The sequence below is a fragment of the Corvus kubaryi genome, unplaced genomic scaffold, assembly GCF_017639235.1.
Source record: "Corvus kubaryi isolate FWS band 111438036 unplaced genomic scaffold, C.kubaryi_AGA036_p1.0 71, whole genome shotgun sequence".
Lineage (NCBI taxonomy): Eukaryota > Metazoa > Chordata > Aves > Passeriformes > Corvidae > Corvus > Corvus kubaryi.
In genome coordinates this window covers 7,843,043-7,987,221 of record NW_024582059.1, presented here as the reverse complement: position 1 = coordinate 7,987,221, position 144,179 = coordinate 7,843,043, and the positions used below count along the sequence as shown (strand labels likewise).

The 144,179-nt window shown below is 37.9% G+C and overlaps 5 protein-coding genes across 6 annotated transcripts in view; 2 read left to right on the top strand and 3 right to left on the bottom strand.

Annotated features, from left to right (window-relative positions):
* Positions 1-5,315, top strand: part of CTSO (cathepsin O) — a 9,545-nt gene extending 4,230 nt beyond the window's left edge. Inside the window, exons 5-8 of the mRNA XM_042049685.1 lie at positions 654-775; positions 1,971-2,134; positions 2,594-2,686; positions 4,036-5,315. Of these exons, the coding sequence (XP_041905619.1) occupies positions 654-775; positions 1,971-2,134; positions 2,594-2,686; positions 4,036-4,070 (414 nt within the window). The 3' untranslated portion in view covers positions 4,071-5,315. The remainder of the gene's footprint in view (positions 1-653; positions 776-1,970; positions 2,135-2,593; positions 2,687-4,035) is intronic.
* A 56-nt stretch (positions 5,316-5,371) lies between these two features.
* TDO2 (tryptophan 2,3-dioxygenase) lies at positions 5,372-17,022 on the bottom strand. Its single transcript, XM_042049684.1, has 12 exons — positions 16,914-17,022; positions 16,457-16,562; positions 15,267-15,357; positions 14,011-14,081; positions 12,287-12,414; positions 10,416-10,602; positions 9,540-9,647; positions 8,467-8,578; positions 8,285-8,342; positions 7,699-7,778; positions 7,027-7,117; positions 5,372-6,162 (listed from the first exon to the last, which is right to left on the bottom strand). The coding sequence occupies exons 1-12, from the start codon at positions 16,946-16,948 to the stop codon at positions 6,009-6,011; spliced, it is 1,221 nt and encodes a 406-aa protein (XP_041905618.1). The 5' UTR covers positions 16,949-17,022; the 3' UTR covers positions 5,372-6,008.
* Positions 17,023-25,920: 8,898 nt separating this feature from the next.
* Positions 25,921-43,472, top strand: ASIC5 (acid sensing ion channel subunit family member 5). The gene is made up of 10 exons (XM_042049973.1): positions 25,921-26,093; positions 29,633-29,939; positions 31,853-32,084; positions 33,235-33,354; positions 34,275-34,424; positions 34,984-35,131; positions 36,601-36,657; positions 38,696-38,864; positions 42,532-42,623; positions 43,244-43,472. The coding sequence occupies exons 1-10, from the start codon at positions 26,054-26,056 to the stop codon at positions 43,441-43,443; spliced, it is 1,515 nt and encodes a 504-aa protein (XP_041905907.1). The 5' UTR covers positions 25,921-26,053; the 3' UTR covers positions 43,444-43,472.
* Positions 43,473-59,164: 15,692 nt separating this feature from the next.
* On the bottom strand, positions 59,165-101,531 carry GUCY1B1 (guanylate cyclase 1 soluble subunit beta 1). 2 transcript variants are annotated; one of them, XM_042049602.1, is made up of 14 exons: positions 101,430-101,531; positions 101,107-101,180; positions 85,594-85,694; positions 84,458-84,576; positions 79,812-80,009; positions 70,961-71,191; positions 70,339-70,455; positions 69,372-69,505; positions 68,376-68,573; positions 66,482-66,719; positions 65,521-65,661; positions 64,221-64,375; positions 63,778-63,904; positions 59,165-60,488 (listed from the first exon to the last, which is right to left on the bottom strand). In XM_042049602.1, exons 1-14 carry the CDS (start codon positions 101,430-101,432, stop codon positions 60,465-60,467), a joined length of 1,860 nt encoding a protein of 619 aa, XP_041905536.1. In that variant the 5' UTR covers positions 101,433-101,531; the 3' UTR covers positions 59,165-60,464. The 2 variants fall into 2 exon arrangements, with proteins under 2 accessions (XP_041905536.1, XP_041905537.1); XM_042049603.1 differs by lacking the exon at positions 101,430-101,531 and adding an exon at positions 98,362-98,435 and having other exon boundaries at positions 101,107-101,186.
* A 6,868-nt stretch (positions 101,532-108,399) lies between these two features.
* On the bottom strand, positions 108,400-143,853 carry GUCY1A1 (guanylate cyclase 1 soluble subunit alpha 1). The gene is made up of 9 exons (XM_042049698.1): positions 143,833-143,853; positions 122,221-122,636; positions 119,188-119,249; positions 117,509-117,567; positions 115,991-116,700; positions 114,050-114,535; positions 113,398-113,541; positions 111,390-111,544; positions 108,400-109,424 (listed from the first exon to the last, which is right to left on the bottom strand). Exons 2-9 carry the CDS (start codon positions 122,467-122,469, stop codon positions 109,223-109,225), a joined length of 2,067 nt encoding a protein of 688 aa, XP_041905632.1. The 5' UTR covers positions 122,470-122,636; positions 143,833-143,853; the 3' UTR covers positions 108,400-109,222.
* Between the last annotated feature and the right edge of the window lie 326 nt (positions 143,854-144,179).

Below are 144,179 nucleotides of genomic sequence, written 5' to 3'. Positions count from 1 at the left end.
CCCATGGCTAATAAGTCTAGATGACTTGTTTAAGTTTGAATATCAAGAACAACAAAGGATACTCACCTTGATTCCTGTGAAGCAGAATTCCCTCTTGCTTGGCAGCAGCAGGACCACAGATGAATTAGACTGAGGAAATCACTGTCATAAACATACTGTACTGCAGAAGACATGGAAAGTATAAGAGGCTGATCATACATCATATACTAGCATGAGAGTTAGATGCTAAGAACAGAATTGGACTTTACAGTATTTTATGTAACTTTTTGGGATATTTGTGCTTCTTGAACTCTCCCAAGGAGAGGGTAATTTTGTGTGTGGAAGTCATTTGAAGAGAATGAATAGTCATTCATTGAATGAGTATCTCTGTGTCTTGAAATTGACAGGATTGCTTATGAGGATAGTTTAAACCAGAGATGCCTTTTAAATTTCATTCCTTATTTAAAGATTTCTGAATCCCTTCTGAAGCTGTCTCAGGGAACAAGGAAACTAGAGGTAGTAAATACATATTTCACAGTGTCACATTCTTATTTCTAATCCTGCCCAACACACACTTAATTTTGAGTGGGTTATGTGGTAGTTTTCTATACTTTTTGAGCTGCATAGTAGTAAAGTCAAATGCATTAAATTCTTACTCAATTACCTTCTTGCAGACAAAAGTAAAACTCGTGAGAGATTCAGAATACACTTTTAAAGCTCAGACAGGATTGTGCCATTATTTTGATCGCTCAGATTTTGGAGTTTCAATAACAGGATTTGCTGCATATGACTTCAGGTAGCTGTTATTGATTCTTTTTATTTGTTGTACTTTCCTTCTGTGTTCAGCAATCATGGAATAAGCTGGAGTGAATAGTGCATTGACCAGGCAAAGGTTATGAGGCTGATTACATCAGTTCTGTAGCTGTGTAGGATTAATGCATTGATTAACTCCTTGACAGTAATGGCATGGCACAACGAATCCACTCAACACTGCTATCACTAAGCCTGTTCAAATGAGAAAGCTTGTGTCTTGAAATTAGGTCTTTTAAATTGGCTATAAACTGGAACATAGAGTTAGTTACAGTTTTTAATAAATGAACATTATACTGCTATATTATCAGAAACAGTAAAGCCTACCAATAGTAACTGGAATTTATTGAAAAATTAAGAAGCATTCAGTTACTTCAGTACTCATGCATTTACATATCCACCCACATCTTCTCCAGCCCATGGCTTTAGAAACAGTGTTACCAACTGAATTCTGTAGACTTCAGCATTTTAGGCTCTGTGTGAAGAAACTTTGTTTCTGAGTTTTAGCCGTACAATACATCTACATACTGAATAAAGACAAGAAATACTGTTCCAACTAGGAATTGTGTTACTGCTCGATATAAGTAACTAAAATCAATCATATCTTCGCCAATCTCTATTTGCCAAATTTAGCTATTGAACATAATCATGCAGTGATGAAAATTTTCTGTTCCAGTATATTAGATAAATAAAGCTGTATGAGGATGCTAATGCTAAATGGCTGATAGTGGAAGTGTCCTGTGTTTTAATAAGTTTGAGACATATTTTAGTGTATTATTATGTATGAGAGGTACTTCTGTAGGTTTAAAAAACAGTGGGAAATTCTAATATGGACTAATGATTTGTCCAAAGCTGGTTTTGATTGAGAAGAGTGATGTACAAAAAGTATGTAGTGCTCTCTATTGCCCACTAGCTTGACCTAGAAACCTGCTGCTTTTTAATAGCATTATGTCTTTGGATCTGCACCTGTCCCATAGTTTGTGTGTCCTGTATTTTTATGACTGTGTTGTAGTATATGAAATGCATAATTACTGATGTGTGTTATGTGGTATGTAGAACTTGGAGGAAAGAGTTTAGTTATTTGATTTTTAAACTGTCCTTAACAAGTAGATTACAATCACTCTAATCACTTAAGTGTGCTAACTTCAGTAACTTAGCATTTTTACTCACTTCTTTCACAGTGGTCAAGAAGAGGAAATGATGAGGATGCTTGTCAGCTGGGGCCCTTTGGCAGTGACAGTCGATGCCGTTAGCTGGCAGGATTATCTCGGTGGAATCATACAATATCACTGCTCCAGTGGAAGAGCAAACCATGCTGTTCTTATCACTGGTTTTGACAGGACAGGTGCGTTTCCATCAGCTGAACTTGAGCACAGTAGGTTTGTTTTACTTGCTACTTGCCTTTTGTGGGACAAGTGATTAAAATCCAGAACTTGGTTTTCTTTTGGAAGCTGTTTGGTTTGATGTCACATCAGTTCTGGAAACGTAGCCTGATCCCAGGAGAAAAACTCTTTTTTTTTTTTTTTTTTGTTGTTCCTTCAGTTCTGTGGGACTTCATCCTTGTAAAGTCAAGAACATGGCTGTGTGTGTCTCTTATGCTAGAAGAGCCCATATCCAGTCTTCCCATACCAGAATATTAGCTCTGTTCTGGATATGAACAACAGTTGGTTTCAGTGGCCTATATCATCAATCCATCAGAAACTATGAGATACTAAAATGCTAATTAATTCTGTGGAGTGTTAGGAGGCCAAAGCTTCCCAAATTTCGTGCTGTCTCTTGTTCATGAAATGAATGTCTCTTGCAGGTAGCATCCCTTACTGGATTGTACAGAACTCTTGGGGGCCGACATGGGGAATAGATGGCTACGTTCGTGTTAAGATAGGCAGCAATATCTGTGGTAAGTCTGACAAAAAATAAGTAAGGTGGTAAAGGCCATGGGCTGGGATATGTTTCTCAATGGCTGTAAAAAAGTAATATAATACATATAATAATGTAACAGAGGTATAATGGGATCCTCAGAGAGGCAGTACAAATCACTGCTATACTTCAAAACAGGTTAAATGAGTCCAGATGGAAAAATAAAGTGGCTGCTAGTTCAATGAAGCCACCTAGTTGAATGATTGAAAAGCACCATGTAAAGGTAAAGCTATATGAGACATAAATAATCAAAGTACTGTTGTCCCTTACCAGGTAGAGGTAATTGTAGAGTATCCAGCCATGTGTGGTGGTTCTAGGTGGGTGCCATCACTGTACTCGCTGTAGGTAAAACAGCTGCTGTCCTTGTCTGCTTGGTGCCATTATCTCTGGGCTCAGCTCAGCAAACAAGTGTGAAAAGCGAATCTGCCTGGGAATTGTGCACCCTGCTTGTGGCTTTTCTTGCAGGACAGAGATACATCTTTTTATAGTGCTAGTTTGATCTCCTGCCCTATTATTGTTTGCATGAAATTTTTCTTTGTGTTTGGGGGATTTCTTTAGCATTAATTACCCAGTTTCTGCTGGATACAGAGGTAAGACAAGTCAAGCTCCTGTTTATCATTAGATTGCTGAACCAGATTGGTGGGATATTACCACTACATAGGAAGCGTTGTGTATCTGTTGTAATTTTATGTATTAGAGTAACCCCTTGGCTTTCCCTTCCACATGTGTTTCACAGTAGCTCTCAGCCACTGCAAAAGGTGTTAGATTACCCAAGACTTCTGCAAATAAAGAACAGACAACATTCAGTTTGCCTGCACTTAGTAAAGATCAGAGCAATGTATCCAGTCATAGCTTTCTCATGTTGCTGAATCTTTTGTTCTTACTGTTGCTGTGTAAGCAATTTGGAAAGAGAAATTAAGAAGTAGTGATAAAGCAAGTCAATAATAGAGATGGCAGGGAGAACAGATGTGTTATTTTCAAAACCTGTTCTTTCAAAAAGCAGGGTCTTTCACATTTTTTGCAGTTTACCACACCAGAACAATCCAGCAAAGGACAGTAGTTGCTCATTTTCCACAGAGATATTGTCTTCTGATTTAGAGGTGCTCTGATAGCACCAGGATACAAAATTTTGAACATAAAAGCAGAGGAAGGAGGAGATTAGGTTTTCAACTATACATAGTGCAAGGCAAGGAAGAAATTAAATAAAAGGGTTGCAGCTGATTCCCTGGATTCCTACTGTCATAGCATGGAGGGGAGGGGGCATTGTATGAATATGAATTCTGGGAAGTCTCCAGTATTTATTAAAACCAAATTTTATTTCCTTTATAGGTATAGCAGATACAGTTTCAGCAGTATTTGTTTGACATGTAGCTGGGCCTCTACAACTGATCAAAGACCACAAGTACCATTAGGACATACACTGTATATGAAGGTGTAATTCAAAACAACGTCTTTAAATATAACAAATGGCTGTAAGGGCAATTCCTGCAACTCCTGGCTGAAGTTGTTAAAAATGCTTTTATTTGAAATGTGTGTTGTGTGCCAAATTTCTCATGGAGTAAGAAGACTCAGAATCAACTCCAGAGTGCACAAAAAGAAGTTACAAAGATGGACTGAAGCCTCAAATGTGAGCTTTATCCAGGTGTTGAATACTACTCCATAGAAAAATCTTGAAAGAAAAGAAGTGATGGCAAATGAGAAGGAAAAAAAACAATAGTATAAGAGTATATTTGAAATTATTTGAATATAAGAAGAGTCATGAGTAACAGTTTACAAAGTCAGCAATTACAGGATACATCAAATAGAGTGAGTGTTGAATTTCCCTCATTAATTGAATTCAGAGGTGGGACTTGGTGGTAATGAAAAAGGGGTTCCAGCTTCACTGACCTCTGAAATTGCAGCTGTGGGCAAATGCAACTAGAACTCACAACCAAACATGTAATTCTAAAATGCTCTGAATTTTTCACCTGGAATGCTTTACCTGTATCTTTTAAGGAGGCCTACTAGAAAAAGTATTGAAGAAATTCTGTTAATTTTGCACTCAATTACTGCACCATGTTTTTAGATTAGTTTTTTATAACTTTTTTATGACAAATGCAGTGAGTATTTATAATAGCCTGTTCTAATTGTTAATATTTTAAATGAAAGGAAGACCAAGTGTGGTGTTTCTTTACTTCAGGTTTTGCTACTTACTGAATTTACTTGGCTGAAAACTTCAGTTGAACAAAATGTGAAGTCTTCTGTACTCTTGACTGTTGTGTAGTCTGGCCTTCCCTGAGTGGCTTACAAACAACAGATAGCACACTTCCATAACTGGAAAACAACTGCCAAAGTTCCTAATAGGCATAGATAAGAGTAATGTAGTCATAGCAATATGAAACACAGATGTGCCACCAGTGTTTTTGAGGCGCTACTGCCAGGTATAAGTACCCTGAGATGCTGGAGTAGAGAGAACTTACCAGAAATTCCAGCCTATGTGTTTTTCCAAAGGAAGCACTTAAAAAGACAAAGGTCCATTTAATGAGAAGATGACACTGCTTTATCAGTATTCTATAGCCAAAGTTGCCTTTTATTATATACCAATTTGAATAAAAACCACTTTAAATGCCTGTCATACTCTTGTTTGAACTTTATAGTTTGCTTTAGAAGAAGACTTAACAAAAGATGAGCTTTAATACTGCTTTATTTGAAATGCAAAGTAAGTACTTATAATCTGCTATTTTTAACAGTATTTCTACGTAAGGGATTTACATTCACATGTAACCCATAGATAGCAACATGATTCTTGATGTATTACAGGTTCAGGATGCTTTGGTTTCTACAGATTCAGGACCTACTCTTTTGAATCTAGCTTTTGAAACTTGTAACCCAAAATTCCTTTTGAAATTGCACTAGAGCTCAGAAACAAATATTCTTCTGAAGGCAATGAGACTGATTATATCCTCAACTAGACATTAGGCAAACAAGCAAATACAAAACTATGTACAAATAAGTCATAATCATAACAATTGCATGTAATTTTCTCCCTTTCTCTAGGTGTAGGCTTTAAGAAGTCAACTAAGAGTTAAATTGGTCATTAGGTTGAATTGGGGTATCATTGTACTCGTAATGTGGGCTAACTCAACACAGATTTATTTTTTCTACAAGCAATTACTTTCTTTCACAAGCCAATTATACTATTCACAAAGGTGTCATACATAAATACATATTTACACGCCCACACTCTTTGTGAGAATAGCTGGTAGCACCACTCAAGGTGAAAGTCAGGGAGTTCTTTACAGCAACCAGCCTAGAAAGGCAGGCTAGTCAGAGTCATCACTGCTGAAGTAGGAGCTGTCACAGTATTCTGCTGTGTAAAGGAATTTATGAATGGTTGGGTTCATCTTTGGTATCCAGTGTCTTGGCACTAGAAATGTTGAAAGATTGAACAAATCCACAAACACCTTGTATCTGTCACTGAAAAAGACAATCGGAACAATAATTCCATCAGCATAGAAGGCCATAATTTCTAAATCCTCTGTAACCATTCCTTCTCATGTATTTAATAAGATTCCTTGCACTAACCCTCCTGAATATTGCAGAGCAAGAATCCGGTCCTAACTTTTTAGGGCATAGCAGATTAGGCTTAAAAAGGAAGTAGGGTTCTATAGTAACATCTTTCTTCTGAGAATTCAGAGTACGTAGGGTGTGATCTCTAGTAGAATTTATCTAGAAACAATCTTAACCTGACATGAAGGAAGAGTGGGAGAGCTTTCTAAAATCCACAGTGGACATTTAATTTTCACTAGCAGTCTAACCATCCACTTTCTACTCTGCCCTCTCTTCCAATGGTTGTGATAGTAGTTGCTCATAGCCATACATGGTGGTTCAGTGCTCTTTGAGAACAAACCTCAAAGATCCTCCTGTAAGGAGGTTGTGCAATTAGAGGTCATGCCAGGGAATAAAGAAACTCAGTTACACAGTAGCTGGGACTCACTTCCAGCCTGTGTCACCTCTGTGGACTTGGGCTAGCTGGCACACAAACTAAACAATGCAGGGTTAATATTATTGCTAGCACTGTAACACCTGGACCCCTTGGCTGCAAATTATAGATGGCACTTTGTGTGAGTGATCAAAAGGAATTCTTATTCCCTAGAAGCCTTGGAATTTATATATGTCACTAATAAATAAATTTACAACAACCAGGTGGAGATGCTAGAGTTCTAGAAGAGAAGCAGCAGCCCTTTGGCCTCCAGTGAGCCATCTGAAATAAGTCTCCCAGCATTAGAGTATTTATGAACTGCATTACTGCCGGTAACAGGGGAAACATGTTATTCCTACCTCACTGTTGAGCGCAAGTAGTGGTAGCCTGATGAGCCTCCAGTGCCAGCCTTGCTGCCAATCATTCTGTGCACCAAACAGACATGGTTATCTAAATGATACAACAGGAGAAAATGGCACATGGTCAGTGTTTAGATATAACTAAAGAGTCATTTATTAAAGGTCATTCAGAGATCTTTACAGGGCTATAGAACTATTAGGTCTTCAGCAATGCAGGATTTAATTCTGCCATTCTTCAGTCAATTAATACAAAATTATTTTTCTGTTACTTCAGAATGAACACGCTAATTATTAAACATTACTGTGTTCTGTTAGTACAGAATTATATATTCAGTTATGTATGCCTAGATAGGGAAGTAGCAGAAGGAATGTTTGCATATAAAGACATGTCATTATGACCACTTGGGATACATTGAAAAATATATAATTGGCCTTGAAATAAGATAGTACACTTAAAGCCCATCATACAAGTGGTAGCTATACCTATGTATCTAATGGTCACAGAAGCAGCTCTTTATCTTTCCTCTTGGCTGAAGTACAAACAAAAACAAAAATGTCATTCCTAAAGCATGAACTCCAAAGCTCGATTCTTAGACTGGGTGTAACTCAGAGACAGAACAATTTATTTGCGTCCAGAAGAGGGAGTGTCACAGTCAAAAAAGTCAAACTTACATCTCCATTTAGTCATGAGCACATCGAGATCCATAAGGGAGGTAAGAAGCTGAAAGGGAACCTGGAAACGAGGCTCCTCCCTTGGAAAGTGAAAGAGAAGAGTGAGACCTCTTAGCATGTGCTGTTATTTATCAAAGTTGCATTTCACCAATGCTCAGTGACTTAAAGTATAGTTTTCCAAAATTAGTACTGAAATATCGGTAGATATTTCAACAAATGCTTCTGCCATGTAAGTCTTGATCTGCCCCTTTTCCCTTGTACTTGGAAAAGGACTCCAAATCTTTCTAGGACAGGTAGAACAAGGCATTTACTAGTCACAATCGGAGAAGCAGCATCTGATCAGACAAGAACCAGCTGCCCAGAGGGGATGTGCAACCTCCATCCTTGAAGATACTCAGAACTTGGCTGAACACGGCCCTGAGCAGCCTGGTCTGACCTTCGAGCTGTATCTGACTAATCAGGGTTCCTGTGGAGGGCTGAAGTAGATTGCTTTCCACAGCCTGTTCCAGCCTAACTAAACCTGGGCTGCTGTTCTTACCCTTCACCTCTCCTCCTGCCAGTCACCATCAAAGACACACAGCATTACCTGTAAAAGTAGATCATCAAGGCCCCCTTCAGTGCTTTGTAGGACAGTCGTCTCTCTCCTGCAAGATAAAAGTGTCCTTAGTTTGTTGCTCATTCTCCCGCAATTTTAATGTTATTATGTGGTTATAAATAAGATGTATAAAACATACAAAGTGCATATTGACATATGGTAATGCAATCTACCTTTACTGAGCAGATGTTCATGGCGTTTTTCATCAAATAATGAAAGTAATACGTCTCTCTGTTTTTGGAATTCAGACAATAAGTCATCTTTTTCTTCTGATTCTGCCTTGGCCTTTGGTATTTAAAACAAAGACAAGTTTTAGAATTCAGTAGGGAAAATTAAGCACTTGAATGACTCATTATGCAACTTTTATTTAAATAAATACTCTGAAGTTTGCATCTTAGATGTAAGAACTGTATTTGCAAATAAGATACATGAGTCACTGTCCTTTGAAAAGTACAATTACCAAGAAATGTACAATTAAATAGATTCCAGCATAACTCAGATAAATGAATATTCAAACAAGCTGGCAATTTATCACTTATTTTGGTCTAGAGACCTTAAAAAAATTTAATTTGTTTGAAGTCTGATTTATTTGTTTTCAAGGCAAAAAAATTACATCCTTGCAGAGCTGTGGGCAAGAAAATTGTAAATAAAAAAAGTTTAGATAAGTTAGAAAGTCATAAACAGATATTCTCCGGAAGTTGATTAATTCTTATTATTTTTTTCATTAAAAATGAAAAAATTAAAAATGTTATTTAAAGCCACAGGTCTTAAAATATTCAGGGATTTTCTAGTCCTTTTTTTGCCAGCATAATTCAAATGATCACATAGCAGCAAATTGCCATATACTGTTAAACAGAAATGGACTGTTTATGGTGACAATCCATATTCACAGCTTAGGGGCCCAAACTTCATATTTACTGTGGATTGTAGATGCAAGTACTAACTAAAGGTGGAGTTGTAGTTTCAGCAGAATCAAGTTCAGCCCTCCCATTGATACTAATCCATCCCTTTTGCCATCAAAATCATCCATGTATCTCATGTTTTAAATCATTTTAGATGTCAAATTTAAAAAATATTCCTATTTCCTTAAGAATTTGCATTTTTTTCTGCTTCTTGCAGACAGAGACTGATGAAGATTAAGTGAAGTGAGTGAGAAACTCTGAGTGAGCCAAAAGTTCAACTTATGGCAGACTATCATTTTGCCAGATGTCTTTGCTTATGGGTAGTTCAAGAGTACACTCTGTACCTGTATCAAGGCAAATTCCTCTTCCAGACCTTTTAAAACATTCTCTTCAAATTGTCCCCAAAAATCAAATTCTTCTGAATCGAGTCCTGGAGTTCTTTCCAGCCATGCCTTTAATAATAATAATAGTAATAATATTAGTAGTAGTAGTAGTAATAATAATAGTAGTAATATGTACAAACAATAACAAGGCAAGTGCATTGTCCTAGAATTACAAGTTATAGCAACATAAATTATACTACTACAGTTCTGGTTTAGTATCCTGTAGAAGTGCTTATTGCTAAATTCAGCATGTCCATGCAGATAATTTACGCCTGCATAATGGTGCCATACCAACCCCCCTCAGCTTCCAGATTGAACGACCAGTGTTGGAATACAGAAGCTGTCTCATTCTAAGGATATCATTAAAACAAACTACAGGAAAACAAATCTTATTCTACATATATATATAGAGAGACAGTAATATTAATGATAAATCTCAGAAGGAAGATACAGAGCCATCTATAGTTTTTAACCTCTTGAATAGCCATCACCAACAGTGGGACTATTTTTAAAGTTTTCTTCCCAGAAGGGCCTACAGTCATGAAAACATGCAAATGAAACAGTACATTTACATTCTCAGTTCACACTTCCACAATGCAATTTGCCAGTTTAACAGCCAGAATTTTCAGATGAAAGGAGATGCTGTGAAAAGTCAGTTGGTTTACTAACAACTAACTCTTTCATGCAAAATTTGTAAAGAATCCAAAACACAATTGACAGAGGATTTGCCGGCACGCTTGCTTCTCTTAAGGTAGGAGAATTTGTCGCTGACACTAATGAAGGACATTCTCGGGAGATGGGGGAAAATGAAGCAGGGCTTAAGACAGACACTGTTACCTCCACAAGTTGCAGTAGTGTTGGTTCTTGTTCTGATTGAAGCAGTAGTTCATAATCCTGTCCCTTGAAGTTATCACGGTAATGCCTTCTGTTGTAAGGGACTCTCAGACTTTGGGGAACGCCAATCTTGTTCTCTAGCAAGCGAAACTGCAGGCTCTGAAAACCTGAGGCTGGGCTTAGGTGGTATCTTTGGGAACAAAGGAAAAGAAGATACAAAAATGCAGGATGTTATTTTACAATGGTGAGTTTATCTTTTTCTCAGAAAACCCCACCCATATTTCATATTTGAAGAATAACAAACAGCTATCTCAGCATTTTTTTATATGACTGCATTTAAGAAAAGAAAAAAAACATGCAACCTTAATGCAACTACGTTTGTACAACAATCTTATTTTCTATTTCTATCTTGTTTGTGCATACAGAGATACATTCACACATTTATGTTTACACTGTGTTTTAAAATGGCAGCTTTGTGCACACAATGTACAGGAGGCAACATTAGTGAATGCCTTTTTTTTTCCAAACAGAACAGGCAGTTTCACACCAAATTGCTATTACAAAAATTTTCACAGCAAAAAAGTGTCAACAAATGCACTTTAAAGTCTTGCTATACAGCATAATTCCTATATATTACTACATATATGTGTGCAATATTATATATTGCCTTATTCTATACAGTAGAATAATGTTCAGAAAAACTACCAGTGGGTTTTTTTGAGGGATTCATTAATGGGAGTCTTTTCGAGTTAAATCATCTGACCATGCTGAAAAACAATTACTAGTGAAAGTAACCTGAAATCCTACATTGCTAGATAATTGTAATGCATTTTGAATAGCGAGTACAAGACTTGACAGAGACAGATCACTGATTAAATCTTAGGTTTACTTATCAAATGACAGTATGTGGTTGAAAAGGTGAAGGAAGTATGGATCAAAACAGACGATTAGCCCATGGATTTCCCCTGCTGTAATGTAATGATAGATGATACAGACATTTCAAACTTTAAAAAAGTGAAGAGAAATTGTAGTTTCCTGCTCTTTTTATTAGTGAACATTAAAAGATAGAAGGAAAAGGGGTCCAAAATGCAGAAGTGGATGGGATGCTGGATGGCACTGAGGTCACCAGGCAGACAGATATGCACAAATGACACAAGCAGAAGAACAGGGAAGGCAAACAGTGGATGAAACTGTCATGCATGGTAGTGTGGTGGAAGGACCTAGATGTAGTGAGGGAGGAGAAAGAAATGCCATGGGAGAAGTGAGACAAGCCAAAGGATCCCAGAGAATGCCTGGGCAGAAGGCAGAAGAGCTACCCACCACCGAGCCCAGCAATACACTGAGCTGCTACTGGAGAGCAGAAATTATTGGGGAAAAAGGACAAGGGACAGCAATGCTTCCTTCAGCCACTTGAAGCCTCCAGCGCTGCAGACCCAAGGAAACACGATGCAAACCAAGACAGCTGAAATGCCTGTTTGATAATCTAGAGGGAGTGCATTTCTCCCACCCAAGCATTTCTATGATTTGCCGTAGAACAAGGCTTCAGCTCTGCAGTGCCAAATTTCAACTAAACTGTTAACAGAACCATGAGCTATTTGTGTTTTTTCTGCTGTTTTAACTTTTGACTCTGAAACCAGTCAGCAGCACCCTGCCCCAAAACGTCAACACTTGTACTTCTTTGCAGAACACGCTGGACTCACACTCGGGCTCAATTTTGTAATTGACCCTTGCACTTTAATGTCATGTTTGCCTCTCCAAGGTGAGTTCTCAGCTTGCTGAAAAACACCAGCAGGCATGCAAAACTCACAGTCAGTTCTAAGGATGGGAATTACCAGCTTACTGGTGGATTACTGTGTGGAATAAGAAGTCTTCACCTGAAATCAAAGAAGTCCAATGCAGTCATAGTTTCCAAAACTGAGAATTGTTCCACAAGTAATTTCAGAATCAGTGAAATTCTGTTCATTCGAGTAATAACCTTCAGCATGTTTCTCTCATCTCTTACCTGTAGAAAAAATAAAGATCATTACCAGACAGAATGGTGTTTTCTCTAGATCCTACCTAGTTATTTCATGTCTTTTCACTGTTGTACATCACTACAGTTCCCAAGTCCTTCCCATCTGAAATCCATAGCAGCAGAATCTCATATGGAATAGAGCACTCTGGTTTCAACTGAAAACTGAAACTATAATTTTCACAGATTGAAATCTGTTTTTTTCTGACTGATGTTACATTACAAGTAGGCCTATCATATAGGGATTTTTCTTTTCTATGTTTTTGACTAAAATAGAAGTCAAAGAAATTACATTCTAAAGCAAAATAATTTATGAATTCCAATAATTACAATATTATTGTAACTTCATATTACATAATACAAAAATTCTATACTTTCTGTTATAATTACTTCCAGAATGATTCCTATTTTTGTGAAGGAACAAGCCATAAGGCAGGTATGGGAATTACTTAGAAGTTGAGAAGCAGACTATCTGACAGCTACATCAGGAGAGCGCATCTAAAACATGTTCATCAGAATTGTGCAGTAGCAAGCAGAGAAGAAGAGAAAAGTGGGAAATAGAAAAAAAGTGGTGGGAAATAGAAAATATTAAATGGAGAATACAGAAGTTCTTTTTTTGGCTAAGTTGAACACTTTGCCTGCAGAGGTGTCTGCTAAAATTCCTTTCAGTTTCAATGGGATTAAACTTCTCTCTAAAATCTGGGCACGCAACCAGGAAATATCAAACTACAAAAAATGGCAAATGATAATCATTTCCCTAATTGCTTGGCTGTGTACTTGACCTTAACATTGACATTTCAAATTCTAATTACAAGCATGGCTTCATTTTTCACAAAAATAAATATTGAAAGATTATTCTTCTTAAGAACTGATTTTGGTCAGTTATAATTTGATAAAATGTTAAACTAAAAAGCCAATGAAATTAGGAATATAGTGGGCAACAGAGAACATTTTCATTGCACCTTGTGAAAATAAGGTTCCTTTTTTCAGTCTGGTCTAGTTTCAAATTTACTTTGTAGACACATGGTCATGATGTCCTCAAGGTATTTCTCAAACTGCATGCAGTCAGTTTTTTCTGTGGATGTAGTATCAAGTCAAGAGTTTTCCATTGTTGCCTATTGTTATAACATGTGTTTAACTTTGGACAAATGCAAAGAGTTCAAATCCGTAGACTTCAAAAACTGAGCAAATGCAGAAATGACTTTTCAACATAAAAATTCTTGTGAGCCTTCTGCTTTTCAGTTTTGCCTCTGAGGCTGCTTTTTCTGCAGTAGAATATCTCCAACTTACGTTTCTGCAGTTACCCAGCACTAGCAGGAGAATATGAGAGCATGGCCAATGAAATTGGCCTTGAAAGGTGATCTACACAAAAGGCAAACTTCCAGAGGAAATAAGATTTTGCTGATCAAAGATCTGTAGTATCAGGATATAAGAGCCACTTGGCCAAATTTTACTTGGTCTTTTGATGCTGTTTCTAAAAAGAGCACTTGTTGCTTTAGTAACCCCAAGTATATCAGGCTCAGAGGCAGAAAACAAGAGAGAAACGGGACTGAATTTTCCAAAAATTAATATTTGTTTTTAACTTACGTGACCATTTTGAAAGATCACTCGCACAGAGTCCATTTCCCACAAAATCTGCTTAAACCAAAGTTCATATGCTACAACAAGAAAGACACTGTTAGCATCAACTTCAAGGTTACTTTGTTTTTTCTTCTTAGCACCAAGAAAGAAAAATTCTTGCATGTTGATTTGAAATGAATGGCCTGCATTGACACTGCCAGTGCACAAGAAGATGCTGACACATACACTATTACTTGTTACAGTATTCTGTCCTTTACTGAAAGTATTCCATGAAATAATCTAGAGTCGGGAATATTGACAGAATTTTTAAAAATATGTTTTAACATGTCAGATATTTGATCTACAGATTGTTCATTACAAAAGGAGGAAAGAGAAAATCCAGATCTGATACTTCAATAAAATCTAACTCCAGAGCTGCTTACAATCTGCATGTTTTCTGTCAATAACAGAAAACATCATCAGGCCAGGCTCTGGAAAATAGGCAGATCTGGGCATTATGGAGTGCCTAACCAATGTGCTGATTTCTAGACAGATTCTAGGTGGTTAAAACTGGATTGAAGTTTCAGAGAAGGCACAAAGCAACACACAAAATTTGCCTACAATAAACTGCATAGCAGCTTGTTGCTTGGACGACACCAAGATTTTCACCACCTTAATTTCTCTGAGAGTAAAACCATCCATACCTTGGTTTACCAAATCCAAAGGTTATACTTATTGTGGATACAAAAATGCTATTAGTGAGAAATTTTCCTGCTCCTTTCTAAGCCCGTGGGATACTTTTCTCTCTCACGAGGATATTTGCAGAAGTTCTGTAAACTATGAACACCTGCGACCTTGTAGAACTATGCTTATGGTACAGTAGAAAAATATTTTGACAATGGATGCTTTAGGATTCTAGCCAATCACCCCAGGGGGTGGCTGATCCTTTGTCCAATTAGACTATGAAGAAAAAAGTCTATAACAGAGTTTGTAAAATAATTAAATGATTCAATCTTGCTGCACAATTCCTGCCTGCTGGATCTTCTGTCCTCTCCTCCCTACGGCTGCGGGATACAGTAATAACTTATGGCTTCACAAGCATAGAGTTGATTACAGTCTTACAAATTATATAGGAATATATACAAATATGAAAGCAGATAAAAGACAGAGCTATTGCTGTGCTAGTGTCTAAAATGAAACAAATTGTGAATTGCATGTGTCGGCACCGAATAACTCCCTGTGGCAAAAATGTTGGTCAACCATGACTGCACTCCTCCACTTACCTTGATGCGTCACAATGAAAAGATGCTCATCGTGGATTTTCTTCCCTTTCTTCTCACTCTGAAGTTCTTGAGCATTCAATATTTTGTTCAGCTTAAAAATAAAGGTAAGACTGTTCTGTAAAGCTCTCAATTCTACTATTAGCAATGGTAGTCCTACTGTGTATAGCTAATTTTTAAGGATAATATTTTTTAAAAATACACAAACAGACATCACACTCTAGGTTCTATGAGAAGTTTGACTAAAGTGTCTCAGGTATGACTTTTACTTTTTAACTTAAAAAACATCTTGCCTAAAATGGAACATTTAGGTACCTCAAGTAATAAAGTTTTGAAAATAATTTTAAGGGTATTTTTAGTTTTTTTAATATATATATATATATATATATATATATATAAATAGAGAAAACAAAATATCCAGCATGCTTTCCAGATTTTAGGTCTATACTGTTGTGTCCCATGAAAACAGAGTTCCTATAGTAAAATTCTGAGTAACCGTTCAATAACATCTGCCAAAGAGTTCTGATTTGAGGCTGTAGAATTTCAGTTCTGACATTACTAATTTTTTTTTCTTAGCCAAATTTACAGTTTAATCATACCTGTTTTCAAATAAATCTTTGTAAGATTCCAAACAGTATATCAACAAATCAGTTCACAATTATAGAGTTATTCCCTTCACTTCAGTTCATGCTGTCAGAAAAAAATGAAAATCTGGATTCTTTTTTACCTATGGCATTTTATTTTTACTCATTTCTTAATTACTTCTAATTTTCGCAGGTTTTGTTTGGGGTTTTTTTATATCACCCCTTTGTCATCATCCCACCCCCTAGATTTCTGAAATACACTTTTCCAGTCAAGTATTCTGGACTTTCAAGGAAGTTGCACACAGCCTGCTGACGTGCAGAAATTGCTGAGTGATGATTGCCAGACCAAAGAAAGCTTTTTGTGGTGTGTCACTTTACAGTTTAGGCTTACCAATATGGATAATTCCCTACCAACCCCATCTTCCTTGCAGTTTGAGAAGCCTTTCCCACAGTCCACCTTGAGGTCCCAGCTGAGGTGGGCACCTGTGACTGTAACACCTGGAGACCTGTCTTAGCAACTAGCTGACTGCAGGGAGAAGTGTCAAACACATGTTCTGCCTCAAGTTACAAGAGCAACCAGGACAGCAAACATGAAATCCTTAAACTTACTTGTAGGTATTCTCCATAGATAAGCCCACCTTTGCTGGCTTTATTTATTCCTTCTTGAGACTTGTCATCATTCTCATCTTCCAAAGATAGCTTGTTAAAATTAAATCTAAGAAGAAAATGAAGTAAATATGTAAACTATTTAATTAAAGAATTATGAATATACCTTTCTACTAACAGATCCACCTACAATTCAAATGATGCTTTCTTTTGATAAACAGAACCAGTAAAGCAGGCTTTTGATAAAAACTGAAATTCCTCTTGTCACAGTAACAGCTGGGAGCATCACATCTAGATCATCAAGTAACAAGTCCTTGTATGATCTCTAGTCATTTAGCGATAGCTACAGCTGTCTATTTGTTGATAATTAGTAATTCCTCTCTGGAATTTCTTATTTTGCACTAACACAATACCATTTGAATTGAATATATAAAGCAAAACACAGAGAGGAAGTACTCACAGGTAATTCTTCCCCGCAAAGGGGCAACCAGTCATGATTTCAGGATCTAAACTCGCTGAGCTGTGCACCGGGGAATACACTCTGGTAGTGTTTCCAAACCTGCTGCAGCTCCCTAATATGTAACCTTATCTCATTGCCAAGGCCAGCCCCCAAATTCCCCTCCTTAGCCCCCAGCCCATCCCCATTATTCAATAATTACAGAAACTATCACAACACAAAGGTCAGGAAGTTCATGTGTCATTGGCTCTCCAGGATTGTGTTTTTCTCTGCCAGTTAAAAAATGAATGGATGACATGCTTCATCCTATGGTACAAGCTTTTTGTGCTTTTACTGCAAGGTTTCCACCAGTTGCTTCTTTGGGTGCAGGTGTAAGGCATAGTGTGTAAGGTGTAAGTCAATGAGAGGCCTGTGTGTGATAAAAAGGCAGTATTTAATAAATTCAGGAATTGTTAAAGTAGGTTTTTAACGTACAGCCTTTTGTATCAGGATACTATTAAGTTTAAAAAAATCAAACGTGTGGAAAGGGGAAAGGAGGAGGGGAAGGGGAGAAACATATTTATGTGGCAGACTAAATAGGGCTTATTCAAAGAGATTTCAAGTAATATATATAATTTTTTTAAATGTACACAGATTAAGTAAAGAACTAAAAGTTTCATGTACCTGTCAGGATGGTTTTCCAGTTATTTAATTCATAATAATTTCTTAATTTTATCTCCTTGCACAGAAGTTTCTCTCTCATTTATTGACAAATGTTACTCAATTCTATCTGGTCATCAGCTTAATACACAATGAAGTAACATGTAACTAGCATCCACTTCTTTTCTGCCTGCCAGCCCTTTCTGAAAAAAAAAAGTTAATGCTCAATTTCACTGCAAACAAAACCACAGGACCTCTGTGACCCTGGATCATTTGCTCTCTGCAAGATTTATTCTGCTTAGTGGTCTCTGTGTGGTGGTCTCAGCTGTTCCAGTCACTTAAGAGTAGTTTGCTCATTAAGAAATGCATGTGTAGGATGTGTGGGTGATGGGACGGATACCCTGTTCATCAGCCTGATGTCATTTGTCAGGCTTTAGACATATCAGCTTAAAATTAAGTTTAGCCACAAGAAAAGGAGGACTGCACTGAAGCAAGCCACCAAGCAAGGTCAAAGAGCTCTTCATGATGTAAAACCTGACAGAGGAAAATAATCCTCTCCTCACACACACCTACACGTGCTCAGTGATGCAGACAACTAGAGATGAAAGCAAAGACACCAGGAATTAGATATTGAAAACAGCTTTTCACATATTTGCACTCAAACAGCTTGATTTACAAATGTAGAAATCTTGCACATCCATAGATCTCAAAGGCATGGAAAAGGGAGGTTTATATTGTCATTCCTGTATATATTCACCCAAAACATCCAGACTGAGCCTACATAATGAAATCAAGCTCTCTGTTATCTTTTCTCATGGCAGAAACAAAGAGTGTAAAACTAGTAAAAATAAGGACAGTTGGAGAATACTGAATATTTAACCTCACAAAATATGTTAATGTGTGTTTCCTTGTTCAGTTTTATTTTCTTCTGTGGAAAACAGAGAATAATAAACTTCCAGTGCAATGATCTCTGACTGGCAACCTTTACATTGCCTACCCAGTAGGCAAAGGACTTTGAAGTTTCAGAGCCCTTTTACACTCTGTGTTTAACAAAACATTAACTCCTTATTTAGGAAGTAATAGTACCATAAGTTCATTCACGGTTAGCAAACTCACTTGAAATCTAGCTGGGGATACTGTCTTACCAAGACCTAGACAAACTCCTGTCTTGGGGTGACTTTATGATGTGTATCCCATATCGCTGCCCCATGCCCAGGAATTCATTTTGTGCCTTTCTATGCCTTTAAACTGAGCCCGAGAGAGAGAAGGAAAAACTGAGCAAAACTTTTTCAAAGCAGTTTGCAGCTTGTTCAAGGTCACACAGAGAGAGAGAGGTTTTTTTTTCAGCTGCGGCAGGGGAGTGGGAGAGAAGAGAAGCACCTGGCTTTTTTTTCTTTCCAGCCAGCTTTCGGCAGGTTTTTTTTCCTCAGCTCCTTTTCCTTCAGAGAGTTGAACTTTTGTTTTCCTGGGACTTCGCTTTTTCTTTTCTCTGCTGGACTGCTTCAACATCAGAATACATCGGGAGGAATTTCCACCGAGGCCTTGGCCCTGGAGGTAGGGCCACCACCCCGTCCCAGCTCCAAGGAGGGGGAGAGAGATCTATGGAAGGACTCTGAAATTTCCCCAGATTTCTCTCAGCAGATTGAGAGTTTTCATTATTTAGCATCATTATCCCTTTTCCTGTGTGTTTGTTAAATAAATAGTTTTTATCTCTTTCACTTTCCTTCTAGGAAAATTTCTTTTTCCCCGAACCTGGTGGGGGAGGGGTGGTTATAGCCTGCCTTCTCTCAGAGGATGTATTTCTAAATTTGACCAAACCGGCACAACTCCCGATTCAGCAACAGAAAGCTTCAGTCAGTCAAATAAATTGGTAAGACAAGAGCAATTTAGAAAGTTTCTTCCAGTGTTTCCAACATTTCAAATTCCTTGTTTAAGGACCTCATAGCTGATTGGTCCCAAAGCTGTAAAAGACCAATTCCTGAACAACTGGGTAATATTATGGATAATATTTGCAACCATTCATTTAAGAAAGTTTAATCTCTCACTACCTGAATTCAGATCTCTAACCATTGCAACTACAACACATTTCAAACTCTCTAAGATCAGTGGAAAAGATGTCTTGATGAGGACTTGAAAACCCCTGAAATAAAACCATAGACAATACAGATCATTCATTCACCTTACTGGCTGCCTTCATCTGATCTCAGTAAGGCTCCAAAGTGTGTAATGAGCTTGGTAGCAAAATAATTTTTTTAAGTGACTTGTATGACCTGATTATGAAACTGTCTGTTGGCAGTGTAGATGATAGCACAGGTTACAAGAGCCCTCAGGTTTGGATCAGCTCAGAGCCTTGAACTTTGACATGGCTGCAGATACCCTTCGAAACAAATGTGCTTCTGCCATGCTGCTCAAATTTGGGGCTCTCAGTAGGGACTTCATTTTTATTTGAGCAGCCTTCATATCCTAACAGAGATTTTATAGCCACTTTGTCATCTCTCTCTACTAGCATAATCATAAACAAGTCTTGATGAAAAAAGCTCTCCAATGTGAATATATCTGAAAGCAAAACATAACCTTAATTTTCAATGATGGTATTGCTTTTTTTCTCAAAATGTACCTTCATTTCCCTTTTTCATGTTGAACTCAGAACCACAAAGAAGCAGATCTAACCACACACATAACTTGCTGTTCATGCTGCAAATGACTGAGCAAGGCTGTGAAAACCAAGAGTATATGTGCCCTTGAGCTTTTATTTAGTTATTTATTTACTTTTAACACTTGAAAGTCAGATAAAAGGCCTTCTTTTCATCACAGAGGACTCTAACCTTCAGCAGACAGTGAGAATGTTCTATTTTGTGACTGGGCTGAACACAAGACAAACAGTTACATACAGCAGAAAAAAAAACCCCCACAGCTTCCCAGAACTGCTCTTTGTGGCCTTCGAATGAACTGTCACAGCCTTCGTGAGCAAGCATGGGAATTGTTAAGCACCCTTCTTAATCCACCCTTGCCCCACTTCTGCTTACCTCCCCTTCCCCAGGTGGATGTAGGGTGGCTGGCTGCAATAGGGTTGCAGAGCAGACACAGACTGAACTTACTTGGACTGAGAGAAGTGGTTCACATGGGCAAAAAAGGAGCCACTCTCTAGCCTGGCCAAGGGGAGGTTTGATGTAAGGCAGAGGTGGCCTGCAGCATGATTTACGGATACAGCCAGAGCCAAGGGTCTGCGTGTTCTCACTGTGGGGCTCTGTCTGAAACATTATGTTCTGATGAGGACAGGTAAGCAAGACTGACCTCCTATGTACTGTCATGAATCCAACCAAAGTGTGAATTGGAAGTGACCTGTTCACCCAAGCCAAATCTCAAGTTTTCCTACATGAAATCACTTACGGAGAAGAAAAAATGCACACACAAGTGGTTTGGACAGCGTTACCCATTCTACTAATCAAACTCTCATTCTGATTACAAAATCATCACAGATCAATTTGTTTGTCTAGTGTTTGTTAACTTGAAGAGCTCAGAGAACTTCTGACTACAAATGACGTTTGAAACTTCCCAACACTCTTGTCCAACAATTGCAGACTAGGAGCCACCCCACACACATGGTTTCTACCTATGTAACAATGCCTGCAGTGAGTCAAAGATCCAAGTAGGTCATGCCATGCTGAAAAGTTTCAGATAGAAAGTAAAGGATGTCTTGGGAAGAGCTATTAGAACAAAAGAAAAAAACATTAAAAAACAAAACAAAACACCATCAACAAAAAAAACCCAAAACAAGCAAAAAACCCTTTGAAAAACTAAAAAGGAAGCTTACCATGCAATAATTTCCCCAGCATATTCATCTAACTTTCCAAAGTTGATAGCCCAGGACTTCCCAAGAGGCTTGAGTCCTTACACTTAATAACCTTTTTGTGGATTCTGTGAATCCACAGCCTGCAGCAATGACTTCTATAACTGAAGCATGTATCATGTGAAAGAATATTTCCCTGTACAAGTTTCAAACTTCCTGCCAAATAATCAAGTAATTTTCATTTCTGTTTATTACTAAGTCATGGCTAATGAGAAATGGGTGCATTAGAACTTCGTAGTCCCAGTCACCCTGTTCTGCACTTGTGCAGATTCTACTGTGATCTTTGTAAGATGAAATACTCAAAACAAAAATATATTTTCTATGTATAGATGTTGCATTGTTAATTTCATAAAATTACAGTGATGAAATAATTTGGACAGCCAACACAGAACTGTAATAGTATATAATATATAATAGTATATAAAATATAATAACTGCAATCCAGCTGCTACAGTTTTGGTTGACAAGGTGCAACTCAAATTGCAGATGCGAAGCCCCCAGCGTCCTAAGCCAGAACTTCACTGTTTTGGCTACTCTGCCAGCACTGAACAAAAATCACTTCCTCATCCAATTTAATAACAAAACAAGAGATAGACAGGTGAATAAAGACGCATGAAAGGAAGGTGAAGAGCAGAAGATAAACTTGGCACCAAAATGTGTCCTCTGCTGAAATTAGTGTTTCGTGATTTTCAAAACTGGACTTGCTATCTAACTAGCATTTGAAATTAACAGTTGGTTTTAAGAAAACTAAAATTGGGTGACTCCAGGCTAAAACAAACAAGCCTAAAGTTGATGCAATATTAATAATCCAATCAGACATTTGTACCTGGGGGAGGAACAGAGCTCAAGGTCTTGCAAACTACAAACAAAGAGATGAGATAGTGCTGATAGTGCTAGAAAGATTATTTTTTTTCTTTTTAAATACTGCATTTGTTCAAATTCTTAAACACAAAGAACTGTATCATCACTTCCGAGCATACTTTTAACTTCCATCTGTGTTTCACACATCCCAGCACAACCTTCCCCCTTCTCTCTCTCATTTGTGGCTCAGCAGAATGCAGTAGTATTTCTTTCACATGCTGATAATTTCTGACTGATAGTTATTCCCTGAGTATGGAGAAAATGTTCTTTCACTTCTATTGTCCAAACACCCTCTTTCAATCAATGTAAATGTATCAATGCCAGCCAGAACTATAAACTTAGGAGAAACAACATACCTTGAACACATACCACAACATTGTCCCAAGGCAAACCTACCCTCTATTAATGACTTGCAGCCAAACATTGCAGGGTGCAATTCTTTAGTACAGGAAGGCTGTTGTTCTTCCCCTCCTGAACATTCCAGTCCTGGTTACCTGTCAGATCCAGTGAAGCACAAACCTGGAACCATAAGATACTCCTATGCCTCCACGTGGCTCAGTTCATGCTGCTGTTTACTCCATGGTACAGCTGTCTGGCAAGTGCAAAGGGCTGGTTTAGCACAAATGTTGATAAAAATCTGCTAATCTTGTCCTGTTCAGTATTATCTTTAATGGCTGGGGTGATGGAATAGGTTGTACACTTCTTAAACTGACAAATCAGAACAGCCTGGAAGGTCTAATAGCATGCTGGCAGATGGGAGCTAGAATTCAAAATTACCTTGATGCACTGAGATCAATAATATGCAGTTTCTGTGATGCAAAGAGCAGTACTTTTGAACTTCAGCTGTGATAACCAAACTAGCAAATAAGAAATTCTTTAGAGCAAATCTTATACTGGAATTTTTAAACAGAAACTTTATACATGGCATGGAATCCGTCCTTTCCATCCAGCATCAGAAATAATTCATCCATTATATTATGTCCTGGGCACCACTCTTCAAGACAGATGAAGACAATGTGGAAAGGGCTCAGAAGAGGATGGCAAGAACAATGAATGTTCGATGTAGAAAACATGGCCCTTAAGAAAGATGGAAAGAATTTCACTGTATAACTAAGAGAAGATTTTGGGGGAAAAGTGAGAAATATCTTCCTTTCAAAAGGAAGAGCTATAAGCAACTTCCAATATACCAGAGCATGGGAAAAGGAGTAACTGGTTTAAATTATGGCAAGGTAACTCAGACATAAGAAAACAATAAGTAAGGAAATATTAGTATCTGTAAGCACGAGAAAACAATGAGAGCTCATAATTTCTCCAGTTATAGCTGATTCCTCCTCAAGGTAGAGAGAGACTCAACCAGTCCTCAAACTCTCCTTGAGCACCTTCTGCTGCAGCCCCTTCTACCCTGCTGTCCCCCATTGCTGAATCCAGTGGCAGTACATGCTTGAAGGAAGGAGCAAGACAGATGCTTGCATATACCATTAGTTACCAGCCTTCCATGAAATGGCAATGACAACACATTATAACAATCCAGATGGTGATCACTCCATTGTTTTTTCCTCTCTTTTCCCTTTTTGCTACTATTTTTGTATGAATTGAGTAAAAGTATTTGTAGTCTGCTATATTAGCAAATGCATTACTTCTGTCTTAAAAGTAGATAATATTTGAGATGTTTCTATTAAAAAAAGAAAGCAAAGCCAAACATCAGTAGCATTAATGTCAAGAAAGCACTTACAGAGTGTCATGCAATGTAACAAGCATTGGAAAGAAACATTTTAACAGATTTTAAAAAATACAGAATTGCCTAATGAAGCTAAATATACACCAAATACATACTTGTGTATGCATGTATTTTATCTCAGCAACACATAAGAATTCTCAGAAGACATTTTGCTGCAACTAGGCTATAAAGAATTAACTTTATCAGAAACATTTCTATCTATTTGCCTCAGGAAATAGCTATGTAGTTACACTGGCTGCAGCACTATTTTTTAATTTAGCACCACAACATAAGAACTGAACAGCACTTAAGACTGACTTCAAATAACAATTTGAGTACAAAATTTGCATTATGTATGAATGCAAAAAGTGGTGACCACCTCTGTCAGCAGTTGGTTTTCCTAATCTTTACGGCATTAAGTATTAGGGAATGGTTTAAATAACCAGATACAAATCCTAGGAGTGAGTGGACAGAGCAAGCTGCCTGTGACCAATTTACAACCTGGAAACTGTTTGTCCAAGCCATTTGGGAAGGATGAACAAACATAAGATGGGTGGTCCTCGCCCCTTAGTGTTTGCTTAAGAATTAATATAAAACAACCATAAAAGAAAGAAATTTTTCAAAATCAGTTTCTTATGTAAAACACAGTGGGACAACAACAGCCTTGTTCATCTAAAGTATTACATAAGCGTAACAACTCTTTTTAAGGCAGCAACACAAAAAAAAAAAAGTTGAATCATTTGCTGTATAGAGAGCAAGTAACTTACAGTTTGTACTTCCTAATTCTATGCACATAACAGTATAAAAGATTGACATAATTCGTTTTATGAGCTCAAGCAACTTGGTCAAGAGGTGGTGTCTGGGTTCTGTGAATTACAGTGGTTAGCATCAATAGGACTCAATGGATCTGCAGCGCTCAGCAACTGCTCGGCAGAGCATCAGTTGGGGTCAAGTTACAAACAGATCTTGAAAAACTGCTTGAGTCAACACAAGTGCTGTGCAAAGCTTGCCCTGGCAGAGAGCCCCACCAGTGAGGCAACACTGACAAATGGAGCTGGGAATTCCAAGAAGTAGAGTACAGAATCTTGTCAGCCAGGAACAACTAAATGGAGTTCAGTGCTTTACCTTGTTGCGTGTAGCATTAAAAGGACAACCAGAAAATGGCAAACAACCAGGCAGTGAGACACCAAGGAGCCAAGCTAATACACCTGATAACCCAAGAACACTGTAGGTGATCACCTGGACAATTACTAACAGAGAGAAACAAAAACACAGCTCAGAAAGAGAATGCGAGGGGGGCTTTTTCCTTATATTTTCCTAAGGCGTTAATCAAGTACATCCCACATTTGAATTTTCTAGTCTTTTTATTCACTTTTATTAGATGTTCAGTTCTTTTCTTGAAATAAATTTCAAGCAAGATAATATCGCACATTAACACAAAAGCAGTCTCTGTCCTTTTGCGTAAGGCCTTGCTGGAATGATTAACCCTGCATGTATATTCATCCTTGCTTACAGGGTGGGTTCTTATGAGTATCAGCTCATTTTTGCTGAAGTCCACAAGAATATGAAATCTGGAGCTGGTCATGAAGACAGCTATTCAAAGTGTGACTGGACTGCATCTTGTTCCTGATGGGAACCTAGTGAGAGACATTTATTACCCTCCAGACCAAGAAGGAGCTCCTTATCTATTTCAAGAGAAGCTATTCAGTTCTGAACAGCACAGAATTTCTGTGAAGATAATTGGCCTTTCTAAAACAAAAGGAAAAAATACGAAAGAAATTTGCAAGGTGATGCAATGCACAAGTGCACTTGTACTACTATTAGCATAATATGTAATTGAAATTTATATAAATGCATACGTCTGATCCTGTAATAAAAATAATCTTCTCTTTTACATTGAGGACCATGTTAATGAAAGGCAAAACATAGCAACCCTGGCAGGTAAATTACCCGGTCCCATGTGTCATCGAGTATCACCTCCCATTTAGTGTTCTATAAAAGCCATTACCCAGCAGTGACCACAGTGGTAAGGCAGCTTTCTATCCATCCCTTCCTTACTGAAATAAGCACGGCCTCATGGAGCAGCTTGGGAGATTCATTCAATCAGATGCCAAAGGTACGTGACTAGGTATATTAGAGTACTTTAGAGCTTTGTTGTCATCCTGTCCAAAAGTAGCAGTAGTGTACCTTTTCAAGATACAAAGAAGAAGGGAGAGCTCAAAAAAGCTTGTAGAAAATAATTTGTATGCTTACTTAAGAAAATAAAAAAGTCTTTAGCTATTGGTCCTCTGTGTATTTAGAATAAAGCTAACACAGTTTTAACTAGGCAATTCCTTCTCTGAATAATACCACACTTGAATGATCTTTAGATTAAGGCAAAGAGGAAATCAGAAATCTATCTAGACTAACTAACCCTAGCAGAGAGGCCATACAACCTTCCCAAAATAACTTCTTTCAGGTAAGAGCTCTGGATGAAGACAAGTGATCTTTTAAAAAGCCATTTTTTAAAGTGTATTAGTGAAAATCCAATCACAATTAAACATCAGGACTACAAAAACAAAAGTGTTGTACCTTATTTCCCCTACGGCTTAGCTTCCAGTTCTTCCCACTCAGTCCTGTTATATCTTTTTCTCCACTAGATCAAGGAGCCTATTCTTATTATCTATCAGTTACTGTGCAAGCAGTTATAGATGGTTACCAGTTGCCTGCTGGCTGAAGTGAAAAAACCCTTTAAATCCAATTTATAACATTAACATTAAAGACACTGTGAATTTATGAAGAGATAATTTCTGAATGTCCCTATTACTATGTGAATTTCTATTTTAATTTCTGTAAGCCCATAACAGTGTGCCCATGTATCCCTGGTTATACATGCAGGGAAGTAATTTCTTCTTTAACAACATTTACTGGGAAATTAGGTTTATCTGTCTAACCTTGATGGCTCTCAGGGCTTTTCCAGTAATCAATGTTTCCTGAGGCAAAGCACCTGCAGCCCATCCTGAACATACAAGCTACAGTACTAGTTCTTACATGCAGGTCCTATATTTGGTTCCTAATATGTCATTTGCTCCTGAAGCTGGATTCCTCTAAGTCCTTACTTTTTTACTTATCCATTCTCTACTCTCCGAATCTGCTATAAAAATTTGATTTATTGATATGTTTGACTGGTTTTTTTTTTCAAGTAGCTACATTAAATGTACTTTGTATTGCTACTAAAAGAACATTGTGCTCTAAAGCACTTATTGTCTTATGTGTCTAAGTCCTTACAAGGCCTTACTGTCTATCTAGCAGCAACTTGGATACTCTAACTCTCTTACAGCTAGTTCGGCTATGTTGGTTACACAACCTTAGGCCAGGTACACACAGCCTAAGTGTTGCACAGCATAGGATGTGACAACCCATCCTTAAAGGGAAGGAAGGATTAATCATTTATGATCTCATGCCCATCCATTATTGTGGTGTATTATTTTACTATTTGCTAACTAAGACCTGGAATAACCATTCTATTACTAATAATACATCACTGGAATGTATCTATTCCTCATAAACAGAGCAAATCACAAATCAATGGCTATTCCCAACTTACATATTTGATACTATTTTCCAATGTACCCCATGTGAGCAATTTCACACCAGAAGTTTACCATTTCACCCCTACTTGGCGTAACTAACAATAGTTTTTCTTAATTTTTTTTTTTTTTAATAATAGCATTTTCTAAACAAATCGGGAAGTAGGGTGAGGATTCCTTAAGACGCTGACAAAGTGGTGCTAATTCCTCTGGTGAGAAACCAGAATAATTAAAGCAGCAACATGCTGTTGTTAGATAATCTTAAGCATTAAAAGCAAAACTTTTGCAATCAGGTGAAACATCATTTCTACTTCCTACTATTTACTGTACTAGCTATGCACAAGAGCTGAAATAGGTTTAGTTACATGTTTGCATAGATTCAAAGTTGCACTTCTGCTGATTAAGGTAACCAGTGTTTTATGATGGCACTGGAGTTTTATGTAGGGACATGCTATCATTCTTGTACCTAGCACAGTGCATACAGGAGAAATAAACACACATGGCACTATGCTTGGAGAAAAGGATCTGACCTGCCTGTGGTCTCTTGTTGGAGTCTATATGCAGCAGATGCAGACATGTTAGAAATGTACTTCTCTCTGCTCCTTTTTGGGGAACATGCAAAGAATTCGCCCCACTGCCCATGTGCTGGTGAGAGAGAAAATCAGAAATCCACTCCATTCCAGCATGATGTACAAAACCACACACGGCTGAACAGATTTGCAGTGGGCTCTAATAGTCACTAGAGCTAGGAGAGAAACTTTTGAACAGTTTTGTAGCAGAAAACTGATGATAAAACAGATTCATAGTAAATTATGTAATATTGATCAAAGTTCTTACACAGACCTTAAAAGAACAACATAAAGTAAATTCTTTCCCTTCAGAAACATTTTGAAACCCGGCACCATCTGGGATTTCATTATCATGGTCCAGAGACTGTGGACCAAAGAAACACCCCTGAGTACCGATTTGGTCCCAATGTGGCTTTGGCAGATGACTCTTACATCCCTTTGTTCCTTTGCCTGACTGTAATAGCCTCAAGTAAGTCAGTCTTTAAAAGGCTATATTGTCTTCCTACTACACTACCAAACCTAATTTTTGGTTAAAAAAAGAAGGGAAGCATTTAATTGATGTTAAACACTGATTTAAATAATATATTTTCAGATATTAATAACTGTCTCACATACTTTCTTTGATTTACTGTTCTTATGGATTTACTTAATGTCAAAATAAAGTAGCGGATAGCGATCCGTAAAAGAAGCACTTTGCAAAGACAGTGACCCAGCTATGACAAGGTACAAAAAAGGTCTCATGAAGCTTCCCTCATTTGGGTATTTTGGGAGAGAAAATGTTTTTAAATCCATGTCCAAAAGATTATTCAGCATAAAGCATAAGAAAGTTCCAGGTACTGATAACATTCATTACTGTTATAGCCCTTAAACTTAGATTTAAAAACTGTTTGGCTTGGTTTATTTTAATATCCGTTTATAGAAAACATGAGGCAAATGAAAACTAAACCCATCCCATTTCAAAGGTATGGAATCAGACAAGTATGAACCTAAGAAAATGAGATTAGATATTCTTTGGAACCTGTAACCTTCCAAGTCTTATTCTGAAATTTTTAATAGTGAAAGAGTGAAATTCCCTTTTATAGCATTCACATAATTCATTTTTAACCTTGTTTGTCAGAGCATGTGTGAAGGACCAGTCCTTTATTGGGTTGTTACTGCAAAAATGAGATGTTTAATTTTTCACATTAGGTTCACAGCAACATATGGGTTTAGATCCCTGAGGTATGTCAAAATCCAGTTTTTCCCCCAGAAGTGGAACTACTCTTTTAAATTAAAGTGCTTAAACATTTGTGGGCTTGAAATACTGCAAGATACAGTTTGTACTCAGGGCAGCACTGAGCTCATCTCTTAGCACACAACTCTTCCATCCTCAGAAACAAGTTCTCCAGTTAGAGAGAATTTACAATTAAAGGGAAATTTTACATCTGCTTTTCAGCATCAGAATTATGTGGATTCCTTTCTTAAGTGACGGTTAAATGGTGTTTTTTAAAAATGTTTTCCCTTTGTTCCATATTCAGGAGTATTGGAAAAGATACGGTTGTGTTTAATAAAGAAACTGCTGCCACATTTGGAAGACAGAAGGAGGTATCATGAGGAGTTTGTCTCATCCACTTCATTTCATGGCGTGCATAACGTTGTCCACACGCAGAGCAAGGCTCGCAGAGTGCTGTGGCTGCTGATAGTTGCAGGCTGCCTTGCCACTGTCATTTGGCAGATCTGCAGTCGCTTCATCTACTACTTCAGCTGGCCAACCACAAGTACAGTGGTGGTTCAGTACGTGGAAAACATCAAGTTCCCCTCTGTGACCTTTTGCAACTTGAACAGGTAAAAATGAGGTCTGTTGTTTGCTCTTGAGCCACAACACATCTTTATCTGAAAGCAGTCGGGTTCCACAGCTTGTTTGGACAAATCACATAAACCAAGGGAAACATGGCTATGAGGGGCATGTCTTCCACACCACCACATGATACTTAAATGAAGATGAGAATATGAGAATAAAGAAAGGGAGGTTGCTTTTATAATCTTCCCCTTCATTCAGATGACAGGATTTTTAAGTTTCACAACAGAAGTTGGAATAGAAAAACTCCTCTGGTGGTAGTGTTCTATGTAGAAGTGTTGCTTTTACAGTGTAACTAAGGGACAGTTATCAGCCACACCCAAGTTAAAAATAAAAGACAAGATTAGCTGATGATTTTAAATAGAAACCTCATGCAAAAGTAAAAATCTTAGGTAAAACAGATACTCTTTTTTCAGAGGTGCTCAACCTTTACAGCTCCAGTTGATGTCTGTGGTTTCTGCAGGAGGAAAGCATTTGGGTTGTTTGGAAGTCATGTGTCTAAGCAAGAACTTCACTCCAGATTTCCACATTTGAAGACAGTGGCCAACTGCCAATTCAGTGCAGCCACTTCAAAAATAACGTAGTAAAACCACAGCCTGATTTTTAGAGCAAATACGTAATTCAGGAACAGTTTTAGAAGCACAGAAAATTTATCCACCTATTTTTTTCCTCAAAAAATAGTAAGTTTTCTTAGTTTCTACCTTTTGCTGGCAGAATTAGCCAGAAGTCCAAGTCATTCTGCCTCCCTATGCCACTTTCCCATTACCTGCATAAAGCCACCCTGTGTTATACCTCACAATATGCACTGCAGATGGAAGTACCTCTGGTTGCAGTGGGCTGGCTGTTACAAATGTGCCTTGCTTCTTGTAACCATAGCAGCAGCACATTGTAAGGAGTCAGCCACTGAGCATGGCTTTTTTCCATCTTTGTAAAAATTTCCTGCTATATCCATCTGCCATTCATGCTGTGCTTATCCTCCCCTCCAGTTTTTAGTAAGTAGGAGTTTTTTGTTAGCATGACAAAGAGGCACAGAACTCCCTCTGTCTTTATTTTTTGACTCAAATTCAGTTGTGAAGAGCTGATCCTATTAATCTTCCTTAAACTGGGGCATTAGAGCTACTACACAAATACATTATATTAATACATTTTTTAAAATAAGATAAAATGTCAGTGCTAAAGAACATGGCATAGTTTCATTTGTGCTTATTCTCTTTTCAAAGTTATAATTTCTGTAAAGCCTTACTTTACTTCAATAAAGAACTTCAATGCTGTGCACAAGGAAAGCACCACCGAAGTCTCATCACGTTTTTGAGACTTTTCTAGTGGATTCAAAGAGTAAGGATCACGCTTGATTTAAGCCACTGTGCCACCAGCTCATGGGAAGGTAGACTGTCTCTACACTGGGGTGTAGTGCCTTAGTAAAGCAGGTACATAGATCATTGCAGATGCACTTAAGAGTTCAACTTTCCAAATTAATTAAGACAGCTTTTTTTGAAAGAGATACCTCCTCTCAGCTAGTTTCCCACTTATAAATGCAATTGTTCAGCTTGTCATGAGTTCTACAAATCTGCTTGTTGGCTTATGTGAATTGTTAATCTATGCAGGGGATTTGGTTTTTAATTTTGAATACCACATACAACATAAATGTTTCCTGTATGACTGGCCAGAATAACCATTGGAAGATGTCCATTTTGTTTCCAGGTATGGAAGATACATTCCTAGAGATAGACACTATATTGTTTATCCATGTTCTAGGAATCAAACTGCAACCTGCTGGGCAAGAATCACTTATAGTTTGCGAGCAGACAAAAAATTGTGTCACAGTTTTGTCAAGAGCAGCCTTGAGATCAGTCCTATAACTGCAGAATTCCAAGCAATTCTTTCTCCTTCTCACTGACAGGTTTCAAGCTCATGCAGTGAGCAACCTGAAAGTAATTTTTTTAGTTTGGAACATTGTATCTGCAATACTCAAAAAATTTGCTATGGAAGATAAATATTCCCAGGAGTTAAATGATTTCCTTCTTGGGAACCAGAACTTCAGCATCAAAGAGTTTACAAGGAAAAATGGGTTTTATCTGAACAGCAGCACATTGCTAGAATGTGATTTTTTTGGAAAGCCATGTTACCCACAGGTAAATATGTTTATTTCATTAAAACAGTAGCATGGAGAGGAAGGGGATATATTCTTACACTCAACATAAGACATCTAGTTCTTCCAGCTACTCCCCCTTTGTTCCCTTATAGTCAGGCAATAGAGAACAAAAGTCCTACTCTAAATTACCCCGAGGGCCTCGATTCTCCCTCTGACTGCACAGGCAGCCTGCTGGACTCTCTGAGCTCTAAGATGGGATTTCAGTTTAAATTGCTCTCTGCCTAATGCCACTTCTGCACAGACAGCAGCCTTTGAAAGCTGTCATACCTCCAGGCTGTATCTAACAACCTTTCCCAGCCTGTAATGAAGGACAGTTTGAACAAAGTTTTTTCATAGCTTTGTTCTTGAGGTCAAGAATATAGATAGCCAGGGTAACTATATGCAGAATCCACAGGAATTTTAAATATCGCAATGAAAATACCCCATCTTTGGGAATTTTGGACAACAGCCAAAAAATATGATCATCCCATTCTTATGTTGATTCTTCCGTAAAGGAATTTCCAACTTAAACAGAAAATGTGAACCAAAAAGTTAGTTCTATATTCTTTCAGTTTAATCTAACCTTTAGATATGCTGTAGTTTCTAAAATCAGACATTAGAGTCTGAAATTAGGCATCAGAGACTTCTCTTAACTGAAAGACACTAGTGCTAATAACTAAACCTAAAGCAATGAGACGCAGTCATATTAAATTATGAGGCGTTTTCAGGAAAAAATGCAAATATTGTATTTTCATATGTAACATGACAATTAGTTTTGAAACAGTCTTCACTAAGCAGCTAATGGAAAAAATTAAAAAGTTATTTTTGAATATATAATTTCTACATAATGTAACAGGTATAGAAATAACACAGGACCTCATTAAATTATTCTGAGCAGCTCATAAGTATTAATAAAAAATGCAAAATTTCTCCTTTAAACTTTACTTTCTATAGAAAGGACTGAAATACTTTTGAATATTTCCATTAATTACCACTTTTCTGATTGTAATATTGAGCACTTTGTGGGGGGGAAAATAAAACAACCAAAATAATCCAACAACCCTAGTAGTTCCTCTCTTGCATTGTAATTATTAAGGAAACTTCAATGCTCTTTGTTTCATTTCACTCTTCCCTGTTTTCCTTTATTGAAGGATTTTGAACATGTTTTCACCGAATATGGAAACTGCTTTACTTTTAATCACAATGATCTCTCCGCAAAAAGAGTGAGTTTGTCTGGAAGAGGCTTACATTTGCTTTTTGATGTCCAGCAGGTACAGCTATCCTCAGGATTATAACAACAAATCATGTAGTAACTTATAAATTAGTGGAGGAGTTTTTTTCTTTGGTTTGGGATTTTTGTTTGATTGGGTTTACCCAGACCTTCAGAATTTCATGCACAAAATTCTAAATCAAGACTATTTCCAAGTGAGAGAGTATTTTAAAGGAAGGACCCAAATAGAGATTTAAAAAAACAGAATTATTATTGACTCTGTCCCCAGCTAAGGGGTGGGGGGAAGGTTGTGAGTGAGCATATACATGCACTGTCCACCTACAACTGAAACACGTCATCAGAAGAGTGATTTAATTTTATACAAGTAGTTCATTTAATAAAAGGCCCAGTAGCAAAGGTCACCTGGTGCCACTTTCTAAGTAGCACTAAATTTTAGTTACAGCAGCTGCAGCAGCTCAATGCCAGCCAAGACCTGGTCTTTGAACTGTAAATTATTTCTCACATTGTCTTCGACCAACAAAAAGCAGAAAACAGGGAATATCACCTTGTGAGAACAGGAAAGAAAACTAAAGATAAACAACTTAGACATTTGCTTTTGTTCTCTGGAATTATGAGTCAGTAGTGAAAGGTTCTGAAGAGAATAATGGAAAGTTTGCTAAAATGTGATGGGTAGTTGCAAGTAAAAGGAACAAATATCCAAGTTATGAGTAAATGCTCATCTATGATTTCTTGCTTTTAAAATTGGGGGATGCCAAAAGGAATAAAAAGGTTAAAAGTTTATAGCAACTGGAAGGAAACCCACAGAGGGGAACAAAGGAAATTCAAGTCAGTTTGCTGCTGTACTTTCCTGTAAATTGCCAAAAATATTACTAAATAGCATAGTACCACATTAAAAATATAGCTAAAGCTTCAGATCATAAGCAAAGCCAAAACTACCTTAAACAATTCTTTTTGTATTAGGACAAATTCACTGATGAACCTACTCTTGGTTATACTGATGCTGGAGTAACTTTTATTATCCATTCACCCCAAGAGCTTCCACGCTTTGATGGTTTAGGTTTATTGACACCAGTGGGGATGCATGCACGGGTCGCAATCCGCCAGCTGAAGGTAAGGATTTTGTCCATGACCTGGAAGTAGTGTTTTTTACTGTCTCTAATTCTCTTCTGAAGCACTGACAATGAATTAGACATTTTGGAATGCATAATATTTATTATGCCTTAGAGACTCCAAAAAATAACATTTCCTCCAGACACAAACAAAATTACTGCTCTTTTGGGGAGGATATCACTGGTTTGCCTAATTTGTCTCTATCAAGGCAGCCTTTCTTTCCTGTAACTTTACAGCCTCATTGACAGATAACGATAAAAGGACACCACAGCATTTCCCTATCAACATATTCTGCTACCATTAAGGGGGTCTCAGATTCCTAGTGGAATCCAAGCAGAGTGGAGTACCATTTTGCACTAGGCTTTCTGATCAGGCCCTACTTTTGCTGAGAGAGAGATGAATTTTTAATCCCAAGAGCACAAACTGTAATTAAATCACAATGTTACAGCTTATGTCTTCAACAGGCTTTCTTCAGCAATTTAAAATGTGAAAAAGCAATACCTACATTTAAAACAGAGACCAAAAATTGATTATATCTTTTGTTATTATTACCCTACAGTCAATTATCCAAGAATACCCATGGGGAGAGTGCAAGCCTGATATAAAGCTTCAGTACCACAAGATTTATAGTACTAATGGATGTTTGTTGGAATGCAAAGCCCGGTACATACAGGACTGGTGTGGCTGTTTGCCATTCATTCTTCCAGGTATTTCTCAGGAGCATCATCATACCACACACTGATCATCTTCCTGGAAGACCTCACATGCAGATAGAGCACATATATGAGGGATATCTCCAGCTGAGATTAATTAAAATTCCAAGAAAACAAGCGAGATATTTGGTCAAGCCTAGACCTAGCATCTGGGTCATTGTCTCTTCTTAGGATACAGTCCAAAATATGGAAAGAAACAGTTATGCCTTAGGCATGCAAGACAGGTCTGCAGTCTTCAACCTACATTCCTAAGGAGCTGGAACTAAACCTTTAAGAAGGCATATATTTTCACATGTACCCCAGACAACTTACTTTGCAAACAGGTATTCAGCAGAAGAGCTTGCTTGAAGACAGAATCTGAGGTCCCCCACATGAGCCAATGAAAGATCCCGGCAGCAGCAAAGGCTCTACAAAAGCCAAAAAGCTCTATGGAGCCTTCTAATCAGCCTCAAATGTGGAGCACCAGGTGCATGCTATAATAATCCCCTCAAATATCCAAGCTTCTTAATCACTCTAGAAATGTAAAGCAGTAACACCGAGCCCTCACACCTTTTCAGCATTAAATGTAACAAAAGTATTGTCACCTAAAGCAAGAACTGGAACCCAAATCTCTGGCTTTTGCACCTCTTTTTTCACAACTACTGGGCAAGAAAGCCTGCACTTTCTGACTCATTGTATTTTTTAAATATGTTCAAGCAAGGTAGAATGTTCTTAATAAAGCAGACCCATTAATGTGTAAGCTCTAGCCTGCTTGTTTCAGACCCCCTGGGAAAGGAGGTTGGCAGTCTTCTGCAAACTTCCAGGGAAAGGGGGTTGCCAAGGCAATTAAGTCTGGGTCTTCCATGCCTGGGGTGACAGTTTTATACAAGGACAGTTAGCTGAAGGAGGGCAATGCCTTCTGGAATTAAGTGTTCTAAACTGCTACATAACATTTCCATGTGCGGGAAAAAAAATTTAAAAATGGGATGAAACTGAGGCCATCTGAAATCTGAAAATTTTGCTCTACCTCAGGATACTATCTTACCCCTTAGATCTCCAAACAACTCTTGCATGAAGTTCAAAATTTCTGCAGAAACACATGGGATGTAATCATATATCAAATTTACCTTACTTTGTTTTTTTTTTTTTTTATCATTTCCACTAGGAAAAGCAGAAAATCCTGTCTTTAGCAAGCTAACACAAAGAGTGAGCCACAAGCTTAAAGGCAGTTCTGGCTGGTACACATCATGAAGATGCTTGCTCCAACAGCAGCCTCCTGGCTTGGTCTGTTGTGTCTCTTCACTCTGTACCCCCTTCTGGTGTTTGCAACTGCACTGTGCCCAACTGAATTGATTTCTCAGTTGTGTAATCATTAACGTGGAGTTGTGAGCAGGCTTTGATGACATTACATTTCAGTTTAGTACAAACAGAGCTAAGGGTTAGATGGTTAATTTAGGCTCCTAAACCTTTTTATTTATTTTTAGGAAATGGAACAGAATGTGACTTGCTGAAGTTTTACAAATGTGTTTATCCAGCAGTCTGTAAGTAATAACTTCATATTCATGTTTTCTAAACTGGTTCCAAACAGTAGACAAAAATAAACCAAAATACTGAAAGTAATCTGAAATGGAGTACATCCCAGTTCATTTAATATTCTGAAGACAGAGTCCAGACAGAGCATGAAATATATGTCCAATAAAAAACAAAGAAACAAACCACACAAAAAAATACTCCAAAAAATAAGTGTGTGTATATATATATATATATATATGTATATATAAAAAAACTAATAGAAGAATTCATTTTAGCAATCAGAAATGGTTTAAAGTGGAAGAATATTCAACTAATCTGTTTTCAGTTACCAAGCCTCTGGCTAGCATTTTCACATCTTCATGGTATCATCCTTCTAGATCCAATGTTGTATTCTCTGTGCAAAGAAGGGTGAACAGCACAGTAATAACAGGTTTGTTAACTGGTAAAAATATAATTCACTGGACTTTAAGGTTTTATCTTTTTAAAAGTAAAGTTAATTATAAATTTTGAAAGCACTCCAAATGCAATTCTTTTCCATAAATAAATAATCTGCACACAGTGGATATGTGTCACTTACAACAGACTTTCTGGAAAATACTTTAAAAGGTAATCTGAGAAGTAACTTTTCATGAACTTCAGAAAGTTTTCTTTTTAATTGCTTGGTTTCTATTGTGTAATGTGACTCTCTCTGAGTGATTAGTAGACTCAGAAGTTGGTGGTGGGGGACTGTTTTGATTAGGTGTGTGCAACATTCAAGCCAGATCTACTACTGTGAACATTTCCCATTTTTTTTCCTGTGGCTATTTTGAAATGGATTCTACTAAGTTCACATTCTTATCTAACCACAATCTTTGAAAGCCTGTCATCAGGGAAGATGTATATTATTTTACTTAATAGATATTCAGAGACTGAATTTCAAAGAAACCACAGAGCACTAAGCAAAAATGACCCTAAAGTCCTATGAAGGATGGATAGGATTCAGAGCTGGACCCCAGAAGGTCTGTAGGTATATGGTCCCCAGGATCCCATGTTAGGGGCTGACTCTCCTCTGACAGTATACGAGAGGTAAGTCATCTGATAACAAAATCTCAAGTAAGAGCACACTTATCCAATATCTGCAGGACCTACTAAGAGCATTTACTTTAGGAACTCTAAAGGCTGTCAATCCAGAATTAAATCCACAACCCCAGCACCCCTGAAGAATATTTCAAATCATCAGCTAACAAGCTGAGATATCTCCTCCTCTGTGCTTTGCAAAAGTGACAAGCCCGCAAGCAGAATGAACAGATACATCCTCTGCCACCACACAAACAGGACAAATAGAGCATCACAAGCAGGACATTACAGTACTCATCTCAGAGTGATGGCTTATGATTTAGGAAACATTTATGCCTTACAATTTTTCATCTACATTGTTTTTCTCTAGCTTTCTCAGATTTCTGTAATGATTACTTTCTGTTAGAACCTTGTTAGGGGAATGGCTCCCCACTTTCACGAGCACCCAGACCTGAAGAATTTTATGGCTTCTCTTTGGTATTCGAAGAGACAAAGCTTTCCCTAAGCCTTCTTAGCTGTCCTGAGCCCAATTACCAAATGGAAGGCAGGGATTAAGGTAGAGTGAACGTAGTTTACCAAGGTCTTTATATAGTTATCAGATGATAGCAAATTAGAATTGGAATTGCTCTGAAAGATGTTTAAGATAGCACAGAACATGGAAAGTCTTTTGTTGTTCTTTTGCTTAACAGTGGGTGAGAAATAATAAGCACATAAAGCCCCAATGAATGCAGAAAGACTTAGAGGTGCTATATTTCTTTGGAAAAAGTGAGAAAAATATCTCAACCCTTATTATCGTGAACCAGTTTCCCAAAGGACAATTGCAAATACTTCTTTGCTCCTTCAAAACTGACTAAGTATCCACTTTTTTGGGGATAATTAACCCACACATTAAAGACAGTTAAAAGTAGTTTATAAAGTATTTTTTAAAAAGTTTTTAAACTGTGTGCGTTTTTAGAAATATTATATAAATTATTTCTTCTGAAATTTCAGATGATATAGAGATAAAAGGATTATGTACAGTAGGAACACACAATTCCACTTGCCCTGCCCCATGTGAAGAAACAGATTATCCTACCACTGTCACCTATTCAAACTTGGGAGGAGAAAAAGCCATAAAATATTTTTCTACAAAACTGAAGAAAAGCCCAGAATACATCAGGTAATCTTGCTTAACACCTTGTCTAACAAAGAAATTATCAATTGCTTATAATGGTGCTAGCAGAGCGTATGATGAAAAGATGACCTTAAAAAATATTCTTACGTGCAGTATTAATAACATTGTCTGTGAGATAGCATAATCTCTTGGACAAAATTGGTTAAGATTTATACAAATGCATATATATATAGATGTATGTATGTATTAGACATATAGGTACATATATGTATATAATACACTTAGATGCATCTAAGACTGTGGATAACAAATATTAGATAATGCAATTAAAAAGTAATATTCTCAATTACCTCCTCTGTCACTGATCTCCTATAACAAAGCTTTTTGATCGCTGCTTCAATTAAGACTAAAGAAAAAGCAGGGTTATCAAACCTATTCACAGTCCATGTGAGCCATCCATTCAAGAGAGAAGAAATCTTCACACTTCCACAAATAATGGCAATGAATAACACTAATAGATGCTATATAAAGTTTTTTTCCTTTCAGCTTATTCCCAAAGGAAGCTTGGTAAGCACTGAAGACCTAGGTTTTACTGTATTGGCAATGCCACAAATTTAATAATATTTTCCACTGTTAGTAGAGTTCCCTAAGACCATTTATATTATAAAAGATATTTAGAAAATCTTTGGTATAATATTAATTCTCATGAGGTAGCAGAAGAGTGAAAGGGGATGGTTGTGTGTGATTGAAAGCACTACACAGCAAAGGAAGGTAGTTCTCCACCCAATAGAAGATACCTTCTAGTGTGAAAACATCTCAACACTACTGACTACATCTTCTATCCAAGAAAAGGGGACAGGATTTATGTTATGCATAGAGCTGTGCTGCTCAGTATGCAGACTGCACTGACCTAATCTGCATACTTTTAAATTCAGTAATGCCATATATCCTTATGCTTTAATAGACCATACGTGCCTTACTGTTATGATATAATGAATTGATGCCAAACTTCCTCGCAAACACAAGCATTATATATCAAAAAACTGAATTATTGCCAGATTTTTTTTGCTAGAAAGAAATGATCTAGTTGTCAAAGAAAATTTAATACAGTTTCATACACTGAATTGCCTCTTTCTCATAGCCAGAGATATCAGCAGTACAAATAAGTATTAAGGCAGGTGCTACCTGAACTCATAGTATATAGACCATCAAAGTATGTTTATAAACAAATGTAGAAAATTTGGTTCTTGAAGTATATGAGTTTCATTGTCTCAGTAACTTCAGTTTTCTCACTTTTGAAGCCATCAGTCTGCAGTGCTTGCATATGTTTATACATGAACAGGAACTATACAAATCAGAATAGTTGGGTTGGATGGGACCTTTAATGGTCAATTAGTCCAACTCCCCTGCAACGAGCAGGGATGTCTTCAACTACATCAGGTTCCTCAGGGCCCAACCTGACCTTGAACATTTCCAGACATGGGTCATTCACCACCTCTTGGGGCAACTTGTTCCAGTGTTTCACCACTCCTGCTGTAAAAAATGCCTTCCTTGTACCTAGTCTGAATCTACCCTCTCTTAGTTTTCAACCATTACCTCTTGTCCTACGTCTACAGGCCCTATTAAAAAGTCTGTTCCCAATGAACATTATGAAAATTAAACCTGTTGTTATATGCAAACTATATTAATCCCTTGAAGACATTTTATCTTTGTTGATTATTTTACTGTCTGTAAACATCATGCGCAACTCAGTAATTACTCAATTAAGCAAGGGAACATACAGGACATTCCCCTGTTACTGGGCCTTAACCAATAGGAATCCTGCCAACACATTAATGAGTACATATTCCAAACTATAAAACATAGAGATGTATTTATTTCTGATGATGGAAGGAGGAAAAAGTTAAATATTTATTGGATAGTTCTGCCATGACAAGGGCAGGAGCCTTACTAAGAGAAGCTAGGAAAAAAAGATTATTTTTATAAATTACTGCTGAGTTTTAGAATTATCACCCAAAGAAAGAGAAGGGATGATTTTGTATAGAAAGTCCTTTATTTTCATGAAAATGGTAAATGACCTCATTGTCACGGTCAAACCAAAAACCTGTAGCTGTTAACACTTCTGAAGAATCATAGAATGCTTTGGATGGAAGGGACATTAAACGTCATCTAGTTCCCATCCTTGTGGGCAGGGATAGCACCCTCTAGATTGGGTTGCTCAAAGCCCCTTCCAACTTGGCCTTGAACACTGCCAGGGATGGGGCATCCCCAACTTCTCTGGACAGCCTGTTACAGTGCCTCACCACCCTCACAGTGAAGACTTTCTTCCCAATATCTAATCTAAACCTACCCTCTTTCAGTTTAAAGCCATTCCCCCTTGTCCTGTCCCTATATGTCCTTGTAAAAAGTCCCTCTCCATCTTTTTTGTAAGCCCCCGTTAGGTAATGGAAGGCTGCTATAATTTCACTCCAGAGGCTTCTCTTCTCCAGGCTGAACAGCCACAGGTCTCTCAGCCTGCCCTCAAAGGTGAGGTGCTCCAGCCCTCTGACCATGTTCATGGCCTCCTCTGGATTTGCTCCACATCCTTCTTATGATGGGGGCCCCAGAGCTGGATGCAGCACGCCAGGTGGAGTCTCACAAGAGTGGAGTAGAGGGGCAGAATCACCTCCCTTAACCTCCTGGTCACTCTCCCTTCGATGCTGTCCAGGCTAACTCTGAGGGCTGCAGGTGCACAGTGCTCATTCATGTTGAGCTTCTCATCAATGAACATCCAAGTCCCTCCACTTAGGGCTGCTCTCATTCTATTCTCCATCCATCCCATGTTTGTGCTTGTGCTTGCCCTGACCTAGATTCAGTACTTTGCACCTGGCCTTGTTGAACTACACGAGGTTTGCACAGGCTCTCCTCTCAAGCCTGTCCAGGTCCTTGTGAATGGCATCCCTTCCCTGCAGCATGTCAGTCACACCACACAGCCTGGTGTCACTGACAAACTTGCTGAAGGTGCACTCAGTGCCACAGTCCATGTCACTAAAAAAGATGTTAAACAGCACTGGTCCAAATACTCTACTTGGACATCGACACATTGACATTAGCTGTGCAATCAGGTTTTGCGCCTGTTTTCTTCCAAAACCATTATTTTTATATTCAGTCCAGGACTTAAGCACAATCTTTCTCTAGGCAATATATAATAAAGAGGAGCTCTACACTCAATCATTACACAGGTCTTGCTCCAACTGAGATTTACCTACTCTTCCACTTTGGCAGCAGGCAAGAATATAATTAGGGAAGTGAGGCTACTAGCAGAGGGTAGAACTGAACATCCAAGTTTAGGACAAGCACTGCTCTGCACAAACATGCCCATTGAAATAAGCACAATTAAATAGTATGTAATCCAGAGTGGTAGACTATACTTTGCTTGACATTTCCACTCAAGTTTCTATCAATGACCCTTAAAAAGTATGAGTCTATCCCACAGTACAGATCTAGAGCTACTTTTTCAACACAGCATGAAGATCTACTCCTGACAAAGTGCTGTTGTTATTAGGACTTTGGGTTTTTCCTTCTCTGATGTAACCGATTTTGATAACACTCATCTAATTTTTCATTAAAAGACACCATCACTCTCCCTGAACTCAGACCATGCTGACAGATGTTGGTAAAAATGAACTGCACTCCCAACGGTCTCAAGTAAACTCTATGTATTTGTCATTAGGCAAAACCTTGTGCGCATTGAGATTAAATATCATGATTTGAGCTACAAAATAACACAGCAGCAGAAAGCCTTGACTGTCTCTGAGTTGCTTTGTAAGTGAATGTTTACTATTTATTTATTATTGATTAATAATTAATCTAAAAATAATAATTTTTTTAAACCCTCTTTTTATAATTGTCTCTCCTCCTAAACCAAAACCTATGTGGGCTTCTGAACAAGAAGCCATAATTTTTATATTATAACAGTAATAATAATGTCTGTCTCATGGTCATTTTTGATACTGTCTCCTGTCATTCCATTAAAGAACCTGGGATACGGACAGCAGCTGAGAGTAAGAATTAAGTCTGGCACTAGTTTATGGCTGTAGCATAGGCAGGACTGTAAGAATAGTGATGTTTTGGGGATTTGGAGAGGAGAGGGAGACCACAGGAATGAGAAGCAAGGGAACAGTTAAAAAGACATAGAAGTAGTAAATATTTTAAGCATCTCTTTCACAGTAGGATATCTTGTGTTGTACTTGCTTTATTTAGAATTTTCAGAAACACATTACTCTTCTTCAGTAAACATTCTTAAGAATATTAATTCTGTTTTCTTAAAGTGATGGATTATGTGTATTGAATTTATTTAACACTTGAGTCTGGCAGGGTTTTGTTTGCTTGCTAGACTAAACCAGATGCTTTGGATGACATATGTTTATTTTCTTCTATTACAGCTGAAGTAGGTGGCCAGCTTGGATTGTTTTGTGGTGCCAGTATGATTACAATCATAGAACTGCTAGAGTATATTTTTACTAACTTCTGTTGGATGTGCATCTTTCTTCTTTTGAAAGCTCCTGAAATGCCTCAGTGGAACAATCCATCCCAGAACCAACCAACACAAAAGGAAAAAAAGAGGGGAATACAAGAATGTTAGTGGATTGTAGAAGTTCAGAACTAATTGGTTTTGCAAATTCCCTTTCCTCTTAAGATACAAAGGAGACAGTAATATTTTACACTGCTCCCTTGTCTGCACTCCTTATTCTCCCTTTTATTCCCTAGAACTATTTAACTGTACTAAATAAATTTAAAGAGTGCATTTCACAGTCTTGCTTTCCTTCTCATGTAAAGAAAAAATGTAATCTTTAACTAAAATTTTACTTTAATAAATTAATCTTTTAAATAGCTTAACAAGTGATGCTGACATACAATATAATTTAGCATTCATGACCCAGTTTTTATCTTCTGTATTTTGAGTGATGAGAAATAATACACATGCCAAATTATCTCACAGAAGTTTCTTGACCACCATAAACATGGAGCATTGCTATTCTTAAAAAGCAAGTTGCTTATTAACAATTCTTCTAGTAGGTTATCACTGTAACATATTCCAGTGAAGAATATGGTAGCTTCATCTAGAACAATTAGGAATGTGCCTAATAGCAATAAAATTTACAGTACTAGCTGTCTCAAACACATCAAAAAAATCTCATCAGCCTGCCAGCTACTCTAGAGAACCATAGGGCATCTGAGTGGATGGCAAGTGGGCAAACATGAGTCAAGCTCAGTGTTTAATGTCATGAAAGACAATAATAAAGACTAAAGGCTTCATCTAAGTCTTACTAAATATGAGTCAGTGTAAGGACTTTGTGGCTTTGGTGCTGATTCAGGCTTCCTGAATGTTTGTTTCTTTAAAAGTGTTCAGAAAAGCTTCTGTGATTTCCTGCATGTTTGGGCCTACAGAGCAGTAGCAGTTTAGTCTTATGTTTTTTTAAGAAGACTCTGGTGATTAAATAATAAGTGTATTTACTAAAGAGCCAAGTCCTTAAGGTCAGACATAAAGTAATGAAAATGCTACATTTGGCCATCATTGGCAATAGCTTCCCTTCAACATAAGCCCTAGGATATGCAATTCAGGAAATACAGGAAATATTTTTGCTTCATAGAAAGAGATGCTTTGATTTTTGTCCTCTTAAGCATAACTTAAAGATTTTGTTCTCAATTCTATTTTATTGGTCACTCCACTTCTGCTGGGACTTTTCCCCCTCACATGGCCACATCTGGCTCAGCAGCCCTACAAAAAGGTCATTCTAACCCCACTGTCCAAGGTGTGTATTAGGCAACACAGAGGAAGAATAGAAAGAACAGAGCAAACATACTGCAATATTTCTCTAAAGACTTCTCCCAGCCTCAAACAGTTTGTAACCGTGGAATTCTTAAGCCAAAAGAAATTATAGGTTTGGAAGTAGAAATCAGGTATTATCTGAAAAGCAGGGTAAAGTTTAAACATAGTAATCTAGCACACCTTGTATTTCAGAGATCAAAGCATTTCATAGCTATCAATCACAATGATTTGGTTTGTTTTGTTTGCTTCTACTAATAAGGGCTAAATAAAAGAACATTAGTATTGTAAGGACGAAACAAAACAAAACTGGTATTGCTTCTGTCCAAAGGTTCAAGTGAAATGAAGCACAGAACATGCTAAAAAACTCACCAATCCTCAGAAAGGGAAGGTACTGAAATCTTTGCTTTGTTTAACAAGAATAAAACAACTTTTGCTTACTCCACTGACTTTGGACAAGGACAGATGAAATCACTGCTTGGTTACAGAATCTTTTAACATACATGGCAGAAAGAGCTCTGAAGGAAGCACAAAGGCTTGTTTTGCCCAAGGTCAAGTGACAGACTTGGATGTTTTTTTCCCAGCAATGGCTTGTGATAAGATTATATAAAGCAATTGATTCCCTAGCACAGCTAAATTTAGCAAGTGTGCTGTGCAGCAAAGCAGAAGTAAGGGTGCTTTTGTATTTTGATGTATGACTACTCCTCCATTATGGCAATAGAATTTTTAAAAGTGTTAAGGAAATGTCTGGCTTTACTGGATGGGTGACAATGTCGTATCTGTAAGGCAGCAGAAGCAAGGTATTTTACCTGTTCAAACAGATCTCCTAGCTTAGCATTACTTTGCTGCTTATTTATTCCGTTTTCCTTTTCACAAGTGCACATCCATGCTCCAAGTAAACATATTGGCAAGCCTTTCCCATAGCAATTGGTTCTAAAATGGTAGTCCTAACAATGGAATTAGTTGACATGATCAGGAAAGCCCCCTTGGACTCTTCCCGAGTCCTTGTCTAATATGCAAAAAGAGATGCAACATAGAATTTTGTAAAAATAATTTTAAAAATAAATTTTTAAATGCATTCTGCAGAGGTCATTAAACTTTACTTAATGCTGTAGAGAATCTCATGCAGTTGCATACATTTTCTGAAGAACAGAGGGAGGCACTTTAGCTGTGTGGATAATGACCTGTGTTTGGGAGCTCTGGATTTTATAGAGTATTGTTGTATTCCTTTATGCATTGTATTCATTTTAAACCCCTGGGCAGCTGGTCAGAGTGTTAGAACCCCTGTACAAGGAAGCCAGACTTAATAAACTATCGGAGAACTTGCCATAAGAGACTCGGGTGGGGGAATGTTGGAGATAGCTAAAGACATGAATCACATGTTTTTACAAGTTTCTTTAGCTCATTTCTCTTCTTCTTCTGTCTCACAAGACTACTATTGCAATGTACATGGCAGACATCTCTAAAGGAGTGCCAGAAAGTAAGGAATTATGCAAAAAGAAATTGTAATTCTTTCCAAAGAGTTCAGGAAACAGGTCTGACATTTGCTTATTTGGCAAAGGAAAATGTAGACAGAATGGCCTGTACAGAAGAAGGATTTGGAGCAGACTTCCATGGAGTAGGTGAATTCACTACATTTCACCAGTAGATGCCCCACTTACCTTAGGCTGCTGTTCACAAGGCTTCTCATGCACAGTTGATTTCTCAGCACCTATTATAGAATTACTATAACTGAAGGCAGGTTGTTTCCCTCTTGTTAATGATGTATCAGCTGGGGAAATATTTCAAAGGAGCTGCTGGCAAACCTGCCATTACTTTGACTGAACTGAGACATCATCTTTGAGGCACAATGTTTAGATTGATTTCTGAGGAAAACAAACAAAAGTATACAGCCATCCCCACTCTGCATCAAAATAAGCTGATCAAAGCATTTCTTAAGGAGCTTATACAAGCCAGCTGATCTAATGTTGCGTAAGAAAGCGTTGGTTAAGGTAAAATAATTACCCTCACCAATTCTTTATGCTGAAACTATGCAGGGGGGTGTGGGGGGAAAAGTATTTCCCTAATCACTCAAGTTTGAAGGTAGTTAGCTGTGCCTACACCCTAGCCCAAATACAAGTGTTTGCACTGTGTGTGAATCTGGTGCTGGCAAAACCTCAAAAAAGAACTCTTCCCCACCTGAGTAGTACCCCATGGCAGCATGAGACAGACAAGTTTTTTACAGAAACTTTGCCTTCCAGTTGCTCAGTATTTTGGAAATCCAAGCATCATCATGCAATTCTAAAAACTCCCAGACCAACATAAACCATAGTGTTTCACTAATACTGTCTCTCAAGTACAAAGTGTTTCCAGCACTTCATACTTCTGTACACTGGACTGAATATCCCTTATTAGGTTATAAACATTAGTACATCTTGTCACACTAACTGTATCCAGAGTTAAACACATTTTTGTGTTGGCAGTTGGTGTGCTTAATGAACTCAGGATACAGGAAATATCTCCAAGTTCATACCATATAAATTATATGGCAGGGTTATAAATTATAAATTCTATATGGGGAGGATACTGCTGCAGATCAAGGGTTAGCATCACATCTCATTCATGTTGCTTATGGCCAGCCTGCACTGTTAACCCTCTTGCACTCTAAGTCCCTTTATCCACCAGGAGATGCTCACTGCTGACTCCTCACTACAAGCAGTCACCACGAGAAGGAAGGCTTCTTTAGAACACATAAACTTCCAAATGGCTCTTCCCACTACACACACAACTGATGTCCAGATAGGGAATCCCCAACTATCTCGTGTCTCAGGACAGAAATGCTCAAGGTGGTGGGGTGGGGATTGTGTTGTTTGGTTTGGTTATTTTTTAGCATCTTTTGGGATCAGGACTGCTTTTACAAAACTAGGAAGAGAGGGAGGTTCATACATGTAGCTATTCTTTCCTGAGTGAAATACTAAGACCCTTCTATCTCCAGAAAAGCATGTTATTTTGCAACGGGAAGACTGGTTAAGTGTGTATCTAGTTTTGCCTTGCTGATTGTTGGGGGTTACTTTCAAAGAAATAACCCTGAGCCTTAGAAAATTTAGTAATACTTCCAGTACATTTCGAGGTTTTAATGAAAAGGTTGATAGTCCCCATTATAATTGTTAGCATTTCTGCCTACTTTGCTACACTTTCAAAGCCACTCTCAACTTAGCCAGTCATTTTGAATTAAAGAGATGAACACTGAATAAACACAGGTTGTGTCCCTTGTGGGTCTCAATCTGAGCACAGCATTGGGTTTCCTTATCTACATCTACCTATTTAAGACTTGGCAAATAGGTGTGCAAGGCAGGATTGATGATTCCACACTTGGTCATTCCTGATGTATCCCTCCCATACTGTCAATCAGCTGAAGGTAAGAAATAGGAACAGTTTCTGTCTTGGTTTGAAAGACAGATGTCTGCTAAGGAAGGCAGGAGCCTTCCTTGGAATGGAAAATGTAACCCACTTCCCTCCAAATTATTAAAATTTTGAAATTAAGGGGCTTTCAGGCAAAGATATGAGAAATAGAAATAACAGTTCTTTACTAATATATATAACAAGGCAATAATACAGAAACACTGGCTTACTTAACCTGACAGAGTCAGGACATGACCTGATGCCCTGCTGGGCACGGTGTGGTAGCAGTCCAGTTAAGCAGTGGCTGCAGTCCTCTCTGAAGTGATAGATGTGGTTCTGTCAAAGCAGTGATCCTGTAGAAGGGTCTGGTCTTCCTCTGAGGGTCCAGTGGTGGTTATGTAGCTCTTGTCCTCTGGGAATCCAGTAAGTAATGGCTACCTGTGGTGTTCCAAGCCTCAGATTATATCCAGGCAGGAATGCTTGGTTCCTCCCCCTGGGCGGAGCATCTCACAATGGGATGATGTAATTTTATGAGTCATGCAGTGGGGCTGAATGGCCCATTAACAGAAGACATCCCTCTGGAGGGAGTTATCAGGGATGTGTGTGTGGAAGAGATAAAGAACACTGCCTCACCTGGTTTTAACAGCTGGTGATAGAATACATACTTTTGGTTACATCTTATATTGTAACCTAAGTCAGTTACAACAAGGAATACTTTCATGCACAAGCTGTAAAAAACATGGGCTTGGCAGGGCTGCACACATACCACAGAACATGCAAAAACTGTTCATCGAAAATGAAGGTTTGCTTCTGGTGTTTTTAAACTAAACCCATAGGCCTTCCACAACAATGGCTCAATTCTTATGCAGTTTCCAAAACTGATACTCCCAAAAATTTTAGCTAAGAATTACAATGTAACCCCTTTGTCTGTTGTAAGCATAATTCCAAATTTATGGGAAGTTAGAGTCAGGGTTAGGGTAAGAGTAAGGGTAAGGGTTAGGGTTCAGTTAGGCAAAGAGTTAGGTTAGGGTTGTGTTAGGGTTAGGGTGCGGTTTTGGGTTGGGTTAGGGTTAAAGTCAATGTTAGGGTAAGGGTTAGGTTTAGGGTTAGGTTTAGAGAAAGTGATAGGGTTAGGGTTAGGTTTGGGGTGATCTTTAGGATTAGGATTAGGGTTCAGATAGAGTTAGGGGTTGGGGTAGGGGTAGGGGTAGGGTTAGGGCTAGGGTTTGGGTTAGGGTTTGGGTAAGGGTTAGGTTTGGGGTAAGGGTTTGGGTTAGGGTTAGGTTTAGGATTTCCATTAGGGGTAGTGTTAGGGTCAGTGTTAGTGTACGGTTTTGAGTTAGGGTTAGGGTTTGGGTTAAAGATATGGATAGGGTTGGGATTAGGCTTAGTGTTAGGGTAAGGGCTTTGGTTAGTTACTGGGTTAGGTTTAGTGTTAGTGCTAGTATTAGTGTTAGGGTTAGGTAAGGGTTAGTTTTAGGATGAGGGTTTGGGCTAGGGTTTCTTCAGGGTTCGGGTTAGGTTTAGGGCTTGGGTTAGGGTTAGTTTTCTGGGTCAGGGTTAGGTTTGGGGTTAGGTTTAGGCTTAGAGTTATGTTTCGGGTTAGGGTTAGGCAGAGGGTGTTTTGGGGTTAGCATCAGGCTTTGGTCTAGGGTTAGGGTTAGGGTTTGAGTAGTTTTTGGATTAGGGTTATGTTAGTTTCCGGGTTTTGGTTAGGTTTAGTGTAGCAATGGGGAATGAAGCTGACAGACTCCTTTGTACGTCCAAGGAAGATTTGTTTACTGTCATAAATCTTCCCCCTTTCTTCCCCTAATTTCCTCCAGACACAGCTGACACCAGTCTGAAACTTTACAGAATTTCTCCTAAGAAGGGCACCCATTGGCTGGCTCAGCTGCGCTGCTGCTGTCCGCCCATCCTATCACCCAATCAGCTTCCTGTTCACACGCTGCCCAAGCATTCCTCCAGCCAATCACAGTCTCACTGCCAGCTGTCACTCAACCGACTCTCTCCTCACTCACAGCTGCCTCTCACCCCTCAACCAACTTCCAACCGAGCAACTGTGCCTCTCCCACAGGGCCTTCTGGTGAGCATAAGGTTTAACAATATTAACAAAGATAATCCCATAGCCTACATCTTCCCCTTCTTTTGTTTAAGCAATGAAAACCTACTAAGAAAAACCAAAACAACTCCTACGACATCACTAACAGTAACAACGATAATAACTTTTCAAAAACTAGCATATGCCTATAACTTAGCAACTATATACACATGGAAGCACGATGGTGCAACAAAAGGTCGCACACACCTTGATGGAACCCACTCTGTGTAGCAACCTGTGGCAACGCAGGTATAACCCCTGCCCCACGTTAGTGAGTCCAGGGGTCCTTTCCATTGGCCAGTTAGTAAGTCCTTCACCATTACTGGAGGTCTTAGACGAGCCTTTGTGTCAGAGGAGTACTGTCTCTCGCACACACTCAACCGACTCTTTCCTCACTCGTAACTGCCTCTCACCCCTCCACCGTCTTCCAACTGACCAGCCTGTAACTGTGCCTTTCCCACAGGACTTTCTGGTGAGCATAAATTTAACAATACTAACAAAGACAATCCCATAGCCTACAGTTTCGGGTTTTGGTTTGGGTTAGGGTTAGGGTGTAGGTTTAGGGTTAGGTGTTAGGGCTAGTGTTCATGTCTAGTGTTCCACACAGCATCGGATTTTAGAGAATCCTTTTGTCATGAAGCATAAGTTGTTTATTGTTCTTTATTTTGCAATATGCCAGTTCAGAGAACTGTTGTTTGAAGTACCTCACAAAATGCAGACCTTTTAGAACACTAAGGCAGCTTTTTTGCTCCTTAACTCAAAGCACCTGAGGGTTTGGGTTGCTCATTTACATGGTGAGATAAGAAAGTGTGCTTAGGTATGCAATGGCAAGTACCGTTTCTCCCATTCTTACTGCTTGCAGAGAAAGTTTAGATGTCTCAAAACAGATGGCCTTAATAGTAAGCAGAGAACAGCAACAGCACTGTCATGTGATGGATGTGACTATTCCTGAGCCTCCCTTGTGAAGGCAAACATGTTTTGCACCTGGTGTAGGAAGCAGGGTGGAGAAGCAATGGTTTCGAATTATGCGGACAACCCAGCTTCCTGTCACCCAGCTGTTTTGATGGCATCTTTGGGTTTGCTCCAGCAAATACTCACCCACATAAGCTCTGCTGGTGACACTAGCAAGTACTGCATTATGAGGTTTACATCTAAATTTGGAGACAATCTTTTTATTCTTTATTGCTGACACACAACTGAATTCTCACGGGTTGGCACTGCCAGTTTCTGCAGACTCCATGGGAGGTTTCAGTACAATAAGCCAATAAGAAACTTTCATCAGAAAACTCTGTCTGAAAATCAAGGACATTATTAGCAAGTTAGTAACTGTATTCAATTCCAAAGTTACATCCAAAGGTGAAAAACAGCTCTTTGGGGAAGAGGAAGGGGTAGTTTTCAACTGAAGAAGAGAGTATTTCTTGTGATGGGATGGTTCATATCTCTGAGGAAAATCAGGAGGGCCAAGGATCCAAACAGTTCCTGTGCTAATGGAAACACTAGACTTTTGCCTTCTTTCTTAACCTCTGTGTCTTTCATAATGCCAAACATGAAATAAACCTTCTAAAGGTATAATCTTCTACCGAGTTTGGACCCAGCAATGGAATTCAGCTCTTCAGCTCTATTAATTAACCCTTACATAAAACACTCATCACATTCTCACAGTGTAAAATCAACAAATACAGTTCTGAATTCAACTGTGTAATTCTCACATTTTTGCCTTAATAAAGAATTGTGGCAGGGCATATCACCCCTCTCCCCACCACAGGTGGCCGGTGTGGATAGGAGAGATAATCCAGGTGGGCAAGGCCCAGTGGGTGTCATCTCCTGGCACCAAAAGGTCTGCCAGCTTAACCAAGAATCAACATCTTGATATGGAGAACAGATGTGGGAAGAGACAAAAGAAAAACATAGGTGACCCAAAGCCCTGCTTTACCCTATGTAAAATACTACAGATTATCACGGAGGCAGAAGTCTCCTACACACACCCTGAGAAGCCTTCTACCCACACGCCCTGAAAGCGTGTGAGGCGGCTCCCCGGAGCCTGGATGCAGGTTCTGTGGTTACTTTCCTGGGAATTGAGGGAAAGGGTTTCAATGTGTGCTCCATCAGGAATTGGATGGTAAGAAACACTGGATTCTAAGTTATATTGTTTCTTCACTAGCTGTAAAATTAATGGTACCTTTAACCCTGTGTGTATAATACTAGTATTATATAAATAGTCTGTTTTAAGTCTTATGTCTGTTAGTTTTGTGTCTATTAAATAAGTAATTCATTCTATAATAGGCTGAATCAGCCATTATTACAGAACTTGCAGACAAGAGTGGGTTTTGGGGTGCTGGCCATCCCTATAAAGCTACCGCCTGCTGCCAGAGGCCTGGGCAAAAAGCAGGGACTTATTTAAATCCACATCATCCATTCATAACAAGAATATAAACAAACTTCATAACAAGAATAAATCCACAAACTGATCAGCAATTTATTAAGTAATGATGTTAAGACCAGACCTAGGATGCCCTGTAAGGAAAATATGCAACAGCTACTTACCAATGTGAGTGTTATTAACAGCAAACTCTATGCAATAGTGCTTAAAGCTAGCAAAATTCTGGAGGGTTACAGCAAGGACAAAGTTTGACTCCTTTTTTTTTCAGTCTGCCTGTCTTGATTTATAAATGCTATGTCCCTCAAAAGCTTTCTACCTTCAAATAATCAGCAGAAAGAGGTTGAGGGTTAATTTTTGAGACTGTTCAGCAATCAGGCTCTCCTGCTGAGAAAGCTACAGGCGGAATGGATTTCTATAACGTATTCTGAGTGCATGCATTTGGCTTTGTATTACTAAGAGCAGATTAATTAAATAAAGCATATATAGGACTTGATAATTAAAATGAATGCACAGTTCACATGCATCAATAGATGAGTATTTGCCCTAAGGAGGTGAAGGACAGTAGAACAGAAAACAGATGGCAGGCAGCTCTCAGATCCACAACCAAAACAGTTCTTTTTGGCCATGCTTACAGAATTTGTTGTGCCCGAATTCTGTCCCTCTTTTTCTTGTTAAAAGTGAAAAAGCAGCAACATTGTTCAGCACTGTTTCTTTGGGTGCTGATGGAAGAAAATCCTCAGCAGGGACCTGAGCGTCCAGCACCTTGCCCAGGTCCCCTGCATCCACAGAGCCACACTGCCTCTGCTACAGGGCAGGTGCATCTCAAATGCCGCTACTTTTGCCAGTGTCCAGACAATGAGAGGAGCTCAAATGAAGCCTGGTGCTCAGGAAGCAACAAGTCTTTTTTTCTTTGCCCTCCTGATTATCTGTTCCACCTGTCCCTGCAGGGAGGAAACAGGCGTAGTTGAAAAAGCCATGGCAGTACTTAAAAGTTACTGCCCAACTAAGCCGTGTGCTGGTGAGTGGGGACTATTCCTTTCATAGACTAATTTCCCACTCAGAATCCTGTTCCACCGATCGCTACTAAATTTTTTTGCACCAAGCTGTGCACTGACAGAATTTACCCACTTGCACATCAGCCAGAATAAAGCTGCTTTTTTTGGTTTTTCCACAAGCAGGGAGCTTTCCAGCATATGTTTTTTGTTTAGGAGCAGGAGATGTTCCAACCTGGCCTAGTGACTGCAGTTAGTAACTCTAATGGATGCTTTCAAGTAGACTGAGAAATTAAAAAAGTTCTGACAAATGCAACTCAAAGTTCAAATCTGAATTATTGACATGCACAGAAGGGAAAGGGAATTGTTACAGAAACAGATGAGAGAAAGAAGCAAAGATTTTTTAACATCAGACCTCCCAGTTCATCCACATCCTCACAATTAACAATGGAAGTACTTTGAAGGCTGCAAAACTGCAGAACAGAATAGAAGCTGATGCAGGGAATTTTGGCATACTCCAGGTATGAGCAACAGCCTGTATATTAGTTTTTCCTTTTTTACAAGTATTCGTAATTCCTGTCTTCAATTCAGACACACTTTCTGTAACACTTGTCTTAATAGAACTTTTCCTGTATATTTACCAGAGCCGTAGAAGAAATGAACATAAGGTACAGAAAGATAAGTGCAAAATGGGCTACTTTGCATCAGGAATGATACTGTTGGTCAGCAGAAACTCCTAGCAGAAAAGTGAGCACTCTACAACACAAGCCACTTCTGAAGTGCTGACAAGCTCTTTCCAACAATTAATTCCATTAACAGACCAGATAAATTTTCTTGCAGCACTGTTACACTTGCCACAGGCCTCCACATTCATGGGGGCAATAAAATCAGTCACTATGCAAGCAGAAATGACCCAAAACTCCTTGTATGAGTAATTACACATGAATGATGAATTTGAATGTTTAGAAAGACCTGTCAGTGTAGCTAGCATCTTTGGCTTGTAATTATTAAATGGCTAAAACAAACTATCTCTTCAAATTGGAATAAATTTTGGTTACTTCTAGGATGCATTCCTCCTAAGAGCCTCCTGTAAATGTAGCTATAGGAATGCTGGGTGCACCTTGGGAAAAGCTGAACTCATTTTCTTGAACTGAAATAACAACCCTGTTACATAATCCTTACCAAAATGTTACCAAAGATCCATGCCATTGTAACCATGTCTTATGTAGATGTTGGAATATTTTATCTTTATTTAAAATGGCAGCTTATGTTACATACTTTTACACGAGAGATGTTACAATACAAACTACTGACACATCCATCAGACACAAAACACCTGATTTGTGTATTCCCGAACTAAAATGTAATGAAATACATGATGGTTTTTGGATAGCATCCATAGCACCAGTATTAGATCAAACAACCACAAATACGGCACTGACATGTGAATTCCAAAGCTGAGTTAGGAGTCAAGAAGAGAAAGGCTTTTCATTTTCTTCAGGGTGCCAGGGGCTGCCAATGGCAAGGTGAGAATTTAGCACTTAGTAAAAACAAAACCAATGAACCAAAGGGATGGGCAGTGTTCCTCAGCAGGTACGCAGCATGGTTTGGAAAATAAGGTTCAAGTGAAAACTGAGGTTGCGTCTCTCATAGATAGAAATGTTATCATTAACCCAGCACTTTTGTCCAGACAGCCTCTCCTTTCAGACTGATAAAATGAGCAATGGAAGGAAGCTATTGCTTTCAAAACTACGTATTTATCTGTATAAACAAAATTGATCTTTCTTTTCTTCCAGTGATCAAAGAAAAGTAGTTATTTTCAGTGTCCTCCATCAGAGGAGAATTGAGTACCTCAAGAAAGCAAGTTCTTCCAACAGCTGCTGACTTTAGATTTTGCAGTCTTATGCCATTCATGCTACTCTATGCAAGAGTGCGCAGCACTCAAATGTGCATGTGTGTGTATGTGTGTGTATATATATATACACATGTACATGCATTTATAAAGCCTGAAGGGTAGGATGATGTGGGAAAGGCTGTGTGAAAAGGCATGTATCCTTATTTAGAGGGCGAGTTCCTTATCCTCTAGATAATTACAAAATTGCCCACAAACACATCTATAATGTGGCAGAAAGCAAAGCTTTGATTTCTTGTACAGAGCTGAAGCTCTGAATGCTTCACTATGCCCTCTGTGGAAAAAGGATACTTACTCTTCAACATCCTTATACAGGTTTTTTTTTTGATATTAGGTTATTTCTGAACACTTCGTGTAGGAAAGCTTACATTTCTCAAGTCTGAAAATAACAAGGCGTAACAGGCTGCCTTTTCTTTCCAGGAACCCTATACACAGTGTTTAGGACTTGCAAGAAATAGATGTGCGTTTCTTCCCACTTAATACACTGCATATTTCAGTGTGATTTATGAAGGTGGTTTATTTGTCACACACTTCATTAGAGCACTACACCCATACTGACATAGGGGCTGAAGGCAGCAATACTGAACTCAGAGTTTTATTTCTCATCTGAAAACTATGGCCATGTAGTTCCTGTGGGGGTTTTTGTTTGTTTTTATTTTTAAACAAAGGCTCAAGGACTATTGGCTTAATTGGTCTCTAACACCAGCTAGGAACTGTGAACATTTTCAGCCTTTTGTCAGGACTCATCAGATAAGTTCTGTCATTTTAATCACAGGTCAGTTGTTTGAACACTTAGACAGGACAGCGCATTTATCAAAGTGTAAAATCAGTTTTGAAAGGCTAGAATGACCCTGAGAACCTGAAATATAAAAAGGCACACAGATTTCCTGCCAGAGGTGTCCAGCACATGAACAGATAGATCCGCAGCACACAAAATTGCTGCCCTTGAAAGCACAGTTGTTCTGTGATGTTGAATCTGTACTAGGAGCATAATCATCTCTGGAAAAAAACAGTAACAATGCTGATCTGAACACTGGATATGGGGAATAGTCTGGAACAAAACCTTTATAACAGAGATCACATCTTCATCCCAGAACAATAATCACAATATTGTTTTCACATTCCACTGTTGTCATTATCTCCAAAACAGTTATATTGGCAAAAAGACCCCTTGATGATGATGAAAGTGAACATTATTACCCTTTTCCTGTTAATAACAAAGAATGAATTGCTGGAGACAGCATGTATTGTTGCAGTTTTTCCAAACTGCCACCCAAAGTCAGACAGAAATCTAAAGAACAGTAGAAAAAACCCCAGTGCCTTTTATGTGCAGCTAGAGATTGGGGAATGGAACCTCTTTTTTGGTTTTTTTACAGTTACATTAGCACAGCTCTGTTTACTGGCTTATTACTTGCTTCTCTCTCATGGTCAGGTAGGCACATGAAATGACACCAGTTTCGGACTCTCCCCCATGAAAGAATCTTGTTATAATGAAAAATAAAATCTTGTTAAAATAAAATAGGACTACAAATCCAGTCAATTCCCTTTACTTGAAGATGGTAAGCCAACACAGTGACTGGCAGAATTAATTTAAAATTGCTATAAGCTCCCATTTGTACCAGTATGCTGACTGTCTGGAGAACATGAATACTAAATTCTCTTCAAGTTCTCATAGTGCTAGAACACGATGACCCAACTTTTTCTCTTCTTTTTTTAATATATGATGGCTCTAGAAATGCACGGAATAACCATTTTACAGTTTGTGACAATACAGTAAAGTGTTGGCCTGTCTGTGGACAAAAAACACATTTTAGGATACAAATGCCTCAGGCCTTCCTCTGGATCCATGGAGACAGGTGCTACTGAGAAGGCCATCAACATTTCAGAGTACAAGAGTGTGTATTGTAGTGCCCAACTGCCTGCAGCACACTCATTTAATAGCTTTAGATTTTACTAGAGGTTTGTTCAAAGCAAAGGTTCTGGGGCCTCCAGCATCACCCACTTTTTATTCATATCAGATGCTAGCACATCCCTTCCTATTTCCTTCTTGTACATATGATTGTCTTTCAAAAGTGAGCTTGGAACCAGTCGGATATGATTTGCACTACCACCTTAAACACTGGAACCAAGTAATAAAAAAACCTCACATGTGTCCCTCCTGGAGGATGTCCTGTACAGAGAATCACAGTTTGGAAAACAACTCTAAGACCATTGAGTCCAGCTGTTAACTTAGCACTGCTGTGTTCACAAACCACACTCTCAAGTGCTGCATCTGTGTGCCCTTTGAACATTTCCAGGGATGGTGATTCCACCACGTCCCTGGGCAGCCTGTTCCAGTGCCTGACCACCCTTTTCAGTGAAGACATTTCTGTGATAATCCTGTAAGCAGATATCCAAATGAGCATCTCATCCATTGTTTATCATTTTGTTTAAAAAAAAAAAAAATCAAAGATGAAGTTATGTTCCCAGAGGTTGTTCCTACCAAAGACTGAATCAGCAGTTTGGAAGCCGACTGCAGGGCCCACTTTAAGACAGCAGTGGAGTCACAGAGTCCCCTGCCCAGCCAAAGCACAAACACCACCGAAAATCAATTTGCCTTGCCTGTCTGAATTCAAAGGAATGCATAAGATCCAGGAGACTGAAAATAACTAAGCATTCCATAATTTGCAATTTCATGGCTGATTTCCCCTTTCTTCTCTTTGTTCCATTTTTTTTTACAAAAAATACCAGAATAAAATACATCCATTTATAAAGACCTTTGAAACAGACTTTGGTAATTGCTCTGCCTCATGTTTCAGCTGGAGAGCTTCTATTGGAAAGGCAAATCTCTACAATTAAATATAAGAGGCAGTAGAACACACATAAAAGAACTAAATACCTGCAGAAGTGTTTAACTGTTAGCTGAGAGTAATATTTAACCAAACCATAAATTTAGTAGTTGAATGCAGCATTTAAGACCAGTTTTAGTAACAGAAGTGGTTAAGCGCCTAAACTGAACTGAGATAAAAAGCTCCTACATGAACACAATATGAGCTATTATTCTATGCTTTAAGAAACTGGTTACGTTACAAAGTAGCTTAATAGGAGCATTAATATTTTGAAATTATTAAGAAGGTACAATATAAACCCAGAGCATTATTTAAGTTTTCTGGCACACCATCTTCCATTAGCTTGAAGTGTGATACAGAATTTCAGTTTCTTCAGAGGCATTTGCATGAATTACATCAACACACAACCACAGCTGTCACAAATCCCATGTGCTTCAGAGTTTTTGTAAGCTTGAACAACTTGATCAATCCAAATTACTCCTGTGTATCTATCTGAGTGAGGGCAACCTCTGATGGTGTGCTGGGATGTGTTGCTGTCCAACAGTGAGATGATGGGGAAGCAAGTATGTGTTCTCCTCTCTTCATTTCCCATTCCTAAAGGAAATTTGGTTGATAAGGTACATCCTGCTCCCAAGTGTATGGCTAATCATTTTTGATTGTTAAATATCGTCCAAGAGTTTCAAAGGAAGGTGTATGGATTTTTTGTCACTTCAACTACTATTTCTGAAGCATTAACCTAAATATTTTGAACACTACTTTAATTTGAAGATGTGATCCATTAACCTGAATGTGTGAGACACTTGGCAATTTACAAACATCTGACCGATGACTCAACAATTTATTTAAATTCAAACTGCAAATTATTTAATGGAGAAAATACTTGTTTTGATATCAAACAATGAAATAAAGTTTTATACCAAAAGAAAATCCCAAGATTTCTAGAAGTCAGTGGAAAAAATAATTTATTGCAATTTCTTTTGCACATTAACATGAAACATTTATACATATATATTCTGTGCTAGTAAGATATACTAGATATAGACAATTTTTATACACAAAGTAATTGCACTATCCTATTTTATAATGCAAATATTCAGAAATGATCAGTCATATAAGAACAGATACTATTCACATAAAAATGTACTATATATTAAAGTTATGGAAGGTCTATGCATCTGAAACCTTGTCCACTTTTACTAACTGTATCAGCTGATGAAACACACCATGTCCCTTTCCAAGCTTTACATCCCTTAATTATGTCATGATGCCTAGAACATTACCAGGTCCTCTCAAGGAATAAAATTAGATCATTTCTGAAATTAGAGAGACCAAACCAAAAGGCAACCATGTCAACCACGTCCCAGCAGCATGCCTTTCAACTCCAGGGGCTACATCAGATGAGAATCAATGCACTACAAGTGGTCTGAAATTGTCCAGTAATCTATTATTAATATGACAATTTAATTTAGTTTATATAAATCAATGAGAAATACATTGCAAGTGAACAGCATTTCAGTAGAAGTACATTGGCACATGCTTCAAATGGCAGTATCAGAAACACAGCCGTCCCCTTTCAATACAGAAGATGTCTACAGAGTGTCCACAAAGGGAAAATGCAGGATGATATCACATGAGAACCTTTTTTCTAACCAGGAATTTAAAGAGTATCAAGTGTTATTCACAAAACGAATGGGAAGCATGGTAATAGCAGAACTAAATCTGATAACATTTATACAATAATTTTTATAATGCCGCTTTAGGTATTATTATTAAATACAGTTCCTTAGGTTCATTGTTCTGCCTATCAACTGAAATACCTATCTTTCCAGAAATGTCATCAATTCACATAACCACAGTACTTCAGAGATGAAGATGAAGATACGAAGCATCAGATTGAAGTCATTAGTTGTGGTGTGCATACTACATGGTTTCATTCAATATTATCTGGTGGTAGGAATGGTCACATGACTGACATGCAAAAATGCATATCAAAAAAAGGAAAGCTTGAAATACATGCTCATAGCAGAGATATAACAGTACCAAACAATAAGGACAAAAAATTAGCAAGCAAGCCTGGAGAAAAATGGTAAGTATGACTTCAGGAGTAGGGCAAAAGACAATGGTATTGCACATGGCAGTGGGAGATATAATGTGAAATAACATCCATAACACAACCTTACTGCCTGGCACCCTACTTGGAGACAGTATTGCACCCTATCCAGCATCCTCTTCCTCTTCCCTCAGCTCAGGAAGCATCTTGCTTTGTTTCCTTGAGAGCATGCAAGCAGAATTTGAGAAGTAAGGAATTTTCTTTGAAGCAACAAGGTGGGTTAATGCAGTGACAAAATACATTTTACAACTTGCAACCAGTATCAGTAAATAATAATAATAATAATAAAAAAAGCATAGGTAGTGCATGTATTTCTTTCGTATGTATTTTATGTAGGAATGAAACAATTCCTACATGCCCTGGTGAACTACCAACTCTGACAGAGACATTTCAACTTGATCCCACCAGTAACATGGGAACGGGGCAGAAGAGAAAGATACTAGAAAGTGGGGAGGAATGAAAATTGCAGTCATACATTTGAGGCTCTCGGCAAGATTTATTTTTTACAACAAATCTGTTTCTCAAGAGAGAAACTTCACCTGAACCTCTGTTAAAGTAATAAAGATGGTAATAAATAATCTTATAACACGCAAACAAGCAGATGCAAAATGAGTAATTGGTCACAGCTGCTTTGTTCTATGTGCTTCTGATGCAATTCTACATTTTGCTGTACTGGTATCATGGAAGAGATAGAAGTGGCAAAGAAGTGAAGGAGCAGCACTCCAAACCAACACTTATTCTTGTAAATTAGGTCTTTCTCAGAAATAACTGCTGTTCATGGGGACTGATATTAGAGATGTCAACCCAGGAATCAAGTTTGAGGCATGCTGAGCTGCTTCAACCCTACCATTTCCTACAGGCCTAGTAGAGCAAAAGCATATTTTAAGCCTTGGTTTCACATCTCTTATGGCATCTGTAAATATTTTGTCCTTTTTCCTCACCATGTATTTATTACCTGTCTTCAGAGTAAAAGATTACTCTGATAGATTTGCAAATGCTGAGCTAATAACCCTCTAACGGATATAATGAAAAGAAAAATACATCACTGATGTGCATTGATCCTAGACTAAAGGTAATGGAGGTAGAAAACTTCCCAGTAAAAGCATAATTATTAGAAGTATCTTTAGGATGATTTAAGAAATATTTTCATATTTACTTCTATATGGCACTTCTTGCAATATTCTGGAGTGACCTCTCAGAAGTTTACAATTAGTTTCTGAATATATGGTAACATGCCATATTTATTGTTATGTACAGTCCCCCTGAAATAAATGGCACTGCACACATAGCATTCTGAAAAACTTCTGGAAAGAAAATCAAGACTACACCCGTGACTAAAGCAAAGTGATTACTTTAAAGTGATCAAATATAAAAAGTTGGTTATCTGATTTCTGATTTTGGATTAAAACTATTATGCACAGCCTATAAAGTGCCAGAAAAAAAAACCCATGAAGAGTACCTTCACACAAGAAATTGCAAACAGTTCAGAAAATCTTAAAAGAATAAAACTTTGTGCATTTTTTGTGTATGGACAGATGAAATTGTGCAGGGAGTGAAAAAGAATCGAAAGATTAGAGGATTGTATTATTTCACTTTTCAAAATCACCTCTGACAAAATGATTATCAGTTCACATCGTCACATCAATGCATTTTTCTAATCTATGCTCCAAAACTTAGTACACTTTAGAAGAGACACCTGTCATGGGAGAAGTCGTTCTGCCTCTAAGAATTACATCTATATCTGAATTTCAGAATTAACAAAAACTAACAAAATTAGAAAGACCTTTTGAGCGTGCTCAAACTGTGAGTCTTAAGTGCTCCTGAAAATCAGGCTCACAGTGTTTCTTGGTCAGGTTTATTCCTGCCCCCATGTCTCCCTCTACAAAGCTCAATTACTGGATAATTGTATTAGCAAGTGCCTCTCAGGACTGCTGTGAGGATTAACAAAACCAACTGTTGTACAAGATCTCTGAAAGGCAATTGCAATATTTAAAGTCTTAAACTACACAAACCTTATATTCATATTAAACATGTGTTAGGCTGAAACAAGGAAAATACCCACCTGACTCAGTACCTCTCTGAAATTTAGATTTAAAATTATAACGTGCCTTGCTACAAATGATAGGACATTTATAATGCAGAAAAAAAGGTGAAAGGTGTTTAATTAAAATATATTTTAAATACAACAATAGATTTGAAATAATGGTAGCCATGTGAAATTATAGTTATCTTACTGCAGAATAAGAATAGAAAAGTATTCTCAAAAGTGGCACCCAGAATATAATTTTAAGTAATATATATTAAAATACAGGATTAAAATGCAGGGTTAATACTGGGAGTTACCATTAAAAAGTCAGTGTTCATATACTTGGGTACCAGTAGTAATAAATCTGGATTAAATCTCCTAAAAAGCCTAAAGAGTTTAACAGCCTAAATTACTTTTTCAGAAGTACATGAGTATTCGGACACATAATTAATTTCCTCTGACTTACAAGAATTATTTCAGCCAAGGTAATTGATGACTTTCATTATTTTAGTCAAGTGTGTTTTTAAGATTAAATACATTAGCTGAAAACTCATTCTTTTTGTATTGCTTCAGGACAAAATTCAAGCTATGTAAATCACTTTTATCTTTTTTTCTTCCTGTTGACAATGGATGGAACGTATGTGCCCGCTCAGCTATGGCAAAGCAGCTGGCATACTGTAACCTCATTGTCTAAGTTTGTAGCACATTTTGAGTCTAGATCTCACTGGCTTTTACTGAAATTCTGGATAATACATGCCCAGAATTCTGAAACTGAGGCACAAGCTTAAAGAGCCCTCAGTGCTTGAAGAGCTTTACCCTACCTCATTTTGACGATTTTGGCTCATATGTCATTTACAAGAAGTAGTTTTCACCCTGTGTATTTCTGAAGTGGGACCTCTGCCATGCAACAGTCTGAACAAGCAGATGCCATCTGGGGTTAAGAGACCACCATACACATTAGGTGTAAATTTGCTTGCAAGTAGTTGCTTGACTGTTGCCTAAATATTTGAAGGCACATTTTTTCACCCACTGCAAGAAAGCACATGGCAAATTTTGAAGTGCTGATAACCAGACATGTCAGCTAAACAGAAACTGACATTATACTGCAAAATCTAGTACAGTGCAGAAATCTGTAAGAGGGAGATATAAATATTTAAACACTTGGCATTCCCTCAAGGACTTTTTGAAATCAAAAGTATTCTTTCAGGAACCGCACAAACTGCAAAGACAAATAATCAAGGACTTTCAAGTACTGTCAAGATAGTAAATGTGTTAATGAAAGAGCGTTGCACAAAACTCTTCATTTTTTTTCTACGGAACATTTAGTTTTGAAAATGTATATGGATCTCAGTGGTTTAGATTAAATTTTTAATGTTTACACCTTGTTTGAAAAGAACAAAATTACACTCTAGTTACTCATACCTCTGTCTCTGTACTCTTTCTGGACAAAAACCAAACCTGCATTGGCTCTTTTTTGCCCTTCATAGAAACTGGACCCCTGTACTCCAGGTGGAACTGAGGATCTGAATTTTCTGGTGTCATGAGACACCTGAAATTGAAAGAGAAAACATGTAAATGAATGCGCTTTACATGTACACCACACACTATGTGAAATATTAAACTTGCTACAGGTATGTGAGCAAACTATCAAAAGATTCAAATCTATCTCTACATCATTATTATGTTTGCATGCCAGTAATTGTGTATCATAATGCAGTTTGCCAAACAGTTTCATGAGAAGTCACATACTTAAATAATGTTTGCAAGAGGACTGTCACTTTCAACTCCAAAAAAACTTTTATGGTATGCTGACAAAGTGAATTATTTTAAGATGTCAACACCAATAAAAATAATACATCACTCACCTGTAAGTATATTCAGAGACATTGATCTTTCCCTTTTCTCCAGTAGTTTCTGTCCTGCTTGTTAGATTCACAGTATTTCCAAAGAGACAGTACCGTGGCATCCTTTGACCTATGACACCTGTGACTACCTCACCAGTATGGATTCCTATTGTTATCTTTAGAGAGAAAAAATTAAGTTTGAATATTCAAAATTGAGGTAAGTAATCTGACGCTTCTGACTAAATACAGGGTATATGTCATTTTTATCTATTAGTTTATTTTTCCAATGTGCTACTCCTGCTTCTTCAAAGCCTTTCATTCTGTGGGTTTTGTCACTTGTCTGTTTTTTAACTTTAGTACAGTGTCGTGCCTCTGACTTCCACATGAATAATCAAACTCTGTAATTTTCCAGCATGCACCCTGCTGTTATTATATACTGTGAAAATAAAGAAAAAAGGTGGGCAGAGAGGCATACTCTGAAGGTCTGTGTTTAGTGAGCGCTCAGAAGGTGCAGAAATGGATGGCATAGGTCAAGAAAAAAAGATGTTTCTCAAAGGAAAAATCATGGTATTTTGTATTCAGAAGCTCAAGAGATAGGACAGGGAGAAGCTTGTTCTTGTAGCATGGTACAGTTATTGTAAAGCCCCAAATCACTTCTCACTGCTTTCCTCCATGATAAGTGAACTACACAGCTCTAAGCTAGGTGATAGAATGGTAACATTAATGTAAATAGAAATATGCATTGCAATCAATCATTTTCTGCTCACAACCTTCTGATGAGGACAGCCAATGCTGCTTGCCCAATTCTGTTACCAGTGCCACAACATCTCCGTAAAGTCCCACAATGTGTGAACTTCCACTAATACACACTAGTGTCAGCAGTCATTGCTGTAACTGTCTATGGAACTGTACTGCTCTTTTTAATGCAATAATTTCTCATTCTGACAGGAGAATCTGAGGTGTAATCAAAAATATCAGGGAGGGAATATTATTCTTTTGTTCATTGAGTTGAAGAAGACTCAACAGATTTTTCTTGATGCACAATAGGAATTCATTGATTATATTGAAACGATCAGAAAACTGACATAAATGATGTGGACCTAAATTAGTCCTTTACCTTTTAAAGCACAATAGGCATTTTAAGGTCTGGGAACTGCACATGTCACAGCTACATGTGACTTCTCACATTATTTGTACAGATCAGTCTCAAAATCTAACAATAACAAAGCTTGCACAGACTGGGACTAGAGCATTATCGTATTTCAAAGCATTATCATCCTATCAAAGAACGGGTTTTCCGTTCAAGCCCACATTTACTAACCTGTACAGGCTCACCATCTACTTGAACTTGGCCTGCTATTTCCATCATATCCAAAGCCAGGTGGCAGATAGATCGTGCGTGATGCATGCAAGGCTCTGGTAGACCACTCACTGTCATATACTTGTCCCCAACTGTTTCCACCTATAAAGACAGATTTTTTTCAATTATTATTATGCCTTTTGGAGTACTAGAATTGATGTAGTGCTTCCTTCAAGACTGCCTGTCCTTTCAAATAGTTCCCTTTCATTCAAATCACCCTAATTACTGTCATCTGTGCTTGTTATTGAAGAGAATTTATTGTAAACCCACCACGTAACAACTTACATTGACACTGTGATTGTGTAAACCTGAGTCTCTCTTCTGGTGTCTTCTCAACGAAACTGAGCTCTATGTTTGTTCTGACTCACACCCTTGATTCACACAGTACAGGCCATAAAATTCAGTTCTAGTAAAAGCCAGGAATGAACTTCATAGATATAAACACACAAGCAAACACACGGACATATGTATGGGTTACATATGTATCTCTCTCTGTACCTTCCTGCTACCAGCCACATTTGCAACTACACCTCACTCCTAATGAAGGAATGAAATTCACATTGAGTAACTGAGAAATAAATTACGATTTACAACTAGAAGACCCAGGAACAGGACTGAAAAACTTAAAGCACAAGGTCAGAAGAACCACAAATGTCTTGTATAAGTTCACATATGCTAAATGTGGAAGTACATTTGTATGTGCACCTAATGGGTAACTGCAGAAATCGTAATGAGAACTTAGCACTTTATGTTCCCTCACACATTTAGAGATAACCAACATAGTCTTCTGTAGATATCTAATATCAGACTGAGAACATACGGGTTTTTTTAAAACGCCTAAAATCCAAGAAAAGACCGGAAAATTTACGATAGTAAATTATCGAAAAGTAACAGATTAGATACTTTAAAAATCTATGCTTACCTTATAAACAAATGGATTCCTTCGTGAATCAGTCAGAATATCAAATCTTGTGTAAAGATCATTTAAAAGGTTGACAATTTTCATGGCTCCCTCTCCAGAGGCGTGTTTACTACAAAAGGCATTGAATCCCACAATGCCACTGAACAGAATGGTGACATTGTCGTAGCGCTTGGCTGGAACAGGACGCTTGTGTCTCAGCTCATTTGCCACTGATGGCGGTAGAACAGAGTACAGTAATCTACACAGGTAAGGAAAGAAAGGCACAAACAAAACAGAGAGAATGTGAAGAAAGGTGTTTTCAGCACCACTCTTCATATATTAACTTCCTACCCCCCCACAGGGCTTATAATATACTTCCATCATCAATAAGCAACAGAAAAGATGTTTACTGAAGAATATGTTATTTGGAAAACAGGAACTGATCTACATCAGCATGCCATTTCAAACACACATTAATGCATCTAAATTATCAACAAAATGAGACATATATTACTAATTCTTCTGACATGATCTGTTAATAGTGTCTTGGATCACTCAGCTTATTTAGTATGTTTTTGCTCACAGAACCATAAAAACTGCTAAAAAGACCATGAAGAGGATCAAACAGTTGTTCCACCTCTGATCAATTCATGCATTCTAAATGCTTACTCTCTGTTGAGCATGCTGCTTTTAGGGTTAGAGTGTCTTTAATTACTAGTCTATATGACATATTAACACTTGTTCATATTATAAGTTACACAAATAAAATCCAATCACACACAGAAATTCACCCTATTCTCATGTGTATTCCTTCAACTTTCTAACTGCTATCTTAAGGTCCATTTCCCTCCTGACACACCTAAGTGGACAAGCTGAAGATCTCTGACTGTTTCACAAATCTTGAACATCATTTTGTACACAGCCTCCTGCACAAACCCTCATTAGTTGCCTTTTTGGCAAGTTCACTACTGCATGAGTTATAATTAGTGAATACTTTTGGCACATCATACAGTAACTGACACTGTTCCAGCAGCTGCCATGAAGGCTAGAATTCCTGAAGATAAAATGACTTTTTAAAGCAAGCCCAAAGGCATGAAGAGGAAAAGATACTTCTTATGCTTTGTTTTCTCTGGTTCTCCTGTCCATCCCTTTTTCCATACTCCATTACAGAAAAAATGTATCTGTCAATAGAATTAATACAGAGATGGGACTATGTTTTATAAATGAACCCCACACTACTTTTCACACAAGCTTTTGTTTAATTTGCCAGTCATTGTTGAGCTGAGATGCCAGAGAGTAATGACCCTTGAATTTGACTTTATAGTTATCTGCAGAATTGGATTTGGGGCCCAGTGCACACTTACTGTTATGTGTTAGTTTTAGGTACTTATATCTAGATAAACCCAAATTCATTTCTACAAGTAACTATAATCAAATTCATAGCATTAGGCCATTGCAAAATTTCAGCTTTACACGAACTATTTTCAAGATTTATAAATTATGTTTTTCTGTTCTGTTAACCTGTCCCAGAAAGACAAATTTGGTTTACTGAACTCTGTCAAACAACAGCACTTGGGCATTCATCAAATTCACCTTTGCTACAGTGACTGCATATAAGTTTCCAAAATTTTAAGTAATTCACAAATAAAAAAGAATTGTCAGCTCACTTTTTATAACTTTTCTTATCAGGGAGGGAGCCATCAAAACATCTAGGCATATAATGGCCTAGACTGTGGGTGACATTTGACAACCTAAATAAAGAAATACCCTATTAAATGTCTTTCTTGACTCCAAAATTACCAGTCCTGATTATCTCTGATATTCCTTACAAGATTCTGTTATTTTTTAAAGAGGGTAGCTATAAATAATATATTGCTTTGAGTGTTTCAGCTCAAAATCGGGATTTGGTTCTTACGTGTCTGTCTTTTTCTTTTCATCTTCCAGTGCACGCAGTGTGTGCTGCAGTCTGTCAGTGAGGATCTCGAGCTCCTGAGTCAGTTTATATTCCTCTCTGAACTGCTCTCCCAAAAGAACCAGATCACGGGTAGCATCGTGCAGTGGAATATCACTCAGATATAAACCTCTCCTGGTTAAATCATCCAAGTTCATCACACTGCAAAGCAGAGAAGTATATAATAATATGGATAAAATTAAACTTGCCAGAGGAGCATTTAAAATTCAAACAGCAGAGTCTGCTGAATAACAGTAGAAAGCTGAAGCTTCTGAACTTGTGATGAGCTGAACAACATATCCCTTCTACGAAACACCTTATTTGTGATCATTCATGTTAACCCATGGCTCTTGATTTTTGCATTTAAATACAGAATTCTTATTATGAGTTCCATGAGCATATCAAATGTATGTACTACAGCACACAAATTAAAGTGAGATTATGTAAAGGTAGGCTGCCTTCTGTCATCATCCCCTCTCTCCCCTTTACACAGGAGGTTAATGCATCGTAACTGTATAATCCGATGTGTTAGTTTAACATGCTCTTAGCTAAAGGATCTTTCCATTCAATCCCCCATTCCAACCACTTATCACTGATCTATTATAATAAAACTACTGCAAATATACATGAACCCACATAGAAAACCAAATCATTGTAACATTTCTTAGCACTCTCTGAGTAAAAAACAAAGGACGAAACTTGAAAAAAAAAAAAGGAATATAAGGAATAACAATTTGTACAAACTGGGCCAGAGCAACCCAATATTTATATTGAGTATTTAATAATCAGTCAAGTTCCAATGTTTAAATGCTCCTACCTCTTTTAGTATAAACACATCGAAACCAATTAAATCAATATTCAAACCAATTAGTCTCTGTCGTACTACTCTCATAAGCGTTCTTAAAATTAGTAATTGTAAAATGGAAACCAGTATTATAGAACTCTCTAGGTTTGAAGTACCTTGGTGAACAAAGAAAGAGAATGCTGTCTGCTTCAGGCAAGTAGATCATTTGACCTTTCAGCCGTAAGCAGCTGATTTCTGTGCCAGTCAGTTCATCTTCACACTCCAACTTTTCCACATCCAACAGCCCCTCCTGGTGATGAAAAGTCACAACTGTGTAAGGGCAATGGTGTGTTATGCACCAGGCCTAGTATATAAGTGCATTCACTACGAAGGCAGTGAGAATATTTGGAATAGACTTACAGCCTACATTAAACCCTGATTAATTTCTTATTTGAACACCACGCACTACCTGTATTTTAATACTGCTATTCGCTACCTTAAAGACACAACGCATGGTATCTTTCTTTACATTCATGTTCATAATTCCTTGTTTTCTTCCACATAATTTCTTAATAGTTTTGACAATAGTATTGCCTATTCTGTGAAGTTCTATCTGTGCCTGTGACCATCTCTAAGAAATCATCCTGGTTTCTCTCAGGTACAGTTTTCTTTAAATAACCAGGCTCCTTAATGTAGTAGGTGTTACTCTACATGCTGCATCTGTTCCTATCACCCGCCTCATCTCCTGCTCTCTTTAGAGAAAAGGGTACAGATCTGTGTATGAACGTACGGGCCCAAGCAAGAGCACATTTCATATTTGTCTGCCACACTGTTATGAAGCAAAAGTCAATGTAATTACCTTTCTACATTTACTTTGATACAATGCCATATACTAGACTAGCCCCTTGCAGAGAAAGCATCAGATATGAAGTACATTTACTTCGCCATTCCTATAAAACATTCTGCTCAACAACTACACACAAATTCATACCTGTGACTCTCTCTTGGCTCAAGACTCGAAAGGGGCTGAGCATATTACTGTGCAGAGAATTTTCTCTGAAGAATTCTGAGCTTTCTGCACTTATCTCTCCAAAACACACTTCCTTTACTTAAAGAAAAGCTGGGAAAATATTCTCTAGTTACCTTAGTTCTCAGTACAAAGACTGTATTAATATGGGAGAGGATCCCATGGAAGCTAATATCAATATGAGGCCGGACCAAGGAGAAAACTGACAACAGACTGCAATTTCCTGGCTGTAGCTAGAATATTAAAAAACAGCAAAAAGAAAAGAAAAATATTGTTATGCTTTATAATAAAAATATACAATATTTTAAATATATTATATAGTATATATATTATATATAAAATTATATATATAATTATAAATAATTATAAATAATTATAAACATATATATTATTTATATATATTTTATATAATATAGAGCAATTATATTCCATTTTCTTAGCTGACAACACTGAATGGAAGAGAATATATACTTTATGCATTTCCCCATTAAATCACAAAGATTTTAAATTATTCTCTTACTGCCTATGGACATGACCATAAGGAACAAAGCTGTTACAGAATTAGGCTATTTTCAAGTCCTTTTTCAAACAAGAGAAGCACAATTTAGTAAATATTATACACTTACATGGGAATGCTGTTTAGACAGAGAATCCTAAATCTATTTTATTCATCTTTACCCTGTGAAGCATCTATCACTATGAATTTCTACAGCTATCCATGCGTAAGAATCATCTAACCTGTGGAAGGACTCTGTATATAGCATTGCCACATTGTGTGACCACCAGATCTCTGTCAAATATGATGTGGAAAGGAAATGCCTTGCAGAAAGTATAGGGACTGATGCGAGACTCTTGGGTACCATTTTCTTCAAATCTGTCAAGGTCCTCATAGTAGTCCTCTTCTTTAGACTCTTTCTCTTCAATTAAAAATTGAATGTGGTCACACTCCTCATTTCTCTGTTGAATAACCTAGAGAAATGAAGAAAAAATGAAAAATTGAAAACTCTGCTACTCATTAGTAAGTGAAATGCTACTCTGAAGACAGGAATGTATTTAGAGGAGAAAGGTAAGCTCAAGAATTATATTTGCATCTTTAAAAATACTGTATTGTAATAAGAATTTCTGATTTTGTAGTCTTTGTAATTCCAGGTGAATAATTATGCCTTTGCTTAGCCACAGTTGCTCTCTGCAAGAGCAACATATTGAAGATCACCCAAATACAATTTATTAAGTCCGAGCGAAATGCAAACCCTGAAATGAGGAGTCAAGGCTCAGGTTATGCTTGCTTTTTTACTGGTACTAGCCAGAAAAAGAGGGTGGCCACTTGCCCTGAAATGAACCTGAGGTGAGTCTTGAATCACACAGAACACTCAAATACTTACTTTGATCACAACTGTTTGTAAGATCTATAACACAACAGCAAAGAGCGCTGACTGTTTAGGGATGACTAAATAGTGCTAAGAGGGTGGGCATGACAACGACAGCAAGAAGAAAAGTGGATAGAGCAGATGTTAGAATACACAGTCCTTACACATTCCAGCAGATTGCAAGATCAGAGCCAACAGATGAAACTAAAAGCAACTACAATCTTCTCTGGGCTGTATTCCCTGTTAAAGGAAATGACAGCAAAACTAGAATAATCCATATCAGTGGAATATCAAAAAGGTGTCTTTAACACAGCATTTCACATTTCAGTAATTTTACTCGAAGTTAGTAAAAAGTATGAAATTAATAGGGATTATTTTGTTTGCAGTGAGAGTCACGTATGGCAATATAATTTAAGCTAATAACTAGTAGAATAACATCATTTACCCTGAGAAACCAAATTCACCTCTTCTCAAATTTAATTAGACTTAATGATTGGAAAAAAACAATTCTGTTTACACAGTACTGTTTAGCAGCAACTTTCTGGAACATGTTCTCATTCTACTTTTATGTAGAGTCTGATCCTAAAGTCACTGAAGCCAAAAAAAAAGATTTCTTAAAATCTTTAAAGCATCCTGATTTTGCCCTTAATACAGAGTCTTAACCACAGAGATTAACAGCTACAATTTGAAAACAGAACACATATGCACAAACACTGCGATCAATCCCTCAGATGTTAAGTTTATTAAGTATTTGTTCTCCAAAAATAGTAGTTGCTAAAAATGCTGGGTTGTAGAGTGCTGATACCTTTATTTGTTCCTATACAAATGGAGGAGTATAAAACAACAAAACAATATTTTATTGATAAATTATGTTTAATTTAAGGTGGCAGTGTTCTTTAATTTACAAATTGACCACTTATTTGAAGGAAAGAGATGCTTTTCTGGAGGACAGTTTAGAGCAAGAGCCCAATTTAGGTGCTCCATAGCTGTGTGCTGCATTACTCTTTCTGTTGCTTATGTAAGTAACTTAGAGAAAGATCAGCTTACTAAATTTACCAGCTAATGTAGGTACCCAATGCTGGATGTACAAATAGATTCAAATGTGGAGGATGATCAAATCTAACTGCCTCAAGAAACTGTACTGGTAATCCATATCCCAGTGTGTGACAAAGAGAAGGGGAAAATTATGAGCTAATAAGGGGTAAGCCTCAGAAAAAATATATGGTGATCATCTGAGGAAAACACATTAAGTGGGTTTGTCTAGGAGAATGGACTCCTAGTTCTCTGAATTCAGGGTTTAAAGGTTTTCCATGTCTTTCACTTCCTTTAAATCATTATCCCTGAAATTGTGAGAGACTGTGGTCAATATTGAAGATTAACAGAATGCAGTTAAGAGTCTTAGTTCTTACTTTCTATCGCCCCTACAGGTTTTATTTTAATAGTACTGTTATTGTGGCCAGAGATAGCTGAGATTACGCACAGAAACCTTTTTCAAATCGTGAAGATTTATCTCTAGAACTGATCTATGCTTCCTGATCATTTCCAGTCTCGGATCTTACTTCAAAGTGTTGCTCTTGCCACAAATGGAAAAAAAACCCTGCATACTTTGGATGAAAATTTCATTCAGCAAAGCTGATTTTAAATTATCTAATCATTTCGAAGGAAATGTTCATATTAACAGCACATCACCTTCCAGAGATATTATCTCCTTATAGCCATCTCACTCACTGCACACTAGTATTGTTACCAACCTGTACTTACAGATTTTTTCTGCAATCGTGCAGCACCTAACAGGTTGTTTCTAATAACTTCCCATTTTATTTCATTTATTAGAAATGAATGATGCACCAGTAAACAAAACTCGGGTTTAGAATAAAGAAATCACCTATAAAAATAGAACTGCTACATCCTTCAAGATGTCTAACTAGTTTGAGCCGTGACCCTCTGCAGATCCTACAAGCTCACACAGTTACAAAGTCAGCCTTCACACAGGCTGTGCTGTTTTCCTAACCTTTAAAGATTAGAACTATAAAGTAACGTGCCAGTAACAGTGCAAAGCTACAAATTTCCCAAGCATCTTCAAGTTCATTTGAAACACTATTTTTGACATCTAGAAATGCTTGCTGTATTAGTGCAACATGTTAGTGCAGCAAATGAACACCTGGCCAAACACATGGACACGCGTCAGATCTACAAGACAGACACAGCGTCAGCTGCACACTCCGGATAAACATGGTATGCTGTGGACATGGCTGGTTTATGGAATTTTATTCTCATCATTCATGCACAGACACTTATTAACAGACACTTTAAGCATACTCCTCTCCAGGCTAAGAAATCTAATGATGCATCCCTAATTAACTTCCCAATGGATATGCAATTTCATGATGTCTTTTCTGCTCACACAACTTATGAACCATCTAATCTTCCTATCTCATTACTTCATCCACCTTGTCAGCAAATTTAAAATAAGCCCTTTTGACCATTAGCATAAAACGTTAAATTCTGTTCCTTCACACCTGTACCTATAGATCCAACCTAACTGGCCAGATATTTGTCTGGAATAAGGACCTGCCCTAGATACTCTGCTCAGCTTAACTAGAATAGAACTTATCTACTGTTTCAGTCTGCAAGCAAAGTTTGCAAGCCACACAATTTCAGTATCATTTAAATATTGTTGAAGAAGCATCTGATAAATGCTTGACAAATGAAAGTTCAGTGACAAAGCAACAAAGCCAGCAATCAAGTCTAATTCTTCCTCCTGCTGCAGTCTTAGCTGGTGAAGTGACATCAGTTCACAACATCTAAGAGCTCAATCACCATAGTAACCGCAGTTAAAACTGAAGAGCGAAATCACTCTCCTGGTTTCAAAGAGAATTTGTAACATCTAACTGCTAACCTGCCTGTGCTTTCCAGAAGATCTACCTTTAGAGTTTGTCCTTGCTAATCACGTGAAAACTCACACCAGTATTTCACAGAATGACAATTCAGAGGTAAGTTATTTTTAAATGAGTGTTGTTTAATGTATTTGGTGAGTTTCACACAAGATATTAAATCAAGCAGTATCGCTGTGATACAGAACACATAATGAGCACATGCTATCTGTTAAGCTGTCACTGATGTGTCTACAAGACAAGACTCAATTCTGTAGATCTGAGCATATCCCCAGGACACACTCATATCTCAGCATGGCAGGACAGAATGTCCTTGGACAGGGATCTTTTTTGTTGAGATTGTGAAGATTAATACAAAAACAGGGGGGTTTTTGCCTTTAAAGGTCAATACAGAATGAAATTCTTGATCTCTTCTGATCAAAACTGACTATGCAATGCTGCTTAACAAAGTTCACTGCAGCTGTTTCAGAATGATCCCAAGACAAAGGAGTTCACTAGAAATGGCACCATTTTTAGTTTTGCATACCCAAAGTTAGAACTGTGGGGATATCTTCACTTGGCAGCTGGTTTCAGTGCTGACTGTCTCACTTCACCAAACCACTGTGCCTGGAGATAGTGAAGTTTCCAGCTACCCTTGTGCCAAAATTAGAGGCTGATCATGCTCCATGATTGACTTATCTTCACGCACAGCTAGCATTTTAATGTGTGGACCAGTACTGCTTATCCTCCATGACAAGTACCCAAGTAATTTTTAGATCAGCTCTCCTGCAGGTCACGTCTTCACTTTGTCTTTTACATTCCCATTAGTAAGTCTGAAATTACCATCTTGTCAAGGACTTCCCCTGGTCTTTTCTCATTTTACACTGTACACCATCTTCTCTATGTAAAAGATTTTGACAGCCTGCTCTCAGATAATAACAGAACTGCAAAAGTCTGCTCTCCCAACAGATTTTTGGGCTTTGTTGGATTATGTACAACATTCTTTGTTGACCCCTATCATTAGTAGCCTTGAGGGAATCCCTGTTCTGACTTCACCTTCACAGGTCACCCTCATTTATAATATACAAACAACCTCTGACAAGTGAAGCAAGAGAAGGCATAGCCAGTAGGCTGCTAACAGATCTCATGACTAAGTTTGCCACCAACATTGTGATGATGTTTTAGTTCTCATAATGAGACTGGCAGAACATGAATATTCTTAGTGTGTCCACAAAGCAACAATTTTTGAGACAATACCTGCTGCAAAAATTATAGTCTTAGTTCTATTTGGCTCTGTTTGGATTACCATATCAGAGAAGATAGGGCAAATTGGATTTGACCTAATTAATCAATTAATGTCAACTTGGGCTTTCCTGAACTATTCAACTGGAATTTTGAATCCAATTTCAAAACAAATTGCTTTCCTTTCAGTGCTAACAACATCCAACAGAAACAAACTGCCAGGTTTTTTCCCTCCCTTGCCTTCCACACACACTCTAGCTGTTAAAAGAGAATGCACATTTCCTGACAGACACCCTTCTACAAAAAGGAAGCCCTTCTGTATTTCAGAAGATATATATATATAGAGATAGATATCTATATATATATGCAAAATATATATGCATGCATATATATAAAATTGCTCTGTGTGAAACTAAAGAAAGGGAATAAAATGAAAACTTTTTTTTCTATTTAGCTATTTCTCCACCCAAAGAGACAATTTGGGACAAAAAAAGAACAGTATTTTTCCTAATATTTAGTTTCCTCTTGTGATCATTAGTTGGTTTTCTCTGCAGGTTGAGGAAGGCGATCCTTCCCCTCTCCTCAGCACTGGAAAGGCCACACCTGGAGTGCAGTGTCCAGTTGTGGGCTCCTCAGTACAAGAGAGATACAGAGCTACGAGACAGAGTCCACTCCCTCTAGGGAGGTCTGCTAAGATGATCAAGGCACTGGAGCATCTCCTAGAAGAGGAAAAGGCTGAGAGAGTCGACCCTGTTCAGCCTGGAGAAGATATGGCTCAGGAGGATCTCATCCATGCACACAAATATCTGAAGGGAAGATGCAGAGAGGATGAAGCCAGGCTCTCTTCAGTGGTGTCCAGTGCCAGGACAAGATGCAATGGGCACAAACTGAAAGGCAGTGTTGCCTCAACATAAGGAAACAGTTTTCTACCATGAGATGGAGCACTGGCACCTGTTGTCCAAAGAATTTGCAGAGTCTCCATCCCTACAGATAGCTGAAAGATGTCTGAACATGGCATGGAACAACTGGCTCTAGGTGGCCAGGCATGAGCAGGTGAGGTTGAACAAAATTACCTCCAGTGGTCCCTTCCAATCTCAGCCATTCTGAAACCCATGAAACAAAATCTAACCACTTAATGGAACAAAACCAGTATTATCAAAAACAATTAAGATCTGCTACCACCTTTACAGAGACTTGTAATATATTAGACAAATTCAAATGAAGTTTCATGAAAATACAGACTTAGAAGCATGTATTCTCTGAAGCAGATTTATGTAAGCCTTTGTTCAAAATAGATGGAGAAGAAAAGTTGGATAATGAAGTACTAAACATCAAATTGCAGATATCAACTTCATACTAATATAAAGAGAACTGCAGAACCTACTGAGTCAGTCCTCTGTTGAATTGTTATGTAAATGCTTTGGATAAAGAAATTTGAAAGGACAACTCAAGAATCTCTCTTTGCAAGTCAGAAGATGACTCCTGTAATAACACTGGAAACTTTGGGCTAGGCACTGAGGTTTTTACTGGATCCAAAAAAACCCCATTCTTCCTTAAGAAAATGCTAACTGAAGTCCAAACCAAAATTTTTACAGTAGAGGCACTGATTGGTCCACTTAAACTGAAGGAATTAAAAGCAATTCCATCATTTTTCTGTGCTGTGCTATTTCAAACAATACACTGCAAACATACTAAGACAAAAAAGCATTAATTTACTAAATTATGAGGCAAGGAATGGAGATGAAAGAAGTTGGTCTATTTTTTCTCCTATTCTCAATACTTTGAACAGTAAAACTATCTAGTTATTACAACAGCAGACTTGACTTTAAAACCTTCACTCCATATCATTCATGATTCATAGCTGACCTGTGGAGTAATGGAGGAATACTTTCATTGTCTGTGTGGATAAGCTGCAAGTTTCAGCACTCTCACCTTAGAGAATCAGTTCTCTGCTTATCTACCACTGAAGTTTCTGAGTACCTGTGGAGTACAGCAGTATGTAATATCTTAGAGATGTCAAGACATAGGCTTTATTAACCAGGAGAGACACAAAAAAGTTCAGGGTTAAGGGAACCTGACTTTCTAACAGGGAAAAGGTTAAAATTGGGGTAACAGACAAAGTAAGACAATATATGCTTTCTTCAGTTCAGAGGTAATACTATTTTTTAGGCACCTATGTACTTTTTTACCTCAGACAGTCTGGAAGAACAGTGTAGATCTAAATTAGACTTTGCATCCATTTACAGTCCGTTTGACTAATATTATTAAATATCTATTTACTTACAATACAACAGTAAAATTTCCAGAAAAGCCTAAAAAAGTCAAATTAAAATAAGAAGTCAATACATAATAAATACCTAAATCTCTTTGGAACATTTATTATTTGTGAGAAGTTCTAGATAGATATTAATACAATTTTCTCAGCAAAGTAACCTTCAGATTGAGAGCACAGTTTATCAAAAGTTTGTGCTGCCAGCTGGTTTGGACAACCCAAATTTCTCCTCTGCCCCATGGATCACTTTTGCCTCTGTGCGGCCCTCTGAGAGACAGAACACTGAACCATGGAAAGGAACACATGAAGGTGAAAAAAAAAATCCATAAAAAACCCCCGTTGTTTTGCACCCAGTTCATTTCCTCAGTACAGTTTATTTTATAACTTGACACCAGCTGGAGAGACACAGCCGAAGAAGCTGCTGTAGGACAAGCTTGAGCACTGAGAGAACAGGGACTGCTTAAGCTGCCTGTTGTACCAAAAGAAATGCTTGCTTGTCAAGCAACAGCTTCAGCCCTTTCGCAGCCAACTTTCCAACATGGTCCTTCTTGTCTGTCTCAACACTTCAAATAAACAGGGATCTAAAAAGAGCATTGTTTTGATTCCGTTGTATCCTTCTGTATCTGATTACTAACACCTGCTGCAAAAGTTTGAACTGTGGTTTTCTACACAACAGAATCTAAACAAGGACACAAGTATATCACCACACTATACACAACTAGACATCTACTATAAACCTGAGCTAGCTTAATAGGAAACCTAAAAGGTAAACACTCCAATATAGCAGTACAAATATCTTTGTCACTGGATTGCTTGCAAATCTCTTATCCAAGCAAAGTCATGTTTTTGTGATAAAATTGTGAAAGGATTTCCTGAGCAAGAATACAAAGAAACTGGGCTAAAAATGTAGTATGACTAGGAAATATTTAAAAAACCCCAAGGAATGCTTGCTGTACCTGCTTAGATTCTTTTCTACTTGATGGAAAGAATTTTATGTCACTGCAGTATTTCTAAGATAAAAACACCTTCATTTTTTGTTTCCCCCTCCGTATGTATCTACACCTTTGACCAAACTCTGATTTTATACTACTACATATGCAAGGCCTGATCAATTAAATCTTTCTGTTGCTCTGTATGGGCAAAGCAGAAGCCTCTTTCCCATTTCACAAGTGACTTAGCAGAAATGACATTACATAAACTCTGTGACTGAGGAACATTTTCTCACTTCTGGGGCTGTAGGTGCATATCCAGTCACAATTCCATGCAATGATAGCATGAAGCCCACAAACACGTCTTGTTTCTGGGAAGGACCTGGCATGCTGGCTGGGAGGAAAACACTGCTTGCCAGGCAGGCCTCATCAATGCACATCAGCCTCACAGTCTGCACACTGATGAAGAATCTAGGACACAAAGATGAAATGTCCATATTCTCACAGAACGCAGCTGACGGTAAGAAATATATGCCAAATAAAAAATAACGCATATATAAAATATGCCAAATATAAAATAAAGGGGGGAAAAAGCACCCCAAACAAGCCAGTATCTAATTTCTTTACATGTCCTCTTAACAAATTTTCTGAATAAGGGGATATTGTTCTGCACTGTTCCCAGTTGGGTCTGCCTGCAAATTAGTGCTGGCCTTCTCAGTACATGGCTAATGTGTCCTTCAAGCAACACAAATGATGATGGCTGTTCCTAAGAGTCAGTACTGATGCCACTTTTTCACAGAAGACAGCAACAGTGAAAATTACTGTTTGCCATCACTTCACTTTTGATTTTCTTGATTTTTTCCTACTGACATAATTTTTCAATGTGTGTATCACTTCAGACATTACCTTCATATCTATTTCTGTACCGTGGATCTGTTGAGCTACTGTTTTGATGATTCCAATGACAATATCCTGAAGACCTTCTCTTTCTGAGTAGTAATGCAGAATGAGTCCCTTTCCCTTCTCCGCGTCGGTGCATCTGAAGGAAGGCGCTCGCATACCCGGGTAAATAGTAGCGAGGTGGTCATGCAAAGCATCCAGGTTCTGGAAGAAGATTTTAAAAACATGATTATAAGGCATTCACTTATTATTTCTGAAGAAACTAAGTACATATTTTGTCTAATCTGAACAGTCCCTTTCTCCTACTGCTCATACTTCCACGCTTTTGCCTTTTCCTCTGTAGAACTGTCATCACAGCAGGCTTTTCAGGTAGCCTGAAATGTTCTTTCTATCTACCATGGTAATTTCTGAACAATGAATGGCATAAAAATTAGGACCATTATAAATTACTCCAGATAGTAAGAAGTCATGCTTGTTTATGCTATATTTTGAAACATTCAGATGATTAAAGACCTTCTGTGTGTTTCTCAGTCTGCTACCTCATCCAGTTTCATTCCTTCCAATTCTAGTCTCTGTATCTCCTCTTCAAATATTAATTCAGGAGTCAAATACAAATAAGCATGTCTGAATAAACATAAATCTTTCTCCTTATTATCAGTGAAAAAGCCTAGTTCTGACACCATAATAACGAAGTTTACAGGGCCTGACAAAGTTTCAAATTCTAAAGTTAAGTTTTAAATGCTTGAAAGACCAACCTCAAACACATATTTTCTTTGACAATAATTGAAAAACTCCACAGAATAAACAGAAATATTACAGCTGCTGTAATAATGTATCAGAAAAAGTTGTTCAGGAAAGGGAAGAGATTTTTTTTTCCCCTGCCACTGTCCTGGACATCTCAGGTATTTAACTTTAAATCTTAACCAGACAAACTGTGATCTGGAAAGCTGAATTATAGACTAATAGGCATACCTAATAAGGACATTAAAGAGAAGAGTGAGATCAAAATCACACTTAAAACACAACACTAGATTCAACTTTGATCACGAAGCAATCATCAAGGCTCCAAGTTGCTATTTACTGTACATTTAACATAGAGCAACCTAGTTTGCAGGATAGTGTTGCAACCCACAATTTTTTATTTATGTTGTAAAATTCATACAACTCCTTCACATCTTAACTCCAGAACATTACTGCATATTTAAAATGCTTTTCTCTCACTGCCCTGCAAATAACTGCTACCACAAGGCTTTGCATATTGTTTGTTTTCTGCCAACATCGGAAGTGAGGTGAAAATATTTTCAGTGTGCTGTCTGGGAAATTCTCCACCTTTCATGAGCATCTGTCGATCACCAAATTTGTGGAAGCATACTGAACTTGATTTCATGTGAGCTGCGAAGTGCTTGAACAGCTGCCTCTTCTCCTGGAGACCTCCAGAGAAAATGACACTCTTAGCAATGAATTCCGTGGGATGTACTTAGCCTGGAATTTCCTCCTTCAGTTTTTTAGCTTGTTTCAAATTCATGTTTTTGTTGCTATATCAACATCTCCAAATTAGAACTTGAAGAGGCAACAATCTGGGAGTCAATTCATTCCAGCTGCTAGTGGGCATTGACAGGAAAACATAATGTTTGAAGGCAAATTCTGTAAGAACCTTGCAGGGTTCAACCCAGTGAAATTGGAAGAGACTGCTTTGAAAAAGAGTGTGGATGAGAACAGAGCAAGAGAGATGACTGGCTCTGAAAGACTGAGCTGCCATCTCCTTAACTGGATGCAGGACTGCAGTTTCAGTACATATGCCTCAGAAACAGCCGGGATACATTGACCTTTTAGAAAAAAACTCTTAGGGAGATACATGGGAACAGATGATAATCTTCCAGTTACACAGTCACCAGCTGAAGAATTTCGAATGGGGAATGGCCAATGTCAAGGACAGAATTTTTGTAAGATGGTTGTCTAAGTATTAACATTTAAGTCTGGCACAAGTGTGACTAACAACTGGCAGTAGCCCCATTCTGCAAAACCCCTTTGCCACCCTTCTCTACTGCTGACTTTGTCAGAGCAATGTCACAGGTGAAGTCCATGGGATATGTCCTTCAGTTTTTACTCTCTAATCTTCCAGAGTGGGGGACTTACAGCTCACTGTGTTCAAAACCTCACTCCAACACATAGTCAAGGAGTAGACATGTTTTTCCAGATCAAGGAGCTGAAATCACTCCCAGATCTAGACACTGTCATTGTTACTCCTACTCCTAATTTTTTGCTGGTTTTGATCCATTCTAAATTGATATTGCAGCTTCTGAAAGAACAAATTTCTTTTTTATAGTATGTTCACCTGCTGTGAGGCAGAGGTGCACTCAGGTGCAGATTATAATAGGCTAAGGTTGCCCTAATAATAAGCCATGAATTCTTGGCTCCAAGACTGCTCAGATGTATGCCAGAGCTTGTGCTGGAAACAAAGAACAAATTCTAGAGCTTTGAGGAACAGGGATCAGCTCCATGGTGAAACACAAGGGAATCTCCAGGCAAGAACAAGCAGTCATACTAAACGAGGCTGACCTGGTCTGTCTAAAAGTGACAGTTGTGGCTGGCACCTGAAATACAAAGACACGCTGTTCAGTGCTGTGTGGTACACAGCACGTGGAAACTTATCTAAAAGAGGAGTTCATCCCCTGAATTTTATTACACTGTAATCATGAAAACCTGAACAGTCATGTAAATAATTCCTTAAATGAGAGAACTAACCACTACTCCAGTCTTTGATTTTCATTCAGTAAAAAGCTACTGAACTGAACCTAAAAGCATGCTTTGGGTTTCCTAGGAAGTCCTCTTTTCACACTGCTTCTCTTTGGCACAGTGTCTTTCAACATGACTTGCAAATCTTCCATGCTTGTGTTTTTCACAGAAAGTATAAATATTTGATTTAGTTGCCCTTTTTATTTTCCACTGTCATGAAGCTTGAAGTACCTGTGTTTCAACTATGAATAAACTAAATTTTCTTGAGATGTCAAATGGAACAGAACATAAATGAGATTTATTTTCACATATTTTAAAAAGCTGCAGTTCTCAATTATTTTGTATAGATCCTGGACTCAGTATACATTTCAAGAAGCACCTTTTGGAACTCTATTATGTATTCTAAGAATCTGAGAAAAGTTTGGGACATTAAATGCAATCTGCACCTATTTTTTAACAGGTATATAAAGTAGTTTCCTGACCTAACATTTGTTGGAAGATGCAAAAGTAATAAATCACAGCTAATGTTAATTTTCCATTGTAATAAAAAGCTAAAAAGTACACTTCTGGCACAGCTACTAATACATTAGCCCTGTTAACATTTAGAGAAGCATATAATATCCAATGTAATCTGTTAACACTGAAATTCAAACAAAGCTTAAAATGCTGTCATTAGAAGAATATAAATGTAAGCTGTTTCCACTTTTATAGATGTTTGGTGTGCATAACAAACGTGTCCAGTCCTTTCACCAGCACATGTGGTAAGAAATTACAAGAGAAGTGTATTATATGGAAAAGGGCATGAGGGAAAGGAAATAGTATCTGTATTTCTGGCCCATATATGAGTAACCAAAGTGATGATACAATGGGCCAGCTACATCTTTTTTTTCCTCCTCTCCTGTTCTTGCTCAACGTTAACCACAACTTCAGTACATGAGTTATCTTCAGAAATTACTTTTATCTGAAGGCTTGCTTTGAGAGCAGCCTGTGAATGAAGCTATAAAATACAAAGGATGTCACATCCCATAGACAGACTGTGGTTTGCTGATCACTCAGATATGCACACGTTGGAACATCCACATACCCTGTCTGCCCAGCAACTACAGTCCACGGGATTTGTACAAGAAGTCTGGGTTGACTGCATCTAGGATGCTCAGGAATGATGCAGGTTTTGGGGCAGTGAGACACACAAGCAAATATTCAAGTAATCCAGCAAACTATGATTCTTTTTCCCTTAATGCTGGAGAGATTATAAGGGCACAGATGACAAGAGGCTGCTATATTTTCAGAGAAAATCAATAGTTTTGACAGTCAGCTTTTGGGCAATCTCCAGTTCAACACTTTTAACCTCATTACAGTACAGAGTCTCTCCAAGAGTGATATAGATCACAAACCTTAAATACAAAGTGCTTACTGCAGTAAACAATCTTCAGGTGACAAAAAAGGGAAGGCCATTTTTCTACACTTAGAAATAACACTTTAGCAAAGGCCCTACATTTCTTCCATGCTATTATAAAATAATTTTCATTTTGTTTTCATGATGTTCTGCAGTTAGGAAAGCACATGAATTGACTTAAAAACTGCTTCTTTATCCCACCCTCAGTACATGGATGAAGGATAACATCTTAAGAGATAAGCTGTTATGAGCCCTAGCTCTGTACGTAACATACTATTAGAAATATCCAGTGTCTATAATTGTCAGAAATAACAGAATAAATACCCTAAAAATCTGAAGATCACATTTTCTGTTACTATAAACAAGGTAAGTCTTTTAACTTAACACACACCACCCCCCCCAATTTGTTGCATATGAATACTCTTGCTCAAAAATTCTCTTTGGAACTTCAAATTAAATTTCTGTTGACTGGGCCATGATTCTGTCTGGTATCTGAAACAATTGGGCACAAAATTCTTACCTGCAAAAACTCTCTGACATTTGAGCCCAAGACACGTAGAATTGTATCATAACCAGATTCTTGACAAAACACAAAAAACATCTTCCCAAACATTTGAAGAATTTCCCCAGCATTTAGATCTAGTTAAAACAGGAAAATATGATTCAGTCCCAACACTGTATTTCATGCACTTGCTTATTTCATTACTCTTATATTCACAAACAAGACAGTATCTAAACACTACCCAGATCCAGTAGGTCAAGAACAAAGTAAGATTCAGGATTCATATGGCAAATACTGAGTTATCCAATACAGGAATTTCACTAGGATTTACCAATTACCATTATTACTTCACCACATTGTACATTTCACACACATATAGCATTTAGATTCTGATACAGAAAAATGAATCACTTCTTGAAAATAAAGAAACTTGGTTGTTAGTAGTGCTTGCCTCAGCAGAGTTAATTCTAATTTACAATAGCATGAAACCACATCAGCTGCTCCAATTCAACATTACTACAGTCATCAGTCTTATAGATTCTTGGCTAATTACTGATGCAGAACAATTTCATAACGCACTTGGGTCTGCAGATAAAATAATGCTGATGGGCATATTTCTACCTTTTAAATTCCAGACCAGAGCTTCAATGATTGAAAATGAATGCAACCCAAATCAATGGCTGATATGCAATTAAATGAAATGTGTCCATGCCACATACATTTCTGTAACTCAGCATTGTTCTTTAGAGATCAAGGATTCATTCATTCATTAATTCATTCACTGCTCTTGCAGCAGTGGTTGAAACTTGGGTGTATTGGAAGGCAGCTGCAGTAGGATTTTACTTCAGGACTGCTTTGTAACACTGCCCATGCTCTGTGGATGAGGAATATTTCTGCAGTTTAAGATGGAATACTTTAGAAGTAATAGAAATAATTTCAAGGAATAAAAGGAATAAAATTTTCTTAAGAGAAATAAAAGAAATACAATTCTTTATTCTAAGATTTAAAAAAAAAAAATCCTCTCTTTGACCAATACTCCATTTTCACTTCCTCTGTGCTAAATCCTGTTCTTCTCTGCTACACAGATTTGGGGGGCAGGAGGGGTATTACCTTTTTTGTGATGAATGGGCAAAGAAGATATCTGTACTACTTACTAAGGACCTTGCTTGCAGCTGCAACAAGGTCATAGGTTTTGGAATCATCGTAGATTATTCTGACCAGAAACTGTCCCTCTTCATCCAGCTGTGCCTCCTTCCTAAAAAGAAAACAGAATAAAATCTTTTTGCTTGAGGGAAAAGCACCATATGGATAAAAGTCTTTTAAATAAAATAAGTTTGTAGAGTTATTTAAGACAAAAAATTAGAAATAAATTTGTTCCATACCTCAGTCATTAGTGTACAATGCAAATATTTCAGACCATGAGTGTTCTATAAATAATAATTAGATATAAGAAAATAAACATGATTTTTCAGTATAGAGCCTCAAAAAGAAGTTGCTGTACTAATAAAGACACAATCTGCATTTTAAAATAACAGAATATCCAATACTACAGCCCATGATGGGCTCTTTAAACACTTTTTAAGCTTTTTCATTCCATCACATTTCAATTACACTTTATTTACAAAAGGCGTGGGATGTTTCTAACAACCATTTGCACATATGTCCAAAGCGGAATTTAAAATACAGATGCAGGTACCAAATCAAGTATCTTTTTTCAGAATTCTGCACATGCCCAGCAGATAGGAAGAAAAAGGATGCTGGGATATTGCAAGGCCTTGTTCTCACATCGCACATCAATTCTCATGTGTAAAGTGTCACTACTTAGCTAAAGCACAATAAAAATACACATTTCTTCACTAAAGAAAACAACTCTCAGCCCCGGGTTTAAGACAAGACTCATACATAAGTCCTGTCCACATTTACTACTGCTACTAAGTAAAAAACCAAAACAAAATAACTACTTTGTTTTTCAGCGTCACCTAGTATTCTCTAGATCATGAACATCAGGTCAGCAGCTTGTCCAAAAGGCAGCACAACTCTGTAGGCTATATTTTTTTACTGAGGAAAAGAAGATGATCCCCCAGACAATGAATGAACTGTTGTGCCTTCCAAACTTTGCATTTGGCACAAGTGAGTTACTAGGGAGGGCCCACAAGTGCCTTCCTCCCTATTTCACCCCATCTGCATGGCACAGGAGCCAGGCCACTCGTGCTGCAGGAGTGGCCAAGTCCCAGCTCTAGGGAAAAGGACAGGGAGCACCCTCATGGGCAGGCAGACCCCAGGACACTGAAGAGCCAGCTGCCCACGTGGTTGGTCCTGCTGTGCACAGAGCATGCCAATGGCCATGGCCCTGTCTCTGCCCAGCTTCAAATAAAGTAATATTCTGTATTTGTTCTTATTTCCCTTGCAAATTTTCCTTCAACAGAAGAGGAGATGTGCAGAGAGGCCTGATGTGTTCTCTGATGAAGTCGTGCCCTGTTTGTTGAAGTCCCCATGTGAAAATGAGCACAGCCTCCTTTCTCAGTATGTTTTTTAAAATAGGTGGTCACCTCCTGTGGTGCCACCTACAATGACTCTCTATAGACACAGCATACTTCACAGAAATAGTGACAGAAGAGGAGACATTTGTAAGTACTCATGCTCTAATTGATGTACGTAGAATATATTTTGGCTCAGCAAAACTCATATGATCATGGCATCATTAGTATATTTGCAGGTGGAGGGTCATAGCTACCTCATTAAAAAGAAATTATATCCTTTCATCTAAATGTATCTCTGTCCTGCAGTTCATTTCAGGAAGTCAAGAGAAAGGCAAAGAGACAGGAAAGCCTTGAAGTAAATTACCGAATCACGTCACACCAAAAAAAAAAAAAAAAAAAAACAAACAGTACACAATGTTGCTCTACAGAAAAAAAACCCTTAGAATTAGAAAAACTATAAAAAAGGCAGATTATGAGGTAGGTTTGAAAAAAAATCTAAGCACAAGGGATGCAAATCAAGACATTCATCAACTTGGTAGTATAATTATTTTTCTAATGTACAAATGAAAGAAGAGAATGAGTAATTAGTTATTTACTAGTACCATGGTAATGAGGAGCTTTTACCAGAGTTTGACAGAAGTGCTCTTTGAGATAAGGCTCAAGCCTACAGAGCCAATATTTCTAACTTCTGAATTTCCCTTGGTCACCAGAGGAATAACAAAAACCTACAAAAAGTAAAATTCTAAATCTACTATGTAAAATCCTGCAGTCCCTTTTACATCAAATTCTTTCTCTCCATTATCATAACATAATCAACCATAAATTAAAACCAAATTCTTTGACTGTAACTCAGGTTTTGATTTTCTAAAGCGGTGTCATTTATTTAAAAAATTAATTAATACAAAATAATAATGTCTGCAGAACAATTCAAGCATTTACAGATATAGTGGAATTATCCATCCATAGAAACAGAAATATTTCCTCCGGTACTCAAAGGGGAGAGGTCTGAGAATTAAGTACTCTTGTTGATCTTAAAACTGCTAGATGGCAAATGGTACTGCTGAGAAGGACTGATTCCAATCTCATATGGCAGTATTCTACTGACCTAAGTGAAAAGACTCATCATTTAACCCTCCAGTTTGTAATCACCGGTCTTTGATAACCTGTTCACTTAATGGATATCTGGAAGCCATTATTTTCTTTTTACTCTTCATCTTCCTTTAATCTTGCTCCTCACATTCTTCCCACTGTCCAAAAATTACACAACATTGTTTCTATATTTCAAAAATATATTATTTATTAATAACTGAAGTAACTGTTACTTGAAATAACCATTTTTATACTCATTCTAAGAACAATGAACTGAAAACAAGCTAAGCAATTTTCCTACAGGAATATGACAAGGCTATAGGGGACATGAGACTAAATATCCCTCATAATTCTACATAAAAGGAACATCGTTCTCTAGCCAATGACCTAAAAAATATTGTAATAACCTTAATTAAGCAGGGTCTTAAGCAGGAGGAGAGCTGGAGTTGCCAGTGGGAAATGATGTCTTGAAACATAAGACATCAGTCAGGGACAAGAAGGTAAAGTTTACATTTCCTAAGAACAGAATTGAAATGAATATGAGAAAAGAAAACCATCTTGATTCTTTGATTCTCATAACATGGTATGAAACTACAAGTCAGCTACAGTTTGGAGGGATGTTTGCAAAGGGTGAACAAACTTTCCCACATCTCGGATACATGCTGTGCTTTCTTTTAGTCTCTCTGATCTGAGCCAAACCACAAAGGATAGCACACACATCTGGAAAACCAATGAACATCCTCAAAAATACTGCATACTTGCACAGTCCAGTAGACACAGTTTTTCTGTGTGAGAATTTTCTCTATGAAAAATTGTCCCAGTTTGATGATGTTGGTATCTCTTTCAAAACTTCTTACATTTCTTTCTAACTACATTGACTGGAACTTTTCCTGTTTACTTCTCTGTGCCAAGCCATGATTCTTCTTTCCAATTTTATTTGTCTTTAGTTTATTTTGTCAAAGATTTTCTTCAGTATCTGTAATTTCTCTGAGCCACCACCTTTTAAAATCACCACTGGTTAGTTCAGTGCCTATTCCATTCAATTATTTTAACTATTTATTTTCGAGTTTACTCTAGATCCTTTGGATCACTCAGAAGCCATCTGAGCAGCACTACTCATGTACTTCCCATTAAAAAATAATTTTAAGGTAAGCAAAATTTTCTAGAAAACTTGTCAAAGTAAATAGTTACTCCTGCAGGGGAGTAAATATACTCCTCAGTCAAAATCATGCAGGCAAAAACTTATTTGCTTATTCTACAAATATGGCAAATACTATCACAATGTCTAATCCAAGCCTGTGTGAAAATATAAACTGCTTTTTTAAGATCCATGCTTGAAAATTATTAAATTTCAGAACATTCTTCTTCCTTTCCAAGTCAATTCCTTCTCCATACCTCCAAGATCTGTTGTGCTGGTACATCCTAGCAATTTAGATAGGTGCTGAGCTGAAATAAAATTCAGTTAGGTATCTGTTTTTCTGTATTATTTTTCTGCTAGATGAATTTCCCTGTCTGCTCCATCACCTGTTCACAGAAGCTGGTGTGCATACAGACAACACACAGCCAGAGTGATTGTGGACAGGCTTCTGAAGCCCTTCTGCCTCCCTCAGTAGTCTGACAGCAGTGAGAGCTTCCAAATGCTTTCTCTCTGAAGTACTAGTCTTAAGACTACATGCGACAGGAAAATGCTGCAGTGAGTTCATCCAAGATGGCCAATGCAAAGGGAAAGCACTCCTATTTTTACAGAGTCACTGGTCCTTTATCAAGTCTACAGAACAGCAGGTCCTCTAATCAATGTGTCTGAGACAGCATCACAGCTGTCAGCACCAAAGAGGCCGACCATGGCTGACCAGAGGCTGCTGACCCCAGCAGCCCAGGAAATGGAGCAGTGTCATTCAGGTGAATGGGCAATACCTAAAATTTCCTCATGGCTGCAGTCTTCCCTCCTAATTAAGTGACCCTACCTGATTTCTCAAAGCTGCCTGCACTAAGGAAATGGTTCTACAACAAGGCTCATATGAAGAAATATATGATAGTGTTGTGAAAACTGTTATAATACTAAGAGTGAGGCTGCTTTGTCAGCTCTGCAGAGCTGCTGTGGTTGGCTGTCCATCATGAGCAATTCCCTTACATTTGTATTTGGCTGACCACATTTCAGAGAAAACTTCATAATCCATAGCTTTACAAAAAACTGTGGCATTTCCCTTGAAATGTTTTGCTGCAATCTTTAGTTACAGTTTTTTACCAGATAAAATTATGGGAGGAAATTAGCATAGTTCTAATGTTTTCTGCAGACTGTGGTGTTTGATCACAAAGACATTAACAGCAATAACATATTGGTGGCTTTCTTAAGAACTTGAGTGGAAATGAGCCAAAAGCAACAAGCTCTGGCAAATTCCCAAGCCCTGCTTAATTCTTTAATGAAACAACAGTATTACAGTAGCAAACTTTTAACTTTTATATGCCTGTTCTTTCAAAATAACTTCCAAGTCAAATAGAACAGAATTCACAATTAATGCCTCATTTACATTCATAGAGACAAAATAAGTGTGGGTTTTGCTCCCCTGTAAATTTATGTTCAAAATGTTAACACACCCTGGGATTTTAATGCTCTTGCCCAAACCAACTCCTGTCACCTGAGATGTGATATTTCATGGTTCAAAACTTACATCCTATGACATGCCTGTCCTAACTCCTACAGTCTGGCAGCCCTTTTTATTTACTCTAGACTAATTTTGAATGACTACACAGAGCTATTTCAATTGTGGGAAACAAAGATTCCAGCCCAGACTTTTCTAAAATGCTTTTGTTTTCCTCCAGAATGTTTCTATTATCCAGGTTAATGTGAGGCAGTTTACTTGGGCAAGAGAAGAACCTTAGCCATTGCACCATGGAAAATAACAGCTATACAGAGGATATTTTTCACATACAGATTTGGCCTTGAAATCAGTGGAAAAATTCCTATTGAATAGATCAAAGCAGGATCAAGTCCTAAAACAGCCTTTCCTCCATCAGTCTGCTAACACCCCCCAAACTGCTGTTGACTCAGGAGCACAGAACAGCATTACAGGTGATAGTGTACAATGGTCCCTTTGAAAATCTTCTCCATTGTGCAACTAGTTCAGTATTTGTAAACACAGTACTAATGTTCAAAGGTAATGTTAATAATTCACAGAAATGGCTGAAATGCTATGTGTGGACAAACATTCTGAGAAAAAACTGTTCTTAAAATCAGAACAGATCCTGCACTTCAGATTTTTAACCCAAAGATTGCACACATTTTTGTTTCTCATAGAGGTTTGAGGTAGTAAAGATTTCTTTTGCCATCTTTGGAGATTTTACAGCAACACAGCTGGACAAGATGTCACATCAGGCTGCTGTTACTTATATAGCCCATTCTGCACAAAGTGAGTTTCAATGTAGTTTTGCAATCAGATTGTCGTATTTAAAGTGAATTTGCATAAATCATAATCAAGAAGATTGCTGCTGACAAAACCTTCTTATTCCTGTGAAGTATCACTTGCTATTCTGCCTCTGTCAGTCAAAAAGCTGAAATCTTAAAAAATTCTTACAGAAAAAGAACCCTCCCCATTTGCATGCAGCAAATATTGAGAAAAAATGTGGTAGAAGACCCCATGGAACAATTACTTTGCATCCTGAAGATGCACAGGCTTCTCTGTGATACATTATTACTTAGAAGCTGTTAGTATCACTTTAAGAGATCATCCAGTGTCCCAAATGCACACCTGGATCTCTTCCTATCAAAACTCAGTCCGAAGTGTGCACACTGGGTGTGTCACCTCAAACACACCAAAACAGTCACTAGTTCCAAACCCACCTCCAGGACTTCTTCCATGATACGTATTGTTTCTGTTGGGACTTTTGCCACCATTGTGCTTCAGTTCTCTTGGTGTAACAAGGATGGAAAAAGTGCTTGTTAAATTGAAGAGATCGGTCAAAACAATCTTAATGACAAAATAACACTACTGCACTTAGAAACACAGCATGGTTCTGATCTCACTGATAGGAGCAAGTCAAGTTTAATTCCGTTCCAAGAGTAGCACTCTTAAACAGGATTACACGGGTCAGAACTAGAGATGGTATCTGTGAAACCAGAATCGTTGTCTTTGTACCTCATTTAAATTAAAATAGCAAACTCACTGCTCATTATATTACTTCACAGAGAGTTGGTCTTTTCAAAATGCTTCTCATCGTTTTTTCATGTACTTCACAAAGATGCTTTACTAAAAATTATTACAAATATTGTGCCAGTCTTCTGAAAAGGAAAAAAAACAAAATAGACTTGTGCATGTTGTGGATGGTCCAAAGATATTTTAAAACACCCAGCTGGGAAGAACATAAATTATATTAAGTTACAAGATTAAATAAAAACGGGAATCTGTCCAGGAAAATTATGTTCTGGGTAAAGTAAATAGGTGTATTTATAGACTTCACAGTTCTGAGCTATTTCCCAGTTTTACAGGCTGGATATGGGAGTGTTTAATGTAGGTTTTCAAAACAAGATAATACTAGAAGATACAGTTAACAAAAGTACAAGTTCCTCTCTGCTACTACAAATACTAAAAATATTATTAAAAATATAAAGCCAGTATTATTTTGCTTCCTTTTACGTAAGTGGTCTAAAATGAATGGTATTTACAAAATACTCTTTCATGCATTTCATTTATAAGAGTGAATGATGTGTTTATAGCACCTGTTATCCTGGCACGTCCAAAAGCACTTAATTCTAGGAAAACTGCAAAGTACCTGAGAGATACTGCAAGAACACTCACACAAAGTTTCATAACATGGCACTATTTCCTTTTAGCCAACTAATTCCCAGAGGAATTAAAGAATTTGGCATCCACTCAGTTTAACTCCTAACCTTCAAGCAGGTCCCTCCGCTGTGAGGAACTGAAAGAGCAGGCAGTATAGTGTCCTGACCCTAGGAAGTTTGTAAATATTAACCTCCATACCCATGAAGAATCATCTATTCAGCATCACTTAAAAAAAAATTATAATGATATAATTATACTGATTAGAATTTTGGGATAGTATGAAATAAGGACTTAAAAACAAACTACAAAAAATGTTACTTCTGGGTAAAAACTCACTAATGTTAAAACGTATTTGGATTAAAAAGAAATAATCTATTGTCATTTCACCACTAATGTCTTTCCAAAGTGTCTTTCTCACATCTACTTACAGGCAATCTGTATTTTTTTCAAAATTGTTATGAGACTGGTTGAACGGAACACTGCCTTCAGCACTGGGTAAACCCACAAGGTGCTAAAAGAGGCGGCAAAACCTCCATTTTCTTGCTTTTTCCCAGATCACTGCAATTATTTACAACTGAGAACTACATGATCCAAAATAAGAACGGATTCACAATCTAAACTCTAGTGAATAGTCTATTTTTTTCACCAGTGTTCATTGTGACAAGACAGTTAAAATAATTAACAAAGTCTGCAACACTTTTAAGCATGAAAGAATCAGTAAATTCAGGTAAACTGTCAAGCAAGCATTCCTTACAGTAACTAGTTGTGGGCTGGGAAAGGGAAATACCAAGCAAGCTCCCAGCAGTTCAACAAAGAAGGAAAGAAGAGTCACAGGGGACTGACAGCCACCACTACAGCATACAGGTATATGTGTCTATGTGGCAAACTCCAAAACCCACTTGTTCACCACTCAGACTTCTACAGTTCCTGGGAGGAGAAGTACAGAAGAAAGGAAGAGGAAAGCCAGAATTCTGATGGGAGAAATCCCAAAGGCATTAATAGGATGAAACAAAATTGAAGTCCAAGACACATCCAAACCTACACTTTGAAATTTACAAGGAGGTTGGCACCAGGGTTCCCCTGCAAATCAGCCCCCTTGACAAGAAATACCAAAGATAACTGGAAGTCTCTTCACTTGCTTCCACTACAGATGACTACTAACAGAAGTGCCACACGTCACATTTTGTACAGATATTTGATTCTTATTTCCTGTTTAGTTTGCATTTTTATTGCCCAGTTATCACTGGGCTGCTGTTATCACTGCAGACAGATTGTTACAGACTATTGTACTGTTTTACATGCTTTTTAAAGGGCTGCCCTATTCATAGAAACTACAGTCAGCTGAAAACTTGAAAAGCACTTTCCAGAACAGTTACAAAGAAATAAAACATGTCTCATAAAGAGCCATAAGCGTCTGGCAAACTTTTTTTTTGTAGTTTAGTGAAAGCAGGAAAGATGAACTCAGGTCCACTCACAGCAACATTAGAGCAGTTTGCCCCAAGCAACATTTCCCTCTCTGTTCCCGAGCCTGTATGACACAACATACCAGCCACACCCATGAGCCCACAGAACCTGTTCCTTTTCCTCCAGGCTTCCAGTTCTTTCAGTACTGAGGCTAGGTCCTACTCCACTAATGTGCAACTATTTCATATTTTATTTTATCCCATTCCTCAATATATAGCAGTTTGCAAATCCAGTTCTGAAGAGAGAATTATTCCTTTCTAATAAGTCTTCCTGTGGAATTGATCTCTACACTAATTGCATGCAGAAGCATTAATTAGCTCTCCAACAATCTCATGAGGCCAATTAGACCATTTCCATTTAAAATAGGCAGGAACACCACAGATCAAAAAGGTTTCATTCATTTAGGGTGCCCAGTATGCAACAGGTGGTTCTGGTTTTTTAGGGTACTCAGCACTTCTTACGCTCAAAACACAATTTTCATGGACTTTACAGACTACCAGCATCAGACCTACAAGTTATCTAAATTCCCACACATCTTAAGAATTTGCTACTGCAACTTAAAACAATGTTTCACTAGAACTTTTGTACATATTTTCCTAGGTTTCTGCAAAGGCAAACTACACTGTAGTATGAGCTATTACTACATCTAAACATTGTGCTAAACAGTAGGCCAAAATCTTGATTCTCACAGAATCTGTAAACAAATGTAAGTTGTGTTTTGATACACTAATAAAAAGAAAAAAACACCTCTGACAAAGTGACATTCTGAACTCAGCATACAGACACAGTCAGCCAAGCTAGAGCCTTCATTCTCTGCAGCTAACAAAGCTTTTTATTATTTGCTTTGTTTAAGTAGCATAAAAATAGACAACTTTTGCTATGTGAGAAATTCCCAGGAAACAGTGCAATCCAAGTTCATCTCCTGTAAAAAATTATAAAACATATTCTGAAAGGCATTTCATATTTATTTTATATTATTTACTATTATAGAATATCACTACAAATATAATTAATCAGAATAGCACATCCTGTCAATGAGTTCCTAATTATCTAAATGCTAGTGAAAGTCAGTGGAATACAATTTTTAAATACATAAATGAATAAAAGCATCTACCTTTCCTGACTTAAGTGGACAACCTACAATACTACTAATAAACCTAACTGCTAGGAATGCCTTTGAAAATTTACCCAAAAACATGTATTCTTAAACCACCTACATTTCACTGCAAAAGCTACACCGTCACTAAAGTCTGACCTATGTTAACCTTCACCAACAGGATGCAGAAGTTTCTGTCTGTTTAATTTTCTACAGGCAAATGATAGTTCTGCAGTTTATTTCACTCCTCCAAATGGTACAGTCTTCTACAACTTCAGCTGAACCCAGTTTGAAACTGAGCAGAGAAACTTTCCACTTCCCTTTTCCACACTGCACCAGGATAACTTCTCAATCCTCAGTGTTTCACCATTTTAACCATAACAGGAGACTTACAGAAAAAAAAAACTTTTAAGAGCCTTTAGCCTTGGTAGGTGATAATCTGTGAAGCTTGGGGAACAAAAGTTTCCTTCCTCCTAGGACAAGCTATCGACTTTTGCTCTTCCTTTGTGTGCACTTCCAGATCACTGAGTCCATGTAAAGTTTGTGCCACCCAGAAGGCTCCCCAGACCTGGAGTCTTGGCATTTAAGAGTGTGAACAGCACATGCCATCCTAACCCTCCAAAGAAGGACAAAACAGGGCACATGCAGGAAGCTGCCTTAATTCTATATTAAGCATGGAGGACCAGGGATATAAGGCTATCACTTGATTTAGATGCGCCACACTGAGGTACAGACAGCAAACGATACATGGCTGTTGGGGAAAAAACACGTTTTTCTACTATGCAAGTTTGAACACTTCTCTAGAATCAAGTAAAAAGTGTTTTCACCTCAGGGTAGTTACTTTTAGCAAACACTGAGTTTCAACTTCCATCCTAGTTTTTCCAGGCTACATGTTTTTGTGGGGACTTCTACCATAAAAACAGAAGGAAGATGAAGACTGCAGCTGATTGGTTGGGCCATTTCATTTCCCAAATCCACATATTTTTGTGGGATACCTGTTTGGGAAAAATACTAATTTACTCTACAGGCTTGAGATGAAGCATTTTAATGCATTTCTTAATTAGATATTTGACTTCTCATTCATTTTCTTGGCAGTATGTTTGAAAGTGTCACAGTTTGAGCATCTAACCTGGCCTCAATTCAGATTTAGAAGCCCGTGGGAAAATCCTGTATTCATTTAATCAAACACAGAGGAATAGTGTTGGGAAACACAGGAAAAAAGACTCTGTACATATTCCCTGCTGACATTGCTCTAGCTCCCACATATTGACCTGGAACTGTTTCAAGAAGACATCCCTGTCAATGCTTGTTACACAATTAAACCCTTAGAGCTGCTGAATGGAGTGATCAGAATTTCACATATATTTATTGGCTGTTCAGCTCAGCCATATGTGATACCTGTTGCAGAAGAGCTCATATTTTATCATGTTAGAGGCCTCTTTTAAAAAGGTACTATCATACACCATAAAAATATGCCCACTATAGAAACATACTAGGGAAGACAGTTTCTTAAGCCGTGGAAGTTTTCATTTTGACAATATGAGTAATCTCTGTATTGTTTTGGACAGGTACATGGACAGTAATTCCAGGTGCACTAATGATCGTGTTCACACGCTACCATACCACCCAGAAGTACAAATTTGACCTTAAACAGACATGAGCACAGAACTGCATGTATGTGGGAATAACCAGGCCTGACAATTTTCAGTTTATGTTGGCTGCAGAGGACTTGAAGATATCTAATGCCAAAGGAATCTCGAGAACCACCCTTGAGAACCAGCCATTGCAATTGTGGCCACACAATCTAAACCAGCCCTCTGGATGTAACAAGTGAAAAATAAAGGATTCAGAAGAGGTTCTCTTTCAGGTATGGAAGGAACAAATGAAAAGTGTTTTCTCAGCAAAACTGTGCTTCACAGCTCTACATCAACTGTTTATTGACTAGTAACTCTTTGCAGAGCTAGTGAAGTACTGATCACAGCAGCCTGTCTCCATTGCACTGCAGGTCTTAAGTCTCCCCTTCCAAGGACTGAAATAGTGAACGACAACGAGCAGTGTATGTGCAGCTTACAACGGCCAGTAAGCAAAAGAAATGACTACGCTGAATCATCTTAATTTCCACCAAGAAAAATCTGCTACTGCGGAATTCAGCAACTACAGAAGGACTTTCCTCTCACTCCCTCTTGTTCATCCAGCTTTGCTAAATCCCTCTAATGATTCTAGGGCTTCATCATGAAAACCCTGTTCATTAGTTCAAATTCTCAGTTCTGCGAGTGGCAGTCAGAGAAAAACCAAGAAGCAAATTTTTGAGACTTTGCTGTTGAGAAAATGAGCAAAGGCTCTATAAATCAAGATAAACTTTCACCACTTACATGCCTTTTGAATTCAACCTATTTGGGATCCAGAATGCTGGTTCAGAAATAGGAGGCTGTGAACCATTTTGTCAAGCATTTTAATTCTAGCTCTTTAGGAAAGCCAAGCCCTGAATCAAAGGATATACTGTAATTTTTCCATGAACTCAGTGCCTCATTATATGATGTGTAAAAGAAGTCTGGTGTTTAGTTATGCTTTCTTTTTAAAGTGGATGAAAATAACATGGAGTCTAATCTTCCCAAGAATTCCACTCTGGGCCAATAAAACACTGTATCTATTTCTGATAGATCATGGTTTCACAAGAATGCTGAAAAATGAACAAAATAGCAGACACAGAGAGTTGAAATTATCATTCTGACTCAGTTAACGGTAAGTGATGGCAATGAAAACACCACTCTCATAAGAGCATCTAATTCAACTATTTGGGTACCCAAATTCTCTATGTAAGAACTTCATTCAACATCACTTTTGACTGCACAAGCTACAGATGAGTTTCCATGTTTCAGATGGAGAACACCCTCTAAATTCAGTATTTACCATTTTTAAATGCACTTTTTTTGACAAATGACCTGATTTCATTATTTCAACTTATTTGGTTCTATGTTTTCTTTTCCCTTCTATCAATATTAAGTACAAATTCACCTGCTGGCATTTGAGAATCACTCAGCAATCACAACCCACCACTCTGCAGTGCAGATTCACATCTTCTGCGGTGCCTTCAGAGAGAACAAAATAGCAGTATGTGATCAGCTCAACATTAAAAAACACCAAAACCAAAAAAGTTTAGATAAGAAATTTTGTAGTGAACTACCCAGAAGCCTCTCTACTTCACAAAAAAGTCATGTTTCATTGCAAATTCAACCTCACTAACAGTGCAAAGTTCCTCCTGGTTTTTTGAAACAGCCAAAGACTGTTGACTTCAGTAATTACTTCTCCAGTCATCAGTGATTCAGCCGATTCAACTCAGCACGCCACAACACTGGTTTGTACTTTCCTGCTGTTTCCTAAATGCATAACAATTCTAACAAAACCTTTGCAAGAAGTTTGTATTTGCTTATAAAAGATAAAACATCCAACCTCTTCCCCAACATCACTTGGCTACCAGTTGACACTACCATTCCCTCAGTCAGCACCACTATAATCTGTTCCAGTGAGGGTTGATTTACTGGTTTCTAAACTCTAGGATACACTGCTGAGAAATCCTGCTGAGTAAATACCCCATTGCGTACACTTTTCACATAAGGAGCTACGGCAGCTGCTGCATACACGCTGGCTCCTTCTTGGAGATCACATCCCAATCCTCTGCTGGGTAGTGTCATGCCAATTTCCTTCCAGAGAGCCATCTTCTTGTGAGCTAATAGCAGAGCCTACCTGCTGGGCTGCTACAAGACAGAAATGTTTCTCATCTGAAAAGCAGAAACAGGATGTACCAGCTTCCTGAATTTTCACTGCTGAAAAGCACTTAGAAAAGTATTTCATATATTTCTATCCAATTTCTCCAAAACTTTATATGAGTAATATTCCTCACAGGCTTTAGTTATCTTCAGTATTCTATTCAGTGTTTGTAAAATCTAAAGAGATGGGATGCCTCAGGAATTATGGCTGGTCAGGCACTAGAAGATGAAACTGTATCTTCTCTGATGGATTGATCTTAAACACAAATACATATTCAGTGGGTAATTTGGACAAAAGGCCATGACACTCAACAGCATCTTGATAAGGGATGCCATGCCAAGAAAGAATGAACATCATCTTTTATACAAATTTTTATTTATTTATTTTAATTTTCACGGAAAACGATGCACGTGTCACTATTTTATTGCCTTTTAATTTACATATGTCATTAAAATAAATCAAACCATAGGAATTCAAAATAGACCACTGTGTTTAGAAATATTCAGTATGTAAGTAAAATAAATGCCTCACTTATAGCACAAAACTTTGTGGCATACACTGAAGGTTCATCTATGTTATGCAAAGAATGGGATTTGCCAACAGTAATTTACAGAGTACCAGTCAGGGATCAATGGAACAAAGAATGCCTGCTGAATCACAGCTGTGGACTCACCTTTGGTGATTTTAAAGACTCAGCTAGACTAGCTCAGCCCTGATCTAGTGCCAGTAACAATCCAGGCTGGAACAGAAACTGGACTAGATGACCTCCAGAGACCCCTTCCAGAGGATATTTCTATGATTCTCTGATTTCATGGTACTGTGCAAGGTTACCAGATTCTCAACGAATGATTTTATGAAAAAAATGTGTCATGGTAACAAAAATCTCATAGTCAAAACTGTCCTTTAACTCCAAAAATTGTATAATGACAACAGCAATATATTATAAAATCAACATTAACACTGACATATTAAAATTGGCACAAAATAAATGCAACAGGAGATATAGAAGGCATCCAGTTGAAAGAGGATCACTTCCCCCAAGTTGGATAATCGACTTCTGCCTTATCAAGAAATCATATTAAACCCCTTCTTCTGACAACATGTTGCCTAAAGCCTGATGAAGCAAGTCTACAACTCTGTAAGCTTTTACGTCCTTTTAAAAATTTTCGTTGTAGTTTTGCCCAGCTATTAATACTACTATTTTTAAGGCAAATAGAATTTTGTTTGCACGCTCATTTCAAACTTTTAGTGCAATCTCACAACTGATCAAAGGTTTAAAGTGAAGGCAGTCAGCTCGTTAGAAAAATGCTATACTGCCAGAAGAGCAAGGGTTGGGCACAAGAAATCAGATTCAAGAAATGAAGCCAAAAACCATTCTTTTACTTACATTCTTGTACATATTTCTCTGTGACGTTTTTGATTTCAAGCTGAGGACATTACCAAAATCTGACAGTAGTTTTAGACAGTGTTTATTAAATAAACACTGTCTCTCAATTCCTTCAGGGATGCAAAGGGATGCAACTGTTGCACGGTTCACCTGGTGGCTCGATGCAACGATGGGCATCCGTGTTTTCGGGGCGTTTTGCCTGCACATTATTCCGGCCACATACCCTGTATAACCGAGGGACCGCGGGGATCCATGCCATCCCCGCTGCGGCTCCTGGACACCGGGAAAGATGGAACAAGGCGGGTCTTGGAGGCGTTAAGGGAGGCCGCGAGCGGGACGAGGCGCGGCAGGAGGCGCGCTGTTCTTGTCACGGCTGGGAGCCGCGTCCTGCGTGCCTCTGCCGGCCCGCAGACCTGCGGGTACCGCTGCCGGTGCCGCCGCCAGCCACTGCGGGCCCGCAGACCCGCCCGGCACCCGGCGGGCGGCAAACGGGGCGCCGCTACCCGCCCGGCCCCGCGCGGCCCCGCGGACACGCGCGCCCACAGACACACAGACACGCACAGACACACGGACGGACGCACACAAACACACACACAGACACTTACTTGATGTCCTCCCAGACGGCGGGGCCGTAGTTGCGGATGACGAGCAGCTCCAGGGCGTGATTGACGAAGCCGTACTGCGGGGCAGAGCGAGGCGACGGCACGGTCAGGCAGCGGGGCGGCAGGGAGCCCCTTCCCCCCGGCCGCAGCATCGCACCCCACCCTTCCCATCACCCCGGCGGGAAGCGACCCCACCGAAACATCACCCCATCTCCCCCCGAAACGCAGGGCTGGGGCCCGGCTTCCCGCTTCCCAAGTGGATTCAGCCTCCTCCGTCCCACCACGGGCCCGGTGCCGGGCACGGCGGGCGCCCCGGCGGAGCTCACCATGGTGCCGCCGCCGCCGCCACCGCCGCCGCCGCCGCCAGCAGAGGATGGGCCCAGCCGCCTCACCACCTCCCCCGGCCGCCGCCGCCCCGAGTGGCACCCGCCGGCAGCCAATGGCGAGGGCGCTCGCTGCCCGGGGGGCCAATGGCGGGCGCGGCCGCCGCGCTCTCCTCCAATCAGAGGTGGGGGCAGGACTGCGAGGGGCCGAGGGCCGCGCGGGGGCGGGCGGGGGCTGCGGGCCGGCGCCGGCCGGGGCTGAGGGGCGGCCGCTGCCCGTGCCCGGCGCGGAGCCGGGCATCGAGCCCGGTGTCGGGCCCGTTCCTGCACGTAGCCATCCTGCAAGCAGTGCTTGGGTGTAGGGCAACGCGTGCTCGCCCTGGTGCCACTTCCCTTTGCATTCGCAAGAATGCTTCAGTTGGTTCTTGTACCGATGCAACCACTTAACTTTTAGGAAGACAAATGTCCCCAAAAAAGGGAAGAATCTGAGCGACGAAGTGATCGCAGGCATTTCTGCTCCTGTGCATTCATTTCTCAAAGGCCAGTGGAGTTAAAAGCATAATAATGGGTGCTTTCATTAATGGGGGTTTTCGTGTGTTTTTGAGTCCCTGTCAGGTGTCAGTGAGAATAAACACTGCGATGTATCAGTAACCTACTGAATATGGACTCTTAGAGGGTTCTCTAAGTAGGGCATGACCCTTACAACAGGACGTTTTGAGCAGAGGCAATATGCCAAGGCCAGTTTGGAAATAACACACTCTATCATATGTTATCATATACAAGGAATAAAAAACTACAATACAGCACTTGAAAAACCCATATAGTTTAAAGCCCTTTGTACAATCGAAAGACCTGGCCCCAGCATATGAAGTAAAAACTCTAAGGAGAGTAGCGATTTTTTTTTACTTGTTTAAGAAGAAACAAAATATATTAGAGAGATTATTCGTTTATCTAGGAGGATAAGGGTACTTAGTGGACTACTAGTGTAGTAGCTTTTGGGCAGAAATCTTGTTACATTAAGCCATAAACACTAATCAATCCAGATGGATTCTAAATGTAGGTAAAATTACAGAATTCAGATCTTAGTAAGATAGTGCAAAATAAGTATAAAATTTGAACTGTTCACATAGTTCTTGAAAAAAAAAAAAAAGAAGCATTGATGTTGGAAATTCCATGTAAATAAGTTAAAAAATGGCAGCCTGTAAAATCTTTTGAAATTTCAACTACTGCCTGGTGAACTTTTGAATCTGTGTTAAGATCTTTCAAAAATTCTAGTAGCTGAGGACACAAGTGGATAGGCATTAGAAATTTGGCAAAATCATCTCAGTAGGCATTCCAAAAACAGCAGAGGGAAACCCTGCTTTCAGGTAGTGTAGGCAGAATAATCAATTCTATTTAGCACAGTCCAAATCTACTGGGAAAACAGATTTTAGATTTTGTAAAAGGATGACTGAGAACAAAAGCTTCAATATAACCAGTTAGAATCAGACAAGTAAGATGTTAATTTTGAAGAGAGGAAAGAAAATAGTTAAAGAAATTAACCAAACTACTCCAAACTACTGAATATATATGTGTAGAAAACCAAACAAAAACTGAAGAGATGCAAATCTCTAAAAATCTCTTCAATTTTCAGGAAACTGGCAATAGAAATAATGTAATAAATCATACTGTTGGAACCAGACCAAAGGTTATGCTTTCCCACAGCTAAATAGGGGTTGTCACCAATTATCTAAGATTTGAACATGTCAGGTCACTATCTACTTTTCCTGTTTGGTAGGAAGTAAAGTTTGGGAAAATGGGAAAATGCATCCTACTATACAAATGTTGTAATTACATCTCTGTGTGCCTACTGCTGGTAGTGAATCTACACTACGAGAAGACCTAAGACAACATCTGGGACTTTTGCCCTCCGGTGTTGCTGCAGTCTTCTCCTTCACGCACTTATAAAACTGTTTTGAGGATACAAATATCAAGGAACTCCTGGCAGCACATCCCAGGCAGGAAACAAGTTGACTATATTAAGAATAGGTGTAAAAAATTATTCTCATTCTTCACAGGTTTCAAGGGAATCCACTTGCTCTGTCTGTATATGGGGTAAGCCCCCATGCTCATCAAGTATTCGAGAGATTACATGAAGTTATTTTTGGTTATGGTTTTCAGAAGGTAGATTATCCTGGTGATTTTGTATATCTGAATGACACTTTTTCAAAAGTGCTGATATCTACAAGGGTCAAAATTGCCTTAGACAGATATGAAATTGCCTTTCTTCTGATTTGGTTCAGGCTTGGTAGGTTGTGTTTGCAGGGTGTTCTTGTGATTAACCCATTATAATACAAATGGATGTTCTAGCCAAGGTGAGATTTGTAAAATGTGAAGTGAAAGCATCATGGGCAGAGTAAAAGCAGGCACTGATTGATTTAGTTTTCTAAAATAGGGGTCTCCTTTTAAAAGTTTGGAAGATGCTGAATTAAAGAATTCAACCCAGTGATTTCCTGAGAAGGACAAACCTCCGTTCCAGATACCTGCTCAATCAAGATTCAAGGCCCAGCCATGTCAGTATCAGGACTGCTAGGGCACATGCATTATGCACATCACACAAACATTTGGATTGTATCTGATGCACTTCCATAAAGCCTGCAGCTTATTTCACCACAGCACAAAATCATATTCCCATTTGGGGACCCTCATGCACTAGGTATATGCTGTACACGGTTAAGTGGTGTTTTATTTTAACATTCTTCCTGATTTGAGATGCTGACTTCATCTGGCAATTTTTGGTGAGATTCACGAAAGCAAGAAGTAGCATAGGATCCTTTTATGTTGTGTGAAAGAGCAGTTGCTGAGACAGTAGGTTTGGGAAAACTGCTAGCTGGCCAAGAACATCTACATTCAGCTTAATATGGTTTGTGTTAATACACAAGCACTATAAAACAAAGGAAGTATTTTAATAAGTTGCATTTTTTTACTTTGGAGCCTGCTTTTACAGTTCGTTACTGAAATCCTGAATAAAAAAGCTGCCTTATATGGTATTTCTGGATTTCACTTACTGAAGATGGAGTTACTTTACTGACATTGGACTGAATTGCAGGTATTTTCTCGTTATGGTCTGAGACGTGACATTTGGAATTTTCATAATAATACTTCTCAGATGCAGAAACACCCTCTTAAGTTCATTTCAGCAAGATTCATTATTTCTATTATTTCTACTATACCACTCTACACTGTTCTACTATACCATTATATGAATTTTTCAGTACTGGTATTGACAAGCTATGATGAAACACCCCTCAATATGTCCATGGTGTTCTGTAATGCAGTAGCACGTGTACATCTGCAATCAGTGGAAATCAGTTCATTTTCACATGCTTGTAGTCCAAAGCTCCTGGGAATGCCTTTGTCCTTGATATTTCTTTGGCAGGTTTTGTTTGGGCTGAAAAATCTGAAGAGCGGAAATGTATCTATGTCTGAATCCACCCCTTTTCACACCCTTGGGAGGCTACTGCATGTATTCTCTTGATTATTTCCCACTACGTGCTGCTATGTGTGCAAGAAATGCATTTGCTGTAGTGGCACAAAAATTTGTCATTTCATGCTCAAAAAATGAGAAGCAAGTTTAGCACAGATCTTCAAAGGCCATCTTCTAATGGGGTTGCAAAGCCATGTGCTCATTTCCATTTTTATTAGGAAACCACTGGCTTGACTTTGCTTTCAGCATCAAAAATCTGCTGAAGCAGATGAGACACACAACTTTATAAGGTTGTTTACTTCGTTTCAGATTCTTTCACAGTTTATTATTTCTTTGACTGGCTTTCCAGCTTCATGTTCCACCCTAACTGCATATTTAACATTCAGATCCTACTGCTTGTGCTCAGGAGAGTATGTATCTTTAAACTGTTGCATCTCAACGTAGCAAAGGTTCCAGAATCATTGATTATCTTTCCTCTTTTATTTGTGTTTCAGTATCAGAGCAATGCTCAGTAACATAAGACAGTGACTTTTACTCTCCCTCCATGCTCTGCAAAAAAGGACTGCTAATGAACACATGCAAATGAGATTGGAAAACTTAAAAAAAAAAACCAAAAAACAAACAAAACCAACAAACCTTAATCTGATTATTTTCTTCCTATGCAGTTGTGAGCAGTCACACCATCAGAGGTGGTTTTAGAAGTCTCAAAAGACTGTTGTGGCACACACCTTGCAGACTTTAGAAGCAGAAAAGCAAGTCCTAGCTCTCATTTCAGAGAGTGAAATTTGGTTCCTGCCAAGCTCACTTATAAACTGGAGTAGAGCTTTGAAAGCAACTCAGTACCTTGTACACTCTATGGCAAACAGCCACAAAAGTCATTGCTGTTGCAGGAAGCAAATCTCCCACTGCTTTTGCAGAACAATGAGCAGGCATTAAAAAAATGGTAGCAGCTAGAGTGGTGTGCTAGGCTGTAGGATGGGTGGGGTTTGCAAAAGCGTCCTCTTGCCAGGATTCAAGAGCAATTCCCTTAATTCTGGTGGCTTTAAGTTGGAAATACTGATTTTGCCCGCTGTACTATTAATTGCAGCTGTTTCTGAAAAGATTGCAAAAGAAAATGATGGGAGAAATAAACTGGGTTTGGGGGAGGTCTGAATTCTGCCTTCACAAGATTTCCCAGGAAGAAGTAGCTCTGTCCCAAGGGTTCAATTATATGTGCGCTTCACTGTTCTGTCAGATTCTGTGACTCCCTTTGCTCTGCTTTTGCACAGTAGTTCAGAGAGAAAGAAAGCATTAGCTCCACACTAATTACACTTCCTCTGACACCAGCAATGTAAATTTTTTCCAACATCTCCCTGAAATTATATCAGGTCATGCCTGAATGAAATAAAATTAGTTGAATTCTTTTGGTATAGCTTTCACTTTAGCGATGTCACTGTTAAGATTCAAAGGACCCAGTTTTTATTTCAAGGGCCACTTACACTTCTTTGGCAAAGAAACTGCAGCGTGATAAAAATGTATCTTCCATCACAAAGCGTAAGTGTGAACAGAAATCAGCCATGCAGAATCATCATGAACTATTAAAATAAAATTTCACATGTAACAAAACTGTTTCTGGACATAGTACTAAGGAATTTTTATATAAGTAGCATTGCATAGTCTCTGAAAATTCCCACAATATACTACAGAAGGCATCAACTTAAAAACAACTCTATTATTTTCTTCCAAAGTGTCCCAGTATTGCATCAGTGAAATTGCCTTCCTTCTGTTTATCTCCACAATTCCTTTTTTTCAATTTAAGTAAAAAGATTAGTTAAAAAGTGAAAAGACTATTTTAGATCTAAGTAAAAAGATCAATTAAAATAACTGTCCCTTATTAAATACGTTTATTCAGCAAAAAAAAATTTAAACAGATGAACAGCTTCAGTGAGACCTAAATACTTAAATTACGCTTAAAGCTAAGTGGAATTATGGGGGCTTTTGTCAAGCAGGTCTGAACACAAGTACATTTTAAAGCACTTTCTTCAATCATTGTCTTAAGTATGTGACTAAATCTTATTTACTTCACTGAGACTCAAGCATGTTGCTTTCTGTGTACATTTAATCACCTTATCAGAATTCTTCCCCGAAGGTTGACACCACTAAGGAAGGTATCAAGAACTGCCATGATGAACAGCCTATGTAATGACAGATTCATACAGAATTTGGCTTTGAGCATGGCCATCATCCAGTCCAGCAACAGTTGTCTTCTAGGGATAAAAGGAAATTCCCTCCTAAGCATGTCCTCCATTCAGTAGATTCGAGAAAGAAATGCTTTTTATTGACAAGCCTATTTAACAGGGATGGAGAGATTCATGCTGACCTCAATCATTACTGGTTTAATAACATAAGCCTACTGAATGGTCAGTTTTCAAATACTGCCACATTGTTATATCAAGGAGCACCCACATGGCACTGCTAGTAACATCTGGGTATTTATCTCAACAGAATAGAATTTTCTAACCAATATTGGAAACATCAGTCTCCAAGATTCACATAGTTCTTGTTTCCTTGAAACACTGCAGTCTAAAGTGTTCCAAATACATGTGCTTGTATGTGTGTATATATATATGGTGTGTGGAAGACGTGTTTATATATAATACACTTTCTGGTTCCATTTTTGTGCCACAGAACTATTTCTAAGCATCCTCAATGGATATAGAGACCTCACGAAGGATTCAATGTTTCAAGTATTGTTCAAATGCTCCTTACAGGAAATCTGAATTGAAAAATGGTTTTAAAATGTTCTTAATTCTATATTCTTATAGGGACTTTTCTCAAGACTTTGATGGTACATATATGAGTTTATACCAAATACTAGTAGGACAAAATGGTATATTGAGCTTCAGAACATACCAGTCAAGATCAGAAAATGAAAGAAATAGCACCTTAGTCTAATGTAATTGTTCCCTGTAAATATTAAGATTAAAAATCTGATTTAGTGGCAAGTGGTTTGAAGAGACTTTAATGGCTTGATATGCCAGACCCCAAGAGCTGAAGAGGTTAGAATAATAACTAATAATACTTGATACTACTGGGAGTAGTAGTATGTGTGTAAGCTGTGCAGTTCTCCAGCCTGCAGCTGGGATCAAACTAGAGCACAGAGGAATTTCTGGGCAGATGGATCTGCTAGTCAGCGAGGTGGAATCCTGAACTCAGAACTCTTAGCTAACTCTATTCTGCCAGCTCCAGAGGCAAAGCCTTTAGAATTCTCCACTCATATTCCATTATCCACAACAGAAAAGCTTGTTCTGTAGTAGTATTAATCTTTGTAAATGTGTTCATATGTGAATCTTTGTAGATGTGTTTGAAAGCATTTCTGTTCACCTGAAGATGCCCCTGGCAACTTTAGAGTGAGCATGCGATGGGCATTTCCATAACACGTCACACCCATGTTTCATCCTCAAATAAGGATCAGAGCTTTAAGCTGGTGTGCTTCCATTTCATACAGTCTGACTGGGATTTCATTTCTAAGCAAACATTCCAAAGCATATTTTATTACAGTTCTGTTAAAACATTTCAAATTTAAATGACAACAAAAAGAAAACATTTATTGCTGTAATACATAATAACAAGTGGATATTATTATTTTTAAGTATTTTAAAAACCCTTAGAACTAAAATAGTTTGATGATTACAGAGATATTAGTATGTGATTATACAGTGTTTTAATCTATATTCATTTTATACACAACGTTCATGAAACAGTAAGCAGCAACTCTGCTATGCATGTGTATCAGCTACAATCAGCAGCCTGATCCAGAAAATGCTGAGCACCCTCATATTTTGACCAGTCAATGCGAGAAGATGGTCAGCAGCTTCTAGGATGGGGCCCAAATGATGCACTGGAAGGAGTATGTGATGGCAATGACAATATTTTAATGGACATTTTCTTATGGAATCTCTAAGAAAATTTTTATAGTCATTGATAAGCACCAGCTCACAACACTGCATCACTTGCACATTACATTTCCTGACAAACTGCATATACAATACCTCTAGAATTCTCAGTATAGAGAGAACTGTAGCACTTACAAATTACCACAGGGAAAATACAGTTTATAGTAGCATTTCCAACAGCGACATTGCAACATTACTTTAGCGACTATGTTCCTTATGCAAAGGAAAAATAAAAAGTAGTCAGTGACATACTTCCTGAAATTTTAATACTGGCTTTCAGGTGTTAACAATCTAAAGTGCTTTCATGTTTCATACAGTTTTAAAAATTTTCAATTTATACAAAAAAAAATTCCAAATATTTATAAATTTATTCTATACATTTGTGAATGAACAATTTAGTCTATTCCTGTTTCCTCACCGAAAAAATTTGCATTGCCATCTCCCAAATCTCGCTTTTGAAACCAAGTCTGTGAGTTTGTTCCTTGAATATAAGCATCCAGAAAATAGCAAATTCCAGGGATATCACTGGGAAAATTTGGTGGAAGCTCCTCTCTTGAGCGTGGTGTGAACACAAAACCTGGGTATTCCTTTAACAACCTAGAACAAAAATGAATCACCTTGATTAAAAATGAATCAGTCACTAATAAGTGCAGATATTCAATAATTCTTCATGAATGCCAGGGAGACTCCAATTCAATTTTTATAGTTATTTACTGAAAATATAAAAAATAATGTTTACTTGGTAACCTTGATAACCTATAAACTTATGCATCAGTGCAAATAGCAGTATCGCCTCTTTTTTTGTCTTGTCAATGTTTTGCAAGTAGGTGCTATGTTTGTTGTAAATATTTTCAAAAATTATTTAGTGCTGAAAGCTAGCTCATATCTGCACATCAAATGCACCATAATTAATGCTTCAAAGAATGGAATACTGTCAACCTTATTAATTAAACTATTCAGACCCTCTTACCAATTCTAATATTACTTCCTTTTTCACAGATTGAAACAGAGAGTGCTAATTTGTAGGGATAAATATTGATAACTTGTATCTAAGCTTTCAAACAATTACTGCAATATACAGGAGTTGTGCAAGGTACCATAATGTTATCAGTGTGTCTTTAGAATTGGTGAATGAATCAAAACTTAAAAAACACCAAAAAGGAGGTTAACACCTCATTCACCCAGAAAAAAAAAGAAACTCCACAACAACAACAGTTGATCTGTTAATCAAATTGCCTATTTTCTAGGGGTATCATTCAAAATGATTTTCCATATGAATGGAATGGAAAAACAGTCAGTGTTGGCCAGCGCTGCTTATGTTGACATACATAAGCACTGGCAATGCTAATGCTCTCTTTGTGTTTTCAGAGTGCATGATCAAAAGGGTTACTTTCTGTGTGCTCTAATACCTGTGCTACTTTTTCTAAATCACCTATCCAAGATCATCTAAAGCTTGGCACCCTGTATGTCACATAACACATGCTGCAGGGGATGTCAGGATCCTGTGCCAAATGCTCTGCCTGATGTTGAATGCAGAACCTTGCCACAAGGCATTACAAGATACTACAAGCTGAGTAGGAACAACAGACTACAGTCCAGGCTACAGTGAAGGTAGCAGAGCTTCCTTAAAAGATAAAAAAAATTTATAATTTTGCTTATTTTACCCAGCCAGCCATATCACTTCCTTCTAGTAGATTCACTCTTTACAGTACATTCTTATAGAATTTTTGGAAGAAACAATAATGTCTGTCAGCTGAGTGACATAAAATTCAGACCTGGACCTGGAGTTCAGATGTCGACTGTTGTTACCATCACATTCAAACAGTTTCCTATTGTCTTGCCTGGCATCTACAAGACACGATTACTTGGCCATTACTTGCAACATGATTTGCAAGGTGATTTTGAAGTACAATTAAACAGACAATATAAAGAGAGTGTTAGGTTTGAAGGACAAAGGAAAGATGCTGTATTTCCCATGGAAGGGCCTGCTAGCTGTCTGCATAATCACGGACTACATGTTACTAAAAATACCTGATCTGAGTTCCATACTAACAGATCTAAACTGAACTGAAAGACCTGTATAAACTAAACACTGGTGTTTCTGATTCATTGCAATCTATTCAGTCATCCTTCCTAACCAAAGGAGAATGAAGATGTGTAGGGTGATGTTTAACCATTCTCCAGTGAGGTTGTTGTTTTCAAGGGCACCTACAGCCAGTTTGGCATGCAGTTCACCGTGAAAGCTTGAAGAAGAGCAAGCTATACGAGAGAAGAAGGAAGAAAAAGCAAGATATATACAGCTGTGGTGTAAGAGGCAAAGTTGGCCCAGATGGTCAATGTCTGAAAAACAAGAATCAGTTGTTCTGTTTCACCTTTTTTCTTGCTGCTGCTGGTTGAAGTCTGACTATTAATAACTGTGGCGCATTCATGAGGAGTCAGATAAAAAGAAAAAATGGAAAATATGTAGCAGTACTTCAAGGAAAAACAAAAAACAACGGGAAGATAATAGACTACTACAGTAACTACTGCAGGTGGACATTTTACATACATTGAGCACTGTACCTGTAAGTTGTTGGGCTGACATTTATTTTTCTAGGTATACTGCAAGACTCAAACTTATTGGCAAGGGTTACATTATTTCCAAAAAGGCAATAACGAGGCATTTTAACCCCAACAACTCCAGCAAAGACGGATCCAGAATGAAGGCCAATACGCATCTTTAAACAAAAGAAAGAAAACAGCATTAATAGGTAAAATAGAATTATTAAAGTCAATCTTATAAATTATTCTTCAATTTAAAAAAAAAAAGAAAGCAAGCAAGCTACTAAAATAAACGGAGCTAGCAGAGCCTCCTTAAAATATCTGTACTCTGGTCATTACTGCTCATGGAGAGGGAACTAGCTGAAGTTTATCTTGCATTGCATTTTTAGTAAGTAATCCTACCATATCAAAATATGACTGTGAACTGCTGTGAACTTAGCTCATACTCAGATTTTTGACTCTTACTTAGCTGATGCTGCTTTCTGTGGTTCTTTCTGGTGGTTTTTTTTTTTTTTGAGGTGTGCTCTTTCTCTCATGTGTATTACACAAGTGTAGAGATGTTTTCTTCAGAATAGCATTCTGACACAATAATGGCATGATGTCAGAAAGCTTGTACGTCTACTGTGCGTGCTACTCTTTACATATCCAGAGAGTATCATACCATTATGAAGAAGTTACAATTTCTAACTTTGAGTGTAAAAGCAGAAAAATCTGCAACAAGACCAAAATTCACCAACACAGTAAAGATGGCTGAAATATATTCATGGAAATATAAGTCTTATTCAAAGTATGCCATTTGTGGTCACACCTTTTTTTTCTTTGACAATTGATATGTAAAATGGCAGTAGAATGTGCGACAAATTTATTGCTTTGATTAGCAATAATAATAATAGCCAATGATTTCATGAAGTATTTAAAAGAGATGCATGCTTTCATTAAAAATAATTTCCTTCTAAGAAGCCTCTGTTAGGTACACAATACAACTTTTTTCTCCTTATTTTAAAATTAATTTTAAAAATGAGGTAGTAGCATTTGCATGTAAATGATAAACTTGTTATAATATTGTCAGGATGTTTCCAGATTTTTTAAGTGTAACATAATTTGATACTGCAAAATACAAAAAGAAAAACATTTATTTATAATACAATACTGCTGTTCTCTGTGATAAATGTGGAGCATATAATCCTCTTAATAACCATTTTCTTTGTCTTGGAATACAGATATTCCTTTATCTAAAATTAAAAAAAAAAAGCATTAAGCTTTCTGGAGGAACAAATGAACAGATAAATGTTAAAAATGAGCAAATGAAAGACATAATGAATTGAGACACCTCTATTAAAAATACCAGTACGCCATTCCAGGCCATTTGAACTTAGCTGAAAGTCCACATCATTTTTCATGCATACAGGCCTTTCTTTTTCCTTCTCAGTGAGAGATAATCCTACATGAAAATTTCAGTACATGTGTAAATTCCCATTGAAAGGAAGCCATAAATATAATTACCACTGAATTTAACAGTTGCTTTGACAGCATTAACACCATTATCTTATGGTGGTTCAGTATCTGACTGTAAAACAAGAACAGCAATGGAATCCTTTAAAGATGCGTCAATTACTACAATCAGAACGTCTTTGGGCATTCATATTCATAGCTTCTGCGTCAAAAGACTTGGAAGATTTGGAAAGAGGATTAGTCATTTCCTTAGAAAAGAGAATATTCCATGACACCGACAGATTTATTGCTACTGAGACAAAAACTGCAGCGTGTCAGATTGCACCTATTGACTTCACTGCATTTGTCTTTTGGGTTGATTTTCAGATCTCTATTTCATCTTTACCGCTCTGCAAAACTCTCATCCACAGAACTAAAAACGTCAGCTTCTCCAGCCACCGTCACTTGATTCCCCAAATTAATGGGGAGTCTGAGTTAACGCAATGATGTGAAATTTCTTTGAGACAAAATCCCAGAAAGCAATTAAACAAACAAAAATGCTCACTTTAACCAAATAAAATACAATAAAATATATGACCTTGATAGGCTCTCCATGGGGAGACACCACCTCGTCTGACAGTTCCATCATCTTAAGGGCCATCAGTGCTATCTGAACAGCATGTGTTTCACTTTCTTTGTGTAAGCCTCCAGCAACACAGTAGGCATCTCCAATAGTCTCAACCTAAAACAGGCATATATATTTCTTACTGTTAAACTGTTTGAAAAATATAAAAGAACAGCCAATATATCTTCAGTACTAGTTGTAGCTACATATAATTCTCGACCAAGTCTTATTTTTCCTGCAAAATTATTTAAGAACTGGACAAATCTTGCAGTATCATGCAAAAGGAAAAATTGCACAATTTATATTTATTGCTGGGCATAATTCTAAAATACTTTTCCTTTTTCACTTACTGTCAGGCACCCATAGCTACATTAAATGCCTATTTACTCCAGAGTCACAGCACTGTCATTGAACTTAATTTTTAAAATTAACTTTTAAGTTTTGACAGGTTTCTCTCTTGGCTGAATGAAAAATTGTTCATGCTGATTTTTGTTTTATGATTTTTCTTTCATTTAAAAAAGGTTTATGGCAAAATAATTTTTTGACCTCTATTATCTGCTGTCTCATTTAGTCTTAATTTCCTTCCCTGCCCCAGAATCCCATAGAAAAGCAATGAATTGTGTACCTTGTAGACATCTAGTTCTCCACACTGGTAATCAAAGCGAGTATAAAGCTCATTAAGCATGGTGATAACCTGCATAGGTGAGCATTGGGAACAGATGGCAGTGAACCCAACAATGTCAGAAAAAAGCATTGTGACATTATTAAATTTCTTGGCTTGTACAACTTGTCCCTGCCACAGCTGCTGAGCAACCTCTCCAGGAAAAATTGAAAACAGAAGATCTACAGTCTTCTTCTTCTCTTCTTCAAGTGCTTGATGAGCCTGCTCAAGGGTTGCTTTTAGCTTTCCTAACCTCTTCTTCAGTCCATCCTGGGCTCTAGCCTGCTCTCCTATCAGAACAACATCTCTTAAAGCATTGTGAATGGGAATATCAGAGAGGTACAATCCACGTCCTGTAAAATCTTCTAGTCTATCCACACAGGGAGATCCCAAGAATAGAATGGCACTGGATTCAAAAATATAGATCATTTGGCCTTTAAGGTCCATTACCTGAAACAGTTAGAGAAACAAGAATTCATGCAAAACATGCATGGTGATGATTTAAAAGCAAGAAGTTTTAGAGAAAATACATTTTGCTAAAATGTAAGAAAATCAAGACTGGTTCATAGTCCTTACATTTTCATTTAGTTGCTTAGAGAAAGCATGGGGTGCTGAATCACAGAGCCACCAAATAAGTTCATTTTTATTCAGCCCTCTGGTACAAAAGGACCCCCAACTTAAGGATAAACACCTAGCTGTGTTTGAGTATCAGTTTATCTTAGGGAGAAAAGAAAATCAAAAAGAATAATTCTGTGCATTTTCAGCAATTGATAAAATGTGTGACTACAGTGGCCTATGATTTTCTACTAATAACTAGTTCATGCATCACTTACTGCACAAGATAAAGCGGGAAAATCTGCTTAAGTTTTATCATAGGGTGTTCAGTACTCACTGCAATTTAAAATTAAAGGCATAAATGTCAGAAATATCCAATTTTAATGGTCTAACAAGGAAAATATTTTGTGTGAAGTGTTTTTATATCCCTTCTGTAGTCAGTTGTGTAATGTGTAAGGTGCTGCAGAGCTTAGCTTAACATGGCTTTGAAAGACCACTCTTTTAATAAAATCTGTTCCCTACTAACAGACGTTTGCATACGCAAGTATATGTAAAATCAAAGCCAAGTCTACTACCCCTTATAATCATTCTAGTGCAGAAATGGATTTGCAATGAAGTAGCTACAGTTTTTAATAGTAGCTACATTAGTAGCTGGGTAAAAGAGACCATTCTTCATTTAAATTTTTGGAGAGTTGAGTCTGAACTGGTAACTCATCCTAGAGTGCCTCAGGTGTATATAAGCTGGAATTCAGCTGGGACCAGGAACGAATAAAAACAGTCACTGAATACTCAATGTTTTTTACTGTCCCAGGTCATTTGTCACACACCCAGCTTCAGCAAAGATAGTTGTAATCCCATCAGCTGAAACTAAGTGGAACCTTTGGTGATTGTATCTCATGAAAACATCACAGTATCAAAGATACCAACATAGCAAAGGCTGAATGATCACAGAAAACATCAATTTCTTTCCCCCAAATCCTATAGCTGTTTCCAAATTACTCAGGGGTGTTTTGTTAAAGCTTTACCTGCCACTGTCCCTGTGCTGGAGATGCCCTTATTCTCAGCAGCATGGCATATCACTGGCTTTATCTCAGTATTTCAAATTATTAAAATAAAATCAAATTTTCAGTCAGATTTTACTTGTGTAAAAGTCCTAAAGCAAAATTTTGACTGAACATAGGCTTCAGAATCTGAATTACATTTGAGTACCCTAATTAAATCATTATTATACAGTTGTATCAGATGTTCAGAGGTAGAAAATGCAAAATGCACCATGTTTTGTGGCTATTTTAACTCCATCTGAAGAAAACAAATTCCTCATAGAAGTAATGGTGATAAAGAGTCTCTTACCATGGACGGTTTCATATCAGTATTATCCCATCTTCTAACTCGTACAGTAAACTGCATATTTAGCATTGTCATTATTGCACTAAAAGTGCAGCTTACTTTGGGGGTAAGAATTTCGAAATACTCTTCAAAATTGGGCTTAGCTTGAAATTCTCTCCTGGTCAAAAGTCTTCTTATCCCATTTCCAATTTGAAGAACTGACATATCCTTGTCAAACATAAAATGAAATGGGAAAGTCTTACAGAACATAGAGGCAGGAATCACAAGTGAAGACTGTGGTTTACATGGAGATAAGGACGGTTTTGCACTTTTGACTTGTATAGAATACAGCAAATAAGGCTGATTAGCAAACTCAGTGCAGTCGTTATGGAAACAAGGAGGCATGAGCATCACTTCCACCTCAGTTTCATACAAAATATGAGCTGCTGCTTTAATGATACCAGGTAGAATAAGACTTGTGATTTTCTTAGGAAAGAAATAATAAACATTTAAGAAGTCCTGATCTTTCTCCAGGCATAATATGGAGGCATCTTCAAGTCTGTCCTTTTTTCCTGCTTCTTGGCTGTGGCTACTCTGCTTCAGCAGAGTAGTGAAACTATTCAAGAAGTCCTTAAGGGTCCCTCCAATAACCCCTAATATGTGTTCATCCTCTTCATAGCATATTTTGAATAGCTCTTCACCAAGAGATTCCCGTAGAGATTCCACGGGAACACCTGCATGGAACCACATTTTAGTCAGAACTGCACTCATGATCCAGAATCACAGGCCATTTTTTCATCCACATTTTTTTCATCCTAGGCCAAAGCAAACTATCAATATCCTTCCCCGATCCAGCATTGACACCCAAGGGCACTCTCATTTAGGAATCCTGGAATCAAGGCCTGGAAATGGGGGGACAATTTGTTGTAGTTTAGAAAGATCCACGATTCGGTGTTCTTTGTAGAGATGTAGACAAAACAAATGCAAGTTTTGGCACAAGATTTAACTCAACTCCCTTAGACTGATATAAAGGAGTAAAATAAGAATTTTAAAAATTAACATAAGAATAAAATAGGATCTGTAGATATAAGTACTATGCCTGATCCGGTACATTGAATGATGCTAGGAATATTCTGGAGCACTGGGGCCAATTGGCACCAAATGGCTTACAACTTCCCTAGTAAATTTGTTTTAACTGGATAGCTTCATGCAAACCGACTGTTGGGAATGTTCCAATTCCCCAGCTGTTACTGGGAATCCTTTGAAAAAGTATTGTCTCTCACAGCCCAACTATGTGCTTGGACCAGTTTAACAGTTAAAGAGTACAGAAGACCATATTTCAGTTGCAGGAAAGGCTAATTTACTATAACAGATGTTACATATTACAAATCACAGAGTTCTCTTCTGACACACAACAGTCCTTCAGAATATGAAGTAACATATTAGTAACAAGACTAATTTATATAAAATATATTACTTTTTTTTATATATAGCATATATAATCTATTTATTTATATATATTATTAAACAAGCTTACATTACCTGCTGCATTAGCGTGATCACTGATTATTTTTTCAAAATCTTCTCTATCAGCAGTTTTTCTGCAAAGATTATAAAAATATAAATAAAACCCCTAAGTAATTACGATAAAAGTGGTAAAAATAGTAAGTACAGAAGTTACCTACCTTGTCTTTAAAGTGTATAGACCCAGTTCTGCTGATCAAATAGGAAGTTTTTAATTAATTCAAAAGGGGGTCTTGGTAGGATCTTAGACTATCCTCTGCATTTCTGGTAAATTAAAGCTTTGGTGGTCTGAGCTCAAATTATGGATTTAGGCCAAATGCTATTGCATATATATTGCATGTAACAGTCCTGTTTTTTGTTTGGTTTGTGTTTTTTTCTTGAAGCCAAAACCATATTTCCTAACATATTGTATAATATAATTGGGATTTATATTCAAGCATTTTTTGGAATTACATTGCATTTAATTTAAAAGAGGTGCGAACATATTTCTGCTTTGAGAGGAAATACCAATAACGACTATTAACTTCAAAATTACTTTTTCATTGGTAGTAACACAGATATTTAACACAAACCTGCAGCCCTGAGTTCTCTGAGGACAATAAATGTCAACATGAATGTTTGACTCACAGTTATGAGAATGACATATAGCTTAGATTATTAGATTTATTCCTTCATATAAGCAATAATCTCCTAATACATGCTGTCTGAATTTCATCACTTGGAATACCATAGGTATATTTATATGCAAAACCAATACAGACATTTAGATTTGTTTTACATTTGTATTATTGCCTCATTCAGAATATCACAGTAATTTTTTCTTTTCAAGTAATACTCCAGGGAAGGAACACATAATTAAAGAATGGGAAAACACTCATAGCAATAAGCCAGTCAGCAACTGCAAAGCACATCTGACCCGCTATCTTTGGTTCAGTCAATGCATGTAAAGTGCTTTAAAAATATCAAGTATAATTTAAAAGATACACTGCAATTATCTATTCTTACCATGGTGAGCAACAGTGTAGTTTCCAACTTGATTATTTTTCTTCACTTCAGAAAGCAGATTTAAATGGATGGGCTTATTTTTTCAGATGCATTCAATAAAGTGAATCCTCAGTGTATCATGAGATGCTAAGAAATTCTCACTCCCCACAAGGCTCAAATGATTAATATTGGAATAGTACTAAGAAGTGCTGAAAATTGAGCTGAGTTCCTCAGAAACAGAAACCAGAAGCCAAGTAAGCTCGGGAAAACATCCATGTCAGTATCTATAGTCTATGAGTGTTCACTCATACAGTGTATCAGAAACCAAATTCTTTTGTTTAATACTGATCGTATTTAAAACTCTTTTTCTGGGATCTTAGAAACAGTGGGCTAGATCCATATACAACCATATCTATCGTTCCATCTATGCCAAGCAGTCTCTGAGTTCCTCCAAAGTTCTTGGCTGTTTCCCTGTACAATTTGCCCATTAAGACAACTTTGTGAGTGATATAAATATTTGTGAATATTTTAAAATAAGCAAAATCATTACTAGCTTACATTACATGAAATGTTACACACTAATTTGACAAGATAACTGAAAACAAATTCCAGAAGTCTTGATTCCCGGTCACCACCCCATTCCTAGTCCTTATGAACTATCTGAAAAACATTTTTGCAGTGAAGTTAGTTACAAACCCATTACACTTACATACCTGGTTTCTTTTATTCTGTGTTTTGCTAGTGTTCTCTGCAGTGCAAGATTTAGCCTTTCAAACTGGGGAAAAAAATACGTATGTCATATGTATCTATGTCACTGGTGAAAATTTACTCATGAGATAACATTTTTATACAAATAATTACTTTTCCATCCTTGGGACTAATGACTTTTTTCAAGACACTGTTGTTGTTAGAAACAGTATGTCACTTCTGTGGTTACAGGGTTTACTTTATGTTCATCTCTTCAGCTTCAGTCCTTCTATAATTAAGCCCCTCAGCTCATGTGCACCAGCAGTTGTGTATTTTAAATACAGTGATATTCTTTACTTCCAAGTTTTCAGATGGCAATAAAGACAGTGCTGCTAAGAAATAAGTATAACTAACACACCTTTCTATTATTACACATCTTCCCCCCAGAAAACACGCAGTACTATGAATACAAAATGCAGAAAAAAAATCTTTTCAGTTTAAGATAGATACTCCTAACAGGAAAAAGCCGCTTATATTCTGCATTATGCCCAAAGCAAAACAGTTAAAAGTAAATCTTACAGCAAATAGCTTTTCTTGGAATATGAATAGTTGGACTTTTTCAGGGCAATTTCCCCATTTTCAGGGCAATTTTCTATAGTGTCAAGACAGAAATTGAAAAAGGTGACAGTTTCAAATGCAGCTATAAAAGATCAGTGTAACATTCTATGCCTCAGATTACCTGCTTTTATGTTTTCAAGACTATAGCATTTCAAGACAATGTTAGAACCATTCTTCTAAAGAAAAAGAATAACTTTGGCTGTGTATGCCACAACCCCAAATATCCTCCAGATGAAAATCTAGTCACTGTAGATATCCTTTGTAAAAGGATTATCTAATAAACGACATTTTAGAGCATAATGAGTATTTGCCTTAAATTACTTCAATCCCATGATTCCATATCCCTTCTGCAGCTCCTAACTAGAACAGATGGAACATTTTCTAAATATGCATATTTCAAATTTTTAGGGCCAGTAAAGCTGTCATATGTATGTAGTCTCTGATATTCAAAACCCAAACTTCCCACACAGACAGGGTCATAGAATAGTACTATACTGGCATGATAGAATTTGGCCATGAGGCTTCCTGTGGCCTGGCTTTTCTTTGGTTCTCGTTCCCTGGAGAAACAAGCAGCTTTTACTGCATCTTTTACTTTTTGTATTTTCAGGAGGAAAGTTTGCACAACTAAAGAAAAAACCATGTGAAAGCAAGGCAGTATATTCTGGAAATGTTTTCCATGCAAAAATCTAAAGTGAATTAGATATGTATAGGTATATATCTATCTATGTATATACAATATACCATACCATGTATATGAATACAACATAAATTACATCTGTGTAGAAACTGATACAGCAAGTGGAATGCCACTCAATTCATTACTTATATATGAGCAATGTTCTCTATATTTCTGTAAAGAAAGAAGAAAATATAACAACAACAGGCACTACATTATATCTCAAATTTAATCAAAAAGTTGTGTGGATGCACTGTCCTGGATTTCCATGCATAGCTTGCTGTTTCCATGAGAAGTTCATGAATCAATAGGGGTCATGATGCAGCCCTGTTTTGGAGCTTCCAGTAGGAAGGAAGATGATGTTACTCAATGGTGTTTAAGTAAGGTACTGTAAAGTATCTAAGCAATGAAAAATGTTTCTAAACAAGCAAAACCCTTTTATGGAAAACTAGGATTAGGAAGATGCTTATGGCTTTACCCCAAACGATCATGAGAACATGGACAAAGTTCTAATAAATATGAGTAGAGTAATTGTAAATAGCAGCAACAATAACTTTGAACTTAAATGGTTCCTAGGGTACATGGTCATAATATCATCACGTTGCCAAGCTTTTGTCCCAACTGATGAACTAGCCTATCATGATTACGTAATAGGTAACTGCATACATTTATACCACTCTTTAAAGAGAAAAAAAAATACCCGTTATTAAAAATCCCACCAACAACTATATACTAGAAAAGGAATACAGCAATCATGACACCCTGGAAAGGGTGCTTTGCCAGTTCAATTTTGGCTTAAAAGTCTTATTCTTTATAAATTCAAAGATCAGTTTAAAGGTTTAAAGGGATGAATTCCATCTGTGTAAGTGCAGCAGAGGTAAAAAGGGGTTTTCCAAAACTTAGTTACCTAGAGGTTTAGTAAATGGGTAATAGATGAAGAGCTGCATAACCATTATCTGCAAATAGATTTAACAAAACTCCAGCCCTTTAAGTAAGGTACACTGAATATCCAAGTAATGGAATTGTAATTAAATAACTATACAGAACTGACCATTTGCTGTTGGTATTCCCAACATTTGTCAGTCAGTTCCTTCAAACTTTCCACTGAATTTGAGACAAGGCCAAGAGTTGAATGTTATGGAGCTACATTTTTCATGTTCTTTTTACAGAGATAAACCATGGTATTCATCTCCACTCAAGCAAGCCTGCACTGGACCTGTTCTCAAGTTGAGCAGAGACATAAGAATATCTTTGTGGTAAACACGAACAGTAATGTTTTTAAAAATAGTATGACAGGAGGTTAGCATCATAGCAGATGGAAACAGCTATTTTAATTTTTTTGCGATAATGACTAATGCACTTAGCAGTTTGGATTCAGTTAAGTGAACTGATGAGATGACCACATAATTTACATAATTAGGTAACAAGGCAGAATTTCTATTACTATATCTCTGTGTAAAAAAATGCTACAGAAATAGCTGGATTAAAAAATTTAAAATTAAAAAGACCAGTGAAAGGTTACAAATACAAGGCAAAAATAGGGGAAATACAGTGGAAGGAATGGTGTGTACAAAGTAGATTGTGGCAAAATTATATCCAGACGGAATGGAAGTAGATTTAAACTATGGAGAACTATGTAAGAACAAAAACTCTGAAGTCAAAACAACTTTCTAAAGGCTTACATCTAAAGGCAGGCATAAAATGCTTTTTTAACATTTACAATTAAATGCTATTAAAGTCTTATTATTACGAAGTATCTATTTACCTCAGGAAAGATTAGTTTGCAGATGCTTTCAGTTAGTGTGTGCAGGTACACTCTACTTCTGCTTGTTTTCCGTTGTGGAAGGTTCCCTTGACCATCTTTTTCATGGACTTCTTTGCAGATGGGCAAAGCTGCTCTAGAGCTGTTTTCTGTGCAGTCCTTGTCATGTTCCTCAGTAATGTGACCTTGAGTCAGTAAGGAGAAAGGACATTCTCCTGTGATCTTCAAGTCTTTCAGTTTTGTACAGAACATACTGTACGAAGTCTCTCTCTTGAGATTAGGAGTACTTGGCTTTGTGTTTAATAGCTCTCTTCTGTTTACTAACAAGAGCAGAAGATGCCAGAATAATAGGTTGATAAGGCAACCACTGTGGAAGGTTATTGGTAGCTATAAATCACCACAGGAAAAAACTTGTGCCCCTACAAAACAAGAAAAAAAGAAAAAATTACAAACATTTATTTTCTCTTTTAAATTACCATGATGTGCCAGTTTTATCTTAAGTACACTAAAATAATGGCTTTTTGAGGACTTTGCTCAGGAAAGCACTTAAACTCACGTGCCATTTTGAGCATGTAATATCTACTGACTTCAGTGCTTCAGGTAACTCAAGTTGCATGCACAGTTAAGTTTTGTATGAGTTGGTATTAAAGTGATTAAGGCAGAGGACTTGTCTTATCTGACACATATTTAGTCACATTGATGGATGAGATTTCTGAAAGAGTGGAATTCCAATGAGGAAAACTTTTAAATTCTTTATAAGTAGCTATTAAAAACTACCTCATATGGCACAATGAAACAGATTAGTTATAAGAATTCTTAGGTCTAAATTTACTTGATGTCCAAGATGTTCTTTATGTAATAGAGAAACATATGACTAAAGTTAGTGTGTGCACTTCTTAAAAAACAAACCATCCAAGACCAAAGGTTAGATTCTCTTGTAAAAACAATTGACTGGTGACAACTCACATCTTGGGAATTTGACTACACAACTGCAGTTGCTTGGAAACACCAAGGGATTTTTATGCTTTTGAAGGTGCTATTTTCCAAACAACACATTAAAAAAACCAGCTGCACTTTTAATTTTACTAATGGTTCCATTTGTTACAGGGCCAAAGCCCAGCTAGAACTTAATCTGGCTACTGCTGTAAAACACAAAAGATGTTTTTACCAATTCATCAGCAACAAAAGGAGGGCCAAGGAGAATCTCCATCCTTTACTGGATGCAGGAGGAAACATAGTGACAAAGGATGAGGAAAAGGCTGAGGTACTTGGTGCCTTCTTTACCTCAGTCTTTAATAGCAAGAACAGTTGCCCTCAGGGTACTAAGGCCCTGTGTTGGAAGACAGAGACAGAGAGCAGAATGATGCCCCTATAAACCAGGAGAAAATGGTCCGTGACCTGCTACGCAACTTAAGGCACACAAGTCCATGGGACCAGATGGGGTCCACCCAAGGGTATGAAGGGAACTGGCAGAAGAGCTCACTAAATCATCTTCCATTGTTTACCAGCAGTCCTGACCAATTGGGGAGGTCCCAGTTCACAGGAGGTTAGTTAAGTTAACGTCCATCCATGACAAGTCAGAAGGAGGATGCACCTTGACAGCCTGACTTCAGTCAGGCTCAGTCAGCCAGGGCAGGTCATGGAGCAGATCATCTTGAGTGCTATGACACAACACATGCAGGACAACCAGGGGATCAGGCGCAGCCAGCACGGGCTTAGGAAAGGCAGGTCCTGCCTGACAAGTCTGGTCTCCTTCTATGACGAGGTGACGTGCTTAGAGGATGAAGGAAAAGGACGACGTCTACCTAGACCCAAATAAAGCCTCTGACACCACTTCCCACAACATTCTGGAGAAACTGGCTGCTCATGGCTTGCACGAGCATACCCTTTGCCGGGCAAAGATCTGGCTGGATGGCCAGGCCCACAGAGTGTTGGTGAATGGAGTTCCATTCAGCTGGTAGCCAGTCACTAGCAGGGTTCCCAGGGCTCAGTACTGGGGCCAGCCCTGTTTAATATCTTTATCAATGACCTCGACAACCAATGACCATCAAGTGCACCCTCAGTCAGTTTGCAGGCAGCACAAAACTGCTGCAGATCTGCTGCAGAGGGATCTGGACAGGATGGATCTATGCACTGAGGCAAATGACAGGAGGTTCAACAAGACCAAGTGATGCTTCCTGCCCCTGGGTCACAACAGCCCCATGCAGTGCTACAGGCTGGAGAGAGTGACTGGAAAATTGCCTGGCAGAAAAGGACCAGGTACTGGGGGTGCTGGTCAACAGCCAGCTGAACATGAGCCAGCGTGTTCCCAGGTGGCCAAGAAGGCCAATGGCATTCTGGCCTGTATCAGCAATGGTGTGGCCAGCAGGACCAGGGCAGTGATTTTCCCCCTGTACTGGGCACTGGTGAGGCTGCACCCTGAATCCTGGTTTCAGTTCTGGGCCCCCTGCAAGAAGGACATTGAGGTGCTTGATCATGTCCAGAGAAGGGTCTGGGGTGCAAGTTTTATGAGGAGCAGCTGGGGAAGCTGGGTGTGTTCATCCTGAACAAAAGGAGACTCAGCAAAGACCTTACTGCTTCTACAACTGTCTGAAAGGAGGCTGTAGCAAGGTGAGGGTCAGTCTATTCTCTCAGGTAAGAAGTGACAAGATGAGCAGAAACAGCCTCCAGTTTTAGCAAGGGAGGTTTAGACTGATATTAAGAAAGATTTCTTCACAGAAAGGGTGCTCAAAAATTGGAACAGGCTGCCCAGGGAAGCAGTAGAATCATCATCCTTGGAGGTATTTAAAAGATGTGCAGACGTGGCACTTAGGGACATGGTTTAGTGAAGATGATTTACCTGAAATCTGAAAAAGGCTCATTTCTTTCATTTTCTATTGACCGTACCTCATTGAATCAGATCCTCTCATCCTCATATAATACTCTTTAAAAATAATCCTCGAGAGCTTTTGGTGACTCTGAAAGCAGTATTACATTTTTCTCTCTGGAGATACAACAACTATTTCTTTCAAAGGCAATACGGCTTTAATAAGCCTGTGCACTACACCATTTGTTTCTGCCCCTGAGACACCCCAAGGGCATTTGGGGTCACATGGCAACTGTATCAGGGTTAAAAATAACTAATTCTCTGATACAGGTTATCAGCTGCTGCTTTTGAAACAGCTGGAATGAATGGCACAGCAGAGGAGTGCTGCAGACACAGCACAAATGCCACGGATAAAAGGAGAAATAGGCAGGCGCTACTTTGATTGGACCTGCTGCTGCAAAAAATATTTGGCAGAAAAGTCCCTTTTAAAGTATGCTGTAATACTGATGGTGTCAGGCCAGGTTCGAGGGGACATCTATCAAAATTACTGTCTTATTTTAAGAATCAATAAACACAATGCTAAGAACAAGAGGCTGGAGAATGTTTACATAACATTTTATATTTCTGATTTCAGTTTTTACTCAGAAACTCATTTGTTTCTGCTGCATGGACATCAGTATGAATATGCTTCATTTTTTATTGCTGAATAACACTCTGTAGCAAATAAGGCAGTGAAAAGTTTAAAGCAAGAACTATACTCCAAATACATAAATATACATAATACTTTATACTGTAAGCATTGTTTTATATATATATATTTATAGATATTTTTATTCAGAAGCCATTACATACCAAATATTACTATACTAAGAAAGAAAAGCAGAAAAGAACCATATTTTCTGTAGTTGGACTGATCTGTGTACTGAAGTAAACATACATATATATATGCACCATTGTCAAAGCTGAACTAAATTATGGCTCTGATGGATCTTACATATATACTCACATGCTCTGCTGGATTTGGGCCTTAAATTTCAAGATAAATTTTGAATTTATAAAATAACTACTAAAACTTCTTAAGTCAAGTATATCAGCACTTTGAAAGGAAAAAACTCTGAAATATATTTTGGTGAAAAAATGTAGAATTAAACATTTAAAACATCTCCCAGGGAATGCAACACTGCAATAGTATATGCTGCTATTTAAACACTCTTTAAAAAAGTTTCTCAGTGAAGAACGTAAGAGTGAATTAATGGCTGAATTAGATAACAACAAATATTTACTGCATTTGTACTAACCTAAGAACAAAGAAAGTGAATCACCCTCAGCAATTACCAATGGTTTTCATGGGTTTTCTGTTTCTTTGGTTATTTTTTTCCTGCTGATGAAACTATTTCTCTATTTTTAGAAAACAATAATCTGGAACTATTTGGGGTTCACTTCTATGCCAGTATATTGTATTTTAATTAAATTACATTTATTGTGATAGGAAAAATATCCAGGCATGTAGAATCAGTTCTGTAAAGGAAGTGATGGCATCATTTTACACCTGTAAAGTCTGTAGAAGCTGCCAAGTGGGAAGAAGATGGTCATGGGAAAAGACTTTTTTGGGGCAAAATGGGCACTGATGTGAAGATCCCCGAGTTGACAAAGCCGCTGGACATGCAGCTACTGTGTCTGCAGCTTCTTTTTGTGATGCCGTCCTTTGCGCTGCAGGACACCTACATTCAGCCTCTTCCTGCCCTGGTGGGGACTGGAATCTTTGCCCTTGATCTGAACATGACCCTGGGCTCCTGCCAGTTGCTATTTATGAACACATTATCATTGATTTTCAAGAACATGGGTATTCATGATGTTTCTAGCAATAATGCTGTTGTACAAAACCAGTATCAGATCTGTAAAGTCAAAATAATGAAGGCACAGTTCCTAAAGAAAGTTTTCTGAAGAACCATTTTCTAAGAATCCTGAAGTTCTTGTTTTCTCAGAGACAAACTGTATGGTTCTTTGATAACAAAGATCACAATTCAAAACCATTATCAATTTGACAGGTATAACAATTTTCAAGCAGTGGTCAGTTCAAAACTCTTCCTGACCTCTGCAAGGATAAAACCCCCCAAATCACTTCTGCAAATTAACAAAGTGGATAACCTAATTCCATGACACTTCAGAGGATTCAAATACTGAAAAAAAAAACCCCTCTCTGCATAGACTAGGTCTTCCTTTATTAAAACATCAAGTTTGCATCTGGTATCCTAAGTGCATCTTGCACTTAATTTAAGTAATATTCAGAAAAAAAGTCTGTTGTGTTATACAAAAATCTGTCTCACTCAGATGGTAATTAGACAGTGGTGTTAAAGGTCTGACAGGAGAAAGATAATGAATCCCCAGTGTAGAAATTATAAAGAATTTCAGCAGTATAATGGACCTTCAAATGGTACGACAAAGATGATACCACACATCACAGGTTAAGTTAAACACCTGCAGACATGTTTCAGGAATGAGGAACACCAGCTCTCCCATTGTTCACTGTATCTTTAGACATTTTCTGATCATAAATAAAAGAAAAGAAACATGAAAAAAGTTTTCTGGTTTTAATTTCTCTCCAAACATTGTTTGAGAGAGCTCATCTCAGGGGAGAAGCAGTGTTTAATGCGGATTCTCCATCTCTGACACATTAATTGATGTCATAGTTACCTTGGGAAACAAATTGAAAATTAAAATTAAATAATCTGCTGTGAGATCTAACTACAAGCAGCCAATTTATTTAGTGTCTGACTGAATACAACATGGCACTGTGCCACTCAGAAAAATGAAGATGACTTTACACACTATAGTCATAGCTGCAGAATAACTTAACAGTGCTCAAAATGCTTTGTACAAACATTTCATTCTAAGTTTACATCTACACTTGTCTCACAGTCAAAATGCATTCCTGTATGTTTATTTGTACTGGCTGCTTCTGAATATTTCCTTTATTACAACATTTCTTGACACTGTCTTGCAATACAGATCAATGAATCAATCATACAGTATAACCCCTAATATTAACACATCCATTTATAATAATTAAGCAATACCACTTGTCAACAGTAGCTAAAGGTAGTTTACAATCTTAATTTATGGACATGGCACAAAAATTAAAACCAGCATTAAATACTTTTCTCTTACAACAAGCAGAGTCCTTTGCTCACAGTAAGACAGAATATGGTATGATGATATGCCATTTTTTAAATTTTAAATTATACATATCCCTTTGTTAGATGAACTGCTGCATGTTGAGCAAGAATTAAAAAAAAAAAAAATTAGGGTTTTTTCAGCAGTCAAAAGATATGGCTGACTGAATCTAACTTTCTCTAGTACAAGAGTGCAGCACTTGCAGGAGTGGTGTGGAAGCCTTTGCCTCCACAGAAGCAGCTGTTAACTTCTGCCTTCATGTAAGAAAGAGGCTTGCTATTCCCACTCAGCTCTAATCTCTGTGGGATTCAGAAATCCCTGCCTTTTGCCCCTTGCCAGTCAGTGCCTCTGCAGAGAGCAAGGCAGGAGCTGCTCCTTTTATGCATGGGCAAAACACAACCAGCTTCTAGTGAGACAGGTTAGGACCAAACACCCACCCTATCAGTAGCAGCTCATTTGTGTTTCAGCTGCTCTGCCTATCAGCTGAAAAACACAGCTAAAATAACTAAATCTTGTAATTTTTTCTAAATAATATGCAGTACAATATCTGTATCTTATTTTTTTCTACTTCAAGTGCTGTGGGTAGCAACAAAATCAAAGCCCTGGTGATTGGTCTGTTTCCAAGGATCTTAAGGAGGTTTCTAAAATACTAAGAATAAACACCTCAAGTCCACATCAATATATAAGCTCATATTTTAAGAAGTCAAAGTAAGTATTTATTAGTCTTATTAAATCCTGTACAAGTTAATCTTTCATTGGTTGCTTCATTGCTAAACATGTCCAGGGTACACACCCCTCAAAGCATTAATTTGTTTGGGTATTGCATAGGAAAGGAGTTGAGGTCTAGAAACCCCCTAATGTACATGACCATTCAATCCTAAATCATTACCACCCTTGTGTCAGTGTAGACACTGGCTTTACTTACTCTACAAAGTAGTTCCTTTCTATCCTGAAAGATTCTAGGTTTTTTCACAGTACATATTTTTGCTACCTGAGCAAAGGCAATAACTGATGAAAGGTTGTTATCCTCTCTATAGATCAGGATAAGACATGATATTGAACAGTGGGCTTCACAAGAAATTAGTAGATTCAGCAATCTCAAATTCCACTCCAGCTCCCAAAAGGAATATGCTTTGCCAGGCATTAACTTTCCTGCTTGTTCACCCAAAATTTCCACCCTTCTTTCTTTCACGTCAGTCCTGGTTCTGATCTGTCTACCTCAGAGCCCTTTAAGAGTAGTCTTTTACCGTTTTTTCTCCAAAGCACAGATTGCCATTGTGTGCTATGCAAGCCCAGTTCCAGTGTTCTCATTACCAGACAGAGCACTGTTTAGGGCTATTTCTAATACAAGTAGAGTCAATATTTTTCTGTAAGTCACAGCATACTTTTGATAATAAGGAAATACCACAGCACACCACAGATCTTATTGAATTAGTGGAATTGCAGTGATTACCAAAGTAAAAGATAGTAAAGCAGCTATGATAAAATAATACAAATCATACCAATCCATCATTGTTTTAACAGTCCAAACATTTTAGTAAATCCAAATTCAGTATTGTAACCCATCCCAGTGACTGTCCCATATGACTATATGACTGCTTATGGCAAGCTAAAAATCTAGACCTTGCTTTACAAGAAATCTTTCTCCCCACATAATGTGGAATTTCCTCACCTTTCTACCTTTCTCTTCTGTATAAAGTATTTTAAGAAGCAGAGACACAATCAAGTGTTTGCTCTGTGCTCGAAGTTGAATAGGTTGTGATCTGCAACATTAGACAGCTACCAAGCCAGGAGATGAAGAAAATAATTACCTTTGTTTTGTGAGAAAAAAATTATCTACTTCTCTATCTTGTCATCTATCTTGAAAATAAGTTTCACAGAATACATGTCAACTTCAAAACTACTAATATGTCTTATTTTAAGGTCATGAGACAGAAGACATTTCTGCTGCTTTAAAATATTAGCATTTGTGTAATAACATCAAACGCTAGGTATTAATATTGAAACTAATGTTCTTGATGACACGGCAAACCCCTCATTTTAAAGTATCACTATATTTCTTATATTGGTTTTGTGACTGACTCATTTCCCTGTAATGGTCTGAAGCAAGTCCCTGGATCCAAATATACCCCTGGGAGAAGCCCAGACTCCAGATGTGAAAGTTATATTGCAGCCACATCTCTGGTTTCAGTTAAAAGCAAAGAGGGGACCTTAATTACTACACCCATGTTTTGGCATGTAGCTAAAGGAAGGATCGATTCCCAAATGTTGCTGATAAAATGCATATTTGCCATTTTAAGTATCACATTAAGTACTTTTGTAGGGTAAATATTTTCCTATGCTAGGACCAAATAACATGCTGAGAAGACAGCGTGGGAAAAATATTCTCTTCCTGTGAGTCAAAACCTCTCTGTGAAAACACTCCCCAGCAAGCCCAGCAGGCAGGCTCACAGCACCTGATCCTCTGCTCCCTCCGTCACACGCTCAGGATGAAGTGCAGCCCTCGGCTGTGGCACATCCATGCCCCCTCATCCCTGGCCCACAGCAGGGCTGGACCCCCAGCTAAGCAACTTCCAATGGAGATAGCGCCCCGAGAGCCACGGCCTCCTCACACTGCAGGAGCCCTGCAGCTGCACTGCTCACAGCCATTCTTCCTGAGGCACAGATAAGGATACCTCAACAAACACTAGATACCTGTATGCAACCATGATGCACTATTCAAGTTTCTGGCTTGGGTTTTGGGGTTTTTTTGAGAAATACTGATACTGAACTGACATAACTGATGAGACCTCGAGTGATCCGGCTGCCCAAATGAGGAAACAGTTGAAGAGCTCCTGCAATGAGGGCAAGCAATCCAATGCATCTGGAAATTATTCTCACACTTTGAAGGAATATATTTTTAAATATAGCACAATCTGCACTTGCAGTCCTTGAAAGTACAATACTTTCATAAAACTTGTAAGAGAAAAGCTAAGAAAAATAAGTTTATGTCTTCTTTTCAAGAATTAAAACTCGTCCTGAGGACATGCAGTGGTTGTGACAGTCAGCAGGAGTTAAATGTAAAGATCAAAGTGTTGCCCATAGCCAATGGAATTTAATTAGAATCCACAAAAGGAGGAGCACTGAGGGTCTAGAACATGAAGTCATTGTTAACTGTTGTGCTTACTGATTCCTTCCAAGTACCTACTCACAGCTCAATCTCTCAAACTTAGCAATGCATAGCACTTCACTCATTTAACTGGACCTTTAACTTTAAATGTCTGCAAAATCTGATTTTTGTTTATTTCATAGATCAAAAGTGCTATTTAGGAGCAAATAAAGTAAAAAAAAAAGTGGTAATTATTTAATGATGAAAGTGAAGTCTAGTAACCTTTTATCCCATACCATTAGTGAAATCTTTAGCTAGTATTCATGACTTAGCCAGGATTGCTGCATCTTTTTTTCAATAAATTAAATAATAAACTGTTTAAAAACTCTAAATTTCTAATGCATGAAGAAACTTCTCATTTGAGCACCATGGTCTGGATTAACTGTGAAGCATCTTTCAGAGATGATAAAAAATTTCCCCTATTTCTTGAAAGACAATTATCTTGCTGAGATTTGTACCTGCACATACTGATCTTGCAGAAGTTCATGTAACTGTTTCTACAACTGACACATAGGTTTGCATAAATATTATTTTCCTAAATATACTGGAGCATTGTAGGGCAACATAAAACATTGATTGTAGTGTCTAATGACAGTGCATATGGTTAAATATTCCCTTTGTGTTCACAGCTTTAAATTATAATGAACAGCAAGTTTTATAAATAAAAGTACTAAAAGTATTATAAATAAAATTACTAAAAGTTTCCATGAACTCCACAGATCTTAGAGAACTGTCTGAAAACTAGGTCTGTAGAAAGAAAAGTGTTTCATTAGCAGATTTCACTTGCAGAGTTTTCTGACTGGGTATTTGCCACCTGTCACTTCTGTTTACAATGTCTATAAAATCATTTTAGCACTGAAAATCACTGACAACTACCTTTCATATTTATTCATAGCTAAGGACTCCTGCCAACTCCCATCGAAGTCAACAGCAGATTTCTGGATATAGCAGGAATAGGATTAAACCTAAAAGGTCTGTGACTGCTGTCCCTGAAATACTAATTTGCATTTTTTCTTATTTTTGAACAAACATATGACCTTGGCTTTTTAAATTGAATGTTTTCTGTTTTTTGAACCAAAATACAACCTTGTCTTTTTAATGTTGGGTTTTTGCAGCTAAGTGTGCAGATGCGATAATCACAGAACTGAGGTCATTTGAGATTACAGAAAGGTTAAAAACTATGCATGGGAAGGTAAAAACAGGAACTTCTAATTAGCAAAAATGGTTTGTCCTGCAGCATTGAGGTCATGTCCTTGTACCTTTTCTGAAAAAACATATTGATTGAAGATGTGTAATCAACCCATTCGAATAGATGGATGAAGCAGTGTTTTCACAGCCATCATACAGATACTGATTTTGCTTTAGGTATATCCCACGGCAGAAAAAAGCAGCTCTGAAGAAGCAGAGAAGTCAGCTACTTTCCCAATTGTTCTCTTCCATGGTATTTGCAGGGCAGGATCAGAAGGCACCTTTCTTTTTGGTTAAATGCCTACAGATGGTTTCTGCTACAGAACATGTTTAAAAATAATTGGAGATGCTGATTTAGCCCATGTGCACTGTAAATTAGCACCTTCCTTTTTTATTTCACTGATTGGCCTGTCATTTTGCACACAATGGTACAGGCAGATATAGTTATTCATAGCCCACCTCTTTCAAAATCTGCTCTTCTAAAAAAGCTTTGAGTACACAAAAGCAGTGCATCTTACCTTTGAAAATATTACCAGTATCCTACGAGACTGAATGCTTTAGGAATACATTACAATACCACTTTGAGTATATTGTTTAGTTGTTTTCTAATACTCTTCTGCAAAATACAGCAGATATGCATTTAAAGCACAGAAAGCTAGGTAAATATGTGAATTTATATTGTCTTTAAAAACACAGGCTTCTTTTTACACTAAAATAATGAAGCTACATAAAGATGAGAGCTTTTGTCAAATATTGAGCCTGCACATGTGGTATTAGGAGAAATTAATCTTGTTAATCACAACAAATAAGCAGTTAATGACTAACATTAGCCTGCTGTTAATGTATACCACCTCTGTAACAAAACTAAAGATTAAATAAATCCAGAAGCAGATTTTGAACATTCAACAGGAAGCCAATCTGTGATGCTTGTTATTGTCTCCAGTGCAATTGCTGAAGTTATCACAGTTACTGATCTTTCAAATCCTTCCGTTCCATTTATTCAACTCTTCTTTTAAGCATGTGAAAGAAATCAAATTGCATAGAGTGTTTTTCAGATTACTTCTGCACAGGAAAAGTCAGCACATGCAAATGAGAGCAGCAGGGAGAAGGAATGCAAAATTAACTCAGAGATAATGGCCATGTTCACCACAGATTAAGAGATACAGAGGAATGGAAATCCAAGAAAAGGTTAACAAAGAACAGTGCAGAAACTTTGATCATATGTATCAACTGCCAGCCTCTAATTTGAGGTACAAATTCAGGGTTTAATTATTGAGGCAAATTAAATGTATTTTAACTGCAAGGATTCTTCTGCTGCTTTTTTGTGACTTTTTGTGCAAGGTCCTCAGATATTGTGCATTGCATGAACCACAGGTTAATCCTCCTGGAGTTATTCTAGGCAGGGCATCTAGAATTACCCACGTTTCTTCATTTCACAACCTATATAACTGCATTGGCTGCAACAATGTTAACATCACAATATTCTTACCAAAGTCTGAAAGATCAAAGCTTGTCTTCATTTCTCAGATTGCAGATTTTCTTTTGTTTTTTTTCTTATTTATTTTGCAGTATGTGCTGTTCTTTATGAACAGAGATAAAATGAAGGGAGATACAGACAGAATAAAGGATCAAGGAGGAAAAACCAGAAGAAAACCTATAGTAGAACATGAGGAACAAAAAATCCATAAGAAATAAGGAAAACACGGGCAATAGAGCAAAACTATTTGTAATGGAACGGACAGTTCTCTTACTGATAAAGTGCTTTCCCTCTACTACAAATCCACTGAAGTTTGGTAGGTTCTCAGGTAAATATTTTTTCTGTAATCTGTCAGTATAGCCTATAGAACATGTTGACATGCTAATTTCATGGAGCTTTCCAGCAGTATTTTAGATTTTAGGAGAATTTTTTTGGTTGTTGTTTTTGTGCTTCAACCAACTCTGCTGGTTATATATTACACTCTGTTGCACAATTAAAGAAGGATATATGTTTATTACCTTGATTTGGCTGTCAAGATTCAATTTCTAGTGTCACTGGTTTGCCGCACAAGCATCTATTGGGGGGCTGGAAATGACACACCTAGTTTTGCAGCATTGTTTAATGAGGCTGCTCTGTGTTAATAAAGAAGTAATAACTTCCTAAACTTGGACATTTCCCATGTTATTTTCTAGTATTTTGTTTTGAATGGCATTGGTTTGTAACACAAAGGCCAGACGTCCATTGTTATCGATTTAAGGCTTTGTTTCCTAATTTTACATTTTCTTTTTTAAAGATGTTTCACTTGTGTTTTATAATATGTCTACAATGAACCTCTTCTCTCTCCATCAGGCCTTCTGAAACACCAGTTAGTGCTGCACACGTATCTGAGATCCCAGGATGGAAGCACTACTTACCTGGCTGCCTTGAAGGCCCTGACCTGCATTCCAGTGAGGCGGCATGGAAGTGCACTGGTGTCAGCAATCACCAATACCCATAAGACAGACCTTCCTCCCACTGTGTCACCACAGAAGGTAAGGAATTGTATGGGCACCCAGTTCTTAATTCAAGGTGTGGCAATTTATGCTTCACTGCTGGGCTTCAGTCCTCAGGCAAAATGAGCACAGAACACAGCTTGAGAATCTTGGTCTGGAGGAGCTCCCAAACAGGAGCAACAGCCAAATTGTAGCAACAGAGTCATCTCAGATTTACTTTGTTGAGAATCCAAACTAAAATCAAATGTTATTGATAAAAATCTTTGTCTCAACACTTCAGCTACCCAGAGACCTAAGGCTCACTTTAAGTGTAGTGGCTGTCCCACACCAAAGGTCCTTTAAGTACAATTTCCCACCAAATGTTAAAGAATAACCACTCTGTATGTGCTGCTTTCTAAATCTGTAAAATGGAAATCCACCACTGAACACCTGTTTTCTCTCATTATATTAAGAAACTACATTCATTTCAAAAAATGGAGCCATGTAACACAATGTGTCCAGCTTGTTGTGTTGCATACTGCTGCTGTGAATAGTAGATCCAAGCCAGCAAGGAAAACACTTCAGCTGTTTCAGAGGTGAATGAGCAGAGCATCTGGACAGTGAATTGTGGCAGAAAACCTAAAAATGAACCAAAATAAAATTCCAGCCAAAGTAAGTGCATATGTACTCAGAGGAGTACTTCAAATAGGTTTTGAATGTTATTTGAATACAATCGTGAAGATTGATTGCTCCTTTGACTGGAAAGTTAAAAGTATTGTGCACTGGGCCCTTGAAAAAAAATTAATTATGTAACAAATAATAGGTTCCACCTCTGTATTTGTTTACGTGCACAGAAAGAGGATGCTACACAGCAAGTTCCCCCTTTTCCGAGGGAATAAAGGCTGAGCAGCCATGGGAACAGCTGGGGCAGAGGGAGGAAATGAGATGCACGAGTTCCTAGAAGATGTAAAGCAGAGACCTAAGTTTAAGGATAAAGAGAGGTAGTATCTCCTTCACAAAGAATTTCCTGCCAAGATGAAGACAGTATTTTTTAAGCATTTTGGCATTCTAGAGCATTCTGAAGCACCATGAATCTTGCCGAGTGTGCACTCTCAACAGGTAAAAACAAAACAGGGAGGAAAGAAAGTCTGCTGCACTGTGTATAATCTTCCTTTACATGGGGCCAGAAATATTTGACATTTCTGCTTACAGTTTAGGTGATGTGGAAAATACAAAACATTTATTTAAAATACTTGGACCTGACAAGCTTTAACGAGACACAAGCACTAACTTTACAAGTATCTTGTGGCAATGGAGAAATTACGTTCTCCCAGTATCACAACTATCTTTTCAGCACACTCATGTTGTAAAGCTTTGCTCTGGGTTTTCAGCTCTGTTTATAACAGGCATCTAAATCCTACAATGCCCATACTATGTTAAGCTGATATTAAGATTGCATTCCTAGGTAATGCAGCTTCTTTGCTAAAAGACACCAGAGTGCCAAACCAAAGTTTAAAGATCTGAATGCAGTTATTAATGTTTTACTAAAGATTATGAGTGTTTTCCATTACTGTAGTGTAACAGGAAAGAAAACACTGAGTATTTGTTACATAAACCCATACAACTGCCTTTTTTGGCATATTTATTCCAGCATTAAATAGATCAGCCATTTACCATATAGTAGGTTACAACAATGGCAATAAAATCTAACTACTATTTTTTTAAACATATTAACCCCATTAGATGCTTTTCTGCCACTACCACTCTCTCATTTCAGTTTCTTATCTTGTTTTTCCCTGTACCAACTAACTGCTAACAAAATTCTGCCCACACCATGGGCATGGATAGATGTTCTGTTTTAGTTTTTGCTATGGGTAAATCATAATCCTGTATCCTATCAGTAGTCCTTGCTCTTCACCACTTCAAAGCCTATTTGAAAAGATATTTTTTCCTTTTAATTCCCCTCTATCATTTGAACTCATTTTTGCTTAGAACTTACTGTTACTTGGAAATAATAATTTTAAAGATGAAAATCATTTTCAAAGAGAAACTCAAAGGAAGGTATCATGAAACCACATATCATATATTAAGCAACCATTAAGGCCAGTTTTTACTGGCATTTCTGAGTGCCAGTCTCTAATCTGCTATGAGAATAGTCAAGTCTCATGATACCCACCTCTATCTCATGCATGGTATAGCTGCACACTTCAAAGTGTGACTAGCCATGCCTCTGTTGCTTCTAAAATCTACTACTGTTATGGTCAATGACTTTTTCCACATATAGTTGGCTATTGTGCTGCATCTCCCACAGATCTGGAGCATATGACATACAGGGAAAGTGTGAACCTGATCAAAGCTGATACTAACTTCCAGATCAGCTGCAGATTTTCAGTGTCACATTACAAATGTGGTCTCTGCTTCATGAGCACATCAAAAGGTTTTGCAAACAGTGTCTAACTTGAGACTGAAGACTGGTCTCCTCTGTGTTATTTCATTGCCACCGCACAACCCAATGTTTTTGTCTGCAAAGGGAAATATTTCATTACCTTCTAACATTCATGAAGGTGTCACTATTTAGTCATCAAGACCACAATGGGTTGAAAATTCTTACAGAACTTTTGCTTACATTTAAAGATTGGTATTTAACCTTCTGTGAGTTCATCCTTGGACAGGTTGCTTAGCAGAGAAATAGTGCCACTGATACCCTGCATTCTGCTCTCTCTTTTGCTGTTGGTAGGCCTATTACTTGCTTATTTTAAGCCAGAAGGCTCCAATTAAGAGCAGGGCCATACAGAAATATACAGCACAAGATGAAGTCTGACCTGAAGGGTTTGCCCCCTGAATGGGTAAGACAGAAAAAATGGGATATGAAAGGACCATAACTATGCCTCCTTTTTAAGTGGGGAAATAAGCCATGCTGGAGATCACAAAAGAAGCCAAGCTCAGAAGTCAATCCAGATGTCTTAGCACAAGTTAAGAGATTGCACAAGTTTCTTGGGCAGTTTAGTAGATGAGTGACTTAGAGAAGTCGAGTCTGACCTTATAAAAATTGGCAGCAAGATAGTAAAAAGAACAACGGGATGAAAACACTTTACACAAGTAAAATTCTAACAGATTTTGCAGATAGAACTCATAAAAGGATGCAGGTGCTATATATACAAGCAGAACAAGGAAGGTACCCTCACACTAAATCTTCACAGCTAACACACAGCAGGTTTAATGTCACTGTTACTTCTGAAGGCTTCGTAATTCCTTAAAGGAAATGTATTTCCCCTTGTCTGGTTTTTAATATCATGCAACTTGTTTGGGAACCTTTAACTGTACAAAAATAAGCATTTAATTCAAACTATAATTGATTGTAATTATTTCTGTCAAGATTTCCTGACGTTTTTGAGAAAAAAAATCAGGTCGCCATTGACCAAAAGCTTTGCTAAATTACTTAAGCCATAAGACTCTCTCCCTTCATACCATTCTTCCCATGGGGAAATTCTAAAATCCTACCTCTAAATATGCCTTGTGAGTTCGTTCTATGGACTAACGGTTCTATTTTCACTAAAATTTCAACAATTTCAGTCCACCAAAGATTTTTCTTATCATGAAGGCAAACGGTTTTCCACTTTCAGCTTGCCAGTGCAAAGAGGCAAGAGACAACTGTGAAGACAATTTTGGCAAAAACAAAAAAAACCTGAAATTTAAAGTTAGATTGATACATGCTTTCTCCAAAGACATGGAAATTTTGCCATTTTTAGCAGTTCTATTTAAAACAGGAACTGCAATGAGTATTTTAGGCTCCTGGATGCCTGCAGTCAGGGCTAGGGAAAAACACAGCTATTCATGTAAGCAGATGTCCCTCCCTACAAACCAGAAGGCATCACCTTGAGTATATTGTCTTGTGTTTTCAAATCATAGAAATAATTATGAGCAAATGTAAAATCCCAATTTTTCCAAGTTACAAACTAGAAATATTGCTGAGGTGTTCCTCTGTTGTATTCAGGCTTTTACTAATGCTCTTTTGTGTGTGAGGAGTTTCTGTATTTGCCAAGGAGGATAATCAGCTTTCCCTGAACAATTTTTGTCAGTCTCCATCTCTATCAAGTGCCAAATGGAATGCAAGGTTAAAATGAAATTAAACACATGTTTACCATGGTCAGTATTAGAAAGGCAGTCATCTCTATACAACACACTTCTGTCTAATACACTATTGAGAAACTTGTTTCTGTGCTATTATTCATTAAAAGTGTCGAGTTGAGCAGCAACTACTGTACATGGCATCACAGAAGCCTTAAGTTTTACTGCACTCCCTAGAATCAGTGACATTCTAGAACTACACCAGGAGGATTCCCACAAAATACATTTTCCCCAAAAGCGTGACACATTTTTGTTCTGAGTAACTCAGAACTGGGCTGAGGAAGAGATTCACTTCATAAATATATGTTTCTTTCAATTTCCATTGTGGAGGGGAAAATAAACACAGACTTCTTTAGCACATTGCCTTCTAACAAGAAATTTTTACATTATTCACAGGGAAGCAATTGGATGACTCGCACAGGATACTCCCTGCAGTTCTCTAATACAAATAGCTGTCTAAGTGCTAGATTCCACAATGCTTGATAACATCTTTGGAAGTGGTTCCACTCTTCTCCACGATGATACACGTCCTGTTTCTAGATTACGACCACACAATTAAAGCTCTCTTCCTGAGCCACTGCATGGCTGACCTATTTTCTATACAGACTTAGCTGAAACAATCAATGGGCATAGCCATGCATGAAGTGCAAGGCATAGCCAAACCATCCCAAGGGATGGTTCTGGACAGCTCTGTGTCCCATAGCCCCATGCAGGGATGCAAGTCCCCAGGCATTTTTCCTCTTGCCTTAGGGCAGAGGAAAAGTGGCCTTGTCACTCAAGTATCGACAGCACAGCATTGTGTTCACAGGCAGATACATATGCACAGGAAGTGCAGACAGGGGCTCTCACGAAAGAAATACCCTCTCAGAAATACCACATAAGGTCACAGCTTGGTTATCATCTGGGCTTACTGCACTCCCTGTAAGGAATTACCCTCCTGGGGTTGACTTGCAGGAAGGGGCTGGTTTGAATGCTTCTACTAGCAGGGCACCGTTCTCTTGGAGCAGCTACTTCGAGTGTGAATAGTGAATATGCAAGAAGAAAATCAATTCACAAATTGACATTAAGTAATACAAAGGAACTAATTTAAAGAGTCAGAGCAGTAAAATCAAGAAGAATGTGTACCACAATACTGCCAAGTTCAAGTAGCTGGGAGGGTGCTTAAAAGTAGCAGTGAAGGTTTGAACCACGGAAGGGGGTATTTGAATCAAATGAGAATGTCAGTTAAAATACAACTAAATCTCAATTAAATCTGAAAGCAGTAATATTCTTAGCACGGGCACCTATTCCACTTAACAAAACTATCATGTAATAGGAAATATGAATGAAAAACAAGTGGAAGTGAATATCACAAAATACTGTGCTCCGATAGGGTGGGATTCTCTCAAAGACTGAAGGCCTGTGTAGGCCCTAAAGCTCACAGAGGTGCTTGGGGTCTGAATCAAGGAACAGGACTTGGTGAGGTCTCTCTGTGGTGAAGTAAAATGAATCCCTAGAGATGATATTTTCTCTGACTTAGGTCATGAAGCAGCAGAACAACTGAGAACAGTGAAACGTGCACTCCTACAAAAAGGGAGAAGATGTCAGTTTGCTCTAGACACCACATGTACAAAAACAAGTGTGGTGAGCCACTTCCTAGCACTGACCTGCCATCACCCGAGTAGGACAACCAAAAAAATGGAAGAACAGCATATTACCAAATGAGCTGCAGTCAATACCTACGGTACAAGTAAAAGTCTTAATTACAGATATTAACACGGTTTTTTTTCCAATTGTCTCAAAGCAGGTGAATCTATAAACAAAAACCTTACAGAAAATCTGCTGTTTCTAGCAAAGTTTGCTGCCTTTATTAGAAAAAATTAATTTGTTGTTTACACCATAGCTAGAAGCCTTAGTCAATTTAACCACATGCTTAAATCCTATTGTTATTTTAAAATCAAATAGATACTAACATTCTGCCCTGAACAGTGTTGCTTTCTTGAACAAAAACCTATGCCCTGAACTGACTTAAAAATATATTATGTTTAATGATAAACTTGAATCTCTACTTGTCATACAACTATTCATGCAAAACATGTTGAATATACATCATACATACATCATACAGCCATATCTCAAAAGGTAAAGACAAGCTAGAAAGAATATTCAAAATAATGTCAAATATAAGATTTGGCCTAATTTAATATCAAATGCTAAAAATCTTAATTGAAATGGTAAATATCTACATAAATGCAGTAAATTTTAAAAGACATGTCGACAATAAAGGTCTTTAAAAAGTAAATAAAAAAGTACAAAATGTGCAAGGAATTGCAGCAAAAAAACTCTAATGGCAGCTCTCCAATGGCTCAAACTTCATTTGCTAATAAAATGTGCAAGCTGAAACGTAATGATTACAACATTATAACAAAATACTTCAAATTATGTCCTGTAGTTTCCAAAAACTCTTTTGAAATAATATTTCTTTTTACCTATACTAAACTTTTCTTAAATGAATAAGGTTTTATAAAGAAAAATTAAAACCTGTTGCTAGTCTACAAAGTAGCTACAAAATACAGCCAGTACCTCCTAACACATATTTCCTTGTCGATAATTTAGGACATTGCATATGCTTGCTTAGACTCCTGAGGGGCTTGACTTTTAGTGTTTGAGGATTTTTTAAAGTACAATAAAATTTACAGCAGTTTTTGTTGAACAAGTCTTTCCAATTAAAAGGAAAATAGCTGTGTTTGCCCTAAACTTGCTCTTGGCTTCTTGGATTGCTTATTTTGAGTCTCGGTTGGTTTTTTTTAGAATTTTAAACAGATGGCATTCATATTCAAAATAACAGTGATATTTTATCTTTTAGGGCATGACATAACCAGGTTTTGACTGCTACTGATATTTGGCATATTAGATTTTATTATCAACTCTTACTTATGTTTTCATTTCACTATGGGATCTGTTTTGAAACAGACTGTCACAGAAGGCTAAGGACAGATTTTTTAAAGAAAGCATTAATCGCAACAAGACAAATATACACAACCTTAGCACTTACTTTTATGGACACTAACTTTGACTTCTCATTTTCAGTGTTTCATCAAAAACTTGATTAATTTAAGTGAGTACTCAGCAAGTGAGCCAATGGGAGAGAGGAGGTGAGACTTTGGTCAGACATTTTATTGACATCAAATAAGGGTAAAAAAACCACTGTAGAACTAAATTCCTTACCTTCTCCTCCAATGTTTGCCTCCTGATCTTTCATTGTCATGACTCATAATAGCTGCAAGTAACATATTTCCACAGGAAAAGAAGTACAACCAGGAAATCTCAATATGTGCTTTCCTTCTTTCTCCTTCCATACTTTTCCTGCCTACTTTGGATGAACATGATTTCAGCAAATGGTTTTTTTTTTTTTGAGAATGGGGAGCACAAATTTTTTATATCAATGCTACAGTACTCCTCATGCTTCCTTACAATCACCTGGTTCATTTAAGGTTCTTGCTACTGGCAAAGTGAGGAGAACAGTCATCAGAACGTATGGCCATATATAGCACCCCAAAGCAACACAATCCAAGCAAGAAACGTCTCTACAATTCTCCTCCCTACAAAGAGAACATTTGTAACACATTTAAACACATTCTCTGGATGCTTGAATTGCTTATCTTCTCTGATTAATTATGTAAAATAGTCTGTTACAGGAATCTCTTCCCAGTACAGGCTGTCACCACCTTTTGTTCCTGACCCTAGAAAAGTAATAGAACCATTTATATGATTTAAAGTGTATGTTTCCTTATGACTACGTTTTGTAGTTTGGAAACAAATCACCTTAATTCTAACAACAAGAAAAGGGAGTGGCTCCATTGGGAGTTTTGTCTTACAAAAAATTCTAAGATTAGACCACTTCCAAGTAAGTAAAACACTTTGTTCTATTTATACAAATATAATTAAACTCTTACACTTGCTATGAAAAATTCCTCTGTTACATTTTTCTGTAGCTCTGTATTCTCAGACTACATACTGGAAAATCTAAGTGAATAAAAATTTCTCTTTTCCTACTAGTATTCCAAATAGTAAATGTCTGACCATTTGTCTTTAGACCAACCTACATGCAGCACAGTGTAACCTGTAGTCCAGTGGAAGTGAAAAGCCCAAATACAGCATTACAGACACACTGCATCCTTGCTTATGACTTTTTCCTGTTAAATCATCCTTTGAACTTAGAAAGCCTTCTTACTACATCCAGAGAATAAGTAACCAGCTCTGAAAATAGAGCCATTTTAGAAGCAGCATTAGATCAAGCTTGAGACAGGACATAAGATGTATATAAAACATATAAAAGCACTCCTTTATACATGAGAGAAGAGCTTTTCAAGCATCTCATGATTATAGATAGGGACGATTTTATAAAGAGAATACTAAATGTAGGCTAGTAATGGTCACTGAGCTTTAGCCACAGAAACAACTCTATTCACTCAAAAAAGGGGATTACAAGCCTAAAGTCTTGATAAAACGGAAAGAAGAGGGGAGCTAAGAAAATTGACTGAAAAACTGCTAATCATCATGAATGCAACAGAGGTTGGGGGTTCATTTATTCTTCCTAGGAAGAAGAAATAATTGGAATAGCAGATGCAGAGATGAAGTTATTGTTAGAGCATCAAGTATGTGATGAAATGTATCAGGTTTGTGTCTAATTCATGAGGTGGAATAATACAAATTGCTTTGAAAACCGAGTAAGAAACCTTACCTAAGCATAACGCAGTAGCAGCAGCCTGAATGGGTTGAATTAGCTTGACGGGTACCAGCGGTTTGTGAATTCTTAGAAAGCCTCACAATGCACAAAGGCCGCCGGAGTAGCCCTCGTGGCTGGAGCCCTGAGCCGGCTCCCCGAGCGCTTCCAGCCCCGAACCGAGCCTGTTTCGCTCACGCCCATATCTGGCTCGGGGCACGGCGCGAACGGGGCTCGGGGCGCTGAGGGGAGAGGGCTTCCCGCGCCCCCCCGCCCGCTCCCGGGGCTCAGCACCGATCACCGCCCGGCCGGAGAGAGCCCCAGCCCCAGCCCCGGCCCCGGCCCCGGCCCCGGCCCCGGCCCCG

Bases quoted from the DNA above. Each gene is read 5' to 3' on its own strand.
- TDO2 (XM_042049684.1), bottom strand. From the start codon at position 16,948: ATGACTGGTTGCCCCTTTGCGGGGAAGAATTACCT. The intron at 14,082-15,266 runs GTAAGTGGAGGA...TTCTTGTTGTAG, and splicing joins TTTCATTGTGACGCATCAAG to CATATGAACTTTGGTTTAAG. The intron at 9,648-10,415 runs GTAACAGTGTCT...TTATTATTAAAG, and splicing joins CACTACTGCAACTTGTGGAG to GCATGGCTGGAAAGAACTCC.
- ASIC5 (XM_042049973.1), top strand. From the start codon at position 26,054: ATGGAGCAGCTTGGGAGATTCATTCAATCAGATGCCAAAG. The intron at 26,094-29,632 runs GTACGTGACTAG...TTCCATATTCAG, and splicing joins CATTCAATCAGATGCCAAAG to GAGTATTGGAAAAGATACGG. The intron at 35,132-36,600 runs GTATTTCTCAGG...ATTTATTTTTAG, and splicing joins TTTGCCATTCATTCTTCCAG to GAAATGGAACAGAATGTGAC.
- GUCY1B1 (XM_042049602.1), bottom strand. The intron at 85,695-101,106 runs GTAAGTGTCTGT...TTTTCTTTTTAG, and splicing joins GCCGTCTGGGAGGACATCAA to GAAGGAGGCACAGCTGGATG. The intron at 68,574-69,371 runs GTACTTCAAACC...TCTGCTTTGCAG, and splicing joins CTCTTTCTTTGTTCACCAAG to TGTGATGAACTTGGATGATT.
- GUCY1A1 (XM_042049698.1), bottom strand. From the start codon at position 122,469: ATGTTCTGTACAAAACTGAAAGACTTGAAGATCACAGGAGAATGTCCT. The intron at 117,568-119,187 runs GTATGTAAGTGT...TAATCTTTGCAG, and splicing joins CACAGAATAAAAGAAACCAG to AAAAACTGCTGATAGAGAAG. The intron at 114,536-115,990 runs GTAAGAGACTCT...TAACTGTTTCAG, and splicing joins CTGATATGAAACCGTCCATG to GTAATGGACCTTAAAGGCCA.